Source organism: Hyperoodon ampullatus (genome assembly GCF_949752795.1).
Source record: "Hyperoodon ampullatus genome assembly, chromosome: 5".
In the NCBI taxonomy this organism is placed as follows: Eukaryota; Metazoa; Chordata; class Mammalia; order Artiodactyla; family Ziphiidae; genus Hyperoodon; species Hyperoodon ampullatus.
Window position 1 is genome coordinate 142128890 of NC_136918.1, and position 130904 is coordinate 142259793.

The 130904-nt window shown below is 44.9% G+C and overlaps 2 protein-coding genes across 4 annotated transcripts; both read left to right on the plus strand.

Annotated features, from left to right (window-relative positions):
- Positions 1-10310: 10310 nt before the first annotated feature.
- Positions 10311-102606, plus strand: BACE2 (beta-secretase 2; the record flags this gene model as incomplete). Of its 3 annotated transcripts, XM_079704626.1 has the most annotated exons (9): positions 10311-10610; positions 45181-45269; positions 61579-61795; positions 65019-65147; positions 66499-66633; positions 68629-68730; positions 78530-78679; positions 82978-83146; positions 102125-102606. In XM_079704626.1, 9 exons carry the CDS (start codon positions 10311-10313, stop codon positions 102376-102378), a joined length of 1545 nt encoding a protein of 514 aa, XP_079560752.1. In that variant the 3' UTR covers positions 102379-102606. The 3 variants fall into 3 exon arrangements, with proteins under 3 accessions (XP_079560752.1, XP_079560753.1, XP_079560754.1); XM_079704627.1 differs by lacking the exon at positions 78530-78679; XM_079704628.1 differs by lacking the exon at positions 82978-83146 and having other exon boundaries at positions 102125-102320.
- Positions 25666-25929, plus strand: LOC307053286 (ATP synthase membrane subunit K, mitochondrial-like; the record flags this gene model as incomplete). Its single annotated transcript, XM_079704655.1, has 1 exon — positions 25666-25929. One exon carries the CDS (start codon positions 25666-25668, stop codon positions 25840-25842), a length of 177 nt encoding a protein of 58 aa, XP_079560781.1. The 3' UTR covers positions 25843-25929.
- Positions 102607-130904: the final 28298 nt, after the last annotated feature.

Sequence of the window (130904 nt, forward strand, 5' to 3'; positions counted from 1 at the left end):
TTTTTTTTTTAACAGTAAAAGCTCTTATTCCCTTCTTAGAATAGCTCCTGAAATCTCCCTCAGGAACAAAGTCTTAGAATTCTGTGTGAAGTTCTCCACTGCCCCCTCCGATCAGTGGAGCCCCTTCAGCTGCTGGTTCTCCTCGTGTGTCTGGGAACTTCTCACTGTCTGCACGTATTGGGAAGTAAAAGCTAAGACTGATGAATCTTGGTAGTAGTACAGGTTCTCTCTGTAGCCAGTTTAGTGGGAGTCCTTGGGAGAGGAGAGAGTGGGATGGGGGCCGGGTGTCAGCTGATGTGCTTCCTCTTGGGGATGGAGCAGGGGCAGGGTGGGCGCAGGTGCCCAGACCTAAGAACCAGGGTGCAGGAGGTGGTGCCATTTTGAGCCGGGGATGGGGGATGGGCAGTGCCTAGGGGGTCCTTGAGTTGCAGGCCACAGCTGGACAGTCACCCTATATGTGACGCTCTGGTGGAATTTCTGAGATTTTTAATGAGTTTTCTCCCATAACTGGTCTGGGTTTGCCCACCCCATTTCCAGCGTCTCTGCGGGTGGGATTTTATTGGTGTCTCTGCAGTGTCAAGACAAGGGCCCGGGAGCTCAGGGCAGGGCCCGGGCATGCTTGGGCATTCTACTGCTGCCTGGAGCCTTGCTCCCACCTTTGACAATGGCATCCTACAAGGAAATGCAGCACTGCCCTCTGGGTCCCCACTGTCTGCTAGGACCTTGCCAGACCAGATGTCCCACATCACACAGCAGGCCACCCATGGGGGCAATCTGAGGTCAAGTGCCAGGGTTAGCTGCTCTTTGGAGACAAGGGCCTTTCTGATTATTTGCCTCTAGGGGTCCTTTGCCTTCACTCCTCCAGCCCCACCCCGATGTCTCACATGGGCTGCTGCACCCTGAGCTTGCGGGGGAGGGCAGTAGGGAGGGCATTCTGTGCCCTGAGCTTGAGAGAGAGGGTGGTTTCTGGGGCCCGTGTTGCTTTTTTCTCCTGTGCGAGATGAAGCTGATCTGATTGAAACTGGACCAGCCAGGGGCTCTGAAACTCCACCGGGCACGGGAATCTGCTGGGAGGGGGAGGGGTAGATCATGCGGTTTCCCAGCCACTCCCCACACCCACTGCAGTCTGACTCACATTTTCTCCTGCCCTTTCTTCCTTATTCTTTCTCCTTCACTCCCTCCCATCTTTATGCTTTTACTCTTTTCCTCCCACAAACTCATAAATCCACATAAAAGACAGTCCCATTCTCTAAATGGCCCCTGTCAAAACAGATGCTTTTGCAGGCGCTAGCTTGAAATTTTCTTCCTCCAGACTTCTACCAGGAAAGAGAAGCGGTTAAGTCTTTCAGATGGTGACCGAAGTAAAAACAGCACATTAAAGAAGACGTTCGTGCAGAGAATGAGTCGGTCTGTGGCCGGCAACCCACTTCTGATTTCACCACTCAAGGACTCTGCCTGCATTGGCACGAATATTAATTAATTACGATGATGTAAACGTCACCGAACTTGAAGGAGCTCTGAACTCCAGAGCTTCGCTGAATGCGGCGAAGATTCCACCCTCTCACCTGTGCCATCATAACCAAATGAGTCCCGGTCTCTGGAATGAGAAATGGAAACCGGTCCTAGTGCAACGGGAAAAGAGCAGCGAAGTTGCAGAGGTGGAGAGAGGGCATCCCGACCACACCCTAGAGCCGAGTGACAGGAAGGATGGCCGTGGAGGTGGGCACTCCCCCAAATCCCAGATGTACACAGCCAAGGGGACAGAGTCTTACAATCCAAGACAATATTTTCCGGAAAGGTACAGCATTTCTTGAGTGGCTACTATGTAGCAAAGACTTCCACAAGTGTTGTCAATTTCACCAACGCTAATCATAGGAAGATACACACCTCAGCAGAAAGAACCACTATTTCATGCACCACTGAGAAAAAAAAATGTCACCGTTAAATCATTATAGGATAGTTTCTTAGCACTTAGGTATTTTAATGCCTAGAAAAGAGGTTTTTGGCCCAATTTAGGTATGGCTATATAAACATAAAATATAGGTGAAATAAGCTGGTAAGTTATTCTTAAAATTTTTCATACTCCAGCCAACTCTCCTGAATCCTTTTTGGACCCAGTCATCAATATCTGTGTTTTTCCCTACAATATCAATCTCTGTGCCATTATGAAGTGATACCGTTTCCTAAGAGTGGTGTGTTCGTTTCCTATCACTGCTGTAACAAATGACCCCAAACTTGGTGGCTTAAAACAGCATGAATTTTATTATCTTAAACTTCTAAAGGTCAGAGTCTGACTTGGATCCCACTGGGCTAAAATCAAAGCGCCAACAGGGCTGCTTTCCTTTCTGGTGCCTCTGAAGGAGACTATTTCCTTGCCTTTACAACTTTCTCAGGTCACCTGAATTCCTTGGCTTGAGACTCCCCCCTCCTCCCTCTTCGAAGCTAGCAACATTGCATCTTTCTGACAGTTCTTCTGTAATCATGGCTCCCTCTGACCACAGCTAGGAAATAGGGATAATCCAGGCTGTTCCCCCAAGCTCAAGGGCCTTAATTTAATCAGGTTTGCAAAGTCCCTTCTGTCGTATAAGGGAACTTATTCACAGGTTCCAGGGACAAGGACATGGACATCTTTAGGGGACCATTATCCTGCCACCCCAGGGGTTTCCTACTGTGGTCCCCAGGAATCCCCCAGCCCCTGACACCTTTTTGCAAGCATTTATGCTGGGATTTCTGGACGTTAACAACAGAAAGTTTTAGACAATCCCAAGACTCATACACCTTTCTCAAATGATCCTTAAGTGGTCTGGCAACTGAAATGCCAAGGACAGTGGTTTCCACTCACGGCACAGGAATCATAACCAAATGCATGCCTTCTCAGGTGACTAGCATCTGCATCCTGGCTTTGGAGCGGTTACAACGTGAACAAAGAGAATCAAGGGAACTTAATAAAGCAAGCAAAACCATACCGATACACAACTCCAGGGGGTGCCAATCATGCTGATTCGATGAAAACACACCCTTGGAGGAGGGTGTTTCCTTAGAAAGCAAGGCTCAGAGAGCAGAAGAAAGCTGTCTGAGGATGTTCCAGTGGTCTGTGGCAGAAGCGGATCCCAGGTCTCTGGGCGCAGAGTCTTTGTGCCTTCCTTTGGTTGTTACTTCCACATTCATTCAAAGAGCAGGGCTGGCGGTGGACAAACATTTGGAAAGCTCCACGAGTTTGGCAGCCTACCTTTCTAGGTAGAGCCGTGCCTAGGTGGAACCCAGCTGATGTAATATAATACTGATGGGCCTTATTTATCCAAGTGATGTGTTCCTGAAAGTGTACATGACTTTCTGTAAAGCCATGACCTCTTTTAAAGGCATGAGGGAAGGTTGGTATAAGGAAGTCGGAAGTGAGCCCTTACTTCCCTGTGTCCCAAGATCTGCCTGATGAGTCATTTTAAGAAGACAATGTATAAAATAATGACATTTGCAGCAACATGGATGGACCTAGAGATTATCATACTAAGCGAAGTAAGTCAGAAAGAGAAAAACAAATACCGTATGATATCACTTATATGTGGAATCTAAAATATGACACAAATGAGCATATCTACAAAACAGAAACAGGCTCACAGACATAGAGAACAGACTTGTGGTCACCAACGGGGAGGCGGAGGGGGAGGGAAGGATCGGGAGTTTAGGATTAGCAGATGCAAACTAGTATATATAGAATGGATAAGCAACAAGGGCCTACTGTAGAGCACAGGGAACTATATTCAATATGCTGTGATAAACCAGAATGGAAAATAATCTTTTTAAAAAATGTATATGTATGTATAACTGAATCACTTTACTGTACAGCAGAAATTAACACAACATTGTAAATCAATTATACTTCAATAAAATTTAAAAAAATTAAGAAGGCAACGTGGTTTAGGAAAAAGACCATAGGCTTGGGCAGTTTATGGACCGGATTCATATCAGGTTGGCTATTTGCTGGCCCTAATCTCAGGCTGACCTTCGACTCTGCCTGGGTGCCCTCCGCCATGGCCTGAGCACAGGATGCCCACCTCGGAGAATAAGTCAGAGGATGTGAGTTAGACCTAAGAGGGTCCAGGATGTGGTGGGAGCTCAGTGCTCCTGTCCCTCAACGTCCCCTCATAAACAGGGACATCCGCCACCCCCGCCTCCCACTGTTTGAGGATCAAGGTGAGATGGGATTTGTGGCTCAGCTCTGAAAGTGGACGGGCACCAGCCACAGGCAGACAGACGCAATGGTAACACAGATGTCTGTATACTGTGTCCTAACATGAGCCTATCATCCTTCTTCCCTAGGTTGCGCAGATTTAACTTCTCAACATGAAACGCTAAACTCTCCTTTTCAGTGCCCCTTGCCATCACCCTCATGGACTCCTGCCGTGACCTCCAAATTGGTCTCCGTCTCCAGGCTCACCGCCCCCGACTCTCCTCCACCCAGAAGCTGGAGTGGTGTCTCCAAAAAAGAAGTATATTTACAGTCTGTCTGTAGTCTCTGATGGAAGGGGCTGTCTGGTCTTATCGATCCATGCAGCTCTGGCTGTAATGTGGCATCTGACACAGAGGGACACTCAACGTATGTCTTTTAAAGGCACGATGTGGATCCGTGGACGCTGTTGGTAGGCTCTCCCCGGCAGGCTTTCCTCTGGAGGTCCTTCCCAGCTCGACCATCCTGTGATCTTCAGAAAATCCACATCAAAGGGGTGGCCCAAGCCCCGTGACGAAGAGCACAGGATCTGAAATCAGAACTCAGGTTTTGAAGCTGTGCCTCAGTTGTCACCTGTAAAATGGGAATAATAATGATGCCTGTGGATAGGGTTAGTTATTAGGATTATATGTTTCACTGAGAACCCTGCCTGGTATTTTCCCCACCAACCCATATTATTTTGAAACAAACTCATTTCTTTCGTAAACGCTGCAGCATATGCCCCCACTAGATAAGAACTACACACACACACACACACACACACACACACACACACTCAACGCCATTATTACATCTAAAGTGTTGATAATTCCACAACATCATCCAACTAGTGTTCAAATGTCTCTGTCTCATAAGTAACTTTTTCAGTATGTTCAAATCAGGATCCAAATAAAGTCCCTAAATTGCAGTTGATTGATAAGGGTCTTGGGACTCTTGTGATCTAGAGCAGGGTTGGCAGACTTTGTCTATAAAGGGTTAGGCAGTAAATATTTTAGGTTTTAAGGGCCATACAGTCTCTGTTGCAACTGCTTCAGCAAATAGGTGTGGCTGTGTTTCAACAAAGCCTTATTTACCAAAACAGGCAGCAGGCCAGATCTGGCTCCCAGGATACGGTTTGCCAACCTGTGGTCTAGAGGCTTAATCAGATTCAGGTTTGATTTTTTGACCAGAACGTTTCACAGGCAGCATGGTGGCCTTCCATCAGGAGGCACAGAATGCTGTGCGGTGTTATCAGCTGTGTATGCTCAGTGCCCAGATCCAATAATTCTTTAGGGGCTGCAAAAGGACAACAGTCTAATTCAATCATTCCTTCACTTATTAGCTGCAATACTTCTATAAAGAGAAATTTCCCTTCATCAGTTATGTGGTTCCACTGAGGCGTGGTTTGTACAAGAAAGTCAAGATAATAAATGCTCGATTCTTTTCCTCTCTCTGCCAGTTTTTAAAAACAATGAATTGGGTTCCTCAGCATTCTTCAAAGATAAACAGTGGACTATTTAAAAGACCATTATGAACGAATAAGTTTCAACATAATTAAAGTGTTCTGAGCCGTTGCAATTACTACTTTTAACGACGTTTAAATTGTTGCAGCTCTGCCCCAGCTCTTGATAGGACCTCAGGAATCTTTGATAACATCCTTACTTTCTGGTAGGACAACATGTCCCAGGGTCACCTTGTTGGGTTTCTGTTTCAAGCCTGGAGTCAGCCTTCTCCAAGGAGGCCTGGTGTAGAGGGAAATGATAGTTAGAAACCCTAATTCAGCCACTGCCGATGCTCACGTTTTCTAGGTCTTTTCAGTCAACACAGCAAGGAATCGTTTTTTTTAAATATGAAAGACCTCAGGGAAGCAGACTGAAATTTCCAAATCAATTCAGGATTAGGAGGGCACTCAGCCTCTTCAATCTGACATTTTATCTCATTTCTCCCAGGCTCAAATTCCAGATTCTCCGGGAAGCTTTGAAAACTAGCAATTCTGGAGCCCTGCCTCAAGGCGCAGGCAGGATCCCTAGTGATTCTAGTGAAGAGTCAGGCTTGAAAATGCCAGGCGTGGATGAAGAGCCCAGTGTGCAATACTGTCAAGGGGGTGGGTAGGGATAAGGCTGGAGAATTGTCCACAGGGACGGAGCCTGTCAATGTGTGGGCGGAGAGTGGTAGGGGAGGAGTGAGTGGGGGAGGGGAGGAAGTGGGGATGAGGGGTGCAGGCAGCATTTTCAGTGGGAGGGGCATCAGGAGCAGTAGCCGCAGAAGGGCAGGATCAGGACAGGTTTAAAAAGCCAGAGAAGAGGAGCCTTTAACTTCAACTTTCATAAGTTGCTGAGAAGGAGCCTGGGGGCAGGTGGGAAATGAAGCCGCAGGAGAATGAAGAGATAAATCCACAAGCTTCCTCTGGGCTGCAGGTGGCCTGGGTCCCCCTCCTGCTAAATCTGGGGGGGCCGCCGCTAGGATAAAAGAAAGCGCCCCTCGATCTAGTCTGCAAACTTAAGGACCAGCTCTTATTTTGCCTTTTCTGCCCAGTTGTTGACACAGTGCCTGGTACAAAGGACTCTTTATATGTTGAAAAGGACTTAAGATGCAAACATAGAAACCAAAGAAAGCTAGTGCAAAACAACAGTTCTCAAAGTGTGGTCTGACCCTTCAGGGGTCCTTTATAAACTCTTTTTATGATAATACAAAAATGTCATTTGCCTTGTTCACACTCATTCTCTCCTGCCTGTTGGTAGAATTTTCTAGAGATTTCGTAATAGACTGAATGTACCATAGAAGCAGATATGAGAATCCAGCTGCCTCCTATTAAGGCAGAGAGGAATCTGCAAAAATGCAAAATAATGTCACTTCTAATTTTTCTCAGAAGTTAGTTTTCATTAAAATGTTATTGACGGGGCTTCCCTGGTGGCGCAGTGTTGAGAGTCCGCCTGCCGATGCAGGGGACGCGGGTTCGTGCCCCGGTCTGGGAAGATCCCACATGCCGCGGAGTGGCTGGGCCCGTGAGCCATGGCCGCTGAGCCTGCGCATCCGGAGCCTGTGCTCCGCAACGGGAGAGGCCACAGCAGTGAGAGGCCTGCGTACCGCAAAAAAAAAAAAAAAAAAAAGTTACTGATATTGCTGTGTGATGGATTTTTACATGAATTACTACATATTGTTAAAATGTCTCAGTTCTATTTCCTCATTTGCTGCCTACTGATAGATATGATCCACATAAACAAAAGCTCTTTGAGGTCCTCAATTTTTAAGAGTGTAAAGGGGGCCTGAGACCAAATGTCTGAGAACTGCTGTTATAAAAGGAACTCAGAGCTAGTCCTAAGAGCCAGGGAACATCAACATATGCATCGATGACAATCTTTCTGGCCAAGCGCGCCTCGTATTCCTGGAAGGAATCCCTGGTGAGCTCCTTGGGCTGGGGGGTGAGACCCTTCCTCACTTCCTGCTGTCCAGGGACACGATGATGGTGTTTGCTCTTTGCAAGGAGGGAGGGCCCATCTCACTGTAGGGCTTTGGTTTTCCTGAATGGACCAGGGAAGTGTATGGCTGAAAATGGAGGTGCTCAGGCTGGAGGGGGTAGAGAAGGGGGGAGAAGGAGGAAGTGGGGGGAGGGGAGGAGGGGGAGGCTATGGGTGCGGTGAGGGAGCACGGGCCAGTCTGGAGAGGATGCGGGGCTGCTATCAAGGAGCGAGGGTGTCACCTCCTCCCTCCCCACTGCATGGGTCACCAACACAAAGAAGCCATGGAAAGTGGCTTCTTTCTTGGAGAAGCCCTTCAAGGATGCTGTAAAAGAAACCCGAAGCCAGCCAACGGGAAGACGGCCACATATGATTTCAGTTAAAACACCTGGGAGGTAAAATGATTGTTTCCCAAATCCAGCCAACACCATAGTTCTGAGTAGAGATCGAGAACTCTAAGACCATTCATAGAAACAGAGACCACAAAGGGTACGGTCACGTCCCTTCTGCCTGCATCATTTTCTGACGCGGCAGCTCTGCCCTCCATTAAAACTGCACAAGTTTCTCTGTGACTATACCTTACTGCACTTGACTCAGAAACCTAAACTAGCCCTCTTAAAATGAAAAGCTCATGAATACTCATACTAGATGGAGTCAGGAGTTTCCTGAAGGACAAACTTTAATTAGACTGGGTTTTTAAAAACTTCTCTTGTGCTGTTTAATTACTAGAGCAAATGTCTCTAATGTTGCAACTTACATGTCATGTAGCCTATATGTCAATGTCCTTAATAAATTTCATGGGCTTTTTACAAGGTTACAGTCTTCTGAGAGCTGTCTGGATGTCTTTGGAAACCCCTCAAGACTGGACACTGAGGAGTATAAACAACCATTTTTTTAAAAAAAAATTACACTTCTTCTACAACCTTGAATTGGAAATGTGAATATATGAATGTAATAGTTCTGGGATAACTATGCAGATTTATGGGGAATATCAACTTAGGTTATATCACAGGACCCAACCAGGCCTTTCTCTGTGTGGCTGGGGATTTGTTAAAGTTGGGATATAGTTTGGGGAAATGTGATTTATAGTTAAAGCCATCTGAAAATCAATACAGCTGAAGATCTCTGACATAAGGGTCCCTTGCAGAGCTAGACCTGATTCTAAAATTGGGAAGACAGCAATAAAAATCAAATCTTGAGTAGAAGTAACTGGAAACTGCAGGGATGAGGGAAGCTTTCCTCCAACCTCCCCGCTGTTTGAAGATGGGCTTGTTTTTTTTTTAAAACAGCCAACGCAATTCAGCTGGAGGAGGTAGAGTTTTCTACTTCTTGTTTCCGTAGAAATCGATGGACTTTAGCTTATGGAATTGTCTCCCCTGTGTTTCGTATCTAAAATAAAATAATAACCCTTGTGGCTCGCATTACTGAATGCATCTCTGGGTCTTGGTGTCTGTGGCTAAACAAGTATTAATTAGATAATCCGCGGAGAGCCCGGGTAAGTGGGAAGGGGTCGGGGCGGGGGGTGGGAAATGGAGGCAGAGCTGTAAATTCAATGGCCCTGATTTTGGATGATGACTGCAACTTGCTGGGTGGACTGAGGGAGTCCTGGGGCAGGTGAAGGCGCAGCTACTGGCAGCATCGCATCTGCATTACGGTCGAGCAGGGGGCGGAGAAGCCCAGGCTCAAAGCCAGCTGCGGACGCCACCTCCCCGGCTCAAACGGTGGGCGCAAAGGGAGAACCGAGGCTGGTGCAGCTACAGCAGCCAAGCCCCCTACCTCCCCCGGATTTCTAGAGAGAAGTCTTAAAAGCTCTGGCGTCCTCCCCGGGCTCCCGCAACCCTTGCCTCTCCCAGCCTCCACTCAGACCTCTTCAAAAATCACTCAGGGGCCCCCGAAGTGGGGACGGGGGATGGGCAGGAACGGGGGTGGAGGGGGTGGGTACAGAAGAGGCCCAGAGAAGCAGCAGGACCCCGGGGTGGTGGGGGCTGCAGGGCTGCAGGGACGTACTTGGCGAGGGGAGGCGCAGACTCTTTCACTCCTAGAGATGCTCGCGGCTTTTCTGCGTTTCCCTACGCTTCCCTCTGACCCCCACGTCACCCCTGGAAGTCCCCGCCACTAGGGGGCCAGGGAGCACCGGCGGGGCAGCCGGGCGCGCGCGGCCAGGGAGCCGGTTCAGGCCCTCGCTGCCCCTTTAAGGGTTCCCGAAACTTTCCCCCCTGGTATCCGATGAGTCTCGTCACATCCGTTGGCCGTGGCAGCCGGGGCGCGTTCCGAGGAAACTGGGGACTCGAGTTTCCCGGAGAAGAGGCGCGGCCCGAGACGAGCGAGCGTGGACCGGGCAGGCCTGAGTGGACCCGGGCGGACCCCGCGCCTCGCTTTGACCTTGGCCGGGGAGGGGGGAGGGGCCCGGCCCTTGCGGGGCAGCCGCTGCCCGCCAGAGGGGGCAGCGGCGACCAACTTGCTTAACTTGGCGCGGGCTGGAGCGGCTCGGGCGCCTCCTCCCCGGTCCTCCTCCCGTCCGCCGCCGCCGCCGGCCCCGCCGCGCGCCCAGCCCTGCCCCGCAGCCCAGCGCGCCGCAGAGTCGCTGAGCCGCTGTCGCCGGACGGGACGGGCCCGGCCAGGCGCGCCCCCCGAGCCCCGCCGCGGGCATGGGCGCGCTGGCCCGGGCGCTGCTGCTGCCGCTGCTGGCCCAGTGGCTGCTGCGCGCGGCCCCGGCGCCGGCCCCCGCGCCCTTCACGCTGCCTCTCCGGGTGGCATCGGCCAGCAGCCGCGGGGCGGCGCCCACCCCTGGGCCCGGACCCCCCGCCGAGCCCCGCGCGGACGGCCTGGCGCTCGCCCTGGAGCCCGCCGGGGGTGCAGCCAACTTCTTGGCCATGGTGGATAACCTGCAAGGAGACTCTGGCCGTGGCTACTACCTGGAGATGCTGATCGGGACGCCCCCGCAGAAGGTAGGTCGGTACGCGCTCGCCAACCCGCTCGGACCGGGCGCCCTGCAGCCGGGGGCTCTTGGGGGCGCCCGGCTGTGCCTCCACTCAGCTTAGCGTCGCCCCCAAAACAGCAGGTGTCCCCGGAGAGCAGATCTTGGGGACGCAGACGGGCTCTGGGCCGGGAGCCGGGGCGCGCGCACTCGGGACGCGGAGCGGTGGCAGTCCTGCCCCGGGCGCAGCCGGGGGTGTGTGCAAGCGCTTCAGAACTTGTTAAGCTCTCCCTCTCCGTGTGGCTGCGAGGCGGGAGACCTGTAACTTGCCTCTAATGGGATTGCCTTCTGGCGAGCGACACGTCTTTTCAGCGAGGAGACCTTGCGGTGGACCCAGGGAGCGATGCTGCTGTTACCGGGGGAATCACTTAGCGTTAATATTCCCGCCCGCTACCCCCGCGCTGTCTCATCGCTAAGGAGGCTCGTGGACGGCCTCCAAAGGCGCAGTACCCTTTCAAAGGGATTCTTGCTTTATCTCAGCTCAAAGCAACCCTGTCCAAGGAGGCTCGCTCTCTGGCTGCCCGCGGAGGGAGCAGCGTTTCCCCCGCTCCGCTTTCCTCTCTCGGGGTTGGCTGGTCAGCCCCTCTGCGCCGGTCAAAGAGTCTACACACGTGTGGGGAACGTGTTAAATGCAGTAAAGGGACCGGGAAAAAAAAAAAAAAAACGCGCTGAGCCAGGCTTCCGGGGACCAAGAGGTCTCCCAGTGACAAAATAGAAATAAAATCAAACAGCGATCTTATCCTCATTTTCAATTATTAGCACTTTTTGTAGCAAGAAACAAATGTGCCCAGGCCCGGTCGTCTTAAGAAAAACAAAATCCCAGGAGTTGGTTTGGGCCCCTCCTCCTTCCTTCCAAATTACCTAATCTGTGAGTTGAAGTCAAGTTTTTCTTATCCATTGAATACGGTGTCTGACGATACTTTATTTTTAACATTGTCATTTGGGCTTTACTTCAGCCATGATTCCCCCATAAATAGCACATACTCATGACTTTGGTGTAATTCTAATTAAATTATTCAAGACTTTCTTAAGAGGAAAGACATGCCATGCTAATCTCTTTAAAAAAAGAAACTCTGCTGAATAACTTCTATACTTGTTTAATTAGTTTAAAAAAGAAAAGCCTTCAAAAGTGTATTTCGGCTCAAAACTTTGATTCTAGTTGCCTTTCATCTAAGCACTATCTTTGGCATCTCCTCGGGTGGATGGTGGCTGCAGAGCAGGGGGAGGGCCGGGGGGGTGGGGAGAGAGTCAGCTGAGGAAGCTTAACTTGACAAGAGGTTGGAGCTGGTAAAAGCCACCACGTGAGAACACGCGCTGGTGGTGAGAACCTGGTACATTTCACTTTTTCCCAAGATTTCATGAGATAGTATGAACCTCTTTTTGTGGCCTAAGGGTAATCTTTTGGAACAGGCCTTAAATCATTCACCACTTGGGAAATGTGTGCCTTGATGTTTTGAGTGGAAGGGAATTCTCTCAACTAAAGTAAAGTAAATTTGGGCAGTTTGGGTCCTGACGCCTGTCTTCCTCCAGAGCGGAGGGGAAGGGAAAAAAGCATCTAGAAGAATGAGAAAATATTTCTGTTGGGCTTGCAAAAAACCAAACAAACAACTTTTCTAGATAATAGTTTGTCTTTATTAATTAATCCAATGACCTTTACTCTAAAATAATGAAGTTTAATGAATTAACAAGAATGTATTGAGCATCTTATGCTGATATCTTTACCTTGGCCAAGGAAATAGTTCATTCAAGGTTAGTTCTCAGTGACCCATTCGCATGTTTCCAGGGAGGGCTGTTTTTAACAATCCAGATTTAATTTTTACATTTGACGGGAAGTGAAATATTCTGTGCCTCCTTCTTGGCCTGCTTTAGTAATAAGCTGCTTTATAGCAGAATTCCTGTGTGTGCTTTCCAAATGCCTCCTGTAAACTCTTAGGTGTTAATGACGAGTGCATCAGGATTCATTTCTTGCCTACCTCCCCCTGAAACATCTCCGACCACCAGCCAGGTATTTGCAGCAGGCAAGAGGGGTCAGCCATGGGGTGACTTCTGAACTTGAAGGAAGTTTTTTCCTGCTCTGTTAATCGCCAAGAATCATGCATATGTTCTCTGTTGATTCTCTGAAGCCTAAAATAAAACTTGCTTAGGTGGAGAGAAAAATGGAATTGTACATTCAAGCAGTAAATAATCAAGAATTTTTTGAAAATTAAATAATAGTCATAGCTAGTGTGAAGGGTGCCCCTTGTGGCTAGCACTGTGCTGTGTGACTCATGTGCCATTGCAGGAAATCCTCACAACAGCTCCAAGTTCTTACCCTGATTCAGGGGATGGGACAACTGAAACTTGGAGAGGTTGAATGACTTTCCCAGGGCAGCGGGACAAGGAAAAAGGAAAGCACCGGAAGTTGAACCCAGGCAGCTGGACTCCAGAACCCAAGTTCTCAATGACCTGGCAGATACCTGGTCCCTTCCCTTCCTCCCTTCTGACTTCTTTTCTTTGGTTTTTGGCCTCCTGTCACCCTTTTCAGCCAGAGATCTCTGAACCGTACACCCCAAGGTATTAGGAACTTAACATGTGACACAAACTGGACTCTCCCAGCCCCTGCCGTTCCCGCCATCGAGTCCCCATCCTTCCAGGCAAAGCTCAAGGCTCAGCGTCATGAATAATTGGATCCAGGTGTGCATAGGAGAGACCGTGTGGGAAGATTCAACAGGAACCAGAGCCCCACCATCCCTGCTCTCCCATGGGAAAGGCAGCTGTTGGAAATGTGCTTATTCCCTGAATGCTTTCATCAAGAACAGGGGTCCCTCATTCTCCCTGACACCCTTCAAGACATCACAGTCATGCGCCCCGAGGGCCGTGTGTGAGCAGCCTCACGTTGGCATGGAGATGAGTGCCGGGGCTCTGACACCATTATGTGACTTCTCTCTAACAGTGGAAAACCAGCAGCTGCTTGAACCATGTAATTTGGTCTTCTTAATAATAATAATGGTGTTCTAAAGTGATTATAATTACAGCCATTTCCATTATCTTTTTTAAAAAAAGACTTCCACGCTAACACAATAAATCCAACTGAAGAAGCTGAAGGTCCGAGGCTATGTACCTGGTAATGGCTTCAAAAAGTCTTTTGGGGTTTCTGTTGAAAGATTTTCTGTCATCGCCACTAATAGAGATAAAACAGACAGCAAAATGCATCTCGGATTTAAACGTTGGAATGTATGTAAAGAGCTAACGAATTATTTGGGGGGTTCACATTTTAATCATGGCACGTGGGCTTACTTGCTTCTTAGTACACAGTTATCTGGAAGATTTTGGATTGAAGATAGGTATCTGTCATATACAATTTAAAAGTTTGTCTTCTTCAGAATGAGCCCCCCAGTGTCCTCAAATTACATTAATAAGCTCACTGCAGGGGAGGCTGAAAAAGGGTCAGCAAGAAGAAATTTGATGGAAAAAATTGAGATGGTAAACGACTAAGGACAATGAAGAAAGAATGGATCACTGGGATGGAAAGAGCCAGAAAGTCAAAGCTCGGTTCCCAGTAGCTCCTTTCGGCGGGGGAAAGGTGCCCTACCTGAGCTTTGGAGCAATAATTCAACATCATAGGCTTTATTATAGAAGACTGTGAAAGGCCAAGCCAAGGAATCCGCTCCAAACAACTTGGAGAGACAGACTCTGAGAAATCGTTAACAACTGTGTATTAATAGCTAACCTTGATTTCAGGCTTATCGGGTTCTGGACACCACGCTAAGCATTTTGCCTGGATCACTTCATTTTCTCTTCACAACAGCATGTACATGCTGAAGTACGTATGGTTATTTGACTTGGTTTTCAGATGGGGAAACTGAGGCTCAGAGAGGCCAAGTCCTTTGTCCCAAGTCACACCGATGAGTGCCTGAGCCGGCTTATCCATCAGGTCTGCCCCAGTCCACAGTCTAAGCACTTCACCGCTCTGCATGCTGCTATTTGAGTCGCAGTGCCTTTTTTCCTTAAAGAACCATCTTGATTTACCTGTGAATGACTTGGAGGTAGTGGGAAGCCTCCTGGACCCACTGCAGGGTCCCAGATCCTAGTGGCATTACGTACTTGACGATGGGCAGGTGGCAACCTCCCCATGCTTCCTTTTCCCCATTGGTTGAAGATCTTTTAAGTTCTTCTTACTTTCCTGCAGCTGCTGTAATAAATGACCACAAACTAGGTGACTTAAAACAATAGAAACATACTCTCTCACAGTTCTGGAGGCCGGGAGTCCAAAGTCAAGGTGTCTGTGGGGCTGCTCTCCCTCTGAAGGCTCTCGGGGAGGATTCTTCCTGCTTCTTCCAGCTTCTCGTGGCTGCAGGCCGTCCTTGGTGTTCCCTGGTTCTTAGCTGCATCCCTCCCATCTCTTCCTCTGTCTTCCTGTAACACTCTCCCCGCAAACCCATGTTTCTATGTCCAAATTTGCCGCCTCTTAGGAGGACACCAGCCTTTCAATTAGGGCCCGTCGCGATCCATTCTGACCTCATCGTGGCTTGATACATCTATCAAGACAGGAACTGGGGTTTAGGACTTCAGCATCCCTTTTTTTTTTGGCGGGGTTCGGGGGACACAGTTAACCCATAACAAGTTCATTCTAAGTTTATCATTCTGTGGATTTTTTTTCTTTCATTCTATCCCATCTTTTAATTGCCGATCATTTAAATTTGGAATTCAAGTATAATTTTCATCAAAGGCAGCAGCACATGGTGGTTTTGGTGTTGTGTCGACACAGAGTCTGTGACAAGATATTGTGCTGGGGACAGGGCCGCGGGGGGGAGGGGAGGGGAGGGTTTGGGTTATTTTCTGTATTTCGGTATCAGTTGCCTCACTAGAGAGTAATCACTTAAATTTTTAAAATGTCTTTTGTCGTGTTGCATTAATTCTAGAATTGCTGTAATTATTGCATAACCTGGGAAAAGCCCACTTAGACAAGCTCAGATCACTGGTATTTAAATACCTATGACTCACAGATACTCATGTTGAAAGCTTGTGTTTCATGTTTTAGAGACTTTGTAAGGCATCTGTCACCCCTTTTCAGTGGAATCTGTTTGATATGAAATACACGCCTTTTCCCCTCAAGCATCTCCAGCATTTTCTTGACTTCTGCCTGACTTCCTTTGTTGTCGGTAGGTGGCTTGACCTCCTCTGGGCTTCCTGTTTCCTCCTAGAATGATTGCTGACCCCGTTGTAACTAAAACCAAAAGGGAAAGGTCGAGGTGAGCCATTGCGAGAGGGATTTCTCCTCCACGGTGGGCTGTGTCAGGCCTGAGGAGAGGAATTCAGAGGCGACATTTTCCCTTCCTCGGGGTGTGGGGCAGCACGCCCTGGGATTTATTTTATATCCCAGACACTGAATGGAGCGGGTCAAGCCTGGATTCAGGGTCCACCTGGGCTGAGGATGGGGGTTGGTGGCTGCGGACTCTCGCCCCAGCAGCCCCAAGCAGAGGGCAGCAGGGGTAGGCGTTGGGTCCCGTCTGATGCTGCGCGAGGCACTTCTCCCTGGAGCCTAAGAGCCTCCTTTTGGGACTAACAATGGGCCTTCGGCTTACACTTGGCTCCCCTGACATCTGTCACAGGTTCCTCCTTGCACTCGCTCTGCTCTGCTTGCCCAGCCCAGGCTGAATGTTGACAGTGGACCTCATTGTTCGTAAGAGACAACGGATACCACCTGGAAAACAGAACCCACCTGTGAGGCAGGTGGACGGCCCACCTCGGCCTCTGTGCCTCGTGCATGGATGCTGAGGGGCACGGTGTGCGTTAGGGTGTGTGTCCCATATTCTGGGCCAGTTTCCCGGGCTGCGGAGAATGTGTGTGCGATGCCTGGTTGGACTGGCTGTCATGTGGCTCTCCTTCATCCTCTCCTGGCCCAGATGGACTATTTGATTTTTTTGCCCGTCGCTACTCAATCAAAAAGTCGCTTTTTTGCTCTTGGAATTCTCAAAGAGGTAAAGAGGCTCCTGGAGAGCCGACATCACCACAGGAAGGAAACAAAACTCGTAGGTTTGTTTCTGAGTTAATGCTTGCTACCCAGCACAGGTCTCAGGTTGGACGTTTCCTAGTTTTATTTTACGGCGCATCCTATACCAGCACCTAGAAACACACAGTCTCAGCCCTGCCATTTTAGGAAGATGAAGAGGACTGTCTACAGTGTAAAGGGGTGATGCCCTGGGCCGGCTTCATCGTGCCCGCGAGCCATAAAGGGCAGTGGAAAACCTCTCCCTCCATTTCACACTAGACTGAGGACACACGGGAGGAGGGTTTACACCCACCCGGCCCTCCTAAGGACCCTGCGCACCTCCAGCCCTCCCCAGCCCCGTGCTGGATGAATGCACTTCTTGGCAGTGGGCTGAGAATGACTTCAGTTTGTCTGCCCTGCAAACCCCCTGCCAGAAACCCAAGAGAACCACCCACAAGGCAGCCCCCTCAGAAGGGGGCACTGTGGGGAAAAAGGGTGGAAACCACGGAATCAAAAAGTTTTCCAGGTGGCCTAGGGAGGGCGGGATAATCAGGTCTGACCCCCTTTCAAGGCAGGATACATCGCCAGAAGGGAAGCTGCTGCTTTGTGAAGGTGGGTGTGGACTCCAAGCCCCGGAGGGGCATCCGGAGCCCTTTTCGCTACATCCAGCTGCCTCCTGGGGAAATTCATTAGCTTTTCCCAATCAGACAAGCCACCAAGGAGCAGGCAGTTCTGCGGTTTGTCACAGCCTTTGGGAATTAGGCGTTTCTGGTGCTGATCCCAGATGGGCTGCTTGGCAGATATTGATGTGGGCGAGCAAGTTCTTCAGCCTTTCGGGGCCTCGGTTTCCTCGTCTGTAAACAGGGGATTTCACTGGGTAACCTGAGATGCTTCCTAGAAGCTCTGACACTCAGTGATTATAATCCATTTTGTTGGTGAGAGCTTTCAGATAGCCCTAATTTTCAGCAGCTGCAGGCAGGTGCGTCCCCCGGGGGTCTATTAAGATGTAGAATCTGGTTCAGGCCCTGGGGAGCCGGGGGAGGCTGGATGCTGCTGGCTCCAAGGGCAGAACTGGAGTCCTTGCTCCGCAAACCATCTGGCTGCAGGGAGGACTAAGCACACCTTGTAGGGCTGGTTACAAATACAGATTCCCAAGACCCAGGCCAGACTGACAGGGCGAGAGAGCCTGCACCGGGGCCTGAGAATCTGCATTTTATCACGTTTCTCAACTCCGTCCGCCACTTAAGCAGCAAGCCTGGCCCCATCCCTTGGACGCTATTTGGAGGCCACGAAGAGGGCTGAGTCTCCTCTGCTGGGTGGTTTCCTGAACGGAGTCGGTAGGTTCTTTCATCTTCCTAAAGGCTGTTATCTGATTAAGTGTTAACTCTGCCCATTTAGGAAATCTCTACCTGTAGCAGACTGGGTTCCAGAAGCTTCCTTGCACTTGGCAGGTTGGAAAGGTGGAGTGCGCATTCTCCAGAGGAAGAGCTCTAGGGCCGTGCTGTTCAAAGTCTCTGTGCTGACTGTGTCCTTTTTTTTTTTTTTTTTTTTTACCCTTTGTGGTACGCGGGCCTCTCACTGCTGTGGCCTCTCCCATTGCGGAGCACAGGCTCCGGACGCGCAGGCTCAGCGGCCATGGCTCACGGGCCCAGCCGCTCCGCGGCATGTGGGATCTTCCCGGACTGGGGCACGAACCCGTTTCCCTGCATCGGCAGGCGGACTCCCAACCACTGCGCCACCAGGGAAGCCCTGTGTCCTTTTTAAATTTCCAATCTGTCCCGATCAGTCGTTTGTAAATCAGTGAAAATGAATTACTTGGAAAAGGAAAGTTTAAAAGACATACACGTACAAGAGCCGTATTTTATTTATTTTTTTTTTTTGTGGTATGCGGGCCTCTCACTGTTGTGGCCTCTCCCGTTGCGGAGCACAGGCTCCGGATGCGCAGGCTCAGCAGCCATGGCTCACGGGCCCAGCCGCTCCGCGGCATATGGGATCCTCCCAGACCGGGGCACGAACCCGTATCCCCTGCATCGGCAGGCGGACTCTCAACCACTGCGCCACCAGGGAGGCCCAAGAGCCGTATTTTAAATGATTAGATTCAGCGGACATCCCGTGTTCTGTTTGCGCTGATCTCAGAGTTTCCAGGGCTTCCGCCCCCATCCTGTGGTTACCTTGTTGCTGACACGTAACCATTTGTTTGTGGATGGGTGCCACCAGCAGGGCAGTCATGGAGTGCAAGTTAGAAGTTGTTACAGATGGTTCCAGTTACATTTGTTTTGCCCCCTCCTGTCTTTAGCGGGACAGTGGTCATTTTCACTAAAGCAAAAAGGAAATGTGAGTGTTGGGTTCGGGGCTTTCATCCCTCTCAAGAGGGGGTGGGTACAGACCCTCTTATCCTAGGGGTAGCAAGTAAGTCTAACTCAGCGGTTCCCGATCCAGGGAAATTGTATCCTCCAGGGGGCATTGGGCTCTCTCTGGAGACATTCTTGGTGTCACAGTTTGGGTGGTACCACTGGCATCTGGTGGGTGGAGGCCAGGGATGCTGCTTGACATCCTACAATGCACAGGACAGAGGCCCTCACCCAACAAAAGATTACCTGTTCCCAAATGTCAGCAGTACCAGGGATCTGAAATCCTGCCCAGAGCAGGGAGGGAGGCTGTCCGTCAGAAGCATCTGTGTGGGCACCAGTGGGGTGGCAGCAGGCCCACACCTGTGGGTCTCCGGAGCTTTTCAATCCTGTCTTGTTCCAATGCCGTGGTTTTTCTTGCCAGATGCAGTAAAGCACTTCTAACTCGAGTGACTGGGCATTAAAGAGGTGAAAGAATTTTGAACTGGACTCAAAGGATGAGCATGCTTTATTCCTTCATTCTGTGTATTTATTAAGCACCTGCTGTATGCCAGGCCCTATCCTAAGCCCAGGGATGCAACAGTCAACTAGACGAAGATGGCCCTTGCTTTTCTAGAACCTGCGTGCTTGTCGGGAAGACAGGTTGTAAAGCAAGTAAACAGAATTTTTGATGGGTACCGAGAGACAGTACAGCCTGGCGATGGGCGTGGGGAAAGGCCCCTTTAGAAAGGGGAACCCATGTTCCAGGATGAAGCCAGGCAGGCAAAGCCTATACCAGGAGGGCATACAGCACCAGCACAGTGGGCCACGGGAGCTGCTCTGACATGCCCGGCTTTTGGAGCAGTTCCGTATTCATCTGCTTTAAAATTGTGCTTTGAGGTTTGATTTTATTAGAACCAAGGCCTTTCAAAGTATGAAAACATTATGCTACATGCTTCTAGGTCACGTGTGTGCAGGGTGTGAGGAGTTGGGGGAGGGGCGTTAAGTATGGTTGTCAGGGGGAGTTTCCGAATAAGGAAGGAAAGTTAAACTCGGGGTGCCAGGGGCGGTGGGGTGCAGGAGACCACTTAGACTTGTGTCTTGGTTTGGGTTTCCCCAGAAACAGACTGAGACGAGCATGTGAGTTGGACGGTTCACTTGGAAGGGGATGGGGCAGTGAAGGGAGGGGAAGTGTGGGTGAGGAAAAGGTTGCAGGCGTGGGCAGTGGGCTCAGTCCCCTGGGATCTCTGAGAGGGAACGTCACCTAGACTCAGCCGTCCCAGCTGAAGGGCAAAGGAGCTGGACATTTATCATCCACTCCGGTTGGTCCTGGGTAAGGGCTAACGGGGGCAGGTTTGTGGTCCTGCAGCTGCTGGCAAGAGAAGCCGGCAGGCAGAGTCCCAGGAGACCTTAGGGTCAGGGGCACAGAATTATCGGCATCAGCACAATGTACTGTGGCCACGGCATCCCTCCTGCCTGGAGCCGTGGCTGGCCCAGGCTGGGCTAATATTTGAGGAATAAAAGAATGATTACTCTCTACTGCTGAATGTATCTGAGAGCATCATTTTGGCCCACGAGTCACAAAGCAGAGTTTTAAAGCTCTGCTTTAAAATCCTAACTTCCTGGAGTGTTCTAGAATCTAACTCACGAAAGCCTCTGTGAGTCAGTCCGGAGCGAGCCTCTCATTGCTGCGTGTACTTTGAACTTCTTTCTGGAAAAGGAAGATGTGATGTGTAAGCAATGGGAGAAAATGGTTGGGGGGCAAAGAGAGATTTCATTTGAGGTTAAAAACAACCACAAAACCTCCTTTGAAAATTGAATGCTCTGAACGTAAGGATTTTCAAAACCTTTTGAGTGGCTGGCGCCTTGTGATGTGGAAGAGCCAAAGGTCACAAAACTGCCAAGTTCCTGATCCAGGGACACTGACGTGTCATCTAATCCATAACCACATTCACCCAAGTGTAGCTCCCGTGTGTGCGTAAGAATTTACTACCTAATAGTTTGCTTAGAGTCTCCATAACGTCAATTCTTCAGTGTACACAAATTTCAAAAAGGTATAAAAGATTTTTTGTTGTTCTTTGATCAGTAAGTGTGTGTACATTTTGGCTCATTTACCCTGTAGGACGTGGGTGACCTCCATTTCCCCACCTCCTTGGTTGCTTCACCCAAATAGGAGATGCTGCAGTGCCCGTTCAGGCTGGGCTGGTGGTCGGGGTGGAGTCCTCACCTTCCTCTCCACGTCTGAGCAGGGACTTCACCTGGAGCCTGCTCATCTCTGTCTTCGAACGCACGCCTTGTCGTCCTGGGTTTATGAACCGTGAGGCTGGCCGGAGAACTGAGAAATCCCAGTATTTGTGTTCAGGCTTCCGGGGAGTCAGGGGCCTGCCGAACCTCAAATCTGAGCCTCATGCCCCAGCCCAGCTTCACCAGAGCTCTGTGGGGGGATCCTGGGGGTCAGCACAGCCAGTGGTCACTGGTGCCCTCTTCCCGTTTCCTGCCAGTCCTTCAGTCCACACCACCTCCAATCCCCACCCAAGAGTGAGTGGAGACACAGGAGCTGGGCAGTCCCGGCTCCTCTGGCCGACAGCACCTTGATGTATCTCTCAGAGACTTTTTTCTTTATGATTGAAGTATAGTTGATTTACAGTACTGTATTAGTTTCAGGTGTACAGCATAGTGATTCAGTATTTTTATAGATTACACTCTGTTAAAAGTTACTACAAGAGAATGGCTATAATTCCCGGTGCTGTACAATATATTCTGTTACTTATCTATTTTATCCATAGTAGTTTGTATCTCTTAATCCCCTAGCCCAATCTTGCCCCTCCTCCTTTCCTCTCTCCAACTGTGTATAGGCTTACTACATCTTCTTTATCCATTACTATTGATGGACAGTTGGATTGCTTCCATATCTTGGCTATTGTAAATAGGGCTGCTATGAACATTGGGGTGCATGTGTTTTCTTATTCTTTGGCTATATACTCAGGAGTGGAATGGCTGGATCATATGGCAATTCTATTTTTAGTTTTCTGAGGAACCTCCATACTGTTTTCCATAGTGACTTCACCAGTTTACATTTCCACCAACAGTGTAGGAGGGTTTCCTTTTCTCCTCATCCTCACCAGTGTTTGTTATTTATAGACTTTTTGATAATGGCTATTCTAGCAGGTATGAGTTGATATCTCACTGTGGTTTTGATTTGTGTTTCTCTGATGATTAGTGATGTTGAGCATCTTTTCATGTGCCTATTGGCCATCTATATCACTTCTATGGAAAAATTTCTATTCAAGTCTTCTTCCAATTTTTTGATTGGGTTGTTTTTTTTTCATATTGTGTCTTTATATATTTTGGATATTATGCATTGTCAGTCATATCATTTGCAAACATTTTCTCCTATTCCAAGGGTTGTCTTTTCATTTTCTCAGTGGTTTCCTTTGCTGTGCAAAAGCTTTTAAGTTTAATTAGGCCCCATTTGTTTACTTTTTTGCCTTAGGAAACAGAGCCAAAAAATATTGCTACGATTTATGTCAAAGAGTGTTTTGCCTGTGTTCTCTTCTAGGAGTTTTATGGTTTTAGGTCTTACATTTAAGTTTTTAAACGATTTTGACTTTATTTTTGTATATGGTAGGAGAAAATGTTCTAATTTCATTGTTTTACATGTAGCTGTCCAGTTTTCCCAACACCACTTGTTAAAGAGGCTGTCTTTTCTCCATTGTATTTTCTTGCCTCCTTTGTTATAGATTAATTGACCATAGGTGTGTGGGTTTATTTCTGGCTCTCTATTCTGTTCCATTGATCTATGTGTCTGTTTTTGTGTCAGTACCATGCTGTTTTTATTCCTGTAGCTTTGTAGTATAGTCCGAAGTCTGGGAGGGTGATACCTCCAGCTTTGTTCTTCTTTCTCAGGATTGCTTTGGCAATTCAGGGTCTTTTCTGGTTCCATATGAATTTTAGGATTATTTGTCCTAGTTCTGTGAAAAATGCCATGGGTATTTTGATGGAGATTGCATTAAACCTGTAGATTGCTTTGGGTAGTATGGCCATTTTAACAATATTAATTCTTCCACTCCAAGAGCACAAGATATCTTTACATTTCTTAGTATCGTCTTTAGTTTCCTTCATCAATATTTATAGTTTTCAGAGTATTAAGTCTGAAAGGTAAGGTTAAGTTTGTTCCTAGGTATTTTCTTCTTTTTGATGTGATTTTAAAACTTTCTCTTTCTGATAGTTCATTATTAGTATATAGAAGAGCAACAGATAACCGAATATTAATCTTGTATACTGCAACTTTGCTGAATTCATTTCTTAGTTCTAATAGTTTTTTGGTGGAGACTTTAGGGTTTTCTATGTAGAGTACCCTCAGTCTTGAAGCTATTTTTACATTGTCGTCTGCCTTGATGCTGTTGATAAGCCCAATGCCATTGTGATTTCTGATTTTTGTCTATGAACTGTATATGAACTATACATGAGATATTATAAATGTGTTATTATTAGACCTGGTATTCTGAAACTTCATGATGATGTCTTTTTTTTTTTATGCTGGATGCTTGGTGAGTCTTTTCAGTCTAGAATTTCAAGACATTCAGTTCTGAGAAATTTTTTAGTAACTGTTCTCTTCTTTGGACCTCCTATTATCCAGATGCTGGGGCCATCCTATGTGGTCTCTCCTATTTCCCATCTCTTTGTCTTTTGGTTCTACTTTCCATATTCATTTCTGCTATCTTAATTCTAATTTTCAAGAACACTTCTCTGAATGTTTCTCTTTTGATTGTGCCTTATTCTTGTTTCAAAGTTGCATACCTTCTATTACTCTGAGAAAATTATGATTTTTTTTGAAGTTTTCTTTCAGCTTCCTGCCTTATCTTCTGAATTCCTTTCCTCAGGGTGTTTGTCATGGTCTCTGTGTCTCACCTAGAGGCTTTTCTCAAACAGTGGTGATTGTGGCTGTCTTTTTGTATTTAAAAGAGAAACATTACAAGGCTGATTGGAAGTTCAGGGCTGTGTGTACACAAGGTATGGAGTATGTTCTCATTATGTGTGTCCATGTCTAGTTTTTGAAACATGGCAATGGTAATGATTCTGTTACCTGACCTGTGGCAGATATTTTCAGTTGAGTGATCAAACTAAAACACTTTCCCCAGTCTCTTCTCTCCAGCCTGAATCTGTTCACTGGAGCATCCTTTGTGACTAAGGACACAGCTGTGGACAATGGGATCTAAATGGGGTCTCCTGAGGGATTTCAGGGAAAGTGTATGTTTTCCTGATAAAGGTGGCAGGTGTGGCTGGGCTTATAATTTCTCCTCCCTCCTGTGTTTGATGCAAATGCAAGGCCTTCCACAAGGGCAACCAACTTCTGACCTTGAACAATAGGTCAGGGGGAACAGCAGAGATCTGACACTGACTTTCCCTGAGATGTTTATGTAATACCAACTTTCTCAAGAGACTTCTTGATATGGAGAGAAATAAACCCCTACTTGTTTGGGCTACTCTAAGTCTATAGTTTTCTGTTTACTTGCAGCCAAAACTATTCCAAATGATGCATCATCACATCTTTGGGGGGAAATAATAGCTTAATAATAATTAAAAAATAGTTTAGGGCAATTTGTTCTTCTTTTCCTCTCCTTGAACTCTCCAAAGAAGAGAAGAACACGTCTAAAAATCTTGTCACTATTGTCTTTGTTGCTGTTATGGACAAGGCGCTTATTTCCAGTGATCAAGGTGTGTCCCTCTCACAGGAATCTAGGCTTTGGTCACCCCAGAAGGAACCCCACCAGAGAGGACCACCAGAGGGAGTTTGTATGGGGTGGACCAGAGATCAGCCAACTAAAGCCTGTGGGCCACATCTGCTGGTTTCCTTAATCAGGTTTTATTGGAACACAGCCCTATGATGTGTTCACATGTCATCTGGGGCTGCTTTCATACTACAGTGACGGAGTTGAGTGCATGAGACAGACACCATTTGCCAACGTCTAAGATCCTGACTGTCTGGCTTTATATGAAAAGGTTGGCTGACCTCTGGGTTGGACTGTCAGGTGCTAGAGACTAAGGAGGGAATAGTAAGGGCCAACTGACTAGCAGTGGTTTCTGCCCGCTGCAGGAAGCTGCAGGTGGGAGCCATCCATGGTGGGGCTGGGGAGGAGGAGACAGTGGTTCTAAGGAGCCCCCTGCATGTAGACATCAGCCACATCCAGAATCTACCAGCCATGAAGTCAGATAACAAAGTTCCTGCCCCTTACCTTTCCACTCCCCCTGTTTCAGTCCTGGAGAAATCTGGGGCATCATTGTGATCAAGGTGGGGAAATAGAAATAAATCCAACCCCACCTCCCCTTGCCTTCTGTATCTCTGAGCCTCAGGCAGGCCCATCATATTGGATGCCAGAAAGAAGCTTCGACATTAAACGGGACGGGACTTATAATACCTAAAAATAAATTTATTGCCACAAAGCTATTAGAAAAATACAGCTTTGGCCAAGATTTCTTTAAAGCAGGGGGAAGAGCAATTTACAGAGCTTGTATGAAGGCATTTGTATGACAAGAGAAATTTCTATTAAAATATTATCCCATCCTACAGAGACTATGGAGGGGAGTTTAGAAATGTCTGGGCAAATTCATATGCATTTATCCTTTGGCTCAGAAAGCCACTCCTAGGAATTTACACAAAAGTTACATTGGGGGGTCAGTTGAAGGACACCTGCAGCGGGGTCTGTTCATTTTGGAAGGTTGAAATCATGGCAGGTCCAGAAACTGATGCCCAGTACCAAGTCACTGGTATCAAAAAATATTTCAACTCTTACACTCTCACAGGGAGAATGAATTGTGTACTGGCCACATACGGAGGTATTGCTTTGATAGTTTTATACTTTAAGTTAAGGTCTAAAAAAACTCCAGCTGTGAAAGCAACATAAACGGATTCTCAACTGTACCTCATCTGTTAAGTTCCCATGCCTGAAGAAGCTAATGTCAACTCATCATGTGATACCCAATTTGTACAATAAATTATGAACCTGGAAAAAAAAAGTTACATTGGGCAAAAATATGAAAATTAATTCACAAGGCTATTCTTTGGAGTGTTACTTGTAATACCAAACGATTGGAAACAACCCAGATGCTCATGGGAAGGGGACTGGGGGTGTGAACCATGGCCCATCTGTCCCATGGAATGTGAGGCAGCTGCAGAGAAACGAGGATGCTCTTTAAAAGCTTCAAGGGAGGACAACAAGGTGGAGAAAAGAGAGGACAGTGTGCATCTAAGAAAGTGGATCCAGTGCATGCAGGTGCCTCTCTCTCGAGATTGTCCAGGGCACAAGTCTCCAACACTGAGCAGACTCTGCAGCCATATGAGCACAGCCTCTGTTCCTGCACACACTCCTCTTCTTACAGAGCCTGCCGTAGTTTTAAGGCTTCAGCATATTATTGGTCTGGTTTGTTTTTAAAGACAAGACCTCTGAAGATGAGTTACATGCCTTTATTTCCCAGAAAGCCACAGTTCCAGATTTGCTGACTTATTGCAACTCTAAGTGGCTGTCAGCAGCATGCTACTTCATAAGTATTGAAAAAAATTAACAAATATAATTAAAACATGTCCTTTAAGGTGATATTTTTTTAAATATTTTTTAAAATTTATTTTGTTCTTTTTTTTTTTTTTTTTTTGGCTGTGTTGGGTCTTTGTTGCTGCAAGCGGGCTTCAGTAGTTGTGGCTCACAGGCTCAGCAGTTGTGGTTCACGGGCTCTAGAGTTCAGGCTCAGTAGTTGTGGCGCACAGACTTTGTTGCTCCGGGGCATGTGGGATCTTCCCGGCCCAGGGCTCGAACACATGTACCCTGCATTGGCAGCTGGATTCTTAACCACTGTGCCACCAGGGAAGTCCTTAAGGCGATATTTTAACCCTGAGCTGGAAACAGCTTTTCAACAGAAACTCCTGCTATGGAGAGTCTTTTGAAGATGATATCTTTAAATGTCTCCATCATGATTTGGTTTCTACTACCAAAAATGCTATAAGTTTGCTACCTATAAAAATAGTTTTGAACCCTTGACCTGCAAACTGAATTTTCTACCTGGGTAAATATCTACCAGAGAATTTCAGCTGTTTAAGAAAAATAACAACCTAGAGATAAGTTGTACCTATGGTTGGTTTGCTGGAGCTACTTATTGACATTTGGGAAGATGGAAAGTTACCATCCACTGTCCCCATTTTACAGATGAGTAAGCAGAGGTGCAGACAGTCATAGTATTGAGGCAACACACTGCATGAGGCCAGAGCCAGGATTTCAAAATGAGTGAGCTGGTCCCAGACCATGTGCTCTGAACCACTTCGCCAAGCTGCCTCTTAGCACATAAATTATGGATAGACACACATATAGGGGTTGAATCCTCAGATATATTTTCCTTGATGGGGCAGTTTATCCAAAAATTTCACTAGTCTGTGAGAATTCAGGAGCCTTGTAAGGGCCGGTGGACCTGGTTGATTCAAGAGAAACTGCCCATTGCTGAACTGAGCCAATGCGTCTGGTCCTCAGGCTAGTTCTTGGAAAAGCACAGATGCTCAGAAAATAGCCATTCATTTGTTCACTCTCCAGTCTGTCCCTGACACTTGGCCTTCTGGAGAATGGACCGGCTGCCTTCTTTAATAAGCTCCTCTGCCAGAGCGGTCCCAGAATAGAATTAGACAATTGAAAGCTTTATCTAAACCATAAATATCAACTCCCAGTGGTGGTTGCCAGGCGGTGCCTGGGTGTGCATACGTACCCCTCTCTCCAACCAGCCTGTAGGAGTTACACCCCTTCAGTTTCAGCAGCGCCCACTTTTTCACGAGACAGTCTCAGAAGTCAGGGCGGCATCTGCTTCTCTTTTTCCGCCTGTGTGTGTCGGGGGGAGGTGGGTTGGCTTCCAGTGGAAAGCAGAGGCCGGAGGAGGCCGGTGGGGAGCAAGGCGCTGGGGACGCCTCTGTGGGTGCTGGAGGCCCTGCCGAGCGCACAGAAGGAGGCATCTGAGCTGGGTGCCCGGATGAGAGCGGCATCGCCCAGGCACTCGAGGAGTAGGGAGTCTTCCTGGGATGGCCCTTCTGTTCTCCATCAGGGTGGCCAACTTCCGTAACTGGGCCGCTCAAGCTCCCTTCCCTTCTGGCTTGGGATTGGGCTCCCGACCTGCCCTTCAAGCCAGGATGGGAAGGTTCCCATGGCTGCTGTTGGGTCCCGTGCAGGCCCGTGCAGACCCTCGCCCCTGCCCCCCACTCCACAAGGGCCCTGCATCCATCCTCCTCCCATGGAGCCTGGAGCAGTATCCCCTCTCCTGCTGGGCTCTGGTGGCGAGGACATCAGCGCAGCTGGTGATGATGACGGTGAGAGTGACACTTGTTTATGAGTCTGTCCTAATCTGTTGAGCCTTTATATTCAGGCCTCAGTTTATTTGGTTTGTACAGTTTATTTGAATAGACTGAGCTGCACACACTTAGCCAAGTGTCCAATCCGTCTTCACAGCCACCTCCTCCTACTCTGGATCTGGACATCAGTGTTCCCGTGCCCACAGGGTCTTGGATCGAAACTGCGTGGTCTGCGGGGTCTCAGGGCCTCATCCCCACACTGTGCTGGCCTGGCCCCTGTTATGAGCTGAATTGTGCCCCCAAAATCCATACATTGAAGCCCTGACCCCCAGTACCCTCAGAACGTGACTGCATTTGGAGATACAGGGCCCCTGAAGAGTAATAAAATGAGGCTGTCAGGGTGGCCCTAATCCCATCTGACTGGTGTCCTTTCAAAAAGAAGAGATGAGGGTACACAGGCAGACACTGGGGAGCCCGTGCACAGAGGGATGAGCGCACGAACGGGCAGCAAGAGGGCTGACGTCTGCAAGCCATGGAGAGGGGCTGCAGGAGAAACCAGCCCTGCTGACACCTTGATCTTGGACTTCCAGCCTCCAGGACTGTGAGAAGATGAATTTCCGTTGTTTCAGCGCCCAAGCCTGTAGTATTTTTGTTCTGGCCGTCCCAGCAAACCAACACCTCCTGCTTATGTGCAGCTCCTGGTGGGGGCGGAATGCATACGGCCTTCCAGCTCTGGACCCCGACCCCTCACTCAGATTCCACAGGTTTCCAGTGTCCCAGGCCCCCCACCCTTCCCATCCCAACATCTTGGATCATTTTATGTTGGCAGGAATGAGGAGGGGAGGACCTTCCGGGCTAGAATCGTCCCTGTGCTGTAAGATCCCATCTGGACCATAAAAAATACTTGTCCTAGTAAGTCTTTTGTTCTTCAGCAAATGAATGTTAATATGACAGAAACACACTGAACACCCACTGTGTGCCGGGCACTGTTCAGCTCTCTTCTTGCACTGAAGGTAGACCTACGAGAAACACATTTCATAGAGTTAAGTTTATTTGTTTTTTCACAAATCAAGACACATCCCCTCGGGGCAAAATCGTGACATTCGGGTGAATCAGAACATTGTGGCTTCTTTTACAGCCAGTTTTCCAGAGGCTAAGACCATCTCGCTGCCTGTCCTTCAGTCCTTCGGAGCACTTGAAACCAAAAGGATTGGGATGTTCTGTACAAAACCTGGCACTTAAGCGTCTGAGGCTTTCAGCTGTGACTCTTACGGTCTCATCTCCATCTGGGCAGTTCATTGATCTGCAAACCTGGCAGCCTCCTCCAGGGAGAGAAGATTTAAGCCTGAGCAGCTCAAATCTCCCTTTTGTCCAGAAACCAAGAGGTGTGGCGGGCGCACTCGTTAGGCACATATTAATACTCAGTGGTAAGGCTGCGAGACTCTTCTTATAAATCAGAGTTCAGGAAATGGCGCGGGGAAATTTCTTTCCGAAGTCTGCCCTCACACTCATTTCTGCAGGAAATCTATTTTGTCAGTCAAGGAGATAAAGTTTGAGGTAATTTTGGCAGTTTCGGACAGTAATCTATATTTTCCAAACTTGCAAGCCCAGCCTTTTTTAGGATTGTTGTCAAGGATTAAAACTTGATTATTTTAAAACTTCAGTTGGCTGCTAACGGTCAGAGGCTCTGATTGGACACAGCAGGCTGTATTGGAGCTCTAAAAAAATCTTTATCAAGTTCACATCCCACCTTTGTCCGATGTCGGCTTTTCTATAGTTTTTAACGTATTAGGGAACTGTGAAATCATGTAATACAAGTTTTACTATGAATTATTTTCACAGGTCTTTGTGCTAAGTGGGCAGGTGTGACTGCAATTCAGTGTTTGTTGGGTGTATCACGGTGTGGGTAAGGTTGAGTTGACATGTATGGAAATTGATCATTAGATGATTGATTAGTGGCTTGTTGGAAGTTCGTATGGAGGCTGGATATTAATTTTCAATGGGACCCTGAGAAGCTACCGTGGTGGGGAGGGGCAAGGAGTCAGGTCATATGACCAAGGCTTGGAGGATTCCAGGGAGGTATACCTCCTGCCCACCCACCATCCCAGAGGAGGGATGCCATGGGCTCTGTGTAGGGCACACTCCACCGCACTTCAAATATTCAACAAGCTGCTTCATGGAAGACGGCATTGCTGCAGAGGGCAGCCTAGGTCTCCTGGGAAGCAGTGGGGACCGTGAACTATTTCGCTGACTGGAAACTCCCTGAGGACAGGCACCGAGTCCCTCTAGCTACCCCTTCATCCCAGGATGGAGTATCATGCCTGGCACAGGGTAGGGCCTTAAAAAAATATTCGCTGAATTAAACTGAGCAAGGAAGAGCATTCCAAAATGAATACCCTGAACCTGTGACAAGTTAGGGCATAAGGTAATGAGCTTCCCATCTCTGAGGCATCCGGCAGAAACCAGACCACCTGTCAGGGTGGTTCTAGACAGCAGTGCTACGTTACGGGGAGGCTGGACCACATCAGTGGTCCCCATACCTGGCTGATCATTAGTCATCTTGTTAAGTGCATGAACTCCAGGCTTCATTCTCTGGATTGGAGATTCCGTATATTTTTTTAAGTCCTGGAGTGATTCCAGTGGACAAAACAATGACCCCCTAAGGTTCATTTCAGTTCTTCAATTTTTGTGTTTCGTAATATCTAATCTAGTGGCTGAGTTTGGGTATTGTTTTGTTAAGGCAGTTACTAGAATTCACAAGTGACTAAACACATTCAATAAATATTTGATGTGCACTGAATACTCGCCTGGCCCTTTTCTAGGCACAGAGGCTACAGCAGTGAGACATGGTAACAAGAAATCCTGCTGCTTCGAATCTTACAATTTAGTGAGGAAAGACAGACAAATCAAGTAAATGTACTGTATTTGGATGGGGGTAGAGGCTGTGCAAAATATTAAAACATGGGCAAAGTCACGCTGAGAGTGTGACTAATTTGTATAGGTTGGCTGGGGAAGGCACCTTTGACTTGGGAGCTGAGACCTAAAGAAAGAGGGAGTGAGGTACGTGGGGAAGGGTGTTGCCGGCAGGAGGAACAGCCAGTGCAAAGGCCCTTCTTGGGAAGAGCGTGTGCTTGTGTTAGGAGGAGCCCCAAGGAGTTTCCAGCGGGTTGTAGGAGGGGGGTAAGAGAAAAGCGGGGGCTGGGATTGTTGTGGATGAGTGTGACGTGGTTTACTAGGTAAATTAGGAGTTTAGTTCTGGAAAAGCCAAACTGAGATGCCTTTTGTAACATCCAAGGTGGGTGGTCCAAGAGCAGCTGAACCTGCATCTGGAGTTCAAGCAAGAGGTTCCAGATGGAGACCTAAATTTGAGAGTCACTTGGACAGAGGAGTCTTGAGATTGGATGTGATCCCCATGGGGTGGGTCTAGACAGAGGAGGTGGGCTCCAAGGATGGGGACTGAGACACCCCAAAACTTAGAGGCTGGGGAGGGGGAGAGGGATCGGCCAGGGCCCTGAGAAGCCACAGAGATGGGAGGAGACTAGAAGATGGTGTGTCCAGAAGCCGAGGGAAGCAGAGTTGTGATCAGTGACAAATCCTACAACGGCCCCAGGGAGAGGGTGGTTTAAGGGTTGACTTAGGCACATGAGGCTCGCGGTTGATGTAGGGAAGAGCTGTTCCCACCGGGTGGTGGGTTCCAGTGGGAATAGGAGGAGAGGATTCGCCGTCAACTCTTTTAGGGGCTTCATTGTAAAAGGAGTGCAGAGAGACGGGGCCGAGGTGGGAGGAAGACGTGGGGTGAAGAAGGTTGTGTGTCATCTTTCTTAAGATGGGAAATATCACAACCTGCTTATAGGGTGGGTGTATGGTCCTGGTAGAGGAGGGAAAACCTGATGATGTGCAGGAGAGATGGGGCAGTTGGGGGTGTATTGTCCTGAGTGGTCAATGGGGTGTGGGTCCACTGTCCGTGGAAAAGGCTGGAATTAGGAAGAGGTGGATCTGTCTCTACTTTTGCAGCATCTGTCATATTTGTTGATGATACCCAAGAGTAGTCACATGTTTGCTGGAGATTTTGCCAAGGTTAATACGTTGCAGTTTTTTGTTGTTGTTGCTAGGTCTTAGTTTCTCCCACCTCTGAAATGTTCTGGAAGGTTTCCATGTGGCTGTTCTATACCCTAATTAGGAAAACATCTGTATTTTGCTGGCATAGATGCAAAAGAGGGATGCATCCGTCATTTCTCTTCTGGGCTAGCATTCTTTCAAAATATCTGGACACCATAAATAATGTGGAGATTTAATGTCTTTCCTGAGGGGAATTTACTTGGAAGGATTTTAAAAAATCTTTCCAGCAGAGAATGATATCTTTGATCGCCATATGCCTATTAAAATATTTTTTTTTCCTCGTGGGTTTAATAAGAAGAAAAAAAAAAAACCAAAACCTTTTATGAACCACCTAGAAATGTCTATTTCTTAAATGGCTGAACTGAAATTAGCAAAGGGTAGCAAATCTGAAAACAACGGCATTTTTGGGTTCTACGTTCCAAGGTTGGGCCTCTCAGGTCAGCGTGCAAAGAGGCTCTGTACAATGGAGACACCATTTTAGATTTTGAGACGACGTCGTCCTAAAGGCTGGGTCACAGCATTTGACACAGAGATGCATGTGAGGAATCTTAGATTATCAGTCATTACCATTAACATACCCATGTACAGTCATCACTGCTGCTAGAAGGTGTTTGTACCCTTGTGATACTTAGGACTTAAATCACAATTTCTGCTTTCAAAGCACTTGATGATAGTATTGTACGTGTATGTTCACTACACGTACATGGAGTTTATTTCAAATAAACTCCGAGGGGCTAACCTCGAAAAGCTATTTGGCCAGGTCAGTTTCAGATTCAGTGCAGTTATGATGCAGTCGTTTGTATGCTCAAATGCAAAATAATGTGATTGGCAGTCCATTTCCCTATTAGGAAATTTACTTTCCTAATTCTTTTGTGTTTTACACAGTGTTAAAATCGATGATAGTACCTTGATAAATACATCATAAGCAGGGGGAGTTTTTTTTTCTTTAAGAGTGTTGATTGGAGTGAGAAAGGGCTTAGAAATTAAACTTTTAATTCAGTGGAAAAACCTCAGATAAGTCAACTACAGTTATTTGTGCTTTATTCCTCACCAGTCCTATAGCCAATTCAACAGAGACTGAAACCCATTACAGAAGAGAAGGCTGGTCTTGGGTCTGAATGTTAGGTGATAAATTCCTTAAGGGGCCCATATCTTCTGTCTCCATGGCCCCGGCATGTGGTCACCACTCACCAAATATTCACTGAAAAAAAATGAATCTTCCCAAGAAAACTGAAACCGGATTCCGAAGAGATATTTGTACACCTACATTCATAACAGCATTATTTACAGTAGCCAAAGTTGGAAGCAACCCAAGTATCCATTGATGGATAAATGGACCAAAAAAAAAAAAAAAGTGGAATATACATGCAACGGAATGTTATTCAACCTTAGAAGGGAAGGAAATTCTGACACCTGCTACAACATGAATGAAACTTGAGGACATTTTGCAAAGTGAAATAAGCCAGGACAAATACTGCATTCCAGTTACATGAGGTCCGTAGAGGAGTCAAATCTATAGAGACAGAAAGTTGAATGGTGGTTGCCAGGGGCCGGGGGAGTGGGGAATAGAGAGTTAGTGGTTTAGTGGGTACAGTTTCTTTTTTTCTTTTGATTTTATTTATTTATTTTTGGCTGCACCGCGTGGGATGCGGGATCTTAGTTTCCCGACCAGGGATCGAACCCAGGCCCCCTGCAGTGGAAGCGCGGAATCTTTTTTTTTTTTTTTTTTTTTTTTTTTTGTGGTACGCAGGCCTCTCACTGCTGTGGCCTCTCCCGTTGCGGAGCACAGGCTCCGGACGCGCAGGCTCAGCGGCCATGGCTCACGGGCCCAGCCGCTCCGCGGCATGTGGGATCTTCCCGGACCGGGGCACGAACCCATGTCCCCTGCATCAGCAGGCGGACTCTCAACCACTGCACCACCAGGGAAGCCCGGAAGCAAGGAATCTTAACCAGTGGCCCATCAGGGAAGTCCCTAGTGGGTACAGAGTTTCTGCTTGAGATGACGCAAAATTCTGGAGATGGATGGTGGTGACGGTTGTCCAACAACGTGAATGTCTTAACTCTGCTGAACTGTACACTTAAAAGTGGTTAAGACGCCAAATTTCATGTTTTGTGTATTTTACTACAATTTACAAAATGAATCTTGATACCTAGAAAAATCGTGAGGAATAACCATTTTATAGTAACAGTAACTTGAGAATCTTGTCCGTTGCTGCAGTGAGTACATATGCTTTATCTTAATTTTTTTTCACCTTTACTGAAAATTGTAACAATATTTGAATGTTGGGAGCCAGGATGAAGTTAATCCCATGTCTTTTTTTCTGCAAGTTCGGATCTGAAATGGCTTTCCATTCAAAGTTATCAACTCTTGAGCAAAAGGGAAAATTTAGTGAAACTCCAGAAATGTCTTGAGGGTTAAGACATTATGCCTTTGTTGAGAATCTGTTTAAACTCTTCTGAAAAATGTGCAGGAAGAACCGATTTTTAGCTAAAATGATGTCTCCTAAAATCCCTGGAAATGTGGAAGGGGTTTTGGAGGGAGTGGCTTTGGTCATCTCTTTGGGGAAGAAAAGGCTGACTTGCCCTCTGTTAATAGCACTTTCCCTATTTAGCCCTTCCCCCCACAATCACCAAAATAAGGAGACAGACCTGCTTTTGTCCTTTTTAACAGTGATTTCTGAGAAGCAGTTCGGCGTGAATTTTCCTTTCTGTGGGAAAAAGGATCATGTTTATTGGCATCAGTGAATGAGGTCCATCCAGCCTTGTGACTCTCATCCGTGTCTGTTTAAATATCCGCTTTCATTCTTCAGTGGGTGGGATAGCATCCTGCCAACAGGCAGACTGCGTAAGCTCAGAGGCTGAGGGGAACTCCGCAGCCCAGGGAGGTCCCTGGGGCCCTGACATCCTCCATAGAAAGGGCGCCCCTCGTGTTCTTTCTCGCCTCCCTAGCCCGCTCCCGAGTTTGCCTGCAAAGAGGGAGGGGCTGGCCAAGCAGGTGGAAGCATCCAGCCTACCTGTCTCTGAATTGCCCCTTGCCAACATCGAGGTACTTTCTGGCTTCCAGCTCTTACTTCCAGAAGCTCGGTGGACGCGAGGCTGCTTAGAGCAGCTCCCCTTGTAGTCCGTGATGCCTGGAGACTGTGCTGCCACGTGTAGCCCTTGGCAGACTACCAAATACCTTCTTCAGGTGTGATGGCAGCTACTCTGTGAGGTCTGAGCCCAGAGGTGAAGTGGCTCCGGCTTCTGGCCCTGGCTCTGCTGGACCAAGGGCAGCCCTGGATGCGTGGTCACACCCTTGGACTTGAGTACAGATGTTGTCTCTATGGCTGGATTCCGCGCTTCCAATGCAGGGGGCCTGGGTTCGATCCCTGGTCGGGAAACTAAGATCCCGCATTCCACACGGATGGCTGGAGCCTTGGAATATTAAGGGAAACAAACCCAGGGTCAACTCTCACATGTAAGGATGAGACCCGACGATGGAGACCCCCAGGAGCAGCTTTGTTAGGGCAGTGGCCTTAGAGTATTTTTTTCTTCCTCAAGTGTACGCTAATGCTATTGCTACACCACTGTTAAAAATTGTCCTCAGAGCCCAGGAGTCGCTGTGACTGGGAGACCCTGGAACTCACTAAAACCCCGGGGAGGGCTTGGACCCTGAGAAAACCCAGGCCGGAGAGAGCAGAAACTGACTGGACTTAAGTCTCTTGCGACAGGGTGCCCTCAGTGGTGTTTGGGCACCATTCGTTCATTCAGCAAGCTTTTATTGAGCACTTACTGTGTGCCAGGCACTATGCTCAGAGCTAGCGCCACAAAGACACTGGGGTGAGCCAGGGAGGTGGAAGGGGAGAGAGGAACATGAACAGTTTTAGAAACATTCTGGAAGTAGAATAGATAGGACATACCGACTCCATGGTGGGGAAGAAAAGACAGGCTGAGTGAAAGCTGCATCCCTGGCTCTGGGATTAGAGCATTCCCGGATGGATCTCTGCCTAGTTGCGGCCAAGTGCAGGTGCTGCTGACACAGGGCACCCCCAGATGTTTCAGTGCATGGTCACGTCCCTCTCAGCATCACCTGCAGCAGGACCAGCCACGGTGCATGGGGAAAGGCTGCTAAACACACAGGGGTGCCAGTTCTGGAGCTTATGCACATTACTTGTGGGCTGCGTCCACACTAGCTGCAGCACGGACACTTGGCGTGAAAGTCTGGTGGGGAGTTGGATGCGTGTGTTTGGCACAGTGATATATTTGAGAAGTCAGCCCTGTCGCAAGAGGAAAACAAGTCACACTGCCCCTCTCTGAGAAAGTGAAACACCCCAATGTACCAGGCACTGTTCTGGGTGTATCACGCATACATGAGGGGCATCTCCTGTGCCCCTCAGAGCAACACTCTATCATCTTACCTTACAGGTGAGGACACCGAGGCTCAGAGATAGTAGTTTACTTAAGGTTCCATGCCCAATAGGACTGTCAACTGCAAAAAAAAAAGCATAACATAAAAGTTGAGAGTTATGTTTTATCTGGCGGACAAAACTGAGGACTGAAGCCCAGGACACAGCATCTCAGATCACTCTGAGGAACTGCTCTGAAGAGGCACGGGGGGAGCCGGGATATACAGGAGTTTTTGCAGCAAAGACCAGGTAGTCAGAACATCAAAAGATTATTGTTAATTAAAGGAAACCAGACATCTCAACTTAACGGATTTAGTGCTTTTCTCTGTCTGGGAAGATGCAAGAGTCTGGGTTCACTGAAATCGTTCCTTTGATGTGCACCTCAGCTACCTGGGGCCATATCCTGTGCTTTCTCATCCTGAGTCTCCTCAGGGCTCACCATCAAGGAGGCTGTAATGTGATGGCTTGATGGCTGTAACATCCTTTGTTTACTGATATGGCAGATGATATTTTTCATTCACAGGAGGCTAAGCCAGGGTTCAAATCCAGTCTAACAGATGCTAACGCTGTTACTTTTCATGCCACTCTGCTTTAGAGAAAGTGCAGGGTGTATCCTGGGACCACAGGTAGAAAGCGAACTTGAAGCCATCATCCCATGAATGGACATAGTTGTAGCACATTTAAGGGCATCAGCTACGGTGTGTGATAAAGTCCCCTCCCCCCACCTTAGAAATCCAGCCTTTCCACTCATCCTAACAGGGATGGGTTGTTTGAAAAGTTAGAAAACTCCATCACAGAGCAGCCCCTCCCTCACTGTCCCATCACCCCGGTGACAGGTTTCAGCTGCAGAGGTAGTGGCAGCTCCCGTGTCCAGAAGGATTCTGATTTCGGGGTGACTTTTAGTTTCCTAGAACAAGGACCACCACACTTAACCTTCCTACAGCCTACAGCCTCTGCAGCCGGCCTCAACCTGCCAAGGCCTAAGCATTCAGTGGAAAACTGCCGCCACGTTCAGATCAGACACAGCCAAGCTGGGGTCCCACCTCCTCCCAGCATCCTTTCGGCAGTTGAGGTTTCCCTGGGACCAGGGAAGCCATCCGCAGGTCTGTGGGCTGTGTTTTTCTAGCAAGAGCCCCATCTGCGAGGGAGAAGCACGTGCACACACACACACACACACACACACATGCACACACACACAGAGCCTGAATAGATTGTATAATCAAGCCCCTCGTAGCTAACTTCGGTACATCTGTTTGTGTTAAGTGGAGCCCTTTGAAAATGATTTTTTTTCCTTCTCTATAAAAACAACCTTAATTTTAGAACGTGGAGAAATGGCGTGTGGCAATTATTTTTGCTTCCTTCAACAAGGCGTGTTTAAGTAAATGAGATTCATTTCCAGAATTGAAGCCCCAAGAGAACCTGATTAACAAGACCAGCACCTACAATCCCATGTCACAACTGTGGGCACACGGCCCTGCGGAGCCAGGCCGCAAAGGACCCCACCGCTGTGCGTTCTGCTTGCTGGCAGACTTCAGCAGATGGGCTGCTAATGTAATTAGGAATCGTTGTGTTAAGTGAGCCATCACTGAAATGATCTGCTAATTTTCCTATCTATTAACCTGCTGAAAAAGAGGCAGCGATAGCTGAGAAATCTCAGGCTGCCAATCACTAACTAGACCCGGAACCAGTTCTTCTCCCTTATTGCAGCAATTAGCAAATGGCTTTCTGTGGGGTTATTGCCCAGTGCATCAACCGAGAATTGAGAACGGACAGTGGGAGCCGTGCACAGCCTGGAGGTTTCCACGGGTGGTGAACCTTGGGGAGGGACCTCCTCTGACAGATGCCTGGTCTCTCTGGGGCACAGGAGGCAGGGCTTGTGTGAGTCAACCTTCCCTGGTCCTCTCTACCCAGAGGCACTGGTAGGGTCAGGGCAGCGAGGCAGGAGGGAGGAGAAGACTAATACAGGGCAGCGCTACAGGGGATCCTGGAGGTGGCGCAGGGCACACTCAGAGCCGTCCACCCACGGATCAGGACATGGAAGCTTCATCTGTCACCTGTGGATTTGGGGTTCAGGGCTGCGCCCAGCAGGGAGTGTTCATTCCTGGGCACCTCAGGCCTGACATGGATGCTGGAGGGTGTTTTCTTCTTTCTTTCTTTTTTTTTTTTTTTGCAGGTATGACTAGGGCTTTACTGGGAATCAGACAGGGCTGGGAAGGAAGCACACTGCACCCTGGATGCTGGAAGAGCCCCAGCAGCTGGAGTGAGTGTGGCGCCAGGTGGAGGGCACCAACGAACTCCCTTCACCCCATCATCTTGTTCCTACCTCTAGTTAGCCTTGGATATTTAAGAGGTGATCATGTAGCAACTGGGAAGTTAAGTTAGCCACTCTAGCCAATTCTAGAAAAGCGAAATAAAGTACGTGCACAAATGTGTCAGGAGTTTGGCCCGGTGAGTTGTCTCCAGCTTCTCGGCAGGCTTGCCTCCTTTATCAGCTTTCCACTCCTAGGTGGAGTTCATGTGTATTTCCTCCCCATCTTATGGACCAGGTGATTATCGAATTCCTATCAAAGGTAGTCATTATGGAGACTGTTCCAAAGACTAAGAAAAAGGGCTTTACCCTCAAGCAACTTACAAGCTCACTGAGAGGAAACCTGTGCACCTCGGAGAAATGAGAGGCCAGTAAAAGGCATCGGACAAGGGAGGGTGCCAAAAAATCGGGGCACGGCTGTCAGAGGAGAGGAATGGATCAGGGCCGCCACGGAAAGGCCTTTTGGAGGATGTAAGACTGCCTGGGTCTCAAAGACAGCACTGTGTGTGGTTTGTAATTAACCTCCGCTCGCTGGCAGAGAGCGTGAGAGGTGGCTTATAATTGTATCAAAACAAAAGGAGGAAAATAAAACCCCATAAGATGTGCCATTTTAAAAACAAGTAAGCGGCTTCCCTGGTGGCGTAGTGGTTAAGAATCCGCCTGCCAATGCAGGGGACACGGGTTCGAGCCCTGGTCCGGGAAGGTCCCACATGCCGCGGAGCAACTAAGCCCGTGTACCACAACTACTGAGCCTGTGCTCTAGAACCCGCGAGCCACAACTACTGAGCCCGCGTGTCACAACTACTGAAGCCCATGCGCCTACAGCCCGTGCTCCGCAACAAGAGAAGCCGCCGCAATGAGAAGCCCACGCACTGCAACAAAGTGTAGCTTCCGCTCACCGCAACTAGAGAAAACCCGTGCACAGCAACAAAGAACCAATGCAGCCAAAAATAAAAATAAAAAATAAATAAATTTAAAACAAACAAACAAAAAAAACAAGCTTTGTCTAGGCAGAAGGGCATGGCGATATAGAGTCCTGACTGTCCCCTAAAGGAATCTTCCTGGAGAATCTGTTAGCTTCAAATCGCTCCAGAACCGGCCCTGGCCAGAGGTTCCTTGGAGTGTCATGGAGTTTGTGGCAATGGCCACCGAAGACTGACCTGTTTCCCCACCTCCTGCTGAAAGTTGCGTGTGTGATCAGCACTAGCCTTTATTACTCGCTTCATATGACTGAATTCACTCCTCTCAGGCATCCTGTGAAAGAGGTCAGTTGCCCCCTTCCCGCATGAGGGATCAGAGGGACAGGACAAGAGGACTTGGTCTTGGTCCCACACCAAGCACACACTTGGTCCCAGGCCTTGTGTGCTCTGTCACTGCCCAGCAAAATGAAGAGCCACAGTGACATGAGGACAGGACTGCCCTCCTGACATGGAGAAAAATCTGTCCACCGTCAAAAGCTGTCCAGTTCCCACCCAGCAGTAACTTGTGCCTAATGGCTGTCCTTGTTTCATGATTATTTTATAAAATTTCGCTCTGCAGGTTTGAGTGAGGCTGCTAAAATTGGGGAATATTATCAAAGAAGCATCCTTCAAAGAAGAAAGTCTTCACTTAGAGGGTAATGGGATTTTCACACCTTGTCTTTCTTGCCTTCTGGAAAAGGTCACCTAAGATCTTTTGCCCTCTCCACATTTTGTGTAAAATTGGTCGGTGCATGATGCAGGTTGCTTTTATAAGTCAATAAACACATTCCGTTTGTCTGGAATGTACATTTTTCCTATATTTATTTATTTGTTTGTTTGTTTGTTTATTTTTAACATCTTTATTGGAGTATAATTCCTTTACATTGTTGTGTTAGTTTCTGCTGTATAACAAAGTGAATCAGCTATACATAGACATACATCCCCATATCTCCTCCCTCTTGCGTCTCCCTCCCACCCTCCCTGTCCCACCCCTCTAGGTGGTCACAAAGCACCGAGCTGATCACCCTGTGCTATGTGGCTGCTTCCCACTAACTATCAGTTTTACATGTGGTAATCTCCATTCAGTGGAAGTCTCTCAGTCCCCCACTTTTTCATTTATTCAACAGCTGTTCATTGAGCACCTAGGTCGCCCTGGGCACTGTCCAAGGTGCTGGATGGAGAAAGGCTGCTGAGCCTCACGTGGGCCCCACTCGCATGGGGGTGCCCTTTGCTTGGATGTTCTCTGGAGAAGACAGGCTCCAGTGTGAAAATGATGCACAGTGGGGACCCGCTTCTTCCATAAAAGAGCCCTGAGGTTGGCAAAAAGATGGGAGCAGTGAAAAGCCAGTGACCATCAGAATACAGGACGCTTGATCCTTGTGGAGACAGATTTTGGTCTGCGTTCCTGAATTCTGGAAGAAATGGCACATGGGTTCTACAGGAGGCTGCTTAGTGTAGGGAAGGAAGTGGGGACTTCCAGCTCTCGGCAGCCTTTCTGCATTTCTTGTTGTAAAGCAGGGATGATGTTTCTTACACGCTTCTGAATCATTTTCAGTTGTGCTTCGAAAGTGCAAAGCATATCCCGATTTTGTATGTATTTTCAGTGTCCCTTTATGGGGCTGAACGACATGCTCTGTGGTCAGGCTGTTGTGTGTACTTGGAGCTGAACCCAAGGAGACAGGAAATGATGTTGGAAATTCCTGGGATAAGGACGCAGCGGGGCATGTGCAGTGAGTGGAGTAGGGGTGAGGCATCCAGAAGGATTCTGCACGCTGAGCCTTTGCCTGTCAGTGGTTTCAGGGTGGATGCTGCAAAATTTATAGGGCAAGCAACTGTATTTTTTTTTCCTTTGCAGTTGAGACTAGGACTTGCAAAGGGAAAATCACGGCCCTGGCGAGAAGTCAATGTGAGAAAAGTCCGTTTCCAGGTCATCGCACAGAAAAAAGGTGTCAGCAGCTCAGAGACATTACTTGAAGCCCAACTCAGAGCATTCACTGCTCTCTAGAAATCCATTCCTTACCTGGGTTTGTGGCCGCCTCATGTATCTGGGCCGTCTCTCGCCTCAAATCTTACCCTCTAGGCACAGCCGAGGTGGTGACCAACTTTGGTCGCGCCGTGACTCCAAATTGAATTTTCTTGAAAGCTGGCTTCTGCTGAAACAGCTGGGGAGTATGACTGTGCCGGGCAATTAGGAGTTTTCTGTGTAAAATAATGCCGTCTATGTTTGGGTGTAACTTTCTGTTTTGTGTCCCTGCCTCTGCGAGGAGGGATCACGTGCAGCATGGCAGAGGTGAGGTCGGGAGTGTATAAGAGGACTTGGTCCTGATGTGCGATGCGGAGGCTGGAGGTGGGATTCCACACCCAGGAGAGCAGAGTGAAATGTCTGCAGAGAATGGGGCCCTTATGCCCAGGACAGCAGTCCTGTGTCTGCTTTGCCTGGGGCTGGTTGTGCAGGAGCATTGTGTGTGGATGTGAAATGCCAGCCTGGGAATCGGCTGTCAGGTGGCCTGGCCTTTCAACAGGCATCCTGCCGGGCTGTTGGGTGCGTGTTTGCCAGTGAGACCCAGGAAAGGCTTGTAAAAACGTCCTGCTTTCATGACTGCCGTGAGCCTGGAATTCTGGGCTTTTTGGGTATTTTTCCTTTCTTCTTCGTCTCTCTACTACTTTCACCAAAGCAACTTTAAAAGCTCATCTTGCCTTCAGGAACCTTTTAAATCCAGGACATGGAGGCGTCACTGAGGGCGCAAGGCCATGTGAGTTACATATATTATGAGGTCAGCTTGGACTGTGTCTGCTGTGAGGACAATCAGCTTCATTCCAGTGATGGGTGAGGTTCCGGACCTTGCTGATTTCCCATTGTCCATATGTGATATTGTGAGTTATATGAAGAAACACACATTTATACAAAGAAATATGTATTTGATCTTTGTCCCAGTTCCTGGCTCAGGGCTCCTGAAACCCTTGGGACTTCCTAGGTGATAAGGGTGATAAAGGTGTCTTTTGTTTCTCATAACAAGTCCCTTCCAACCACACCTGCATTATGTCAGTCAGCTGGCTATTGGAAAGCCCTGAAGGATGCGGAACCAACCCTGAGAGCAGAGAGTTGGAACTTTCAGCCTCATTTCCAGGGAGGGGAGACGGGTTGGAGGTTGAATCGGTCACCAATGGCTAATGATTGAATCAGTCGTTGCTACAGATGAAGCCTCCATAAAAATCCGAAATGGCAGGATTAAAACAGAAAATGTGACAGAGGAAGTGATAGGATTAAGAAAAATGTGTATCATTGGATGTAAAGGAGGTAAACCCATCTCTTAAAAGAACTGAAGTTAAGGAGATTTTTTTTAAAACATACAGAGGGCTTCTCTGGTGGCGCAATGGTTGAGAGTCCGCCTGCCGATGCAGGGGACACGGGTTCGTGCCCCGGTCCGGGAAGATCCCACGTGCTGCGGAGTGGCTGGGCCCGTGAGCCATGGCCGCTGAGCCTGCGCATCCGGAACCTGTGCTCTGCAACGGGAGAGGCCACAACAGTGAGAGGCCCACATACCGCAAAAAAAAAAAAAAAAAAAAAAAAAAAAAAAGTGCAGAGATTCTGATATGAGTGCCTACTGAAAATCAGAGCATTTAGAAGCAGAAAGAAAGGGAGAGCTCTGCCTGGTAGGACCATCTGGCCCAGCCCCATGGACCTGCAGACAGATCTCCACCTAATTTTCCTTGTCACCAACTGTTCAGTGGTACATGTGAGGACTCCGCGGCATCCGCAATTCCCCTCCTGTAAATTCCAAGTTCATACAGATTTAGTTGGTGCCCTTGGAATGTTTATGTGAAATTCAGGTGAAACCCAATCCAATCCAGGTTGTGGCTTGGGAGCTCGGGATGTTGAACATTAAAATATTTGAATGGAGAACAAGATAATATAATTTTTTAATTGCGTTCTGTCTGGAATCTTTCCGAACATCTCTGTAGTGAGGCCCTGCAACTTTCCTAGTGACTGTGTTCGTAAACGGAATTAAGAGAATTCATTTCCTAAACTTACGAGGCGTAGAGGGGCATTTATCGTCTCTCTATTCAGTGTGAGAAGCCGCAAAACATGTTGAGCAGAAGAAGCCAGACCTTCCTCTCGCTCCCATGACAGAAACCCCACATGATTCCCTTTAAATGATGTCCAGGAACCGGTGAAATCAATCCCTGGTAACAGGATTCAGAAAGCGGTTGCCGGGCCTCCCTGGTGGCGCAGTGGTTGAGAGTCCGCCTGCCGATGCAGGGGATACGGGTTCGTGCCCCGGTCCGGGAGGATCCCACATGCCGCGGAGCGGCTGGGCCCATGAGCCATGGCCGCTGAGCCTGCGCGTCCGGAGCCTGTGCTCCGCAACGGGAGAGGCCACAACAGCGAGAGGCCCGCGTACCGAAAAAAAAAAAAAAAAAAAAAAAAAAAAAAAAAAAAGCGGTTGCCTCTGAGAAACAGGAGGGATTGACTGGAAAGCGGCAGAAAGGGACCTTCGGGGAATAAGAGGAATTCCTGTATCTTGGTTTGGGAGAACACCATGCCAGAACTCACCAGTGGAAAAGCCAAGATCTTCCGTTTTTATTTGTGTGTAAATGCGAACTCATTAAAACTAAAAAAAAAAAAAAAAAAAAAAAAAAAAGTGGTACCTCTGACAGGTGTTCCCAGGTGCCGTGAAGCAGAGATGAGGGATGCCCAGTGCCAGGACGATTCTGGGAAAGCGTCCTGGACGTGTGGAGAGAGAGGAGGGGGTGAATGAGGATTTCCAAGTGAGATTGGAAAGGCAGGAGGAGGGCTACCCCAGCCAAGTGACAAACCCGGCCAAGAGCCCAGCGTGAGAAAGGGCTCTGCCTGGTTACCAAGTGCCAGCAGCTGAAAAAGGAAATCCCACTTATTTCCCTGAATTTACCTTCTTTTAAGGTTTAGTGCCTCTCTGAGGCTAAACTGATTCCACCTCGCCCGTGCAAGCTTCGCGCCAGACTGTGTTCAGGGTTCAGTTTTCTAACACCTTTTTAAAACTATTTCTAATCGATACAAGTTTTTTCCAAGTACTACACTGTTCTTGGTACTTAATTTTTAAAAGAAGTAGTCAAGAGTGTTGCCTTATTCAAGTAACCTGGTGGTTTCTCTGCTTTTCCCTTAAAAATAAAAGCTGCAGATACTTGTTGACACTGGAAGCAGCAACTTCGCCGTGGCTGGGGCCCCGCATCCCTACGTCGACTCATACTTTGACACGGAGAGGTGAGTGACGGGTCCGTGCCTGGCATGGCCGGGCTTGGGGGCACTGCATGAACACTTCAGAACACACTGGGAGAAGGTCACCAAAACGCTGTTTCATTTTGAGGGGGATATATTCATGTATATATTTGTGTATGTATGTATGTATATATTTGTGTGTACGTGCATACAGTGGTCTGTATATATGTATGTATTTGTGTATGTGGAGGTATCTGTGTGTACGTGCACATGGTGGTGTGTATATTTGTGTGTGGTGTACAGGTGTGGCACGTGTATATGCATACGTACATGTATATATCCATTCCAGATGAATCCACAGGAGGGTTCTCCTAATAACCTTGGTGTGTTCTCATGAGCGCCGCTTTACAAAAACTCAATCAGACAGCAGTGTTTTTTTTTTGTTGTTGTTGTTCTTTTGCAGTACGTGGGCCTCTCACTGTTGTGGCCTCTCCCGTTGCAGAGCACAGGCTCAGCAGCCATGGCTCAGGGGCCCAGCCGCTCCGTGGCATGTGGGATCTTCCCAGACCGGGGCGCAAACCCGTGTCCCCTGCATCAGCAGGCGGACTCTCAACCACTGCGCCACCAGGGAAGCCCCAAACAGCAGTTTTGTAGTCAGACCTGAGTTGCAGGGAGGTAACCCTTTGATGTTTGTTGGGCCCCTCTAGTCCTCACTTGGAGGTGCAACTGAGCAGGGCAGGGGGCATTGGAGGTGAGTGTGAGACTGTTCCGGGCAGCAGCCTGGCGTTGCTTGGAAAGCCACCTTTGCATCGCCCTGAAGATCGGTGGCGTGGGTCAAGGTGTGGTTCACTGAAACAATTTCTGTGCCAGGAGGTGTTTCTGAGGAGAAGAATCCATGACTCACTTGGAAAGGATGTACTGTGAGCACAAAGCACTCAGGCCTGAGGCTGCAAGCTAGCAGCTGTGGGCAGGGTTGTGAGGAAGGGTGGAGCCCAGATAGAAGTCTCTGGAATAAGGCCAGTCTGCGTGTCCAGGCCCTGGGACTCATGTGTGTCACTGTTCATCTCTGGAGGGGCCCATGGGGTCAGAGTCACTATCCCCTGGGTATCTATTGCTGCCCTAATGCTGTGCACATTTTAATTTCACATCTATTTTTGTGACCCTAGAATTTAAACGAAACAGATAAGACAAGTAAGCTGACGTGTGGTTGGCTTTTTAGGGTCGAGAGCTGGCATATCACATTTCCCTGCTGCAAATCTTCTTTGTGTCTTTCCTTTCTCACTTTCCCTACCCACAGTCTTTGGTTCTGGGGAATAAACCCCAACTTCAGGTGGGGGGAAAAAAAAAAAAAGGAAGGAAACATATGAGGGAAAGTAACAACTGGGAAGGTTCAGCAAATCCCAGGCAGCATCAATAAGGCAGGAGACGTTATACACAAGTGCTCATCTCTCTTCTGCCCGTGCATCTTGGTCTCCAGTTTGGCGGCACAAAGGGGTATGGTCTCCTGTGTGTCCGGCTGGAGGGAGTAGTAGTTGGTGCTACCTGGGCCCCTGGGGCTACAGTGATATCTGGTTGGCACCTCCTTCAGGGAATCTGTAGCTTAGTTTATGACTCAGCGTGTTGATAACCTTTAATCACTGAAATTCTGGATGAAACTCCTGGCTTGTGATTGCTTTGTGAAGATTAATATGTGCCCTGAAGTTGTTACTGTGACCTCGGATGCCTGTAAATCGGGGCAAGGGGTGTGCGGCCAGGGGAAGGAGGTTGACTTTTGATCGCTGGCTGCCCTTTACCCTTTCCCACTCAAATTGTGGTTTGTCCAAATCCTCCGCCCCAGACAGCCCTCTCCGCTCAACCACTTCATCGTGGAACAGAAGTCAGTCCAAACCTCTCCTTTCTATTCATGTAGCACAGAAGGTCCAGGAACCAAGAGATTGGCCCAGGTTCAGGCTTCTAGGACAAGAGGTTCCAAACTTGAGCCCTGGCACCCCCTCTATAGAGTGAGTGCTTTGTAATGCCCTGAACTGAAACGCAAAGGTAGTGTTACTTATCTTCATATGTAATTCTAAACGCACTGATGCAATAGGTAGGAGTTTGGGGGTGCGGGGTAAAAGGAGGGAATTCACAGGAAGGTGATGAGTACCTCAATGTGTAAACACCCTGGGTAGCATACATGTGAAGTTGGAGGGTGCCTGAGGCTGTGAGCATCACCTCAGACATGCAGCGCCCAGCGCAGACTGACAAATCGGATTAAAATAGACTCAGACATCCAGAGCAGCTTGGTTTGGTGATGTGAATTTCCCAGATTGGTGAAGAATCTTAGTAAAGTTTCCCCCTGAAAATATCACCTTCCTCAATTTACACAGTAGTTGCATTCCTAGAAAACGCAGTGTATGTTAAACTATGTAAAAGATGTTTATCCTGGTGGCAAGGCAATCCCAGCTCTATGTTTTTTCCACTACAAGGCTCTTCCTAGTCTACACATCCACACAGTTTCCCCACGCCTACTGGGGGCTCTGCCTGCCGTAGAGACAGAACAGACATCCCTGGAGCTCAGTTACATCTTTAACAGTATTCCTCCCCAGAGCAATTTTGTTTTCCATCACACATCTGTGGACACATGGTACAATAAAGCAACAGTACAGCACAGTAAAGCCAAGTTCGGGTCATGTGTATATCCACTTTACAGATTTAAATGTGTAAATCTAACACCATGGGTGGGTATTTCCTTCCCAATAGGTAAGTGGCACAGCCAGGGGTCAATAAAGGTCACAGTGTGCTTTCAACCCGGTTACCCTTTTGCTATGCAGACGCAGTTATGGAAATGTACAAGGGTAAATAATAGTCAACATTACAAATATTGTGTACAGTGTCATTTAATAAGTGTACAGTATTTAATCGATGGTAGACAACTGGCTGTCTTCCTCATTTGCCTTCTACTTTGTTCATTGGTGTGTTGAACCATGGTTCTCTTTCAGCCTTCAGTGGGACACATCCTTCTAAGCTTCCTGCTAGCAGGTTTTGGGTTCAGGTGGCAGATGGCTTTTGTCTTTCCTACTCAAAGGTGGAGCTACTCTGGCTCTTTTGCAAACCTGATTTAATGTGAAGACTCCTGAGAACATGCATACTCCTGCCCTCCTGCTAATCCCACAGAAGAATTCAGGGCTCCCTCCCAGCTTTCTGAGCTCTCAAGATTCTCATCTATTTCTCCTTTCTGAGCAAATAAAGAGAGACGTAGCAGAACCTACCAACATTCAGAAGCCCCAGACTCCCCTGCATTGTCAGTTTCATCCCATTGGCACCTCCGCCATTCAGACTTCAACCTGCCTTCCTCATTTGCAAGTATTGTTGAAATTTACTTCATCCCTTTAAAACATGACCCATTTTGGACCTCTAGCCCTGGTACTGCCTTTCTTTTAAGGAGATCTCTTCTTCAATAGGGCTATCAGGTTTCTTCTTAACTGAATCAAATGTAAAACATCGCATTTCTGAATTTTAGGCAAGTTCTGTTCTTAAACAGCATCCTTACCAACACATGTGTTTTGTAGGCTAAATACTTGCTTAAATTTATAGTAACCTTTCTTTCTCTCCTTTCCTCTGTTTCTTTCTCCGTGCTTCTCATAGGCTTATGTCAACACAGATTTATTATTATAAAGACATGAACTATAATTTACATAGTAAATTATGTACGATTAATTTGTCTGATGCTTTCAGATAACTTTAGAGTGAGCCTAAGGTACACCTTCCACCATTGTATTTGATGGAAGCCGAGGGAATGTTCTACGTCCTTTCTCAATTTTTGACAAAGGTTTCTTTTCTGAGATGTAGCTTCCCTGCCTTGTGATGTTTCTGTATTTGCTTGTCCCTCTGATCTCTCTTAGTTATAATAAGGTTTCTGGTTGGGTTTGTCAGCCTCTGATTCAAGTCCCCCAGTCTCTGGATATTCAGGTTTAATGCTTCCTGAAACATGTCCCAGTAATTGGAGATTTGACTTGGGGTACTTTGACAAGATCTCTTTGATTTATGGAATCAGACATCAGGTTACCATTAGTCATTTGTGTAGCTTTGTCCCACCCGAAGCCCTCTTTTCATGGAGGTGAATGTTCCAATGAATTACTATATGGCAAAAAGACTATCATGCATTTTTTTTAGATGTACTTCTTTTTTAGCCAGTAAAATAGCCTCCAGTCAATTGGCTTCATGAGAGAGTCAAAAGACTCATTCCCCCTGACCTGATACTAATCTGTTCAGGAAATTAAGTATATTTTCATTAAAATGTTTCCTCCTCCTATACTCCATCTGGGGTGAAGCCCACAGAGTAACTGTGGCAAGAGAGCAATTTCTTTTCCTCAACTGATGCTTGTAAGTAGAATTGGGATACTAGAAAATTACCAGCTAATTTCCTTAAGGAGGCTGAACTGGAGCCTTGAGACCCAATGCCTCATCTTTCCATGTGCTGATGACAGACATTTTTGCCTGATTATTTAGATAATTTCTTGAGCCTGCCCATTGCTTCCCTGTCCAGGAGAGGTCTTGCCATATTGGAGCCCTGAACCATTTGCCATTGCTGAGGATGTTGATGACCCTCCAGGATGGACGGAAGTCCCTGGGCTGTCAGTGGCCCCATTTACTCTGATCTGGTCACTTCCAGACCTTAGAAGAGCAAAAAGGGTATCTGGTCACCTGGTCCAGGTCAGCTATCCCCAAAGGTAGACCCAAAATTCTGAAATGTGTGGAAGAGCACTGGGGAAGTCTCGGGCAGAGTTTTTCAGGAGACTCAGCATTCCCTGGGTGGGGTGGCTTGCGGGAACCAGAGCCGACCCTAGGATTCAACTCTTTTGAATTCTGCCCTTTCACCTTTTCACTGTATGTTCTCTGGGTTTCTTTAAAATAATAAAATGTTCTGTGGTTCTTTTCTCCTCAGTTCGATTGATTTCACTTTTCAATCCTGCATTCCCTGAACACTCTTATCAGAGGCAGAATGTCTCCTGAATTTGGTTCAAAGTTATTTTATTGCTGTGAGTGGACTTTTTCCTGGCTACTCACATCCTTCATGGATGGCTGTTTCTGTGCACCCAGATTGATGCTGCAAAGAAGCAGTCAACCTGGGGTTTGCTCTCAATATAGTTAATTAATATGCAGAACAGTTGAGAGCCAAAGCATTTTAGTGCCCAAGAGGTGGGATGTTAGAACATAAAGATAGAGGAATGCACTTTTTAAAAAAGTCTACGCCTGGAAACTATACATTAATAACCCTCAGAATTACTTATGGTTCATCTCTGGGGTTTCTACTCTTTGAGGTTTAGTTCGAGGAGCCCAGTGAATATGAGCTAAGAATTACTTTTTTCTCACATTATATGGAACTGTGCTTTCTACAAGGGTAGCTACTAGTCACATGCGGCTATTTAAAAATTTTTTTAACATCTTTATTGGAGTATAACTGCTTTACATTGTTGTGTTAGTTTCTGCTGTATAACAAAGTAAATCAGCTATACATATACATATATCCCCATATCTCCTCCCTCTTGCATCTGCCTTCCACCCTCCCTATCCCACCCCTCTAGGTGGTCACAAAGCACCGAGCTGATCTCCCTGTGCTATGTGGCTGCTTCCCACTAGCTATCTATTTTACATTTGTTATTGTATATATGTCCATGCCACTCTCTCACTTCGTCCCAGCTTACCCTTCCCCCTCCCTGTGTCCTCAAGTCCATTCTCTACGTCTCCATCTTTATTCCTGTCCTGCCCCTAGGTTCTTCATAACCATTTTTTTTTTTTTAGATTCCATATATACGTGTTAGCATACAGTATTTGTTTTTCTCCTTCTGACTTACTTCACTCTGTAGGACAGACTCTAGGTCCATCCACCTCACTACAAATAACTCAGTTTCGTTTCTTTTTATGGCTGAGTAATATTCCATTGTATATATATGCCACATCTTCTTTATCCATTCATCTGTCGATGGACACTTAGGTTGCTTCCATGTCCTGTCTATTGTAAATAGCGCTGCAGTGAATATTGTAGTACATGACTCCTTTTGAATTATGGTTTTCTCAGGGTATATGCCCAGTAGTGGGATTGCTGGGTCATATGGTTGTTCTTTCTTTAGTTTTTAAAGGAACCTCCATACTGTTCTCCATAGTGGCTGTATCAATTTACATTCCCACCAACAGTGCAAGAGGGTTCCCTTTTCTCCACACCCTCTCCAGCATTTACTGTTTGTATATTTTTGATGATGGCCATGCTGATGGGTGTGAGGTGATACTTCATTGTAGTTTTGATTTGCATTTCTCTACTGATTAGTGATGTTGAGCATCCTTTCATGTGTTTGTTGGCAATCTGTATATCTTCTTTGGACAAATGTCTATGTAGGTCTTTTGCCCATTTTTGGATTGGGTTGTTTGTTTTTTTGATATTGAGCTGCATGTGCTGCTTGTATATTTTGGAGATTAATCCTTTGTCAGTTGCTTTGTTTGCAAATATTTTCTGCCATTCTGAGGTTTGTCTTCATCTTGTTTATGTTTTCCTTTGCTGTGCAAAAGCTTTTAAGTTTCATTAGGACCCATTTGTTTATTTTTGTTTTGATTTCCATTTCTCTAGGAGGTGGGTCGAAAAGGATCTTGCTGTGATTTATGTCATAGAGTGTTCTGCCTATGTTTTCCTCTAAGAGTTTGATAGTGTCTAGCCTTACATTTAGGTCTTTAATCCATTTTGAGTTCATATTTGTGTATGGTGTTAGGCAGTGTTCTAATTTCATTCTTTTACATGTAGCTGTCCAGTTTTCCCAGCATCACTTATTGAAGAGGCTGTCTTTTCTCCATGGTATGTTCTTGCCTCCTTTGTCAAAAATAGGTGACCATATGTGCATGGGTTTATCTCTGGGCTTTCTGTCCTGTTCCATTGACCTATATTTCTGTTTTTGTGCCAGTACCATGCTTTCTTGATTACTGTAGCTTTGTAGTATGGTCTGAAGTCAGGGAGCCTGATTCCTCCAGCTCCGTTTCTCTTTCCCAAGATTGCTTTGGCTATTCGGGGTCTTTTGTGTTTCCATACAAATTGTGAAATTTTTTGTTCTAGTTCTATGAAAAGTGCCATTGGTATTTTGATAGGGATTGCATTGAATCTGTAGATTGCTTTGGGCAGTATAGTCATTTTCACAATGTTGATTCTTCAATCCAAGAACATGGTATATCTCTCCATCTATTTGTATCATCTTTAATTTCTTTCATCAGTGTCTTATAGTTTTCTGCATACAGGTCTTTTGTCTCCTTAGGTAGGTTTATTCCTAGGTATTTTATTCTTTTTGTTGTAGTGGTAAATGGGAGTGTTTCCTTAATTTCTCTTTCAGATTTTTCATCATTAGTTTATAGGGATGCAAGAGATTTCTGTGCATTAATTTTGTATCCTGCTACTTTACCAAATTCATTGATTAGCTCTAATAGTTTTCTGGTAGCATCTTTAGGATTCTCTAAGTATAGTATCACATCATCTGCAAACAGTGACAGTTTTACTTCTTCTTTTCCAATTTGGATTCCTTTTATTTCTTTTTCTTCTCTGATTGCTGTGACTAAAACTTCCAAAACTATGTTGAATAATACTGGCGAGAGTGGGCAACCTTGTCTTGTTCCTGATCTTAGAGGAAATGGTTTCAGTTTTTCACCATTGAGAACGATGTTGGCTGTGGTTTTGTCATATATTGCCTTTATTATGTTGAGGTAAGTCCCCTCTGTGCCTACTGTCTGAAGAGTTTTTATCACAAATGGGTGCTGAATTTTGTTGAAAGCTTTTTCTGCATCTATTGAGATTATCATATGGTTTTTATCCTTCAGTTTGTTAATATGGTTTATCACATTGATTGATTTGTGTATATTGAAGAATCCTTGCATTTCTGGGATAACCCCCACTTGATCATGTTGTTTGATCCTTTTAATGTGCTGTTGCATTCTGTTTGCTAGCATTTTGTTGAGGATTTTTGCATATATGTTCATCAGGGATATTGGCCTGTAGTTTTCTTTTTTTGTGACATGTCTGGTTTTGGTATCAGGGTGGCCTTGTAGAATGAGTTTGGGAGTTTTCCTCCCTCTGCTATATTTTGGAAGAGTTTGAGAAGGCTAGATGTTAGCTCTTCTCTAAATGTTTGATAGAGTTCACCTCTGAAGCCATCTGGTCCTGGGCTTTTGTTTGTTGGAAGATTTTTAATCACAGTCTCAATTTCAGTGCTTGTGATTGGTCTGTTTATATTTTCTGTTTCTTCCTGGCTCAGTCTCAGAAGGTTGTGCTTTTCTAAGTACTTGTCCATTTCTTCCAGGTTGTCCATTTTATTGGTATATAGTTGCTTGTAGTAATCTCTCATGATCCTTTATATTTCTGCAGTGTCAGTTGTTACTTCTTTTTCATTTCTAATTCTATTGATTTGAGTCATCTCCTTTTTTTTCTTGATGAGTCTGGCTAATGGTTTAACAATTTTGTTTATATTCTCAAAGAACCAGCTTTTGGTTTTACTGATATTTGCTATTGTTTCCTTCATTTCTTTTTCATTTATTTCTGATCTGATCTTTATGATTTCTTTCCTTCTGCTAACTTTGAGAGTTTTTTGTTCTTCATTCTCTAATTGCTTTAGGCGTAAGGTTAGGTTGTTTAGTTGAGATGTTTCTTGTTTCTTGAGGTAGGATTGTATTGCTGTAAACTTCCGTCTTAGAACTGCTTTTTCTGCATCCCATAGGTTTTGGGTTATCGTGTTTTCATTGTCATTTGTTTCTAGGTATTTTTTGCTTTCCTCTTTGATTTCTTCAGTGATCTCTTGGTTATTTAGTAGCGTATTGTTTAGCGTACATGTGTTTGTATTTTTTAAAGTTATTTTCCTGTAATTGATATCTAGTCTCACAGCGTTGTTGTTGGAAAAGATACTTGATACGATTTCAATTTTCTTGAATTTGCCAAGGCTTGATTTGTGACCCAAGGTGTGATCTATCCTGGAGAATGTTCCATGAGCACTTGAGAAGAAAGTGTATTCTTTTGTTTTTGGATGGAATGTCCTATAAATATCAATTAAGTCCATCTTGTTTAATGTATCATTTATAGCTTGTGTTTCCTTATTTATTTTCATTTTGGTTGATCTTCCCATTGGTGAAAGTGGGGTTTTAAAGTCCCCTACTATGATTGTGTTACTGTTTATTTCCCCTTTTATGGCTGTTAGAATTTGCCTTAGGTATTGAGGTGCTCCTATGTTGGGTGCATAAATATTTACAATTGTTATGTCTTCTTCTTGGATTGATCCATTGATCATTATGTAGTGTCCTTCTTTGTCTCTTCTAATAGTCATTGTTTTAAAGTCTATTTTGTCTGATATGAGAATTGTTACTGCAGCTTTCTTTTGATTTCCATTTGCATTGAATATCTTTTTCCATCCCCTCACTTTCAGCCTGTATGTGTCCCTAGGCCTAAAGTGAGTCTCTTATAGACAGCATATATACAGGTCTTATTTTTATATCCATTCAGCCAGTCTATGTCTTTTAGTTGGAGCATTTAATCCATTTTCATTTTAGGTAGTTATTGATGTGTCTGTTCCTTTTACCATTTTCTTAATTATTTTGGGTTTGTTATTGTAGGTCTTTTTCTTCTCTTGTGTTTCCTGCCTAGAGAAGTTCCTTTAGCATTTATTGTAAAGCTGGTTTGGTGGTGCTGAATTCTCTTAGCTTTTGCTTGTCTGTAAAGGTTTTAATTTCTGTGTCAAATCTGAAAGAGATCCTTGCTGGGTAGAATAATCTTGGTTGTAGTTTTTTCCCTTTCATCACTTTAAATAAGTCCTGTCACTCCCTTCTGGCTTGCAGAGTTTCTGCTGAAAGTTCAGCTGTTAACCTTATGGGGATTCCTTTGTATGTTAGTTGTTGCCTTTCCCTTGCTGCTTTCAATATTTTTTCTTTGTATTTATTTTTTGGTAGTTTGATTAATATGTGTCTTGGTGTGTTTCTCCTTGGATTTATCCTGTATGGGACTCTCTGCTCTTCCTGGACTTGATTGACTATTTCCTTTCCCATATTAGGGAAGTTTTCAACTATAATCTCTTCAAATATTTTCTCAGTCCCTTTCTTTTTCTCTAATTCTTCTGGGACCCCTATAATTTGAATGTTGGTGCATTTAATGTTGTCCCAGAGGTCTCTGAGAATGTCCCCAATTCTTTTCATTCTTTTTTCTTTATTCTACTCTGCTGTAGTTATTTCCACTATTTTATCTTCTAGGTCACTTATCCATTCTTCTGCCTCAGTTATTCTGCTATTGGTTCCTTCTAGAGAATTTTTAATTTCATTTATTGTGTTGTTCATCATTGTTTGTTTGCTCTTTAGTTCTTCTAGGTCCTTGTTAAATGTTTCTTGTATTTTCTCCATTGTATTTCCAAGGTTTTGGATCCTCTTTACTATCATTACTCTGAATTCTTTTTTAGGTCGACTGCCTATTTCCTCTTCATTTGTTTGGTCTGGTGGGTTTTTGCCTTGCTCCTTCATCTGCTGCGTATTTCTCTGTTTTCTCGTTTTGCTTAACTTACTGTGTTTGGGGTCTCCTTTACGCAGGCTGCAGTTTCGTAGTTCCCATTGTTTTTGGTGTCTGCCCCCAGTGGATAAGCTTGTTTCAATAGGTTGTGTAGCCTTCCTGGTGGAGGGGACTGATACCTGTGTTCTGGTGGATGAAGTTGGATCTTTTCTTTCTGGTGGGCAGGACCGTGTCCAGTGGTGTGTTTTGTGGTGTCTGTGAAATTATTATGATTTTAGGCAGCCTTTCTGCTAATGGGTTGGGTTGTCCTCCGGTCTTGCTAGTTGTTTGGCATGGGGTGTACAGCATTGGAGCTTGCTGGTTGTTGAGTGGAGTTGGGTCTTAGCGTTGAGATGGGGATCTCTGGGCGAGCTCTCACTGATTGATATTACATGGGGCTGGGAGGTCTCTGGTGGCCCAATGTCCTGAACTCAGCTCTCCCACCTCAGAGGCTCAGGCCTGACACCCAGCTGGAGCACCAAGACCCTGTCAGCCACATGCCTCAGAAGAAAAGGGAGAAAAAAAAAAGAAGGAAAGAAAAAAATAATAAAATAAAGTTACTAAAATAAAAAGTTTTAAAAATATATTATTAAAATAAAAAAATTAAAAATTAATTTAAAAAGAAAAGAAAAAAAAAGAATAGAGCAACCAAACCAATAAAGGAATCCACCAATGATAACAAGCACTAAAAAATAAACTAAGATAAACATAAAACCGGAAACAAATTAGATGCAGACAGCAAACCCCAAGTCTACAGTTGCTCCTAACGTCCACCGCCTCAATTTTGGGCTGATTCATTGTCTATTCAGGTATTCCACAGATGCAGGCACATCAAGTTGATTGTGGAGATTTAATCCACTGCTCCTGAGGCTGCTGGAAAATTTCCCTTTCTCTTCTTTGTTCACACAGCTCCTGGGGTTCAGCTTTGGATTTGACCCCACCTCTGTATGTAGGTCACGGGAGGGCGTCTGTTCTTCGCTCAGACAGGACGGGGTTAAAGGAGCAGCTGATTCGGGGACTCCAGGTCACTCAGGCCGCGGGGGAGGGAGGGGTACGGATGCAGGGCGAGCCTGCGGCGGCAGAGGCCAGTGTGACGTTGCACCAGCCTGAGGTGCGCCATTCATTCTCCCGGGGAAGTTGTCCCTGGATCCCAGGACCCTGGCAGTGGCGGGCTGCACAGGCTCCTGGGAGGGGAGGTGTGGATAGTGACCTGTGCTCGCACACAGGCTTCTTGGTGGCGGCAGCAGCGGCCTTAGCATCTCATGCCCGTCTCTGGGGTCCATGCTGGTAGCCGTGGCTCACGCCCGTCTCTGGAGCTCCTTTAAGCAGCGCTCTGAATACCCTCTCCTCACGCACCAGGAAACACAGAGGCAAGAAAAAGTCTCTTTCCTCTTCGGCAGGTCCAGACTTTTCCCCGGGCTCCCTCCCGGCCAGCCGTGGCACACTAGCCCCTTCAGGCTGTGTTCACGCCGCCAACCCCAGTCCTCTGCCTGCGCTCCGACCAAAGCCCGAGCCTCAGCTCCCAGCCCTGCCCGCCCCGGTGGGTGAGCAGACAAGCCTCTCGGGCTGGTGAGTGCCGGTCGGCACCAATCCTCTGAGCTGGAATCTCTCCGCTTTGTCCTTTGCACCCCTGTTGCTGCGCTCTCCTCCGCGGCTCCGAAGCTTCCCCCCTCCGCCACCCGCAGTCTCCGCCCGCGAAGGGGCTCCTAGTGTGTGGAGACCTTTCCTCCTTCATGGCTCCTTCCCACTGATTCAGGTCCCGTCCCTATTCTTTTGTCTCTGTTTTTTCTTTTTTCTTTTGCCCTACCCAGGTACGTGGGGACTTTTTTGCCTTTTGGGAGGTCTGAGGTTTTCTGCCCGCGTTCAGTAGGTGTTCTGTAGGAGTTGTTCCACATGTAGATGTAGTTCTGATGTATCTGTGGGGAGGAAGGCGATCTCCACGTCTTACTCCTCCACCTTCTTGAAGGTCCTTGTGGCTATTTAAATTTAAATTAATTAATGTTAAATAAAGAGTCGTTCTTTAGTCAAACTGTCCAGACGGTCCCAGACTTATGATGGTTTGACTTATGATTTTTCAACTTGACAATGGTGCAAAAGCAATGCACACTCAGTAGAAACTGTACTTTGAATTCTGAATTTTGATCTTCTCCCAAGCTAGCAATATGCTGGACGATCCTCTCTTGTGATGCTGGGCAGCGGCAGCCATAGCCCGCTGTCAGCCACACAATCATGAGGGTAAACAGCTACACACTGATAACCATGCTGGACCCACATAACCACTCTTTCACTTTCAGTATAATATTCAGTAACTTACAGGAGATATTAAATATTTTATTATAAAATAGGCTTTGTGTTGGATGGTTTTGCCCAACTGTAAGCTAATATAAGTGTTCTGAGCATGGTTAAGGTAGGCTAGGCTAACCTAGGGTGTTCAGTAGGTTAGGTGTATCAAATGCATTTTCAACTTAATGATAATTTCAACTTACAAGGGTTTATCAGGCTGTAACCCCATCGTATGTTGAGGAAGATCTACAGTCACATTTCAGGTGCTTTGTAGCCACCTGTGTCTACTGTATTGGAAGCATAGGTAGAGAATATTTCTGTCATTGCAGACGTTCTATTGGACAGCCCTGGTCCAGAACACAGAAGAGCTCCATCTTTTAGAAACCTAGAAGGTTCCTCCCCTCCCTGGATCATTTTAACCAAATCTTACCCAAGACTTGCCCCTTTTCCTGGAGGTTGTTAGACTTCAGAATGAGACAGTTTTGGATATTCAGAAAGAGTATCTCTATAGGAACATTTTCTAGAAAAAGTATCTTACATTTTCTAATAGCAGTCCATAGATTGAATAAAGGTAGCAAGTGATTAGATAATTCTAATAATAGCAGCTATTTTTGTTGTGTACCTGCTGTGTTCCAGGGTTTTGTTCTAAATGGTTTACAGTATTAATTCTCTTAATCCTTAATATTAACCCCATGAGGTATGGTACTGTACTTGTCCCGACTTTTTAGTTGAGGAAACTGAGGTACAGAGAAGTTAATTAACTTGACTTAGGGTCACACATGGCTCCTAAGTGGTTGAAGTACTATTTGACTGCAGGCAGTGTAACTCCAACTGCCTCTCATCTCTCTGTAAATGGCACCGAAACATCCAGAAGGTTTGCCCATGAGGGAAATAGCAAGCTGGTCAGTACACTGCAGAGGACATGCTACTTAGATGGTCAGCCTGGTCCATCTTATCAGTAACATTGGCAGATTCTAATGAGTTTTCTGTAGTCTGGACAGAGTAAAAATTTAAAAAACTTCTCAAAAGAAAGTCATGGCACTATAGAATGTTTGGGGAGATAATAATCTTCTAGATCAGAAGTTGGCAAACTAGGGCTGACAGGCCACATCCAACCTGCTGCCTGTTTTTGTAAATAAAGTTTTATTGGAACACAGACACACACATTTGTTTATCTGTCATATGTGGCTGCTTCTTCACTGGCAGAGTGGAGTAGTTACAGAAATCATGTGACCCACAAAACCTGAAAGATTTGTTTTCTGGCCCTTTACAGAAAAAGTTTGCCAACCCTGTGCTAGATCACACTCTCTAAACTTTTCAAAATAATTAGCCTCATCCATTAGCAGTAGTGTTTTGCAGTCAAATGTTCTACCACTGATATACCCCTAGCAGTAGTGCAGTTTTAAACTTGAGGAATGACCCCAAATTGTCAAAAGGGACTGACAATTTAGTATTTTAATTGCTTTTCATCCTAAACATGTACGGCCCCTGCTGTGTGCCAGGCATCACTGAATTGATGCTGGCACTAAAACTTGGCACTAAAACACCAACCCTCAAGTGCCTGCATTTCAGTGACCTGACTAGGCACTTTATATGTGTAATTTCTGATGGGTCCCTTAGAGCTCCATGTGCCCGGGGTCCATCCACACTTACTTTTCGGTCTGTGCCTGCCCTTGTCAGATGTCTGTACATAAAATGTTCACTTAATGCTGCTCTCTTTCTAAGATCATGGTGGAGTTAGCTAAAATAGTCAGAAAATGTTAAAATTAAATATTCTTCATATTTCATATCCCATTATGAAGTTAGAATAAATTAAATTTCTCCAAAATGTGTCTGCCAGACATTTTAAAAATAACCTTTTTTCCCTGATTATAAAAAGTTATATATGCCGAAAATTTGGAAGGATCTAACCACGAGAATGAGAGTTTCCCCTACAAAACCCCACCACCCAGAGGTAGCACTGCTAATATCGGAGTGTATTAAATTTTTTCAAAGAAGATTCTGCCACATATACAAATGTTTCTTTTACCTTATGTTTTTACTGTGTCATTGAAAATGTCTTACTCAACAGCATTTTTCAGAGCTATTTAATATTCCATCATATGCATGTACCATAATTTACTAAACTATTTCCCTTTTACTGGGCATTTAGGTTGTTTCCAACTGTTTGCTGTTATAAATAAAACATAATGACTGTCTTTGTTCATGAATCTCTGTTTGCATCATGGGTGTTTTCTTAGGATCAGATTCTCAGAAGTGCAATTACTGAATTAAAGACTGTTACCATTTTTAAAGCTTATGAGATGTACCAAAAAAAAGTCATATCATCCCTGACTTAACTTTCTCCCTGACTCCTAAAAAGACCGTATAATCCATACAGCAAATTCATATAATCCTATAGCAAACACTTAGTAACATGTATTAATGTTCAGAGATTTAGTGTTAAAATGAAATGAAAACTGCAGACAAACAGAAACACTTTACAATGATATGTTTGGTGATTTGACACTTCTCTTAGGAATCTGATCATTGTCCTAGGGGAAGCCTGGTTTGAATGCCCAGATATTTGCTCAGAGATGTCCCTTGGGTTCCTGCCTATAGTCAACAGAGTTTTCAAGCTCAATTAGGTATAAGAATGACCTCACAGGATTGGACACCCCAGGGCCTTGACACCTACTGTTCTCTCTCCGGGATGCCCCTCCCACCCTCCCCTCACCTTGCTCTCTTCTCTGGGTGACTCCTCACTCTATCATTGCCTGGAATTCTAGGGGTTCCTTTGTTTACTGCCTGTCTCTGAAATCCCGAGAGCAGGATTTCCATGTACCCCACCCATTGTCTGGTCTTGTTCATGTTATTCTGTTTCAGTAACTCTTACCCTTAGGGGTTGGGGGGTTGTCACAGTGACTTGTGTCACAGTGACTTGTCATCAGCATCCTCCTTCATGTTTTGATATGAGTATAATCAGCTTGGGGCACAGGGACGACCTTGAGAAGGAACCTGTGACACCAGGAGGTCGTGCGGGCCCTGAGGAGGGACAGCCCTGGTACTGGGGGTGTGTGGCTTGATCTTTATTCATCACGTTGGCTGTTTGTGTGAATCTGAACCCCAGGCCACAAGCTGGTGGCCCCTCTTTCTGGGCTGCCAGCCCCACCCTTTGTCACAGAGTAGCAGTGCAGGGTCCCCGCAGAGCCAGAGGGCCGGGCGGGGCCCACATCCAGTTGTGTAGTCCCAGGCCAATGCAGTTAAGTACAACACCTGGCTTACAGGGAAGGACTTGGGCGGAGGGAAGAGTTAAATTTGGGGCTACACGTTGACCCCAGTGCTCCCTTACATGTGGTGCAGAAGACGCCATTACCCAAATGTTAGCAATTATTTTTTATGGGAAACGTCACCTTGTCAGCGTGAGGAGTCTTAATTATGAAGAATTGCTTACACAGACCTTCTGGGCGTAGGGCCACTGTCTTTGCAGCCATGACCGCCATGTGGTCAGAACAGGGAAAGGTGGACGGGATACAGGACACGCTGCCTCTTCTCTTTTTCCAGGTCCAGCACCTACCGCCCCAAGGGCTTTGATGTCACCGTGAAGTACACGCAAGGGAGCTGGACTGGCTTCGTTGGGGAAGACGTTGTCACCATCCCAAAAGGCTTCAACAGTTCTTTTCTGGTCAACATTGCCACCATCTTTGAGTCAGAGAATTTCTTTTTGCCTGGGATTAAATGGAATGGGATACTTGGACTGGCTTATGCTACCCTGGCCAAGGTAAGAATCATGGGTGGATCTAAGGGAATCAAGTGATGGGACAAGATTCTGAAGCCAGTCATTGGAGGGGCCAACAGATGGGTCCAGCTGTCCGAGACAGTCAGTGAGAATCACACGGTTGAAAGATCAGTGTTCGCACAATTCAGTTTATCTCTCAGCATTTTTAAAATTTAAGATGAATGGTGACATTCTTTGAACCTTCCTACAAGGTACACTCATAGCATCACTTTTTTCATTTGCCTTTCGTTTATTTTACTTGTATAGTTGACAACTGGGTGTTAACAGAAGCTGAATCCGTTTCATTATGGTGTTTGTTTAGGGGTTTTTATTTGGGCAGGATTAAGAGTAAACACACTTATTAAATTCATACATTCACCTAAAGACGTGACACTGGAACCTCGGCAGGAGGAGGTGTCCCACCAGGCAGAGAAAGCATCGTGCTGCCTTTCCCTCACTCTGGAGGGGGAGCACAGGCAGCCTGCAAGCTCACCCTGGGGATCGCCAGCCACTGGAATTAGCGATGCAGCGAGGAGAGATGGTGGGACCCTCACTCTCTTCCACGTCAGAGCCTTCACAAAACAGGGAAAGCCAGGACTGAATGTTCTCCAGCCATCTGTCCTTGATCCCACCCAGAGGGAGTATGTTCATGGGCAGGGTGGGTGAGGTGGGCTGGGAAATGTCCACCCGGAGGGGATGCCAGGGGCAGGCGGATTCGACACCCGTGTGTCCCCTGGGCCCCGGGAGACCAGGGCAGGTTAGCGTACACTTGAGGAGAGGTTGCCCCTCCTGGCCTGTAAACAGGCACCCCGGCTTGGCCTCTCCTTGTTCAGAGTTAGGCTTCGAGCCAGCGCTAAGTGTGGAACAAAGAATCGTGGGTGCAGAAAGGCCTGTTTTCTCTCCATAAGGACCTTTGTTCCAGCTCAAGTTTACTAGCAAGCAATGCAGGGCAGCAATGTGAGGGGGTGGAGATGGGCCAGTAGGCAGGGGCCGTTTCCCAGCACTGTGGCTTCTCAAGGACAAAAAAGAGCCCGTGAAGCCCTAGGCTGAGACCATTGCAAGGTGTCTGAGACCTCCCCACAAGGCAGACTTTGTAGGCCCCTGTTAGCCCCATTTTAGAGATGTGGGGACTGAGGGTCAGAGAGGTTTACCCCTTGTCTAGGGCTGTCAGAGCACAGAGCCCCCTCTACGGAGCCCAGATGGCTTCTGGAGCCGTTTTTTTTCGCTCAGCACTGTAGGAAAAGCTTAATATGAGTTCCCAAACTTGTAGCAACTTACATTCCTAAATACTTTTCACTGACGATGTGACCTCAGGCAAAATGTTCCATCTTCTTGTGACTCTGAAAATAAAAGATGTGTGATTGATTTGATGCTGGTTATTTAGAGGATGGTAGCATAAAGCTAAATTTTCTGGAATTAATAATATGTAAAACTTCCTTGAGAATAGACTGCTTTGAGGTTCTTTTGGGTGTCCAGACTCCCCACGTGACTTTTCATCTTTTCACCTATGAAATTCCAAGATTGCCAACAATTGTCTTCACTTCCTTGGTTTGGGGAGGCAGTAACAGGATTTGTAGGAAGTGAAGCACGGCTAGAAACAGGACTGGCAGGGCGGTCTGGGTTCATGGCCCAAAGGTATTTCTGAAATACGTTCCCCGAGCACCCAGTGGGGTCACAGTGTGTGGGGGCCCCCCGGCCGATGCCAGGTGCTTCTCATCAAGGATGTGGTCAGAACCACCTGTGGGGTGTCTCACACTACAGTTGCCTGCATCCAGCAGCATCCCTGCTGAATCAGGTTCTCTTGGGCTGGTCCTGGGCAGCTGTATGCCTTTAAACCTTAAAGGATCCCGAGTCTTACTGAAGAATGACCTGACAGGACAATAATAGATCCTATCCCGTGTGCCAGGCACTATTCCAAGCACTCTGTGTGAACTGACCCATTTAAGCCCCAGAAGAGCTCTGGGATGCGACTATGATCCCCATTTTACAGATAAGGAAACAAAGGAACAAGTCACACGGTTAGCAGGTGGGTGGTGGAGCCGGGATTCAATTCCGGGCAGTGTTTATCTCACTGCCTCTCAAGAAGGTGGACACAGACTGGGTCATCACCAGACCCAGCCCGTTTCAAAAGGGGGCTTTGTCTCATTCCTTGACCCAAACACAAAGTATTTAGACAAGGTTACATATAGAGATTGTACTGAATTCTGCAAGAGAGTCCACAGCGGCTGGGAAAGAAACAGATAGGAGGCCAAATACAAATGAACGAAAGAAATGGGAAGGTTTCTGTCTGTCTGATAATCCTCCTCTCACTCCCTCTAGAATTAGAGTTTTAGTTCTTACAGATTTTAAATAATCCTTCCTTACATTAACCGTAGATGCTCAGAAGATGCCAAGAGCATCTGTGATGCTACAGTTGTTTTCATCAAGAACTAATCATTCATAGTAACCAGCTCTAATCTCTCCCAGTTGTCAAAGCCAAAATCGAAACATAGGTCTATGGCCTTCCTTCCTGACCACCAGCACCTGTGACCCACCCCCAGCTAAGACCTGTTCACAGACCATCCCTCCTTTTCAGTCCTGGAGAAATACAGCTGGTCTCTGAAGGTGTGGTTACATGTAACAGAAGCACAGAGGACATTATTGACATAGGGCAATGGGGAATAATGAGCTTTTAAACTGCAGGAGAATAGCATCGTTCCTTTCCCGGTTGCCAGAGTTCATTAGACAGCCGGCAGAGCTAAGCCGCCTCCCAGGGTCCGGGATCTGGGATGTGCCCTGTCCTCATGGGTCAGGCACCTGTCATTTGCATGATGGACGACTACAGCTGAAAGGGGTGAATAAAAACGCCGTTCTCTCCTTACTCTGAAATGTCTAAGATTAGAATCCACCACCTACCTGGGTAACCCACTTCCACATCTTCTCACGCCTGCCTCACAAGGCAGTCAGGATGGTAAATGGGGCAGCCTCTTAACAGCTTCCGGAAATACTATCTTATTTTTCCAACAGAGCCGCCATCCCAAAAGGAAAAATACCAAGTCTTCGGGAGTTCTGTTGGAGGTTTCTGAATCAGTGTACTTAATCATAAGCTTGTTTATTCCTTAGCCTTGAAGATATTAAATATAAAGAAATGCCATGTTGTATACCATGCCTGGTGCCTGCGTGGGGTCACTCCTTGTCTACAGTGCGAGTCCTGAAGCAGCTGTGCTCTTTCCCACCCCTCCTGCAGCCGTCAAGTTCTCTGGAGACATTCTTTGATTCCCTCGTGGCACAAGCAAAGATCCCCAGCGTTTTCTCCATGCAGATGTGTGGGGCTGGATTGCCAGTCGCTGGATCTGGTACCAACGGAGGTAGTCTTGTGGGTATCTTTTCGTCCTAAAGGGGGAACATCAGAGATCAGTGGGGCTGCTCTTTCTGCTTTGTTAAGACCCTGATAGAAATATTAGACACGTAGGCATACATAGGTACTGTCAAATATTAATAATCCTTGTTTGAGAGCCCTTAAAAATGGATAAAACTAGGTATTATTTTTATCTTTCCTAATCATCCTGTCATCCCATAAGATGATTCTCATTTCTTCCCCAAATTCCTTTATTTTTTTTTAATCCCCATACCTTTTTTTTTTTTTTTTCAATTGGGGTATAGTTGTCTTGCACTGTTGCGTTCGTCAAATTCCTTTAAAGCTTTTTAAAAAAATGTTCCTTCGAAAGGTAACTGTTTTTGTTGGGTGTGGCAGGGGCACATGAGGACCAGTGGGGTGGGGTGGCAGGTGGGCCTTACTCTGGGGAGGGGAGGCAAAGGGAGAGGACTGTGATTTCATAAATTTGCTGAGGAGACGGGGACGCCTGTACATCCTTTCTCTTGCTCTCAACACACACACACACACACACACACATGCACACACATAGCTATACAAACATACGCATACACACTTACATACACACACTTATATACACACGCATACACACACACGCACACACATAGTGAAGCAGAATCAACACTGTGAGCATGCCATAACGCAAGTGTCCCCTTGATGGGCCCTGCACCCAGACGTCTAAAGTAGGAGGTGATGGGGAGAATGTACATGAAGGGCCGCCCTCAGGGTGGGTGATCTTGACCCCTTTGCTCTCCAACCATGAGAAGCAGGCTCATCTACTTTGATTGCTAACAATACACCTGCTCTCAACACCTTTTTTATCGCCTTTTCAGGGGAGAGGGTAGCCTAGATTTGTGGGATGATGCTATACAGATGTGCAAAATGAAGTTTGGATTAGGGAAGCTCCTTTGTTCTGCTTTCCATGCAAATATGCGGGGCAGGAAGTCATCCTCTGTCTTCTGAGGAACTAAATTTTTGTCAGTCTGTATGGTTTACAATTTTATTGCATTTCTTTGCCAGCGGCCAGGGTCGGGGGCCGGAGGGGGGGATCTTAGTATCATGGAGCTGGAACTGTATGTACTAATTTTAGATGAGGGAAACCATCAAAGCATCCTGATTAGACTAGGGTATAAAAGTCTTTGATCTTCGGATACATAGCCCCAGAATGTTCCCTGTTTAATTTTCAGGTGTATGTATTTATTTATAACATCCCAATAAACTGAAAGTACTAATTCTAGTGAAGTTTTGCCTTATAAGAGCTTGCTTCTCTGTGTAACTTGTTACATGCCTGTATATTTTTTTCTCTTATACCTGTAAATATTTTCCATCCCAGGTCCTGGGTGGAATTGAACCAACCTTGTACAAAGGAGACATCTGGTATACCCCTATTAAGGAGGAGTGGTATTATCAGATAGAAATTCTGAAGTTGGAAATCGGAGGCCAGAGCCTTAATCTGGACTGCAGAGAGGTATTTCCACTCTGTGATCTCTTTGTGTCTACCTGTCTGTGTGTGCCTGGATCACTTAAATATTACAGCTGGGACCTGAATATGAACTCAGAGGGTACATTACGTTTCAAGATAAATCAAAAGTTCATGACATTAAAAGTTACAGGGCCTTTGGAGATGATTTTATACCCATGATCCCCCCCGCAAAAAAAATTGCTTCCCTCCAACTGCTTCTCTTATGAGAGGAATTAGCCTAAAATGGTGAGTGAAGAGAACTATCCAGAACCATATCATCTTGGCCTGATGGTCCCTGATCTCTGTTCAAGACAACGAGAAGTAAGCAGGGTTTTATCAGTGTAAAATGGGACTAAAAATAAGCAAAATGAAACCGGAAGTAAATCATCAGCTTTATCCTCCAATCACAGCTAATCCCCCTTCCCCCCCAGTATACAATTCTCACTCGAAGAAACATGTGCTCTAAAGATGTGCACGGCTTTTGATGATGCTCAAAGGAGGCACATGTGCAGAGCTGGGAAACCACATCTCTCGTTAACCCCGTTCACACGCTCTCGCTGCAGTTTGGCTTGTTTGTGGCACATAATGACATGATTATGAGGATCTGAGGGAGACCTGGTCCTCTACAATATTTTCAGAATGGTTTACAGAAACCACCAGCATTTCATCAGCATTCATTGTACTCTTACCTGTCATCACTGCCTTTCAGTTTAACCATCACATTGTACCATAAGTTCTCGTATACACAGATGCCTCTGAAAAAACAGTCAAAGCTTGATAAAGGGATGGTCCATTCCATTGGGATGGTGTTTCAGTCCTAAGTCCACAAATCTGTTTATTGTCAAGAGACATTTACTTGCCATAGAAGAGTCCAATGATAGAATCAGATGAGAGGGCCTAAAATAAAGCACAGACTCCGCGCGTGTGTGTGTGCGCGCGTGCGTGTGTATGTGTTTGTGTGTGAGTGTGTGTTGGAGAGTGTAAGCATTTATTTGGAGGTTTGATTCTCGTATTCCTGGTTCTTTTCTGCCCCCCACAATCAGCCAAGCTTGCCACACAGAGCAAACGACAAAACCCAGAACATCCCACCCCCCAGCATTTCAGTGTGCGAGCTTTTCTTACACATACAAGTGCGAACAAACTAGATTATATTTAAATTAACTTTGTTTCTAAACTGAAATTCGTTTTACATTTGAAAAAAATATGAATCAGTTGCTGTATTTCAGTTTCTCAAAATTCTTCACTCCTCCCACCTGCTACCTCAACAAATCCTTATTTCCTTTTGACCTGCTTGGTGTATTTGGTCATATGACTCATGGATTTGCCGTAGAAGCAGGAGGATTCGATTGCCCACGACTCATTCCATTCCTGGGCAGCCTTGCTCATACAGTTATGTCCCTAGAGGTTGGGTGACTACCCTGGTCTTGGCCCACTGACCTCCATTCTTCCCACTCGGCCACATAGAGAATGACAGAGGCGGGGTCAGGGCTGGGAATGCCTCTGTGTGTGTGAGATTCTCTTACTGAAGGTGGCTTTGGTTCCATTCTAAATGCAAATATGGGGTGTCTATTGACAAACTGTCCTTCCCCCTCTTTCTCCACTAGCAGGGTAATAGAGTTGATTTTTCATGATTTGTATAAATGACATTTAATGTATCATTTCAACCTCTAAAGACAAATGGGCCTTCCCTCTTTGGGGGATCCTTGACAGAATGTGGCCACTTCTGAGTAAGAGAAAAGCCCTGCCTTAGGCTGTTGATTTCGGTCAATGTCACTGCCCTTTCCTGGCCTCGGTTTCTTTATCTATAATGAGAACATTGGGTGAGGAGGTTCTCGGTTTCCAAGTTCTGAGAAGATGAAATGAATTGTAGCCACCGAGGAGGTACCGTGACTGCCGAATGTATGTATCACAGATCCACGGTGACGGCGGGCTGGAGCCGTGCATTGATGTGGGTTCCCTGTCGCTCATGTGCTTTCTCCCCACCCCCTCTTCCCATTCTAGTATAATGCGGACAAGGCCATTGTGGACAGTGGCACCACACTGCTGCGCCTGCCCCAGAAGGTATTCAATGCCGTGGTCGAGGCAGTGGCCCGCACGTCTCTGGTGAGTCCTCAGGATGCTGGCTGAATCTCAGAGGTCACACCAGGTCATGACCGCATACTGGGGAATACCACCACCTAGTCTAACAGTCTCCGTCTGAGGATTTTGAGGTTGTTCTATTTTAATGATTACTTATTAAGTTCACAATCTTATTCTTTGATATTAACCAGCAAATAATTCCTTCACTTTAACCTCAGAGGACTTGGATCTGAAGGTGCCATGCTTTTTAGTATTTCAAATAACATTGTAGTTAGCATAGTACTTTTTTAATCTAAAGGGGAAAAGAACCACTTGGTAATATACTATATTAAAGTAAATAGTAAACCAGGAATATGTTTGTAGCCTTTAAAGCAAACCAAAAATTGTACTCCTTTTTTGGCCTTCATCCAAGCTATGCTGGGATTGGAATTCCTCCTTCTGTAAAAGAATGAGATTCACAGAAGGCAAAGAGCAATCCACCAATGTAATAATTCTTTTATGGCCATGCTTTGAAATACAATTAAAATCATGGTCAAGGACAACATGCCTTTTGAGGGCCTGGTTAACAGTATACCCAGTGTGACCCCAACTTTCCAGTTAGTTCAAGGCAACAGGATAGACCACAGGGCATTGAGTGGGAGGAGCGCAGCCTTAAAGGGCAAATGGAATTGAATTTCATCTAGCTTCTGCCACTTATTAGCTGAGCGCCTGGAGAGGGTTCTTGTGCCCCTAGAGAGTCTCCGTGTTCTTGGCGTGGGGCTGTGAGGAGGGTCGGGCATAAAAGCCTGGCACAATGTGCTCGGTCAAGAAGAGCTTCTATTTCATGTCCAAACCACAGTGCTACAACTGTTTGTCTCGGCACAAGATAAACGTTTCTCTCGACTTCGTGGGTGTCTTCATAAGCATCTGTTCACGCAGGGCCACCCTGGCAAAGTGACCAAAAATGAGCATTTCCTGCACAAAGTCTTTATATTGGCACTGACCCCAGCTGGGGCTGACAGTCCCACAACTCCACTGGGCTGGCCCAATCCAAAGAATGATTGATAGGAGATGCACAGCAGTTGCTTTGTTACAGGTGACAGCAGAACAGGCGAAGGAAGAGCAGAGTTTTGCTTGTCCTGGACCCAAACTTGAAGAGTCTGAAAGTGCTGTTAGAAGAGCAGCAGGCACATCAAAAGAACGCAGAGGGGAAAAGTAGGAAGAAACAACACCGAGGTCCTCTGTGAGCTGAAAGGTCAAGGGAGCAGCGGACAAAAAAGGCAGAGCGGTATCTGCCTTTTTTGTCCACTGCGTGTCTAATATCTGCTGAATCAGAAAAAAATGGCAGGTAACATTTTTAGTGCCCTAAATTTAGAAAATTGGCTGAAAACCAGACTGTGCTGGAAATGCAGAGCAATATGCTGCCTTTTTCAGAGTAAAAATGTCCTCAGTGAAATTAACACGAGCACCTTCAAATTTAATATTCTGAGCTAGAAGTGTTTTACAACCGTCCCAAGGACATTCTGGCAGCATCAGCGTGTGACTTCAACAAGCCCGTGACCAGCCTGGGTCTCTGCAGAGTCCGTGACTTCAGCGGGGACCAGCAGGACTGTGGCAGAGGGCCGCTAGCACCCCTGAGGTCAGCACAGCATGTGTTCAGCAGTGCCTGACTGTAATTAAAGCACGAGAAGGAACGAGAGTACAAAATTGGTTTGCCTGGTCTAAAATTATCCTCTGATTTCAGTGCCTCCATCAGGAGGCAGAGGCCTGGGGAGGATGTTTGTCTTGAGCAGGGAAAGCTCAACAAGGGTGGGAGCTGTCTCTGTCTCGTTGTGCGTGGACCAGAGACGTGCGTGTTCTTTCTCTCTGCTAGGTTCATCTCAGCCAGCTCTCTTGGCTTGGGTTTTCTTTCTTAGTGAAGGAGAGGACCGGCTTTGAAGAGTTAAACACCATACAGATGCCAGGCTCTGTCTCTGGGCCTAGATTCTTCAGATGGGATTTTAGAAATGAATGGTTTGTAGGTCCGTAGTTCTTTTTTATTATTGAAGTAGAGTTAATTTGCAATGTTGTGTTACTTTCAGACGTACAGCAAAGTGATTCAGTTCTACATATATATGTACTCTTATTCAGATTCTTTTCCATTATAGCTTATTGCAAGATATTGAATATAGTTCCCTGTGCTGTATGTAGGTCTATATTTTTAAATGAGCCTGGTGGGGAGTTCTGTGTTTGGTGGGGACCTGGGCTTCCTTCCTGCCCAGCTGTGGCACACTTGTTAGCTCAGGCCCAGTGCTTCTCCCTCTGTAAAATCCAGAAGTAGGATGACACCTGCTGTAAATTGACTTCTGACTTTCAACTCTATGATCTGAATGTCCAAACTCTCCCCCAGGACACAAGGCTTGTCCCCCGGGGAGACTTTCCAGACTTGCAGGCACCTCTTTGGAGGCAGACGGCCCCCCATCCAGTCCTGAGCTGTGCCTCTTAGGCAAGTTACTTGGCCCCTCTGAGCCTCTTTCTTCAGCTGGAAGTTGGAGCTCTGTGCCCTCTGTGCAGCCCTAGCCCGCTTCACTTTTCCTGGAATCCAGCAAAATGACTGCCCGGTCCCTTCTCAACTCATCCAGCAAGGGGTTCTTCCCTATGATACGTATTTCAAACTGGCTTCATTCTTATAAAAATGCACAAATCTATGAAGGCCAGCATTAGAGACTTTGCAGATCGGCACTGACAGTTTCAGTGGGGAACCTATGATGGGTGAAGAGACCGCAGGAGCTTCCTCCCGGTTGTCTGCCCCGAGGACGGCGGCACACGCCTGCCTGCGAGGTCCTGAGCAGGCAGCTCTCATTCCGTATTCATCCAGGGACACCCAGTTTTCTCACTTCCTATCTTCCTTGACCTCTGCAGCACCCCCGCTCACCTTCCTTACCTCTTCTCTCAGCTTCCCGTAACACCCTCCTCCCAGGACTTCTCATCCCTGTGTTCCTCCTCATGGGGGTCTCCTTTGCTGGTCCCTTTCTCAGGGTGGGCTACGCCCCTCTCTTCTCCCTGTACCCTCTCCTATGCAATCCCATCCATGGCCACACCATCACTTCCCACCCATTGGTCACTGACTTCCAAATGCATCTGTCTAGCCCAGGCTGACTCCCTGTGACCTACACAAATCCCGCTTGGATGCCTTAATCCCACCCCATGTGCCACAGCGCTCAGACCCCTGATAAATGACCTCTGATAAATGCACGATGGTGCCCCTCGGTCCTTCCCAGCCTCGTCTCCTGCCCCTTCCTGTCCTCAGCCCAGCCTCCACGGCCATCACATTGTCTAGTGGGACAGGTTCCACGCTCTGCCTGCTCTCCCCGCCACACCTCCCTGACGCCCACCTGCCCCTCATCTCATGTGCTTCTTCCTCAGGGACCTTGACAGATACCCCTTCCTCCCAGTCAACACTCTTCCAGCTCCACCCCACATCCCCGTCACATGCCCTCCTAGCTCCGCCCTGTCACATGCCCTCCTAGCTCCGCCCTGTCACATATCGTCCTAGCTCCTCCCCGTCACATGCCCTCCTAGCTCCTCTCCATCACGTGTCCCCCTATCTCCTCCCCATCACATGTCCTCCTAGCTCCTCTCCATCACGTCCTCCTAGCTCCTCTCCATCACGTCCTCCTAGCTCCTCCCCATCACATGTCCTCCTAGCTCCTCCCCATCACATGTCCTCCTAGCTCCTCCCCATCACATGTCCTCCTAGCTCCTCCCCATCACATGTCCTCCTAGCTCCTCCCCATCACATGTCCTCCTATCTCCTCCCCATCACATGTCCTCCTAGCTCCTCTCCATCACGTCCTCCTAGCTCCTCCCCATCACATGTCCTCCTAGCTCCTCCCCATCACATGTCCTCCTAGCTCCTCCCCATCACATGTCCTCCTAGCTCCTCCCCATCACATGTCCTCCTAGCTCCTCCCCATCACATGTCCTCCTATCTCCTCCCCATCACATATCCTCCTAGCTCCTCTCCATCACGTGTCCCCCTATCTCCTCCCCATCACATGTCCTCCTAGCTCCTCTCCATCACGTCCTCCTAGCTCCTCTCCATCACGTCCTCCTAGCTCCTCCCCATCACATGTCCTCCTAGCTCCTCCCCATCACATGTCCTCCTAGCTCCTCCCCATCACATGTCCTCCTAGCTCCTCCCCATCACATGTCCTCCTAGCTCCTCCCCATCACATGTCCTCCTATCTCCTCCCCATCACATGTCCTCCTAGCTCCTCTCCATCACGTCCTCCTAGCTCCTCCCCATCACATGTCCTCCTAGCTCCTCTCCATCACGTGTCCTCCTAGCTCCTCCCCATCACATGTCCTCCTAGCTCCTCCCCATCACATGTCCTCCTAGCTCCTCCCCATCACATGTCCTCCTAGCTCCTCTCCATCACGTGTCCTCCTAGCTCCTCTCCATCACATGTCCTCCTAGCTCCTCCCCATCACATGTCCTCCTAGCTCCTCCCCATCACATGTCCTCCTAGCTCCTCCCCATCACACGTCCTCCTAGCTCCTCCCCATCACATGTCCTCCTAGCTCCTCCCCATCACATGTCCTCCTAGCTCCTCCCCATCACATGTCCCCCTATCTCCTCCCCATCACATATCCTCCTAGCTCCTCCCCATCACATGTCCTCCTAGCTCCTCCCCATCACATGTCCTCCTAGCTCCTCCCCATCACATGTCCTCCTAGCTCCTCCCCATCACATGTCCCCCTATCTCCTCCCCATCACATGTCCTCCTAGCTCCTCCCCATCACATATCCTCCTAGCTCCTCCCCATCACGTCCTCCTAGCTCCTCCCCATCACATGTCCTCCTAGCTCCTCTCCATCACGTGTCCCCCTATCTCCTCCCCATCACATGTCCTCCTAGCTCCTCCCCATCACATGTCCTCCTAGCTCCTCCCCATCACGTGTCCCCCTATCTCCTCCCCATCACATGTCCTCCTATCTCCTCCCCATCACATGTCCTCCTAGCTCCTCCCCATCACATGTCCTCCTAGCTCCTCTCCATCACGTCCTCCTAGCTCCTCTCCATCACGTCCTCCTAGCTCCTCCCCATCACATGTCCTCCTAGCTCCTCCCCATCACATGTCCTCCTATCTCCTCCCCATCACATGTCCTCCTAGCTCCTCCCCATCACATGTCCTCCTAGCTCCTCTCCATCACGTCCTCCTAGCTCCTCTCCATCACGTCCTCCTAGCTCCTCCCCATCACATGTCCTCCTAGCTCCTCCCCATCACATGTCCCCCTATCTCCTCCCCATCACATGTCCCCCTATCTCCTCCCCATCACATGTCCTCCTAGCTCCTCCCCATCACATGTCCTCCTATCTCCTCCCCATCACATGTCCTCCTAGCTCCTCCCCATCACATGCCCTCCTAGCTCCTCCCCATCACATGTCCTCCTAGCTCCTCCCCATCACATGTCCTCCTAGCTCCTCCCCATCACATGTCCTCCTAGCTCCTCCCCATCACATGCCCTCCTAGCTCCTCCCCATCACATGTCCCCCTAGCTCCTCCCCATCACATGTCCTCCTAGCTCCTCCCCATCACATGTCCTCCTAGCTCCTCCCCATCACGTGTCCCCCTATCTCCTCCCCATCACATGTCCCCCTATCTCCTCCCCATCACATGTCCTCCTAGCTCCTCTCCATCACGTCCTCCTAGCTCCTCCCCATCACATGTCCTCCTAGCTCCTCCCCATCACATGTCCTCCTAGCTCCTCCCCATCACGTGTCCTCCTAGCTCCTCCCCATCACATGTCCTCCTAGCTCCTCCCCATCACACGTCCTCCTAGCTCCTCCCCATCACATGTCCTCCTAGCTCCTCCCCATCACATGTCCTCCTAGCTCCTCCCCATCACATGTCCCCCTATCTCCTCCCCATCACATATCCTCCTAGCTCCTCCCCATCACATGTCCTCCTAGCTCCTCCCCATCACATGTCCTCCTAGCTCCTCCCCATCACATGTCCTCCTAGCTCCTCCCCATCACATGTCCCCCTATCTCCTCCCCATCACATGTCCTCCTAGCTCCTCCCCATCACATATCCTCCTAGCTCCTCCCCATCACGTCCTCCTAGCTCCTCCCCATCACATGTCCTCCTAGCTCCTCCCCATCACATGTCCTCCTAGCTCCTCCCCATCACATGTCCTCCTAGCTCCTCCCCATCACGTCCTCCTAGCTCCTCCCCATCACGTGTCCCCCTATCTCCTCCCCATCACATGTCCTCCTATCTCCTCCCCATCACATGTCCTCCTAGCTCCTCCCCATCACATGTCCTCCTAGCTCCTCTCCATCACGTCCTCCTAGCTCCTCTCCATCACGTCCTCCTAGCTCCTCCCCATCACATGTCCTCCTAGCTCCTCCCCATCACATGTCCTCCTATCTCCTCCCCATCACATGTCCTCCTAGCTCCTCCCCATCACATGTCCTCCTAGCTCCTCTCCATCACGTCCTCCTAGCTCCTCTCCATCACGTCCTCCTAGCTCCTCCCCATCACATGTCCTCCTAGCTCCTCCCCATCACATGTCCCCCTATCTCCTCCCCATCACATGTCCCCCTAGCTCCTCCCCATCACATGTCCCCCTATCTCCTCCCCATCACATGTCCTCCTATCTCCTCCCCATCACATGTCCTCCTGGCTCCTCCCCATCACGTGTCCTCCTAGCTCCTCCCCATCACATGTCCTCCTAGCTCCTCCCCATCACACGTCCTCCTAGCTCCTCCCCATCACATGTCCTCCTAGCTCCTCCCCATCACATGTCCTCCTAGCTCCTCCCCATCACATGTCCCCCTATCTCCTCCCCATCACATATCCTCCTAGCTCCTCCCCATCACATGTCCTCCTAGCTCCTCCCCATCACATGTCCTCCTAGCTCCTCCCCATCACATGTCCTCCTAGCTCCTCCCCATCACATGTCCCCCTATCTCCTCCCCATCACATGTCCTCCTAGCTCCTCCCCATCACATATCCTCCTAGCTCCTCCCCATCACGTCCTCCTAGCTCCTCCCCATCACATGTCCTCCTAGCTCCTCCCCATCACATGTCCTCCTAGCTCCTCCCCATCACGTCCTCCTAGCTCCTCCCCATCACATGTCCCCCTATCTCCTCCCCATCACGTCCTCCTAGCTCCTCCCCATCACGTGTCCCCCTATCTCCTCCCCATCACATGTCCTCCTATCTCCTCCCCATCACATGTCCTCCTAGCTCCTCCCCATCACATGTCCCCCTAGCTCCTCCCCATCACATGTCCTCCTAGCTCCTCCCCATCACGTGTCCCCCTATCTCCTCCCCATCACATGTCCTCCTATCTCCTCCCCATCACATGTCCTCCTAGCTCCTCTCCATCACGTCCTCCTAGCTCCTCCCCATCACATGTCCTCCTAGCTCCTCCCCATCACATGTCCTCCTAGCTCCTCCCCATCACATGTCCTCCTAGCTCCTCCCCATCACATGTCCTCCTAGCTCCTCCCCATCACATATCCTCCTAGCTCCTCTCCATCACGTCCTCCTAGCTCCTCCCCATCACATGTCCTCCTAGCTCCTCCCCATCACATGTCCCCCTAGCTCCTCTCCATCACGTGTCCCCCTATCTCCTCCCCATCACATGTCCTCCTAGCTCCTCCCCATCACATATCCTCCTAGCTCCTCTCCATCACGTCCTCCTAGCTCCTCCCCATCACATGTCCTCCTAGCTCCTCCCCATCACATGTCCTCCTAGCTCCTCCCCATCACATGTCCTCCTAGCTCCTCCCCATCACATGTCCTCCTAGCTCCTCTCCATCACGTGTCCCCCTATCTCCTCCCCATCACATGTCCTCCTAGCTCCTCCCCATCACATATCCTCCTAGCTCCTCCCCATCACATGTCCTCCTAGCTCCTCCCCATCACATGTCCTCCTAGCTCCTCCCCATCACATGTCCCCCTAGCTCCTCCCCATCACATGTCCTCCTAGCTCCTCCCCATCACATGTCCCCCTAGCTCCTCTCCATCACGTGTCCCCCTATCTCCTCCCCATCACATGTCCTCCTAGCTCCTCCCCATCACATATCCTCCTAGCTCCTCTCCATCACGTCCTCCTAGCTCCTCCCCATCACATGTCCTCCTAGCTCCTCTCCATCACATGTCCTCCTAGCTCCTCCCCATCACATATCCTCCTAGCTCCTCTCCATCACGTCCTCCTATCTCCTCCCCATCACATGTCCTCCTAGCTCCTCCCCATCACATATCCTCCTAGCTCCTCTCCATCACGTCCTCCTAGCTCCTCCCCATCACATGTCCTCCTAGCTCCTCTCCATCACGTGTCCCCCTATCTCCTCCCCATCACATGCCCTCCTAGCTCCGCCCTGTTACATATCCTCCTAGCTCTGCCCTGTTACATATCCTCCTAGCTCCGCCCTGTCACATGCCCTCCTAGCTCCTCCCCCATCACATATCCTCCTAGGTCCACCCTGTTACATATCCTCCTAGCTCCTCCCCCATCACATGCCCTCCTGGCTCCGCCCTGTCACATGCCCTCCTAGCTCCGCCCCATCACGTGCTCCTCTAGTTCTGACCTGAGCGGTGCAGTGTGCTGGGTATGTTAAAAGAGACACATCCAACATAGTCCTTCCCTCGGGGAGCTGGCAGGAACAGCGCAGGCCTGCTCTGGAAACTTCACTGGGCCTGCTGAGAAGGCACAGAAGTAATTTGTAATCAACTTGCAGATTCAGCAGTTAGTGGATAAGCATGGTTGGCGTTGCCCTTCTGGTCCCCGGATGAGAGGCACAGGTGAACAGACATTCTGCATTCTCGCCCATTCATTTTTTTACCCACGAACATTCCCTGAGTCTTTCCTGTGGGCCAGGTGTTAAGGCTGTTAGGAGGAGTTGGGGGAGCAGACAGCACACCTGTGTCGTTAGAAGAATCAGATTCTAGTGCAAGAAACAGAAGTTAACCAATCACACCAATAAATTTAAAATTAAAACTGCTACAAGGAGGAGAGATATATGGTGGAGTACCAGCACTGTGGGGGGCAGTCAAGGAGGGCTTCCTGGACAAGGTGGCATTGGAGGTGAGATCTGGGGGAGGAGAAAGATGTTCCAGAAGAGCAGGGAGCCCCCGCAGGGCTCTGCACCAGTAGGAGGCTTACTGGGCTCAGGGAATTTATAGGGAAGCTGATGCCCAAAAGGGCCTTGAGCACCACATTTAAGATCTGGTCTGTCTTCTAAAGGGTATTGCCTACTACAGTGTGACCTTGGGCGAGTTATTTCATTTCTCTGAGCGTTGGTTTCCTCACCCGTAACGTGAAGGGGATGATGTCACTGCCCTGATGAGGGTGTTTGAGGATTAAAGTTCTTAGTGCTGCGAAGTGCTCCTAGGACTGCCTGATACCAGTGAGTCTTCCACGTGCCTCGGTAATTTTTTGTTTGTTTGTTTGTTTGTTTTGCTGTACGCGGGCCTCTCAAAGTTGTGGCCTCTCCCATTGCGGAGCACAGGCTCCAGATGCGCAGGCTCAGCGGCCATGGCTCATGGGCCCAGCCGCTCCGCGGCATGTGGGATCCTCCCGGACCGGGGCACGAACCCGTGTCCCCTGCATCGGCAGGTGGACTCTCAACCACTGCGCCACCAGGGAAGCCCTGCCTCGGTAATTTTAATAATTGTGATTTTTGTCATCGCCATCACTCTTTCAGAGGACTGATGTCTTGCTTTGCGTCCAAATTAAGCAGTGTTTAGCGCCATGGGCCTCTGGCAAGGTAATGAGGAGAGCTGAGAGCTGCTTCCTGTGTTGTGCCAGACTTGTCATTGTTTGTTATGTGATCTTGTTTTGTCTAGATTCCAGAATTCTCTGATGGTTTCTGGACGGGGTCCCAGCTGGCATGCTGGACAAATTCTGAAACACCTTGGTCTTATTTCCCTAAAATCTCCATCTACCTGAGAGACGAGAACTCCAGCAGATCATTCCGCATAACTATCCTGCCTCAGGTATGAACTTGGACTGTGTTTCCTCTTTTTAACATGGAACATGCAAAACTAAAGCCCTTCATGCATAATGAGTGCATTTCAATATCACACCCGTATTAGGTAGCAATTGCCATGATAATGCTGCGTAACAAACAACCACAAAATCCAGCGGCTTTAATCAGTGAGCTTATATTTCTGCTCGTGAGTCTGGGCAGGTCTGCTGGTCTCGGCTGGCTTGCTCACATGGTCTCTGGTCAGCTGGTGGTTGGCCAGGGATAGATTGGCCTTGGCTTAGGATGATCTCCGACGGCCACACTTGAATATCTGGTGGCTCGATTGGTGGAGGGATGGGGCCCTTGTCTCTCACCACCCGGCAGCTGCCTCAGACAGTGGCAGCAGGATTCTGTGAGAGAGAAAAGAAACCTGCAGGTGCTCCTGAAGTCGAGGCCCTGGGACTGGCCACCACCTCTTGCATATATTTCCCAAACCAGGCCAGGGGCAGCCCAGATAACCGGGGTGGGGACGTAGACACCACCTCCCAATGGGAAGAGCTGCAAGGTCACATCACGAGGGTGTGGCTACAAGGAAAGTTAAGAATTGAGGCCATTTTTGCAGAATCTACCACAACATCAATATATGTTTACTTCTGATTCATTTATGAATAGAGACTAACACTGGATGCTCAGAGATGGAAACATCCGTTTTTCCATATTCAGTAAATCGTTGATTCCTCCTCCATCCTAAGCATCTTGTTACACAGACCAAGTTCCATCTTCCCCCGTCATGTGTCTCACCTCGTCCTCCCCCTCTCCATCCCCAGAGCCCTCACTCACATCCCCTCTCACTACCACCTCAGGACCCTCCAGCATGCCCTCCACACACACCCACCCTCTCCTCCTTCTAAAACTATCGCCAGATTCATCTTGCTAAGCCACAGCTCTCCACCCCACTACTGCAGTCCTGGAGGCCTCATCCGCCAGTGTGGCTCTCCATGGCCTCACGGGACCCGTGCTGACTCCCCAGCGTATTTCCTGCTGCGCCCTTGACCCTCCACTCTTGGTGGCTCTCCCGCAGCCCTGGGTGCCCGCTGCCGTCTCCTCGCCTCTGCTTCCGCCACCCCCCCTGCCTGAAATGCCCCCTCCTCCCCACTCCATCTGTGTATCCACATTCTTCCCATCCTTTAAGACCCAGTGCAAACAACCCCTCTTTGTTGAACCTCTGCTGAGCAGAATGACCCATTTGTGAGCTTGCCCTTCAAACTCATAATGCATGTTTTCTAGTCTACTCCTCTGGCCCGGGATCATATCTTCAGGGTAGAGTTTATGCCTTTGGCTTTTTTGTTTGACTTGTTTTTTCTCTCATCACACACACACACACACACACTTATATTTCTTCCCCCATTCAATTCTTAATTCCTTGAAGATGAGAACCATGAGATTTAAAGATCATCCTTCCTTCCCTAGCACTGCCATGTGGTAGACGGTGGTGCATAACAACAACTGTTTGTTGAATAGACAGATCAATGTGTCTTTGTTGCAGTTTTTGCTGAATTTGGGATAAAGGCGTGGGACTGGGGGATAGGGAAAGAGGAATAATTTCAGAAGAAAAAAGTAAATGATAATTTGGCTTTTCCCCATTCTCAACTTTATATGGGGGGGAAGTGCATTCCAGAAATGGAGAGTTGTAGGGGAAAGGATTGAAAGCTTTATGAGAAATACAGCCCAACAGAAGACACATACGCTGAGAGCCGGAAGCTTGGGTTATATTCTCAGCACTGCCCTTGACTCACACTATAACTCTGAACAAATCACTTAGCCCTTTCTGTGTCAGTCTCTTTAATTATAAAAGAGAAATAATGATACTTGCCAAAGATGTTTTCAGAAGAGTGCAATATCCTTGGATGAACAGCACTGCATAGAGTGAGGTTAGAATGATATGTTTTCAGCATCTTTAAAATAATGTGCTCTTGATGATTAAATTTTGGTCAGCCCAACAGCAAAATGTGGACGTTATTTCATCACTGCGATTTGTAACAAAAGTTGAAACCCAGCTTGAGGACAGAGGTGAATGTGAACTGGAGAATAAATGGCATGTGGGTTGAGTCGACAGTCAGGGACTCATAAGAAGTAGGAGGAAAGCAGGCATGCAGGGGGAAATCTATAATTATGTCCAGGGCAGGCAGAGCTGAAGGTCCGCTGGGGATCGTCAGCCACTTTTAGGGCTGAGCACTGGGTGAGCGTGAAGATATAATGAGGGGTGTTTGGGAGTGTTGCATTTAATTTGCATAACTCTGGATAAGAATTCAGTTTTATTCTCACTTCTAAGACTGTAGATATCTTTTGTCTAATTTTGACATGTCCACATTTTCACTTTTTAAAAATCTGCTTTCCCGTGTTTTCCTGATTTCTTATTCACCGTCCCAATCCCGTTTGCTTTCCATTGCCTTGTTGAGAAAGGATGGCAGTTATGAACCATTACCCAATGAGAACCTCACAAGCCCACCCCTGGGAACAGCGCTGGGGGTCCCCTCCTAACACCCCAGCTTTGCCCAACTGAAGCCCTTCCTAACATTCAGGGCAATCATCAAGGCTCCTTGTCACCAAAGTTTTAGAATGAGGCCCCTACCCAGGATCGTTCAGGCATCAGCAGCAGTAGATGGGCGATTGATTGCTAGTGCAGAAGAGTCATGCCAAAAAACAGTGTGTCCATCCCCAGACTATTTTCCAGAAACACATGGGCTGAATCCTATTTGGCCTGTCTAAAAAAGCAGCCCCCAAGCCCAGCCCACAGGCAAATTCTGATTTTTTTTCATATAATCCTAAAAACGTAAATAGTTTCAGTCTAAATACCACCGGTTTGTCTATTTGTGCTATTTTAGTTAGAAGGCAGGCATTTTATTCTGAGACCCAGCAATACTGGAGCTTTCCCAACATGTTACAGAATTTACAGTCTTGAATTTTTATTGGAAGTCAGCTGGCACGCACACAGGACAGAGGGAAAGATACAAATTCAGTTTGCATCATGTTTGTATCCGTGTCATCATTTGCATTTTATTTGGTGATTTTGGGGGGTTTTGTTATGGAATTAATTCATTCAAAGGTAGGAATGTGTGTGTGTGTGTGTGTGTGTGTGTGTGTGTGTGTGTGTGTTCTAGGACCTGCTTACAGAGCCCTAAATGGAAGTGTTTCGGTAGTAGCCAAGTGTATCCACCACCTTTTCTTAATTTACGTTGACCCTCAGGAGAAGTTGTCTATTTCAGCACACTGCTCAAGCTCATTCATTTAATACCCATTTGCTGAGGCCCTACTATGTGCCCGGCATATACTAGATGCCTAGGTGCCAAGACTAGAGTTAAGAATAGGATGGGGGGCTTCCCTGGTGGCGCAGTGGTTGAGAATCTGCCTGCTAACTCAGGGGACACGGGTTTGGGCCCTGGTCTGGGAGGATCCCACATGCCATGGAGCAACTAGGCCCGTGAGCCACAACTACTGAGCCTGCGCGTCTGGAGCCTGTGCTCCGCAACAAGAGAGGCCGTGATAGTGAGAGGCCCGCGCACCGCGATGAAGAGTGGCCCCTGCTTGCCACAACTAGAGAAAGCCCCCGCACAGAGGCGAAGACCCAACACAGCCAAAAATAAATAAAAATGAAATTAATAAACTCCTACCCCCAACATCTTCTTTAAAAAAAAAAAAAAAAGAATAGGATGATTCCTTGCCTTGAGGAAGGGTTTACAGACAGACATCCATCAGTGCAGGGTTCTAACTGCTGGACTCACCACCTGGACATGGCAGCTGCTTTGATGTCCAGCAGGGTTATGACTCTGGGAACAGTCCTGGCGTGTCCTTGCTCACCTTCATGCCTTGAGACCCCTTTCCCTCCGGTCTTCCCTGCACGTGGCAAGTGCACTGATGTTCTTCTTCTTCACGTGTCAGTTTGATCATGTACGTTTTGATCATGCAGGGAGCGTGTGCTGTTACTCATCTTTGTATCGCTGGTACTAAAGACAGCATCTAGGCCTTACTAAGGGCTCCGTAAGTGCTGAGCACGTAGACGACAGATGGATGGACGGACAGATAGACATCTCCTGGATGGGTGTACCTGTGTACAATCAGAGGTGGTGTGCATGTTCCTGTCACTTCAGTAGTGTTTATCACCAGGCACATGGTCCCAGCTCCTGGATGTCAGGGCTGGTGGCATCCTCTCCATTCTCCGTAGCTCCCAGGGCACCTTGGAGAGTCTGAGCACACGGCAGCCTCAACAGTTTTGTGACATGTTGCCTGATTTGTGTTTTTTCTTGTTTGCTCCTTCCTCTTCAACAGCTTTACATTCAGCCCATGATGGGGGCTGGCTTGAATTATGAATGTTACCGATTCGGCATTTCACCTTCCGCAAACGCGCTGGTGATTGGTGCTACCGTGATGGAGGGCTTCTATGTGGTCTTTGACAGAGCTCGGAAGAGGGTGGGCTTCGCAGCCAGCCCCTGTGCAGGTAAGCGATGCTTGAATTGGACAGGGGGCCCTCACAAGAGCACCTGATGTCAGATAACTGACTTGGAATCAGTTCTTGATGATGAATCAGTTGCCATTGAATTCTTTCACTCATGCCTGTCTCAGAGATCAAAGTCGTATCCTCAAAGTGTACTGGGGGATTGCGGAGAGGAATAAGTGAGAATAACCCATGTCAGACTTTTAGTCCAGTGCTTGACACGTGGCAAATGTGCAATAAATATTAGTCATTGCAGTTATTTCTCATATTAAACTTAAAACGGCATCTCATACCAGGAATAAAAATACTCTGTGGGGCCTTGGGGATGAATTACAGTTTTTGGACAGTAAAAACAAAATGAATAAAAAAGAAAATGCATAGATAAGCTGTGTGTATTTTCTTCCTCAAAGATATCCTCGTTATGAAATCAGAGGTAAATGCCTGTCATTGCTATTTCTAGAAATCCTAAAATCGTGAGTGCATTTTTCTCATAGTATTTTTTTGAAGAGATGCTATGAGGGTGACACAGCAGCATTATTCGGTGAAGTCTAGCTTGAGGATTGGGTGGATCTTCAGAGAAACCAGAGAGCACAGTAAAGTTGATAGGATGGTTAAACCCCTTCCACTTGGAAATGTCACAGAGTTAGCAGCTTGCTTGAAATGAAGTGTTCCCACAGCACACGATTTAGAGGGAGAATCAGGTACTTCTGACTGATAGCCCGAGCTAGCGAGGAGAAGGCAAATCACAGAAATGGCAGGAGATGGGGTCGCTGGAGGGATGGAGAAAGCGCGTGCACCAGGGCGGAGGCCAAGAGAGATGCCGCGCTCGGGATAGCGTTTCAGAGGACTGAAAATGTCCCAGTACGTTGGCTTTGGGGTCAGGAACAGAAGGGAATCCCCAAGTTGTACTGGTAACATGCTAAGGGGGAGAACAAGAAATGTGAGGTAGAAAAAGAACTGACAACAAAAAGATATAACAGAAGAAAATCAAGGGTTGTAGTGAAATACAAGACTGCCATGTAGTGAAGGAAAGGAAATATGAACTTGATGAAGAAAAAAGCCTTAGACATTAGATGTAGTTGTATGACAGGCAGGGATGCTGGCTGACCATGCTGGTAGCCTGTACTCGGACCAGACCTTCACTCTGATCTAAAACCAGCTGGGGGGTTTGGAGGCAAACAGAGGAGGTGAGGGTACACAGGCAAAATGCCAAATGATCAGAGCTGATTTATTCAGGAGGTGAGGTTTCAGTTCTTATTTCTTACTACCTAAATCGTGGTCTTAAAATAGAGGCCCAGTAAATAAAGCAGGTAAGTGATGCTTCATATTCTTGTTTCAACATGCTGTCTATTCCCACGAAGTAAAATAATTTGGAGAACAGAAAAAGAGAAATATTCAATGGAAAAATTACATATTAGTCCAATTCATATTCTATATAAATAAAATCATCTAACCCCAGGTACATATTTGATATCTGGCAATATATCTTCTTAAATATCAGTGCAGATTTCTTTGTGTTAGTGAACAGGCTTGGAATCCTTGAGACTTGACGTTTTCTTTTTATCTTAGTCATGAGTGAATGTTTACCTTTCAGCTGTGTATGAACTCTTTCAACCTGTTAGATTAGCACTGAAAGAGAGCTTTCTCTGTGGCGTTACCTGGGACTGTACCACCTGGAACACCACTGTATCTCCCAGCTGTGACTCTTTCGCTTCTTCTAACCCAGAGGATCTAAGAACTACAGCAATTTCCCCACAGTTTCCGTTCTCTTGTTAAATACCATTAAAGTAGAGGCTACGATGGTAACAGCTGTTATATCATCCACTTCACTTAATACCTCAGAGAGCATAATCACCGTATGTTTCCCTAGTGAATTACTGTTGGAAATAGTTTAATATTAAGTGTCTCTAAGCAGACCGTCTCTTGCACTTCATCATGAATTCTTTGTTAGGTGCTCTTATACAATTTTTTTGTGGCTATTTTTTTTTAAATGTACTTAAGGTCTTGGTACTTAAACATTAGATTTTACCAGCAGTGGGAATATACTCTATGTCTCCTCTTTAGTGCAAATTGTTTAGCCATTAAAGTAATTACTTCCCTCAGGGCAGCAATTAGGAGCTAGACAGTGGTCTAAATAAAGCACCATAGTAAGTGGAAGAGATATCCTGCCTTTCTTTTTCTTTTTAAAAGTGTTTATTTTTAAGTTATAGCATGTTTTAAATAAGAAAATGTTTTCAATTGCAAGAAATCATGTATTGTGTACACACTTGGGAACACCCAGATTTAACAAATGCTAACATTTTGTTATGTTTTCTTCAAAAATTTTTCATAGAAATAAACATACATATAGCCCCATGCCACTGCCTTCCCCAGAATTACTCTTTACCCTGAAATCTGTGTATATTCTTCTCCTAATTACCACACACTTATAATTTCACTTCGTAGTTATAACTACCTTGGATTAGTTATCCATTGCTGTATAACAATTAACCCCAATTTAGCAGCATTCCATGGCCTTGTGCAGGTGCCTAGGGTCAGGAATTGAGAGGGGGTGTAGCTGGTGGTTCTGGCCCATGGTCCCTTGTGAGGCTGCAGTCACCTGAAGGCTGGAGGGTCCACTTCCAAGTTCACTCACGTGGTTGTTGGCAGGAGTCCTCTTTCCTCACCATCTGGACCTCATCCCCGGCCTGCCTGAATGTCCTCAAGGTAGGACATTGATCACCCCAGAGCAAGTGATCCCAGAGAGAGAGAGAGAGAGAGAGAGAGAGTACACGCAACAGAGTCCCCAAAACAGAAGCCACAGCCCTTTTATAACCTAGTCTTAGAAGTGCCGTGCTATCACTTCTGCCTACTCTTCTGGTCACACAGAGCAACCCTGGTTCTATACTACTTGGGAGGGGACTACACGGAGTAGATATCAGGCAGCAGGGGTCACTGGGGGTCATCTTAGAACCTGCCTACTGTATACTTATAAATGAGTACCTATACCAAAACGTAGGTTCGTTTGTTTTGGTGTTTTGGCATTTTTAAATTTATATGAATGCCTTAGTGCTGTGCCTATTTCTTGTCAACTTGCTCTGATTGCTCAACTTTACATTTGGTAGAATTTCCATGTTGAAATGAGTACTAGGTCATTCATTTTGACTGCTGTGTAGTATTCCATTGTGAGAATATACCCAGATTATTTACCCACTCTGGCCTTGAGTAACATTTGGGTTGTTTCTGATATTTCAAGTGTGTTGAACATCTTTGTGCACGTGAGTGAGATCTTCTGGAAATGGAATTTCTAGGTGATTTGTTATGCCAGCCTTCAGTGTTACTGCCTGCTGACTAATTTGTCTTCCAAGTAGCTGGACCACCAAAGTTATACAAGAATTTTCATTCCCTCAAAGTATTCTCATATTTGTTTTGTTTTGTTTTCTTTTTTGCCAATATATGTGTGAAATAGTGCTACATTTTAATTAATTGCTCCTGAGATGACATAACTTTTCATATGTCTATGGGATGGTTAAGCTTTTTCTCTGATAGTGAATTTTTCTATTAGCAGCTTGTGCACATTTTTCTAATTATTTTTTATTGACATACCTAAGTTCTTTATATATTTTAGATACTAATTTTCTGAGTTATATGCATGACACATATTTTCTCCTAATCTCTCTGGCTTTTCTTGGGTTTTGTGTCTTTTATTTACATCTTTAATTTAATGAAGTAAAATTTACTAATCCCTTTTTATAGCTTCTATTCTGTACTTTGAGAAATTCTTCCTTTCTCTAAAAAAATAGAGATTATTTTTCTTCTAAAGGTACTTTATACTTTTGTTTCATTTTCTTCTAAAATGTGAAGTAGGAATCTAATTTTTATGAGGCCACTGAATTTTCTCAGCATCATTTATTGAATATATGTTTTCCCACTGATTTTTTCAATATTTTATTGTAAAAAAATTTAATATACAAAAAAGACTAAAAATAATATAATAACGTCCTGCATACTGACCATCTAGACTTAATTTTAACATTTTGCCACGTATCAGTATGTGTATATGTATATATATATTTTTTGCTGAACCATTTGCAAATAAGTTTCAGATATCATGACATTTCACCCCTAAATATGTCATTGTTCATCTCTTAAAAATAAGTACATTCGGGCTTCCCTGGTGGTGCGGTAGTTGGGAGTCCGCCTGCCGATGCAGGGGACACGGGTTCGTGCCCCGGTCCGAGAGGATCCCACATGCCGCGGAGAGGCTGGGCCTGTGAGCCATGGCCGCTGAGCCTGCGCGTCCGGAGCCTGTGCTCCGTGATGGGAGAGGCCACAACAGTGAGAGGCCCGCTTAAAAAAAAAAAAAAAAAAAAAGTACATTCTCCTACCTAACCATAATATCAATATGACACCTAAAAAGGTAACAATATTTACCTAATATCATATAATATCTAAGCCATATTCAAATTTCCCCAGTTGTCCCAAAAATGTTTTCCTTAGCTTTTATTTTTTTTTGAAGGCCAGTTGTATTATAGAATGTATCATACCCAGATTCATCTGAGTATTTCCTGATGGTATCATTTAACATTTTTGTTTAAGATAATATTCATATTTCCTGGAAGCTTAGGACTAGAGGCTTGATTAGATTCAGGTTAAATATTTTTTGCAAGGTACCTAGTGAATTTTAATAATTTCTTTGTCATGTATATATATCTGGGTCTATTTCTGAGCATTCTATTCTGTCCCAACAGGGATAGTTGTGTATCTCTGTGCTATAACATATGGTTTTAACTTCTGTAGTTTATAATAAGATTCAATATCTGGTAGGTGTTTGACTCTTCTCCTTATTCTTCTTTAAAATTGTCCTGGCTACTTTTATCCTGTTATTCAGCTTGTCAAGATCCCTGAAGAATCATATTGAGATTTTGATCAGAACTACATTGAATTTATAGATTAACTTGAGAAGACATCAAATTTCTACTGTATGAGTCTTTCCCCCATGAATGTGCTAAATCTCATTTGTTTAGGTCATCTTTGATGTCCTACAGCAAGGTCCTGTGGTTTTCTCTAAAAAGGTCTTACACGTATACTTATTACAAGATACCTCTTAGCGCTTACTGTTATTATAGATGAGGTTATTTAAAATTGTATTTTCGAATGGATTATTTGCTATACAGGCTTTCCATTTTATTGTGTAGTAATCTTCTGTCCAGCTGCCTTGCTGAATTCTCCGTTTTTTAAATAGTTGTTAGAATCACTTGGATTCTCTTTGGAAAGGTAGATGATCTGCAAATAATATGCTTTTTAGCATTTCTAATCTTTTATCTTTTAGTTATTTTTCTTTTTCTGATGCTTTTAGAGACACTATTGAATAGAAAATAGTGATGGACATTTCTCCTTACTTTAATGGGGGTGATTAAAATACTTCACCATTGGGCTTCCCTGGTGGTGCAGTGGTTGGGAGTCCACCTGCTGATGCAGGGGACACGGGTTCGTGCCCCGGTCCGGGAAGATCCCACATGCCACGGAGCAGCTGGGCCCGTGAGCCATGGCCGCTGAGCCTGCGCGTCCGGAGCCTGTGCTCCGCAATGGGAGAGGCCACAACAGTGAGAGGCCCGCGTAACGCAAAAAAAAAAAAAAAAAAACTTCACCATTGAGCATAATGGATGGGTTAGGTTTGTGGAAGTCCCTTCCAATCCTCAATTAAGGGATTCCTAGTTGCTGACATTGTTTAGTATGAATTTTTAAAAGCTGCTCAACAGTTTCTACCAATGTTAAAAATACTCCTACTCAATGACCCGGCAAATTTCACTCTTAGCTATATGCAAAGGAGAAGTGAATGTGTATGTCCACTGAAAGACTTGACCAGAAACAGCTTTATTCATAAAATTAACCAAAGTGCTGCATTCATGATAATTACATAAAACTATCATTTTCGTCAAACTAAAAACAGTCCAAAGTCCTTCAAAGGAGAATGGATAAATAAATGGTCATCTTTCCAGTCACTGGGACACTACACAGCAATTTTCTTTCTGCTGCAGAATGTACTTTAGGATTTCTCTTATAAAAGTCCGTGAAAGGTAACTTTTATTTTGCCACACCTCTTGAATCATAATTTAGCTGTGTGTGGAATTTAGGTCAACAGTTTTCCCTTAGAGTTCTGGAGATGCTATTTTATTACTCTCCTGCCATCATAATTGCTGGTGAAAAGACTCCAGGGGGTTTCAGTTGTTATACCTTTAAGGGTGATCTATTCCTTCTCTCTGGGTGCTGTTGAGACTTCTTTTATTTTAAATTTTTAGCGTTCTGAACTTTCACCATGATACATCTAGATATAGATTATTTCTTCATCTTGCTCAAAACGCATTGTGCTCTCTGATTCTGATAACTCATGTTCTTTGTCATCAACCCTAGGAAATTCTCAGCTGTATCTCCACACCCGTTCTTCTATTCTCGTCTAATCTCCTATGAAATAAATTTTGGGAGTTCTCGTTATTTCCTCCATAACCCTTGACCTTTCATTCATATTTTCTTTGCTGCGTTTTGTGTAGGTTCCTCAGGTACATCTTATATTGGTCTAGTTCTCTCTTCAGCTGTGTTCAATCTATTTAACCTATTCTGTGAGTTTTAAATTATATTGACTGTATTTTTCATTTTCAGAAATTCTATTTTGTACTTTCTCAAATGTACTAGTTTACTTTTCTGTAGTGGCCTGTAATAATTTAGTTGTGGCTTGTATTTCCTTTATCTCCTTTATCATTTTTTATTTAATTTTAAAAAATGGCTGGGTAATATTCAAAGGGTACAATGATTTATACAGCACCCCACTCTCAGATTCAGTTCATGAGTACATAAAATCTTCCCTCGTTATTACTTTTTTGAGCTTCATGATCTCCTATTGTATGGGTGTTTCCTAATTTGTTTAATTAATCTTTATTGATAGGCATTTATGTTGTTTCAAATCTTTTGTTGTTACAACAGTGCTGCAATGGATACCGTTTATTATGTCTATTCACAGATAAGAAAGTATACTTCCAGGTTGGATAACTAGAAGTAGAATTACTGGGTTGAAGGGTATATCATTTGTAATCTTGGTGAATATTGTCACATTGCTTTCCATAGAGGTTATACTCGCTTATACCTGACTATACTAGTTCTCTAGCAATGTATGTGATGGCCTGTTTCTCCAGTCAGACTCACCAACATAGTGACGCACTTTGGGGAATTTTGCCAATCTGATAGGTGAAAAAAGATCATCTCAGTGCAGTTTTAATTGTATTGCTTTATATGGGTGAGGTTGAGTTTCTTTTCATATATCTGAGGGTGTTTGTTTTTCCTTTTCTGTGATCTATCCACTCCTATCTTTTCCCCATTTTTTTCTATTGGGGTTTAGTTTTTGGTGTCAGTTTGTAAGAGCTCTTTATGTCTTCATTTGTCTGGAGGAAGAAAGGCTAAACTTCATATCTCAATGGGAAATTATTTTTAAACTTTGCTTCTGATGAATTTTAGTGTAAAAAATGTTTACTTTTATGCATGTAAATATATCAATCTTTTGCTTTAAGTTTCTTGGGTTCAATGTCCCTTTTAAAATTACCTTTCTCACTAAAGTTATTTTGTGAGTTATTTAAGTATATACTTCTATGTTTGATTTCCCTTGGCATAGAATGTGAAGATTAAATCTTTTCTCCCCAAGATGACTACCAGATTGTTTCTGTAACATTTATCAAATGATCTATCTTTTCTTGACTAATTTGAAATCCCACTATTACTGCACACCAAATTCGAGTAAATATTTGGGAGATATGTATTTATTTCTGGGTTCCCTATTTTGTTCCATTGATTTGTTGTATAGTATTAGTTTCCTTTTATTGTTCTTTTTTCAAAACTTCCCTGGTAGTCTTAATTTTCTTTTTCTTTATGAACTTCTTTTTTAACATCTTTATTGGAGTATAATTGCTTTATAGTGGTTTTTATGAACTTTTGAATCAGCTTGTTAAAGAAATAATGTTGTTGGTATTTTAGTGAGTTTTTAATCCCTTTAAACACAGCTGTTGTATAAGGCAAGCAGATTGTTGTATTTTGTATCATTGATAGAGAACTAATCTCCTTGTTTTTGTGTCTGCTGACTGTTCTCTCCTCGTGAATGTTTTTTCTCACTTGGTTTGTAATTTTTTATTGTGAGCTTATCTTTAGTGAGAGTGTTTTGTTTTGTTTTGTTTTTTCCAATCTGAGAGAGTTCAGTGCACTTTGGGTTGTAAAAATGTTCCTATAAAGCAATTTGCATTTTTCTGTTGAGTGTTTTTCAAACCATGAGAAGTATAGTGTTTCTACACCAAGTTGTGTAAATTTAGATGCCAGCCATGATTTAGGTATTGGTTTTGAGGTTCTGTTTCTCATGGGACAGTCTTTCTTGCACTCAGCTTCCACGCTCCTCAAACCTCAGACAGAGTCAGGCTTCCTTGTTGGTAGAGTTTTCCTGGCTCCCTGTACTGATGGGCCAGACTTTTGCTGGCATGTCGTCTCTAGCACCCATGTCCTTGGTGCTGGGGTCAAGTCTTCTGTCTACACCCAACTCGTTGGGAATTGGAACCTAGCCCTAAGGCCTATTTCTGAGCTCAGCTACAAATTTAAAATTAAGGGTTGTTTTTGTCCTTATTTCTGTGTGTTATAACAGGAGAGAGTTCTACCTTTGCACCAGCCAGAACTTGAAAATCTTTGGGAGCTACCCTTCTCCCCTAGAGTCTTTATTTTGGTTTTCATAATAATCTGTGTTTGTCAGACAACACTTAGCTTATGGGATTAGGCTTCTCTATAAGGGTTGGGGTGGGAAAGAGGGCAGTGAGTGGGAGCTCTTTGATTAGAATCTCCTGGGGAGCTTTTTAAAATATGCATGGTCTACATCCTCACCTCCTTTTTCAGCCAAGGTATACAAGAATGGTGGTGGGTGGGTGCGTGATGGGTATTTTGGAAGAAGATCCCCAGATGCTTCTCTTCTGCTGCCCCTGCTTCTCCTCAACTCACCCTCCACTCCTACGGACAGTCACTATTCTAGTCTCAGATCAGAGCCAGATAAACAAGGTGGCAGTCGTGGTGTGTCATGGAGATGGCCAGCCTGGGTCTGCAGCACATAGCCGCACATACCTGGAACAGGTGCCGGGGACTGGAGCACATTCACCTGCCTCTCTGTTGCCTGGACCAAATGTCCTATAGCTAGGAAAATAGTAGCGTGTTAAAATTGACAACTTTCTCTTAATGTATCCAAAGCTTCTGAAATACCACCCATCTCTTTTTATAGATTGAGACATTTAGCACCCAAGAACTGTATAGATTTCAGCTTAGACAATTTGAGACACATCATGGATTGTGGCAGTCGTTTAACTGTGAATTTTCTTTGTGGCAGGTTGAAACTGGATATTCTGGTTCATGTTTAAAAATAGGAAAGTTAGCTATTAAGAACAGAGTCTCAGAGATATGCCTCTGCCATCTACTTAGAGTACAACCAAAAGATGCCAAAGCCCAGGGCCCCCAAAGACATAGATTAGGCAGCCCTGCTTCCTCATTTTACAGAAAAGAACACTGAGGCTTTGGGATGATAAGTGGCTTCACATGGTTTCAGAGCAAAATGGTACTGAATCCATTGCACCAGCCCTGTAACTCCAGGACACTCTTCCAAGTAAACCACGTCCACTCAGAAAGCATCTCAGTACCAACTAATCCATGGGAGCGGATGGGTCACTTCATTTTGTATGCTGTGGTGGAAAAGACCTGACTACTATAATTTTTATAGTTGGTAAAGGAGCTGTCTTCCTCAGGCACTCATTATCAGCTGGGTCCTGACCTTCTAGGAGACAAGACAGAAAATTCATAATTAAAATTTTAACTCAAGCCCTTGATGAAAGAATTTAAAGTAACAGTGTATTAACAGCTGACATTTAGTAAACACTGACCTTAGTCCAGGCACCCTGCTAAGTGCTTAACTCCTATTGACTTGGTTATCTATACAACAACACTCTGCTATTATTGGCTTCACTTTACAGAAGGGGAAACTGCGGGGCAAAGAAGTTCAGTAACTTGACCAAAATGACACAGCTCATAAGCAGCAGCTAGGACTTGCACCCCAGGGACCATGCTGTTAGCCATGGCACACTATGGCCTCTCATAAATAGATCCAATGTGAAAAGTGAAAATCTGTTCTGTGACCACAGAATTAGTAGTATGTGTAATAAATGCAAATCAGTGAATGGCATTTCTAGAAAATATTCTCCAGAAGTAATTTTTTTTTTTTTTTTTTTTTTTTTTTGCGGTAGGCGGGCCTCTCACTGTTGTGGCCTCTCCCCTTGCGGAGCACAGGCTCCGGAGCACAGGCTCAGTGGCCATGGCTCACGGGCCCAGCCGCTCCACGGCATGTGGGATCTTCCCAGACCGGGGCACGAACCCCGGGGCACGAACCCGTGTCCCCTGCATCGGCAGGCGGACTCTCAACCACTGCGCCACCAGGGAAGCCCCAGAAGTAATTTTAAATCAACTTTCCTTTAACATTGGGTGGCTGGTTAGCAAATGTGAGAAGGCTGTTGTTTCCAGATAATACATTATGTCTGACAACCTTAAATTGGGGCTAGTTCTCAAAAACTTTAAAAAAAACACATAACTTTTCTGATTATAAAAATAATACATGTACGTTAAAGAAAATTTGATGATGTTGGTTTTTTTTTTTTTTTACTATTTTTATTGTATTTGTATATATGTACAGATGGTCCTAGATTTATGGTGGTTTGACTTGAGATTTTTTGACTTTATGATGGTGTGAAAGCCATATGCATTCAGTAGAAAGCTTACTTTGAGGTGTGGATTTTAATCTTTGGCTGAGCTAGCAATATGCTGTCGATGCTCTTGGGATGCTGGGCAGCAGCAGCCTCAGCTGCCAGTCGGCCCCACAATCTCCAGGATAAACAACCGATGATATGCTTAGAACCATTCTGTACCCAGACAGCCATTCTGTTTTTCACTTTCAATACAATATTCAGTAAATTATAGGAGATATTCAACACCTTATTATAAAATAGGCTTTGTATCGGATGATTTTGCCCACCTGTAGACTAATGTAAGTGTTCTACTGTGCGTGTTCTGAGCACGGTTAAGGTCGGCTAGGCTCAGCTATGGTGTTCAGTAGGTCAGGTGTATTACATGCATTTTGACTTAATGATATTTTCAACTCATCATGGGTTTACTGGGCTGTAACCCCATCTTAAATCTAGGCAGATGTGTGTGTGTCTCATATATGGAAACATGTATAAACTTGGGCGTTCCACTTGAAGAACACTCCTAAAATACTAAAATCCCTAGGTACCGAGCAGAGCTGGCATTGGTTTTGTTTTTCCTTTTTAACCTAAATGCAATCATTTCACATGTGTTATTCTTTGACATACTTTTTTGACTGCCTTGTTCTTTTGATTTTTTGAAAGCGTCATTGAGATATAATTGGTATGAAATGGGCCATTTGTGTTATAGGGTACAATTTGGTAAGTTTTACATTAGGTGTGCCACCTAAAAAACATCCCCCCACACAAATGACAAACATTGTCATCATGCCCCAGAGTTTCCTTGTACTTTTCTGTGCTTCCTGCCCCCCAGCCCTTGCTGCCTCCGACCCCAACCCCAGGTAGCCACTGATCTGCCTTCTGTCACTATAGATTACTTTACACTGTTTAGAATATCATATACATGGAATCATAGCATGCATTCCTTTTTGTCTGACTTCTTTCACTCGCATAATTATTTTGAGATTGATTTCTTTTTTTCATGTATCAGTAGTTCATTCATTTTTATGCTGAGCAATGCTCAGTTGCATAGATATATCATAATTGGCTTACCCCTTTCACCTGTTGAACTTTTGGGTTGTTTCCAGGGTTTTTTTGGCTATTATAAATAAAGCTGCTCTGAAAATTAGTGTAGAAGTCCTTGGACATAATTTTCATTTCTCCTGAGTAAATACCTAGGGGTGGAATGGCTGAGTCATAGGAGAGGGATAGGTTTCACTTCCTAAGGAATTGCCAAACTGTTTTTCAGAGATGGCTGTGTCATTTTCCATTTCCACCAGCTGTGTGTGAGAGTTTCAGTGCCTCCACATCCTCACCAACATTTGATATGGTCCATCTTTTTCATTTTAATAGGTAGTTAGTTGTATCTTATTGTGGTTTAAGTTTGCATTTCCCTAATGACTCATGGTCTTGAACACCTTTTCACGTGCTTATGTGCCATTTACACATTTTCTCTGGTGAAGTGTCTTTTCAAATTTTCTTGCCCGTTTTTGTATTGAGTTGTCTTATGTTTGAGTTTTCAGAGTTCTTTATATTCAGAATACAAATCCTTTATCAAAAACGTGACTCACAAATATTTTCTCCCAGTCTTTTCAGTCTCTTAATATTGTTTTTCAAAGAGGACAGTTTCTTAATTTTGATGAAATAAAATTTATCAGTATTTTTCTTTTATACATTGTGCTTTTTGGTGTTAGAGCTAAGAAATTTTTTGCCTCCCTCAGTGACACAAAGATTTCCTCCTGTGTTTTTCCTAGACATTTTATAGTTCTAGAAATGTGTTATTTAGTTTCCAAATATTTAGGGATTTTCCAGCTATCTTTTAGTTGTTGATGTCTAGTTCCACTGTTGCCAGAAAACATAGTATGAATTGAATCTTTTAAAATTTATTGAAACTTGTAGTGTGGCCCAGGATATGGTCTGTCTTGGTAAATGTCCTATGTGCTCTTGAAAACAATGTATATACTGCTGTGTGGGTAGAGTATTCTGTAATTGTCAAGTTGATTGATAGAATTGTTCAGGTTGTCTATATCCTTACTTATTTTCTGTCTCCTTGCTCTATTATTGAGAAAAGGATGTTGAAATCTCTGACTATATTTGTGAAGTTGTCTATTCCTCCTTTTGTACTTTTACCATTCTTCTTTTACACATTTTGAAATTCTGTTGCTAGAGGCAGAAATTATATAATTTATGAGTTGAACATTTTATCATTATGAAATTACCATGTTTATCTGATAGTTCTCTGCTCTGGATCTACTCTGTCTGATATTAATATAGCCACTCTAGGTTTCTTTTTATCAGCATTAGCATGATATATCTTTTTCCATCCTATGACTTTTAACATAATTGAGTATTTACATTTAAAGTAGGCTTCTTGTAAGCAGCCTATAGTTTGGTCTTGCTTTTTATCTAGTTTGACAATCTCAGTTTTTCAACTGGGGTGTTTAGACCAGACTTCAGCAAACAGCAGCCAGCAGGCTAAATCTGGCACGTAGCCTGCTTTTCTATGGCCCATGAACTACGAATGGTTTTTACATTCTTAAAACATTGTTTTAAAAAATCGAAAGGAATATATGATAGAAATCATATATGACCCAAAAAACCTAACATGTTAACATGGTCCTTTATGGAGAAAGTCCACAAACCCCTAGTGTAGAGTATTTATATCTAATGTGATGATTGATATGGTTTGGTTTAAGTCTGCAGTCTTGCTCTGTGTTTCCTCTGTCTCATCTGTTCTTTCTTTCCCTTTTTTCTCTTTTTCTGCCTTTTTTTTTTTTTTTTTTTTTGGCTGCATTGGGTCTTTGTTGCTGCATACAGGCTTTCTCTAGTTGCGGTGAGCGGGGGCTACTCTTCGTTGAGGTGCACAGGCTTCTCATTGCAGTGGCTTCTCTTGTTGCAGAGCATGGACTCTAGGCACACGGGCTTCAGTAGTTGTGGCACGTGGGCTCAGTAGTTGTGGCTCACAGGCTCTAGAGTGCAGGCTCAGTAGTTGTGGCACACGGGCTTAGTTGCTCCGCGGCATGTGAGATCTTCCCGTAGCAGGGCTCGAACCCATGTCCCCTGCATTGGCAGGTGGATTCTTAACCACTGTGCCCCAGGGGAGCCCCTCTGCCTTCTTTTGAATTGAGCCTTTTTTTCCCCTTGTTTATTAGCTATGACTCTTTGCTACGTTATTTTAGTGGCTCTAGGGTTTGTAGTATCCACCTTTACCTTATCACATCTACCACTTCCTGTAGTAAAAGAACCTACACAGTGTACTTCCCTTTCTCTCCTCTGTCATTTGTGCAGTTATTGTCATACATATTACTTAGATGTGTGTTACAGACCACCCAATATATTATTATTTTTGCTTTAATCAGTTATCTTTTTAAATATTTAAACTTAGAAATGAAGATTTTATAATTGCCTACATAGTTACAATTTATAGTGTTCTTTTCTGTGTGTAGGTCCAGTGTTTCCACCTGATTTCATTTTTCTTCTGCTGGAAGGGCTTCCTTTAGTTCATTTTATAGTGCAGCTCTATGGTGATGATTTCTTTCTTTTTTTCAGCTTTATTGAGATATAATTGACAACTAAAAGTTATACATATTTAAGGTATACAGCTTGATGTTTTGATATATGTGTACATTGTAAAATGATTACCACACTCCAGCTAATTGGCATGTTCATTGCCTCACATAGTTAGTAGTTTCTTTCTTTCTTCCTTTTTTTTTTTTTTTTTTTTGGTAGTGGTAAGAACACTTAAGATACACCCTCTTGGCAAATTTCATGTATACAGTATTGTTAACTATAATCACCATGCTGTACATTAGACCCCAGACTTAATCATCTTGCATAACTGCAACTTTGTGTGCCTTAACACCTCCCCATATTCCTACCCCCCAGCTCCTAGCAACTACCATTCTACTCTCTGAATCTATGAGTTTGACTTTTTTAGATTTCACATGTAAGTGGATCATGCAGTATTTGTCATTCTGTGTCTGGCTAATTCCATTTAGCATAATGTCCTCCAGGCTCATCCATGTTACACAAATGGCAAGATATCCTTATTTTTTAAGACTGAATAATACTTCATTATGCATATGTGTGTGTGTTTGTGCACGCGCGTGTGTGTCTGCCTATGATAAATTCTTTCCGCTCGTGTATGTCTGAAAACATCTTTTTTATCTTCAGTTTTGAAAAATATTTTTGCTTTGTATAGAATTCTAGGCTGGCAGGGTTTTTCGCCCTGGTATTCTAAAGATGTTGCTCCACTATCTTGTAGCTTGTATTATTTCTGACATGAAATCTTCTGTAATCCTTTTCTTTGTTCCTTTGTACATAATATTTCTTTTTCTCTCTGCTTTAAAGATTTTTCTCTTTATCACTGGTTTTGAGCAATTCACTGGTGTATTCATGTTTCTTATACTTGGGGCTCTTTGAGCCTCCTGGATCTGCGGGTTTATACTTTCTATCAAATTTGGAAAATTTTTGGTTACTGTTTCTTCAAATATTTTTTCTGTCTCCCATCCTCTCCTCTCATTTAGGTGGTCCCATGGTTTACTGATTTTCTATTTTTTTTTCAGTATTTTGCTCTTTCTTTGTTTCATTTCGATAGTTCCTACTGGTATGTTTTCAAGTTCACTTGTCTTTTATCTGCAGTGTATTATCTGCTATTAACACCATTCAGTGTATTTTTCATCTCACGTAATGCAGTTTTTAATCTCTAGAAGTTTGATGTAGGTCTTTTTTTTTTATACAGTTTGTATGTCTCCGTTTAACATGGCTAATACTTCCTCTAGTTTCCTGAGTGGAACAGAGTTATAATTACTGTCTTAATATCTTGTCTAATAATTCTGTCACCTGTGTCATTTCTTGCTAAGTTTTAGTTGATTAGTTTTCCCCTGCTACGTATTGTGTTTTCCTCTTTCCTTGCATCTTGGTAATTTTGTATTGGATGCCAGACATTGTGAATTTTACCTTGTTGGGCACTGAATATGTTTGTATTCTCTAAAATACTCTTGAGATTTGTTCTGGGTCACAGTTAAGTTCCTTAGAAAGAGCTTGATCCTTTTTTGTCTTGCTTTTAAGCTTTATCAGAGGGATCAGAGCAGTGTTTAGTCTATGATTCATCTTTCCTATTACAGAGGAAAGACCTTTAGTACTCTAAGTACCCTGTGAATTGAGTGAGTTTTTCTGGGTTTTTGTTTGTTTTTTTCACCGTGGGAAACAGAGTGAACAGGAAATAATTGGCAATAGGCATTATTCTCAGCCCTGTGTGAACTCCAAGCACTGTTTCTTTTAATCCTTCCAAGTGGTTCTTTCACTGGCCTTCATTCACTTTAAGGTCAGCACTCAGCTGGAGGCTCAGGGGAGGCCCTCTGGAGATACGTGGCATTTCTCTGTGTAGCTGTCTCCTCTGCATCCCTCTGCGTGCAAACTCTAACAGCCTTTGGTTCTCTGGATTTCTGCCTCTGTCTCCCCAACTTGGGGAGACCACCATACTCCGCCAGTGTCACCCTTCTCTGTGCCACAACCCAGAAACTCTCTCAAGGCAGTAAGAAGCGCACCTGTGCGGCTCACACCATCTGTTTCCCATCTCTCCAGATTTATTGTCTCTCCTTGTTCAAGTTTTAATATCTTCAGAGTCTTTTTTTCATGGGTTTTTTTTTTTTTTTTTTTGTCTATTTTAGTTGTTTCAGGTGGGAGGGTAAATCTGGTTCCTCTTCCATCCTGTCTAGAAGCAGAAGTGGTTTCAGGTGATTTTTCATTCCTTTGTGCTTTGATCTATTAAGATATTGTCTTTGCACTAAGCATGTTTCACTCTCATAATTGCATTTGTTAAAGCTTCTCTATTTACAAAGTAAATAAATCTTTGAAAAGACAAATGACCTACTGTGGAAAGACATTTGCAGCAAAAAAAAAGTTTTTTACCATATAAACGACTCTTACAAATCCATGAGAAAAAGATAGAAATTATAATAGAAATAGAAATGGCCAGTGAGTGTATTTTTCAAATGGTCCCCCAACTAGTAATCAAAGAATTGTAAACATTATGATCTTGGATTGAGGACCATCATTCTTCCTTATAGATGCTGGTGCAAAAGTGGGAAGTGGCACCCCCATCCTATGCTGGTGGGCATGTGTGCACAGTGGCTCAGCCTTTCTTGTGGGCATGTTGTCAGCATATATCCAGATCCTAAAAGTGAGCCTACCTTGACCCATATTTTACTTTATTTATTCATTCTGAAACATAATAAGAATATGGGCAAAGATTTAGGTACAATATGTTTCATATGTCGGTGTTTATAATGGTGGAAATATTGAAAACCACTTAAATAGTCACAGATAGGGATTGATAAGCAAATTCGATACATCTATAGTTTGGTTTTTTGTGTAGTCATAATAATAACATTGTGGAAAATTAAGTGATATCAAAAGATTTTTTATCACATGTAATGTGAACATACAGTGTATGAAACAGCATGTGTCACATGATCCCATCTTTGTTTAAAAAATGGATGCCTATGATTATACTCTAAACTATGAATATTGACGTTTCTGAGTGGTGAATTTATGAGTTTTTATTTCCTTATTTCCTTATATTTTCAATTTTTCTACTGTACGTATGTATCGCCTTTGTAATAAGAAGAGTGGAGTTATTTTTTGTTATTTAAAATGTTTGTTAACTGCTATAGGCCAGGTATTGGCAAACTTTTTCCACAAAGAGCCAGATAGTAAATATTTTAGGTTTTTGAGCCAGATGGTCTCTGTCACAACTGTCCCACTCTGCTGTTTTAGCACAAAAATAACCATAGACAATACATAAATGAATGAAAGTGGCTGTGTTCCAACAAAACTTGATTTTCAACAGGACCTGGCAGGCTGCTGGTAGCTGAAGATGCTATAGGCACTTGGGTGTCTGGATTAACTGAAGGCCAGCATCCCTCTGTTCGTAGGTGTTTGCAGGCTTGTTCCTTGCTTTTCTCTCCCAGCACATTTAGAAAAAGCCATGGATCCACATTAACAGAATCCACATTTGTAACAAGAAAATGTAACCTCTTTGCAAACTATTTGAGTTTGTCTTTTCCCGCATTTTAAACCATACTTTTAACTATTATTCCATTGTTATTTTGATTTTTTCTTTCCTCAGTAAAAAAAAGATCTTACTTGGCAGGTCTTAGGATGTTGAGGCTTTACTTACAGGAAAATTAATGCTTAGCAATGTTATTTTCTGGCACCTAAATATTCATTTCTGCAGTTAAATACAGGTAAATGGGTCATGAGGCCTTTTTCTTTTTCCAGGTAAAACTTGAGATGCCAAGCAAATTCTGTACTTCTGAAAGGAGCAGATCAGGCTAGTGTAGACAAATGAAATACTGGCAATCCTCAACCTGCTTCAGGAAATCACTTCAACTTCCTTCTCCAGGAAGAACATTTTTCAAGAGTCAGTTTGCAAAAGTCACGGGATGAATAGTAGCCGCGTTTTTTCTTGGTTACCAGTTATGTCTTGAATCTGCAGTTGCACTCACTAACCACTCTTGATTCTGGGTCCTGTGTACACTGGAGATGTGACATAGGACAAGAGTGCAATGGGGAAGGGTCTCCTGGGCCAGGCTCACCCAGCTGGTCTTGGAACCCATTAGGAATGTGGGTCAGGCTGATGTGAGCATGTTACCTGCTGGGGAATCCACCACGGAGCATGCACTCAGGTTGACTCCACAGGGGAGATCCCTGAGATTCTGGCGGGTGCGGCTGAGTTTTCTGTTCTAGATGCTACTTCTCTTCTTACTTCCTTGCCCTACTCTTCCTTGCTCATCTCCACTGAGGAAGCACGACCACACAGCTCCTAACAGGCTCTGACTGACACACTCTCACCTGCATAGCGCTCCAGCCTTGCCAGCCTCCTCGAATCACCTGACGCTTCCGCATGGGCCCTTCTGCACGTTGCTCCCCACCACGTGGGTCCAACACCTGCAGACCTTGAAACATGCTGTCATTCCAGTGCAAAGGGGACCGGACCCTCTGAAGGGACACGGCCACCGAGACCTCCCTCGGTGCGTGCTCAGATGCCTGGGCCCTTGGAACCTGAGTGCCGATGTGACTTGACTTGGGCTGATAAAGCACAGGGTTATCTCTTTTGTCACGTGATAGAGATGGACTGCTCATTTCACAGCTGTGGATTCTCCCCTTTCTGTCTCCTCAGAAATCGCAGGTGCTCCAGTGTCTGAAATTTCTGGGCCTTTCTCAACAGAGGACATAGCCAGCAACTGCGTCCCTGCCCTGCCTCTGAATGAGCCCATTTTGTGGATCGTGTCCTATACTCTCATGAGCGTGTGTGGAATCATCCTTCTTATCTTAATCATCCTGCTGCTACTTCCGTTCCGGTGCCGGCATCTACCCCCAGATCCCGAGGTCGTCAATGATGAGTCCTCTCTCGTCCGGCATCGCTGGAAATGAAGAGAAAAGCCTAACCTCTAGCAACCTTGAACTTAAGGATTATGACAATTCAAGGGGCAGCAGGCAGGGGTTATAAGGCAAGGTTTCTTCCTGTGTCCATTAGTCTTAAGTCTCTGTTCTGCTCCCAGATGCCTTCCAGATTCACTGTATTTTGATTCTTGATTTTAAAGCTTCCTCCTACTCTCCTACTTCCAAGGAAAATGATAATAAAAGACACCTCATTCATAATCAAAACAGAGTGAATTGGGCTTCAGGCTTTATGTAGCTGGTTATGCCAAACTATCTAGGTGTGCCACCCCCCCACCCCCACCCCCCAAAAAAGAAAAGAAAACCAAGAGCCTTGCTTGTTTGGCTTGTTCTCTCCTCCCTCCTATCTCTGGAGAAATAAGTGCATATAGTTGATAACTCTTCTTAGCTAATGGGAAGCTTTTTTTATTAATCACATTTAAGGGTATTTTGTACCAGGCTCGGCCTGTGTCAACGTGGTACAAGAAGGCTCACAGTATGACTGCAGAAGAAGTCTGGGGCCTGATGGTATAACCATCCTTCCTCCTTCTGAGTTGGACAAAGAGCAGCAGGCACCTTTTCTGGGTCTCTCTGTGCTCTGAACAGGAGCTGGACTGTACTAGGGAGAGATGATCACTCAAGTCTTCACCAGCCTCTTCTGAAGATGGAAGGCCTTCGAGTGGGAAGGAAACCTACTCTTTGTACTCAATACTTCCATAGTATTGTGGGTATAAAAGTAAAAACTACCTCTGTTGAGACTTTTTCCCAGGGTCCTGTGCCTGATGGGGGTACAGGCAGCCTGGTTCCAGCCGCTGCCCTCACCTAAAGAATCCTCTTTCCAGCAGGCGAGACATAATAGGTGCTGAACCACACGTCAACCTGGAGACGTTCTGTCACCAAGCTGGTTACCATCACATAAGCTTACTATTACTTAAAATGAACAAACACTGTATTAAGGAGAAAAACAAATTCTCTTTCACTAGCTTAATTGTTTCTTTTTCCAATTCTCCTCTGAAGGTAGGTTGCGGATTATTCTTTTGTGAAATAGAGAAATGGCTAAATACCCATACTCCTGAGCAGCTGTCCGAGGAAGGAAGGCACAAGACAAAAAAAGATGCTAGGGAATTTCTACTTTTTCCTGTGCTTTGGAACCACGTGCTTCTCTTTGCAGGACTCCCTAGGCTTGAGCACACCCATCTGAAACAGCTTAACCAAGTCCGTCAACAGTTGACCTACATGCGTCTTCCCTTTGGCGTGTTCAGTCTTTGGTGATGAGTTGGGTGTGCAGTGGTATCCTTATTTGGGGAAATCCACACTTGCTGTCATTTCTTTGAGGGCTTTGGCAAAAGAAAAGCAGATGACTTTAACGTGATGTCATTAGAAGAAGGGTTTAAAGCCAATATCCCTTCTGTCACTGTGTGCCAAGTTTAGGGTTCCCTTTGCATTGCTATTGGGATGGGTTGGATATATACTACAACCCCATTGGAAGGGCTAACTGAAGTATCTCCTCTGGCTGGAGTGTTATGTGTGTTCAAAATAGGCTTCCTATGGATGTTTCAGCCACCTGCCTTGCACACTATCTCCCCAGGTCACCTCCATATTGAGAAATAGGTGACCAGGCCAAAGAGATGTGGAGCCACTTATACGTGTCTTGGTGTCCTTACAGACTCTCCAGAAACCACAAGAATCTGTGGGATTCTTGTGAAGAAGGTTTGAGTTGTGTCTTAGAACATGGATCTTCTGTGTTCTTCAAGATTCATTCAGGCATGGCCGTGGTGGGAAGGATGCCCTCTTGAAATGGGATGATAGGAGATTCTGTTATCAGAAGCTCATTATCATTTCCACTCTCAGCTAGTTGAGAGGTAATAGTTTCAAAATACATTTCAGAGATAGAAATCTCTGGAATTCCAGTTCTCTTTTTGCCCTCTTGGCTTTGTCATGGGTTCCTGTTTTGTGGGCCACCTTACCTAGATGTGAAGGCAACAACCCTAGACAGTGCCTTCCCCTTGGTGTGAAAAATCCAAACCCCTGAAATAAAAGGAGAGAATTGCAAGTATGACCCGGTTAGTTTTGCTACTTATTTCTTCACTCAGACATATTCTGTTTCATTTTCCTGTGTTCTATTTCCAAGCTGGGGACCATTTCTCTAGCTGCAGACTCACAGGCACTGTTCCCAAAACACTTGATAACAGCAAGTTAGATTTCAAGCTTGGGTATTTGAATGAAGTTTGCTATAATGCTCTGTATTTCCTACCAAATTTCTCTACCTTTTCATCTGAGATGTCATTGGATGTGACATTTTAATGGAAATGCTTAAATTACAAAAGCATAACTTAGCAACAAGAATGAAATAGACAATCGAAAGTAGGACATTCTCCTGGCATACCTTGCTGCTGAAAATTGGACCTTGAGTCAAAACCCTGTTAGTGACACTCAACTCCTCCAGTTATGTAAATTGATACTTAGCTTGGCAAACTTTCAAGGAGGCTTGCTTTGAACAGGAAAGGGGGTAGCAATCCTTTGGGGGTGTCATTTTTACCTCACAGCACACTGTGAAAAGTTATGGAAGATGGTCCTCTCCTGAAAGACGAAAATTAGCATTAGGTTTTTGTCAAAATTTTGTCAACTCTCTGATGGGAAATGGATGCTTCCACATGAGCAATTTTTTTTAATAGGCTGATGCTTTATATTCTTAATAAGTTATTCAGAAGCCTGAAATGAAATGCTGTCTTCAGAAACTGAAGCTGTTTATGAAAAATAGTAATGGATGGGGATTGATTCTATTATTTTCCTCTGGAATTTAAAAGAACCACAGGTGATTGGTGTCTGGTCACTATGGCATTTACCATGGTGAACAATTTTGTATTTCTCATGAACCAAAAAACAAGTACCTGGCATTAAAGAAACAGATTCCTTGTGTGTGGCAACAGGGAAGGTCTCCCTGAATGCAGTCCACTCCCAAACTTTTGTGAGGATTTTTTTTTTTTTTTACCTGATTCTGTGTAACGCAGATGTTTAGGTCAGAGATAAATTTGGGGTCAATTACAGTTCAAAACTATGAAAGTAACTCACAGTAATGCAGCATTAACAACTTCACAGAGCTTTGGGTAGTAGATTTTGCAAAGCAGTTTTGATTTGGGGATTCTGTCATCTCCTTTAAGAGGAGAGGAAGAATTATTTCTTTATTTAATAGGTTCTCCTCTCAAATGGAAATTTGTTAAATCCCTCTTACCACGTCCCCACCGGTGGAGTTGGCAGGCATGGTTCAGTTCCAAGTTCTGTCCTAGTGCCACTTGAAGTCATTGGAAATAAGTCACTGCCCGACAGCCTGTTCCATAAACAATAATTGAGTTTCATAGACTTTATCCTTATTAGTAGAAACCAAATAATTGAGTGGAATTCCAGTTCATTTTTCTCTTGCACAAACTTATTAGAATTTATTACAGAACTGTTCAGAGGGAAAACTTGCCACTGAGTTTGTGTTTTTTTTTTTTTTTTCTTTTTTAGGAAAAACAACTAAACACCATAAAATGTAAAATTATGGGTTTTGCCAAGAGGGATACTAGATGTCTAGTGCAAAGAAAGCTCCACACAACAGAAGTTATTGTGTACATTTCTAGTGGGTTTTAAGAATTTCAGAATTGAACTTATGGCAGTTTACCAATTAAATAGCAAGATGGAAAAATACATTTTGAGAGTGGGGAGGAAAAAATAAAAATATAATCGAAAGTATGCTAACAAAATAAGCAGAATTCGCTCTTTTGGAAAAGTAGCTTCAATTCCAGGAATCCTCAGATTTCTTTTACCCTTAAAGCTGCTGAAGCAGTTGGAGATGTGATTTATTTCACACAGCCACAAACCCCAAACTTCAAGGACATTCAAGCTGGAGTCGTGTGTCAGATGTCAGCACGGAAACAGTGAGAAAAGGTGGCCCCTTACGCTTACACCGATCCCGGTGAAGATGGGGGCATCCAAGGAACACAGAGTAGGTGATGGTTAGGACTGGGAAAATTCTAGAACCTGGGAAGGGTGGTGGGGTAAGAAGTCGTATCCCTTGGTCAGCAGATGACTGCAAAGGTCTGGACAAACTGAGAACAACACAGGATGTCGCAGGAAACTCATTTCCCTGAGTTTTTGGCACGGCCTGCATTTTTTAGGAATTTTCCAAAGGAACCCCTCAGGATGCATAATTTGTCAAAGAGAAACTTGCTTTGCAGCCATCACCTGTGTTCTAACGAAACGAGACACCTGAAGTCCCAAGCAGGACCCTGTCCTTAGGCTGTAGGTTCAGGGTTGTGCCCTGGGAAGTCCGTAGGGCAGGGGTCAAGGGTCTGGAGCCAAAGGGAGGTTGGCAGAGTTTGGGATCTGAGCATCTGGGGAGGCCTCCTGGCTGCAGCCACCCTGGTAGTTGCACTGAAAGCCAGAAAACTCAGACATGGCCATGTCCACCCAGCCCTGCTGGCCAGCCCACTGACTCAGAAAGGGTCCTGCAGCTTCTTGACCATACTCCTTCTCTGGGGACACCTGCTGTCAGGTACACTTCCAGAAAGAAGGGCTTGAGGGCAGCTGAAGGCTCCCTTGGGGCACTGCTGTCCCCACTGAGAGCCTGGGCACCAGCATCCTCGAGTCCACGCAGTCGCAGAGTGCACGCCAGTCCTCATCAGAATCCGTGCAGCTCCGGGCTCCCTGGGAGATGGTGAGAATGCCTTCCCTGTGGGGGGTGGGGGGGTGGCAGGTGTAAACAGCCTGATGCCCCAGGTCAGCAACCTTGTGAGATGTGGTCGTGAGAGCAAAGCCAGGCCTCCTGGTGATGCAGTGTGTCTGCAAAACCTCAAGTTAGTAGGATCAAGTAGGAGTGTCACAAGGACAAGATGTGACCAATCAGTACAGTGTTTCCCCCCTATCTCTCAGCTTTCTCTGGGTTTCTTATAATCAGATATTGCATTACAGACGTCCAGTGTTTCTAAACTACATTGTACTGTGTGACCTCACAGCACACGTGCTCTTAAAGGGCACCCAGTACCTAAAGGCTGGCAAGAGGCACATGAAGGTCCCAGATAAACTCAGATGCAGCCCACAGCAAGAGTGACTCCACAGTACCTGAGCTTTGGTGCTCAAGGGCCTCCATGTGTCCCGTAAAGCCTTCGGGTACTTGTTGGGACACCACTGGCAGAATGGTGATTCTGGATGTGTCCAGCTAGCATCTCAGGATATAGGAGAGGGTGTGATGGTAAAACATCTGTCTCACCTCTAGATATCGGCTGGTCAGGGCTGGCCAGTAGCCTGGGAGCAGCAGTGAGAAGTGGGCAGCTCTTTTTGCAGGTGGAGAGTTATTTGTAGAGGATCACCTGGGTAAAGTTTAAACTGCACGTAACACACAGGTGTACCCCACACATAGCAGTCTGAATAGAATATTTTTTGCCAATGTAGATTTATAAATTATATAATTATACATTATAGATTTATAAAATAGATTTTGAATACAAGCACAGCTGTCGTACTAATGATATCACTAAAAGGAGATTGGAGGTCTTAAAAATCTTTGAAACCTAGCCTAATTTGACCCTGATGTTTTTCCATACAATTTCCTTCCTTTTGGTTGGAATAATTGTGTTTTTATTCATGATGCACCACGCATGGATCAGAATCGCATGAGAAGGCAAGTGTCTCCAAGAGGGCTTATTTTTTTCTTTTTAAATGCTCCATGTGAGGGTAGTTGAAAGTTTCCTAATATAAGTAAGGTTTCAGCTTGCTTCATTTCACCTGTTGAAATAAAATTTCACCTGCGCCTCACGCCCTGGTAGTCAATGCTTCTGAGTGAAAGCTAAGAAAACCTTCAAAAATTATCTCTGTGAGATAAAAAATAAGCAAAGCTAATTAAGGATTTATTCACTTATAATGAAAATCACCAAAAATAAACTTCCTGTAACCCCAGTTTCTTTGACAGTTTTGTGTTCTTTGCTGCTAGTATTAACCTGGAATTGTTTTTTCTCTTTTCCTAATTGTGGATGTAATGTTATACATTCTTATCAGTGAGGCTGGAAATTCTGTTTAGGGTTGGAATTAGCATAATGAGAGGGAAAAGAATGAATGGGGTTTACCATGTACTAATATGAGATGAATTTTTGTAATCTAGAATGATGCATTTCCTACTATATCTGTTAATTCGCACCATTAAATATACTTAAAATGTAAAATCCCTATGTTCAGTCACTTAAAGCAGCCACTCATTTTTTTCTCAAAAAGGGTGACTTTTCTGCACCAGCAGTGTTTCTCTTTTGGCTGAAGAGCTGCAAGCCTTGTATTCTAAAAAAAAAAGTCCTGAAAATAGTTCTTTAGAAAATGTACTTATGTGTGTATCTCACATTTACATCCTTTAATACACAATGCTTAAGTGTAGCCCGTATTTCTGAAAATGCTTCAGGTTATTTTATATTTCCCTTTTGAAATTTTCCTCTATTTTTAGTATATCATGTTGATTTAAATCAAAGTCGTGATAGGACCAGGAGCTGGACTACAGAGGTGTTCGTGCTGTCTGAGAAGATGCTATCTTAGCTACTGACCAGTATTCAAATTGTTATGCACCTCAAGAGTGGAATTTTCTACAATAATCTTATTTTTCTACCTGTCTGTTCCAATTTGAGATATGTACCATTGAAAAGGAGATAAAAGAGTTTGGTTTGTTTGAATAAATAATACTTCCAACTTGTTGGGTTTGGGATTTTTTTTTTAATACTTGGGTCACGTCACACTTCTGAAATTACTGTTGGTGACGTGTCACGCTCTGCTTACCTTCCCTACTTTAATGTCGGTTCCTGGAAAGTATCCAGGAGAAAACCGAATGAAGGCAGGGGCCAAGTCCAACCGTTAAGGTATACAGTAGGCTGGAAATGGGAGAAGAGAACCGTCCCGGGGAGGAGTGGAGAGAAACTGCCTATAGAAAAGCCTCCCAATAAGCACATCTAAACAGTCAAGAATTCAACAGGGCTGTCATGCGGGGACTGGAAACGGCTGGATTGGGAATGCTCCGGACCCACTCCCACAATCACCCAGCGAGGAGATGGCATTCTCCAAATTCTACAGATGAGAAACCAGCTCCAAGTCACATGCCCAGGAAAACACAAGCAAAGGGTTTGCCCTGGGAATGGACCCAGCTTTGTCCACCTCCAAAAGCAAAGCTTCCAGGACTGCACTACACTCTCCCGCCCAGGTGCCGTGCTAAATCACACCTTCCAGAAGCCTAAGGATCCAGCCGATGGGTCAGTCTCTAGAGAGGGGTGTGCGCCAACTCAGGCGAGGCAGAAATACTTTATGGAGACGGACATCATCCCTGAGCCGTGAGCAACACTTGAAAAGTACCCTTCTTTCAGGGACTAGACACTTTTTGGTTGACAATACCCAGACAAGGAAAAAAAAAGAGGGTCAGACCATTAGGAGGGGAAGCAATAGTTACTGGAGAAACAGAATAGGAGGTATAATTTCTAATAATAAAGGAGATTATTGGATTTCAGTTTTCACTTTTTTCTATGCTAGATTCCCAGGTTTATCAGTTTTGCGATCCATCAGCTGTGGGTGGCATTGCAGATGTGATTTTTCATGATTGCCACTAGGTGGTGCTGTTGTGAAACTTTGAGGAATGACATTTGTGTCATTATTTTTCATCCTGTGTGGTTCACAGACAACTTTTATCCACTGTGTCTGTAATTAAACTACATCCAGCAACTATCAAGAGTATCCACTCCTCCATTTTTCTCCAAAATAGACTCTGCCAAATATACTGGCCAGATGTGCAGTAAATCTTGGAGGCAGTCCCCAAATACGCATCTCCTGCCGTGGCGGGAGAACTTGGCTGTGTCACAGAGAAGTAAACCGAGTTAGGGAGATGCGGAAAAGTCCCCACGTGTGGTGGCAGAGTCCAGACTGAAAAAACCAGCTTGTCTGATTATCAGACCTATGATCTCAAGCATTAAGCTACTGTCTTCGTAAGGTTGAAAATTGGAAATTGAAAGCAAAGTTATTTTTAAAAATTAAAAAGATGTATGCTAAGAAAAAATGCTACCAAGGAAAATATTGGGGAATATATTTGTCACAAATACAAGGAGAGAAGCTAACATTTATTAAACAGCAAATTCTGGCATCTTAGATGCATTATGACATTTCATCCTCAGAACTCCCCATCAGGTACACATTGTTACTACAAAATATTGTAGGCAGGGGGACCAGAGATCACAGATTCAGAGAAATCGAAGGGTACAGAGAAAGGAAGGTCTCAACCCGGTGTGTCATCGTGGTAAATAAATAAAACTGAAACGGTCCTTCACATGTAAAAATTGCATACAAATAAATATTCTGATACTTTGAAATCTGGGTCCTTGCTGACCCTGGAGAGACGGGACTCCCAGGGCTGGCCAACTCCCAGAGAGAGCAAGCAACTCACCTGCAAGCAAACAACTCACCTGGGTGTGTCTTTTAAATACGGAGCAACCCAGAGCCTGCATCCCTAAGATCTCCTTTACCCTTTATGGACTGTCACACTCTGGGCCACCATCCACTGCCCTCATCACCCCAGAGTCAGGTACCAGGCGACTAAGGACAGCCCCCATGCCCCAGAGCCTGCTGAAATTATTCAGTCTGGGCAGCCCTAAACCTATTTCCCCTGCCTTGCCCATTGCTTCCTGTGGAAACGACAATAAATGCTCTTGCTCTCTCCCCTCCTCTCCCTCCTGCATGCTCCCTTGGGCTGGTGCTTCCCTGAGTGGCCCACACGGGACGCTGTGCCTCCTGTCTCTAGGGATCTGTGAGTAAAACAAACTTCTTCCTTCATGACAGTCATTTCTGCTGCTGCGTGTCTTACCTCATTAAAGCAAACCCAAGGTACCCTTAAGCACCAAAGAAAAAGAACATGAGAGCCCGTGAGAAAAACATGCAAAAGCTATGAACAAGAGCTGACAAATATGGTCAAGAAACCTGCAAGTGTCCAGTCTTAAGGATAAATGGTGAAGTAGCTAAAAATCAAATGAACAAAGTTTTCAATGACAAATAAGCTGCCCAAGTGGTGAGCAAGCTCCTCCTTTGCTGATGAGAAGTGTAAATTGGAAAAATCATTTGAGAGAGCCCTAAAACATCCAAGTCATTGCTGAATCAATACTTCTTTTAGAAATCTATTCTAAAGAAACAGAAATGTGGGCAGACAAGGAAATAGTGTAGAGTGAGAAAAGCAATTTGCTGAATAATATGCCAATACGGCATCCATTTTTGAAGAGAAATATATTAACGTGAATGTGAGGGCATAAACTATGAGTCTAGGGAGTATATGAAATTCACACTAACCTGTTACCCCAAGAAGTGGGGATCATGAATGGAAAGGGATGGCTTAGGGGTTTTTAAATTAATTTTTATTTTAATTCAAGTAACACATTTACATTATTATTAAAAATTCAGATAATCTCGAGAGGCTTATCACAAAAAAACAGTGGTTACCTGCCTCACCCCTACCCACCTTTAGATGCTGCTTGCAGAGGTAGCCTTCAATCTTGTTTGCCCTGGTACATAACTTCCATGTTTCTAAACGACGTATTCATGCTGTGTTTGCTACATGATCAGCCAACAGACTTGATTCTGTTGATTGAGTAATTGCCAACCTGAGCATTTTCTAAATTGCTACATTCAGTAGGGCCATTTCTGCCCCTTTCGGATTCTATGTGAGTATCTGCTTCCACACCTGTGCCCAGTGTTTTAGTTACTGTCACTGTTGATGTGTTTTGTTTTGTTTTTGTTTTTTTTTTTGTGGTATGCAGGTCTCTCATTGTTGTGGCCTCTCCCGTTGTGGAGCACAGGCTCCGGACGCACAGGCTCAGCGGCCATGGCTCACGGGCCTAGCCGCTCTGCGGCATGTGGGATCTTCCCGGACCGGGGCACGAACCCGTGTCTCCTGCATCGGCAGGCGGACTCTCAACCACTGCGCCACCAGGGAAGCGCTGTTGATGTGGTTTTAATACATAGGAGGAATAATATAATTAATTAATATTAAAATAGGATTAATATGTTATATCTTGCAGTTAGTCATCTCACATAATATTATCATATATTTACTCTCCTAGATGTCCTTTAAAAATATTGGGAAATGTTTCTAAAATCATCCTGTGGGGATCTGTTTTGGAATCATGCTAAATTTATGGATGAATTTAGGGAGAATCTACATTATGCAAAACAGAGCCTTCGAATCCAATAGAATGGTGTAGTTCTATCTTTATCTGTCATCTATCACGTCCCTCAGTAAAGTTTATTTCATGTAGATCCATGCCTATTTCTTGATAATTTAATTCCCAAGGGTTTTGAATTTTCTGTTGTCATTACGGGTGGGGTATTTTTTTTCTATAACATTTTAAAATTGGTTATTGCTCATATATCTGAAAGTACCTATTTTTCTATGTCCTGTATTTGAACATAGAAAACTAGGTTAATGTTAGTAAACTATTGTTTGTAACAAGTTTTTTTCCCTGCTTTTATTTTCTGGGAGGTTCCAAGAAGAAAATGATGTCATCTGCAAATGATGGTAATCTTATCTCCTTTGTAATATGTGCACCTTTTATTTTCCGTTCCTTTCTTCTTTTTTTTAATGCCTATCATGGCATATAGCACACTGTTTAAGCCAGTTTGTTTTTTGTTTTTTGGGTTTTTTTTGCGTTACGTGGGCCTCTCACTGCTGTGGCCTCTCCCGTTGCGGAGCACAGGCTCCGGACGCGCAGGCCCAGCAGCCATGGCTCACAGGCCCAGCCGCTCTGCGGCACGTGGGATCCTCCCGGACCGGGGCACGAACCCATGTGCCCTGCATCGGCAGGCGGACTCTCAACCACTGCGCCACCAGGGAAGCCCTAAGCCAGTTTTTTAAACTTAATTTTTAATAGGTTATACATTTGCAAAGTTCAAAAATCAAAACAACATGTGGTGAAAAATCTCCTTTCCACTAAGGACCCCTCATCTATCTAGCTTCAACCCCTTCCCCCCAACCTCTGCCAAGGTGACCTGTTATGAGTTTGTCATGTAGACTTTCAATTTATCTTTAGGCACTGATTGGCATATATTCTTCTTTTTTTTTTTTTTGCGGTACGTGGGCCTCTCACTGTTGTGGCCTCTCCCGTTGCGGAGCACAGGCTCCGGACGCGCAGGCTCAGCGGCCATGGCTCACGGGCCCAGCCGCTCCGCAGCACGTGGGATCTTCCCGGACCAGGGCACGAACCCGCGTCCCCTGCATCGGCAGGCGGACTCTCAACCACTGCGCCACCAGGGAAGCCCATGGCATATATTCTTATTTCCCTCTTTTTTCCATAAAAAGGTAGCAAACTATCTATGCTGGCTGCTTTCCTTCAAAAGGAAGAAAAAATTCATGTAGTTTACCTTGGAGGTCGCTCCATACATTTTTCCAGATGCATTATTCTCTGTTTAACCAGTCCCATGTTGACAGCATCTGGGTTTCCCATCTTTGCTCCTACAAACGTTGCTGCAATGAATAACCTTATACAAACATCATTACGTGTGCAGGTCCATCTGTAGGATTCATTTCCAGGAAGGGAACTGTGAATCAGAAGACACCTACATTTGTCATCCTTAACAAGCACCGTCCAATTGCCTTTCTAGGGATTGGTCCAGTTGACACTCCTAGAAGTAATCGATGACTGAGCCTTTTTCCCTCTTTTCTCGTCAGGAAGTTGAGTATTACGCTTTCAAACATTTGCCAAGCTAATAGGTGGAAAATGATATTTTAGTGAAGTTCTAATTTGCATATCTTTTATTATGAGCAACTTTAGACGTCTTCATATACATAAGAGCCAATTGGAGTTCTTTTTTTATGAACTCTTCGAATCTCTTGCCCACTTTTCTATTGGACTGTTGGTCAATTTCTAGGGAATCCTATATATTGGTATACATGTTACAGGGTTCATATATGAAGGTCTCTTTGTACTCGCTCTCTGACCTCGCTAAATTACTTAACCTTTCCTGCTTGAATTTCCCAGTTGTGAAATGAGGTTAGTAATAACTCTCAGGGTTGATGTACAGTTTAACTGAGCTGATCTTTTTAAGTGCTTATTTCAATGCCTATCACATAAGAAGGACCGTATGTGATGATTAATTATTTTAAGGGGTATGATTATCAGTTGCAGTTTTTGTTTCCAGTTTGTCATGTCCTCTGGCTTTGCTTATGTTGGTTTTGGGGTTTTCTTGTTTTTGTTTTTGCCTTTGAGAAAGGTGTATACACACATATTCAAATTCACTAAACATTTTTTACTGAGTCTTCTGGATTTGAGTCTGTTAGAAAAGCCTACCCAACTCTGACTTTATAAAGAAACTTAAAAACATGTTTTCTTCTAGTGTGTTTATGGCTTGTTTTTTTAAACATTTAATCTTTAATCCATTTGGAATATATGCTCGTGCAAGATGTGGGGTATGGTTTTTCTGTCGGATGGTTTACCCAGTTATGTCAACACTATCTATTAAATAGTTCATCATTTCCACTGGTTTAAAATGGTGTCACATACTTGATTGTTGTGTGTATTTGGGTCTGTTTCTGAACTTTCTTCTTCCATTTATATTTCTTCTCCATTGGTCTGTCCCATCTCTTGCTGGAACTCTGCTGTTTCAGGTGTTAAAACTTTAAGCCTTTAACATTTTTTTTTTTTTTTTTGCGGTACGCGGGCCTCTCACTGCTGTGGCCTCTCCCGTTGCGGAGCACAAGCTCCGGACACACAGGCTCAGCAGCCATGGCTCACGGGCCTAGCCGCTCCGTGGCATGTGGGATCTTCCTGGACCAGGGCACGAACCCGTGTCCCCTGCATCAGAAGGCGGACTCTCAACCACTGCACCACCAGGGAAGCCCCCGTTAACAGTTTTAATAGTCATCATGGCTACTTCATTCACATTACCCTTCTTTTTCAAAGTTATTTTTTCATATCAACACTTGAATCAGCTTATATAGATGCCCCCCCAAAAAAAATACACATTAGGATTTGCTGGGGATCACACATAATTTATCTTAGGGAGAGTTGACACCTTTCTGATCTTGAGATAGCCTATCCAAGAAGAGGAAATGTGTTTCTATTTGTTAATTACATCTTTTTTGTTCCTTCAGAACATTTTTAAACTTCCTTGACATAGGTCTTGCCAATTTCTTATTAAATTTATTTCTAGGCATTTAATCTTTTTTGTTATTGCAAGAGAGATCTTTTCTCCCAATAAATCTTCTAACTGGTTGATTTTTTGTGAATATGAAACTTGATGGTTTCTGTGTATTAATTTTGTATTGTGCTATCTTCATGAATTCTTTTGTCTGAGCTTTTCAGGTGAGTATTTGGGGGTTTGCAGATATACAATTAGTGATAGTATCATATCATTCTTTCCAATTTTATACCTCTATTTCCCTTCTCTTGTCTGACTACATTGTCCAGTACCTTTAGTAGAGAGCTAAATAGTAAAGCGCATCCTTATTTTGTTCCCAATTTTAAAAACTGACACTAATGGCTGAGAAAGATACAGTTTCTTATATTGAGGAAGAATCTATCTCTGATGGTTAATTTTATGTGTCAGTGTCTCTATGAAGGTATTTTCAGGTGATATTAACATTTAAATCAGTGAATGCTGGTTAAAGCACATTACCCTCTGTAATGTGTTTGGGCCTCATCCAATCAGTTGAAAGCCTTAAGAGAAAAAGACTGAGGTCCCTGCAGAAAGAGGGAACTCTGCCTCCAGACTGCCTTCGGACTTGAGCTGCAACATCAACTTTTCCCTGGGTCTCCAGCCTGCTGGCCTGCCCTATACATTTTGGACTTGCCAGCCTCTACAATCATGGGAGCCAATTCCTTAAAATAAATCTGTGTCCTGTCGGTTCTCTGAAGAACCCTGACTCACATACCATCTCTTCCTATTTTCTTGAGAACTTTATCATAAATCTTACAATTTTGTTAGGTGCCTTTTCATCCCCTCTGGAGGATAACATGTTTTATCTCCTTAGATTTAACAACATTGTGAGTTATATTATGAGATTTCCTAATACTAAACTGTTTGTCCTTCTGGAATCATCTTTATTTGATCATGATGTATTATTGCTTTAATGTGCTTTTATATTCTGTTTGATCATATTTTACTTAGCATTTTCTAGCCATATTCACAAGTGTAGTGGGTCTGTAGTTTTCTTTTTCTGCAGTTTGTCAGGTGTTATTATCAATGCCGCATTCACTTCTTAAAAAGAAATTTGATGTTTACCCTTTTTCCTGTGCTCAGGAAGAGCTTTTGTACAGAAATGGAGTATCTGCTCTTTAAGAGTTTGGTAGAATTCTCTTAAGAATTTCCCTGGGCATAGTGTTCTTTAAGGAGCTAGCACCTTGACAACTTTCTCTGTCTTCTATGGAAATACTCTGTTTAGATTTTCTCTCTCTACTAAAATGTTTTTATAAATTATATTTCATATAAAATTATCCACTATAATCCAAGTTTCCAAATTTTATTTGAAGCACCACAGTCTTATGATTCTTTTCCCCATTTCTCCTGTTTTTGTGGTTATTTTCCCCTTATTTCCTATTTTGTGTATTTGTGTTCTTTTGTAATATGTATCAGGTAGCTCATGCCCTATACATTTTATTGTTTATTCTAAGGATTTATTTTTAAATAAGTTTTCATTGATTAGTTCTACTGTTTACTGCTCTTATTTATTTCCACTTTTAGTTTTATTAATCTCTCCCTCTTAGTTTTTTTTTGTTTTGTTTGTTTCTTTTTTTTTTTTTGCGGTACACGGGCCTCTCACCATTGTGGCCTCTCCCGCTGTGGAGCACAGGCTCCAGACGCACAGGCCCAGCGGCCATGGCCCACGGGCCCAGCCGCTCCACGGCATGTGGGGTCCTTCCGGACTGGGGCACGAACCCATGTCCCCTGCATTGGCAGGCGGACTCTCAACCACTGCACCACCAGGGAAGCCCTCCCTCTTAGTTTTTGATTGATAATTTGTTTTCAATCTGTTTCCTTGATATAAGCAGTTATGGCAATAAATCTTCCTCTGAGTGCTGACTTAATTATATTTCAGACATTCTGACATATAGTGTTATCATTATTTTCTCAAAACTCTATATTTTTTTGGTTTATTTCCTCTTTCACCAAAGGGAGTCAGAGAGATTTTTTTTTGAAATTTTCCAATGGAATTGGCTTTTTGCTTTCTAATAGTTTCCTCTTTGGTTGCTCTGGGATCAGTCAGTTTTACCTGTAACATGTCCAGCCTTTGGAACTGACTGAGATTTTCTTTGTGGCTTAATACAGGCCAGTTTCCACATTCTATGGGTGCTCGAAAAGATGATGCCTTTTTTCCCTCATGGCAAACAATTTGAACTACATCCAACAATTCTACTTTACTAGGCTATGTGGGTTTTCACATCTTTCCTTTTTAAGAGACGGTGTTACGGGCCGAACTGTGGTCCCCTCCCCACCAAAATTCATATATTGAAATCCCAGCCCCCAGCACCTCAGAATGTACCCATATTTGGAGATAAGGCCTTTATGGAAGTGATTATAACAAGATGAGGCCCCTGGAAGGGCCCTGACCCAAAATGACTGGCATCCTTACAAGAAGAGGAAGAGACCCCAAAGGCACCCGTGTGCAGACGGACAACCATGTAAAGAGGCAGCAAGAGGGTGGCCGTCTGCAAGACAAGGAGAGCAGCCTCAGGAGAACCCAACTCTGCTGCCACCTTGATCTTGGACTTCTGGCCTCCAAAACTGTGAGAAAATAAATTTCTGTTGTTTAAGCCCCCCAGCCTGTGATATTTAGTTCTGGTGGCCCCAGCAAACTAATAATACAGGAGGACTTGAAGTTTCCTATCTGTTTCCATAGAGCTCATCTTATCTGTTCTAGAAACGTGGCTACTGTCTTACTTTGTCCATAGGTATAATATTATATATTCATTAGGAATTGTCCCTTTAACAAATAAGGCAAAGTGCTCCCTTTTATATCATTTAATGCCTTTTGGCTTAAATTCCTCCTTGACTGGTATTAAGACCCCAGACCTTATGTTACTGTTTGCATAAGCAAACCTGGGAGGTGCCCAAGCCTTATTTCCAACCTTTCCAAATCACCCACAAAGTGGAGATTTTCTGTCTATCCGTTCAAGAAATCTTTAAAATAGATAAGCTAAGTCCATTTACGTTCATTCTCATGACAATCATCTTGTATCTGTGTTACTATTATGTTTTATGCTCAATTTGTATCGTTTTTCTTTTTCTCTATGCGTTTTTTTTGTTTTGTTTTGTTTTGTTTGAGGGGTTTGTGTGTGTGTGTGTGTGTGTATGTAGTTCTTTTATCCAGGAAAGCATGTGCTTTTAGTACGGTGGTTACTTTTTTACTTGTAGCTTATATGATGGCAGAGAGAGAGTCCGTTAGTCTTACTTTTTTTTTTATTGGAGTATAGTTGTTTTACAATGTTGTGTTAGTTTCTGCTGTACGGCAAAGTGAATCAGCTGTATGTATACGTATATCCCCTCCTTTTTGGATTTCCTTCCCATATAGGTCACCACAGAGCACTGAGTAGAGTTCCCTGTGCTATACAGAAGGTTCTCATTAGTTATCTATTTTATACATAGTAGTGTATCTATGTCAGTCCCAATCTCCCGATTCACCCCACCCCCCTCCCCCCTTGGTGTCCATACATTTGTTCTCCACGTCTGTGTCTCCATTTCTGCTTTGCAAATAGGTTCATCTGTACCATTTTTCTAGATTCCACATATATGCGTTAATACATGATATTTGTTTTTCTCTTTCTGACTTACTTCACCCTGTGTGACAGTCTCTAGATCCATCCACGTCTCTGCAAATGTCACAATTTTGTTCCTTCTTATGGCTGAGTAATTTTCCATTGTATATATGTACCACATCTCCTTCATCCATTTCTCTGTTGATGGACATTTAGCTCCCCTCCATGGGCAATGATCAGATGAGCATTTCTTTCCTGCTCCCCCACCCCTGCCATCACCTGATTTTGCCAGTCTTAATATTCATCTTTGTACTGTGATGTATGTGTACACACTTTTGATTGTCTGGCAGCTTTATTTTATGTCTTTTTGCTCTCGGCCATTGTAGATGAGAATCAGTGAGTTTATTCCACCTCTTGCCTTCCTTCCTGCTCACTTCTCCGTTTTGTTAGTTTTATTGTTTCTGCCTCGTCCAGGACACATAAACGTTACATTCTGTTCTGTCTCCCTAACCCTAACCCACCCTCTGGGTGTTACCATTACAAAACACTGGGCTAAGTGGCACCACTTGCCTCTTGATTGGCTAAAGTTTTCTTCTGTCTTCTCAGAAAGGACTTAGAGAAACAAGATTTCCTGAGTCTTTGCTGGTGAAAATTATTTGGCCGGGTATAAAAGCTTCATCTGGTCCTTCCTTGTCTTGAGCAGCCTGTGGCCTGGCATCACTGCCTTCTGGCTTTGAACAATGTTCGGGGGAAACTGAAGCCAGCTTTACATCCCTTCCCTACCACCTCCTCTTTTAAGTAATTTAACTTTTTTTCCCAGCTGCCCAAAAGATTCTTTTTTTATCTTTAAAGCCCTGTAGCTCAAGGATGTGACTTACGCTGACCATTTGGGGTCAAATTTCCTGGCACAAGGAAAGTTTACTCTTTCTTCTGATCCATGGCTTTAGCCCCTCACTCTTTTTATGTGGACTTAAATTTTACATGTTAGATCAGCTTTGATTGCATTTTCTAGCTATCATTATTATAGGATTTTAAAATATTCCTTTATTTCCATACATTTTTACTTGCCTCATTTCTTTTTTTTATTTTCATTGTTTTATATTTTTAATTAATTTTTATTGGAGTATAGTTGATTTACAATGTTGTGTTAGTTTCAGGTGTACAGCAAAGTGAACCAGTTATACATATATCCACTTTTTTAGATTCTTTTCTCATATAGGTCATTAGAGTGTTGAGTAGAGTTCCTTGTGCTATACACTAAGTCCTTGTTAGTTATCTATTTTATATATAGTCGTGTGTATATGTCAATCCCAATATCCCAGTTTATCCCTTCCCCCACTTCCCCTTGGTAACCATTAGTTTGTCTCCTAAGTCTCTGAGTCTGTTTCTGTTCTGTAAATAAGTTCATTTGTATCATGTTTTTAGAGTCCACATATAAGTGATATCATATGATATTTGTCTTTCTCTGTCTGACTCCCTTCACTTAGTATGATAATCTCCAGGTCCATCCATGTTGCTGCAAATGGCATTATTTCATTCTTTTTAATGGCTGAGTAATATTCCATTGTATATATGCACCACATCTTCTTTATCCATTCATCTGTCGATGGACATTTAGGCTGCTTCCATGTCTTGGCTACTGTAAACAGTGCTGCAATGAACATTGGGGTGCATGTATCCTTTTGAACCATGTTTTTCTCCAGATATATGCCCAGGAGTGAGATTGCTGGATCATATGGTAGCTCTATTTTTAGTTTTTTAAGGAACCTCCATGCTGTTCTCCATAGTGGCTGCACCAATTTACACTTCCACCAACAGTGTAGGAGGGTTCCCTTTTCTCCACACCCTCTCCAGCATTTATTGTTTGTAGATTTTTTGATAATAGCCATTGTGACTGGTGTGAGGTGATATCTCATTGTAGTTTTGATTTGCATTTCTCTAATAATTAGTGATGGTGAGCCTCTTTTCATGTGATTTTTGGCCATCTGTATGTCTTCTTTGGAGAAATGTCTACTTAGATCTTCTGCCCATTTTTTGATTGGTTTGTTTGTTTTTTTGATATTGAGCTACATGACCTGTTTGTATATTTTGGAGATTAATCCCTTGTTGGTTGCTTTGTTTGCAAATATTTTCTCCCATTCTGTGAGTTGTCTTTTCATTTTGTTTATGGTTCCCTTTGCTGTGCAAAGGCTTTTAAGCTTAATTATGTCCCACTTGTTTATTTTTGTTTTCATTATTTTGTTTTTATTTTCATTACTCTAGGTGGATCAAAAAGATCTTGCTGCGATTTATGTCAGAGAATGTTCTGCCTATGTTCTCCTTTAAGAGGTTTATAGTACCCAGTCTTACATTGAGGTCTTTAATCCAATTTGAGTTTACTTTTTTGTATGGTGTTAAAGAATGTTCTAATTTTATTCTTTTACATGTAGCTGTCCAGTTTTCCCAGCACCATTTATTGAAGAGACTGTCTTTTCTCCATTGTATATTCTTGCCTCCTTTGTCATACATTAGTGTGACCATAGGTGCGTGAGTTTATCTCTGGACTTTCTATTCTGTTCCATCGATCTGTATCTCTGTTTTTGTGCCAGAAATATACTGTTTTGATTACTGTAGCTTTGTAGTACAGTCTGAAGTCAGGGAGCCTGATTCCTCCAGCTCTCTTCTTCTTTCTCAAGATTGCTTTGGTGATTCAGGGTCTTTTGTGTTTCCATACAAATTGTAAATTTTTTGGTTCGAATTCTGTGAAAATGCTATTGGTAATTTGATAGGGATTGCATCAAATCTATAGATTACTTTGTGTAGTATAGCCATTTTGACAATATTGATTCTTCCAATCCAGGAACGTGGTATATCTCTCCATCCATTTGTGTCCTCTTTGATTTCTTTCATCAGTATCTTATAGTTTTCTGAGTTCAGGTCTTTTGCCTCCTTAGGTAAGTTTATTCTGAGGTATATTTTTCTTTTTGATGCAATGGTAAATGGGATCGTTTCCTTAATTTCTCTTTCTGGTCTTTCATTGATAGTATATAGGAATGAAAGAGATTTCTGTGCATTAATTTTGTATCCTGCAACTTTACCAAACTCATTGATGAGCTCTAGTAGTTTTCTGATAACATCTTTAGGATTTTCTTTGTATAGTATCATGTCATCTGCAAACAGCGACAGTTTTACTTCTTCTTTTCCAGTTTGGATTCCTTTTATTTCTTTTTCTTCTCTGAATGCCATGGCTAGGACTTCCAAAATTATATTGAATAAAAGTGGTGAGAGTGGAAATCCTTGTCTTCTTCCTGATCTTAGAGAAAATGCTTTTAGTTTTTCACCACTGAGAATGATGTTTGCTTGGGTTTGTCATATATGGCCTTTATTATGTTGAGGTATGTTCCCTCTATGGGCACTTTCTGGAGAGTTTTTATCATAAGTGGGTGTTGAATTTTTCAGCATCTATTGAAATGATCATATGGCTTTTATTCTTCAGTTTGTTAATGTGATGTATCACATTGATTTATTTATGTATATTGAGGAATCCTTGCATTGGTGGTGTAAATCCCACTTGATCATGGTGTATGATCATTTTAATATGTTGTTGGATTCAGTTTGCTAGTATTTTATTGAGGATTTTTGTGTCTAGGTTCATCAATGATATTGGCCTGTAATTTTCTTTTTTTGCAATATCTTTGTCTGGCTTTGGTATCAGGGTGATGGTGACCTTGTAGAATGAGCTTGGGAGTGTTCCTTCGTCTGCAATTTTTTGGAATAGTTTGAGAAGGATGGGTGTTAACTCTTCTCTAAATGTTTGATAGAATTTGCCTGCTAGGCCTTCTGGTCCTGAACTTTTGCTTGTTGGAAGTTTTTAAATCACAGTTTCAATTTCAGTACATGTGATTGGTCTTTATTTGAGATTTTTCTTGTTTCCTGAGGTAAGATTGTATTGCTATAAACTTCCCTCTTAGAACAGCTTTTGCTGCATCCCATGGGTTTTTGGATTGTGCTGTTTTCATTGTCATTTGTCTCTAGGTATTTTTTTATTTCCTCTTTGATTTCTTCAGTGATCAATTGGTTGTTTAGTAACATATTGTTTAGCCTCCATGTGTTTGTGTTTTTTACAGGTTTTTTTTCCTGTAATTGATTTCTAATCTCATAGCATTGTGGTCGGAAAAGATGCTTGATATGATTTCAATTTTCTTAATATACCGAAGCTTGATTTGTGGCCCAAGAAGTGATCTATTCCTGGAGAATGTTCCATGTGCACTTGAGAAGAAATTGCATTCTGATGCTTTTGGATGGAATGTCCTATAAATATCAATTAAGTCTATCTGGTCTAATGTGTCATTTATGGCTTGTGTTTCCTTATTAATTTTCTGTCTTGATGATCTGTCCATTGGTGTAAGTGGGGGTGTTAAAGTCCCCCACTATTACTGTTGATTTCCCCATCTATGGCTGTTAGCATTTGCCTTATTGAGGTGCTCCTATGTTTGGTGCATACATATTTATAATTGTTCTATCGTCTTTTTGGATTGATCCCTTGATCATTATATAGTGTCCTTCCTTGTCTCTTGTAACAGTATTTTAAAGTCAATTTTGTTTGATATGAGTATTGCTACTCCAGCTTTCTTTTGATTTCCATTTTCATGGAATATTTTTTACCATCCCCTCACTTTCAGTCTATATGTGTCCCTAGATCTGAAGTTGGTCTCTTGTAGACAGCATATATATGGGTCTTGTTTTTGTATCCATTCAGCCAGTCTATGTCTTTTGGTTGCAGCATTTAATACATTTACATTCAAGGTAATTATCAATATGTATGTTCCTATTGCCATTTGCTTAATTGTTTTTGGTTTGTTTTTGTAAGTCTTTTTTCTGCCCTGCCTCTTTTGTTCTCTTCTCTTGTGGTTTGATGACCATCTTTAGTGCTGTGATTGGGTTGCTTTTTCTTTCACATGTGTGTATCTATTGCAGCTTTTGGGTTTGCTGTTCCCATGAAGTTTTGATATAGCAGTCTGTATATGTACAAGGTTGCTTTAAGTTGCTGGTCTCTGCTGCCTAGAGAAGTTCCAGCATTTGTTGTAAAGCTGGTTTGGTGGTGCTGAATTCTCTTAGCTTTTGCTTGTCTGTAAAGCTTTTGATTTCTCTGTAGAATCTGCATGAGAGCCTTGCTGGGTAAAGTATTCTTTGTTGTAGTTTTTCCCTTTCATCACTTGAAATATATTGTGCCATTCCCTTCTGGCCTGCAGAGTTTCTGCTGAAAAATCAGCTGAGAACCTTATGGGGATTCTCTTGTATGTTATCTGTTGCTTTTCTCTTGTTGCTTTTAATATTTTTTCTTTGTCTTTAATTTTTGTCAGTTTGATTAATATGTGTCTCAGCATGTTCCTCCTTGGATTCATCCTATATGGGACTCTCTGAGCTTCCTGGACTTGAGTGAGTGTTTCCTTTCTCACGTTAGGGAAGTTTTGGGCTATAATATTTTCAAATATTTCCTCAGGCCGTTTCTCTTTCTCTTCTCCTGCTGGGACCCCTATAATGAGAATGTTGGTGTATTTAATGTTGTCCCAGAGGTCTCTGAGACTTCCCTAATTTCTTTTCATTCTTTTTTCTTTATTCTGTTTTCTGGCATTGATTTCCACCACTCTGTCTTCCAGCTCACTTATTCGTTCTTCTGCCTCAGTTATTCTGCCATTGATTCTTTCTAGGGTATTTTTCATTTTGGTTGTTGTATTATTCATCTCTGTGTTCTTTAAATCTTCCTGCTCTTTGTTAAACATTTCTTGTGTCTTCCTGGTCTGTGTGTCCATTCTTTTTATGAGATTTTGGATCATCTTTACTATCATTACTCTGAAATCTTTTTCAGGTAGATCACCTATCTCCTCTTCACTCAGTTGTTCTTCTGAGTTTTTATCTTATTCCTTCATTTGCAACATATTTCTCTGTCGTCTCAGTTTGTCTAACTTTCTGTGCTTGTGGTCTCCTTTCCACAGGCTGCAGGATTGTAGTTCCTCTTGCTTCTAGTGTCTGCCCCCTCATCAGTGAGGCTGGTCCAGGGGCTTGTGCAGGCTTCCTGGTGGGAGGGACTGGTGCCTGCCCTCTGGTGGATGGAGCTGGGTCTTGTCCCTCTGATGGTCAGGGCCGTGTCAAGGGGTGTGTTTTGAGGTGGTTGTGAACTCAGTACGACTTTATGCAGCTTGTCTTCTGATGGGTGGGGCTGTGTTGTTTGGCCTGAGGCTTTCCAGCAGTGGATCCTGCAGGTTGTTGGGTGGGGCTGGGTCTTGGTGCTGAAGTGTGGACCTTCGGGAGAGCTCACTCCAATCAGTATTCCCTGGGGCTTCTGCTATCAGTGTCCTTGCCCCAACAGTGAGTTATAGTCAACCTTTGCCTCCCCAGGAGATCCTCCCTAGGTAGGTGTAGCCCAGGTTCCTATGGAGGTACTGCTTTGTGCTGGGTCCCGGTGCATGTGAGACCTTGTGTGCACCCTCCAAGAGTGGAGTTTATTTTTCCCCCAGCCCTGAGGATCTCCTTCCCTCAAGCCCTGCTGACCTTCAAGCTAAATGCTCTGAGGGTTCTTCCACCCAATGCCAGACACTCAGACTGTCTTGGAGGGCTATTTTTCTATGGGAGTGTCCCTTTGTAGCCTGCACGGATCTAATATTTTTGGGTGTGAGGGTTGTTTTTAGTATAGATGTCTGCCACCTCTTTCCTCCGTGTATGCTGGCCATTATCCCCTCTGATAGGAGGTGTGACTGATGTTGTGCTGACCAGAGCCTGCACTGGATATTGAACAGGGCCTCTCCTTTGCTCTGTGGTTGTCCCTGCCTGTCAGGGGCAGGGTCTGCTCCCTAGTTATTGGATTAGAGGTCCTCAGATCTGTTTCTTAGCTGTGTTTCTGATCTGTGGTGCAAGGTAGTTGGGATTGGAGCACTTCCACTGGGAGAGAAGCCACTGTTCACCTGTGGGTGTGCTCTGTTGTGTCACCTTTCACCCATTGTGCGAGCTCTCAGATTACACTGTTGTTGGCACTGCTCTCAGCCCCACCTTAACCATGGGCATGCCAGCAATTGGCCCTGGTGTCTCACAGACGTTGCTTTCACCAGGCCACCAGCATAGCTCCACTGAAGTCAGGTCCCAGAATTGCAGTAATCGTGGATCTGGAACTGCTGTGGGCAAGATGGGAGCATCTCAGACTCTGGCCTGGCCCAACCCTCATGTGTATGTGCCCACAAAGTCTACAGCTGCTAAAGCTAGACCCATCTTGGCTATGGGAGCACTCATTGTCCATTCAGATGTTCTGTAAGTGCTGGGTTTACAAAGCTGGTCACAGGGGTGTCAATTTGCAGTTTGCCCAGCTGCAAGGAGAGATTTCAGCTTTTCCTCCTTAGTTGCACAGCCCCTGGGGCTCAGCTGTGGTTTCAGCCCCACCTCTGAATGTGGGCCACCCACAGGGGTCTGTTCCCGAGGCTGCTACGGAGCACACAATTCCTCCCCGGCAAGGAGGGGACATGGAGGTGACGGTGGCTGGGTTGTGAGAGTGCCCGCTGTGGTGGGGACAGGCTGCAGAGGAGGAGGTGGCGGCAGCTGGGGTCACAGGAGCCCCGGTGGGGATGGGTCATGCCGGGGAGCCTGCAGCCACGGGCACAAGAGAGCAGGCCCCGGCGGGAGCCCTTCCTAGTGCCTGGGGAGGCAGCGGCCGGTGTGTGGGGGGAGACTGCAGTGGCGGCCCCACCCCTTGCACATCACTCAACAAAGGCGCTTCACTTCTATGGCAGTCTGGGTTTCCTACACAAGTATTCCCGGTTGCAGAGCTCCTCACTCCTGTCCCCTCAGGCTGTCTCCTTGCAGCCAGCAGCCGTCCCTCCCTGGGTCTGCTCTCCAAACCCCCCGTTCCAGCACCCAGCCCCTGTGCACACCAGCGGACACTCATCTCAGGCTGGGGCTCACAGGGCTGTGGCACGGACCATCTGTGCAGGTCTCACTCTGTCCCGCCTGCCACAGACCAGTCGCTGCATCTCCTCTGACTGCCGCCGAAGCTCCCCTTCTATCCCAACTGATCTCCCCGCCGGAGAGGGTCTTCCCCAGATGCGGGAGCCTCTCCTCTCCTTCAGCTCCCTCCCACCAGGGGTGCAGGTCCTGTCCCACTCCCTCTCCTCTTCCTTTTCCCTTCTTCTTTCCTTTGTCCTACCTGGTTATGCAGGGATCTTTTAGGTGTCCGAGGTTCTCTGCTAGTGTTCAGGCAGTGCTTTGTGACAATTGATCCATTTGTGGATGTATTCTTTTTTTTTTTTTTTTTTTTTTTTTTTTTTGCAGTACACGGGCCTCTCACTGTTGTGGCCTCTCCCGTTGCGGAGCACAGGCTCCGGACACGCAGGCTCAGCGGCCATGGCTCATGGGCCCAGCCGCTCCGCGGCATGTGGGATCTTCCCGGACCAGGGCATGAACCCACATCCCCTGCATCGGCAGGCGGACTCTCAACCACTGCGCCACCAGGGAAGCCCTGTGGATGTATTCATGAAGAACAGCTACTTGCTGGAGGTTTCACCCAACCTCCGAGTCTCACAATTCTAATATTCTCTCTTTCTCGGCTGCCAAGTAAGTGGACTGTTTTCTGGAAACGTGGAACGTGTGTTTGCAGTTTCACAGCCCCGGTTCTTCTGAGTCTCCCAGGCGTGCCATCAGCCCTGCTCTGTCTCCTTCCCTTTTCCCTTGTTGAAAAGCAGGAACAGGCTTTCACACTTCAGTGTGAGCCCCTCGTGGGGGGAAATGAATGTTTTCTGGTGCCTTCTGAGGCTGGGTGCTGCTGGAACCTGTAATCACTGGCCATCCTTTATCACTTCATTCCTTCCCCGTGGCCTCTGCCCTCTCTCAGCTACTTCTGGCAGCTTCTACACATTGTTTCCACCTGCAGCTTCTCTCTCCCTCCTACTTACACTGAAAATGCAGGGTTCAGGGCATGAAGTTCATTTGTTGTTTCATTTTTCTGGTTTCTCTTCTGTGACTTCCGAGAGAAGCAGGGAGGGTTGCTATCTAACATGCCCATGTTCATACTAGATGTCTGGTCCTCCAGGGTTTTTTTTTTTCTTTTTCTTTCTTTTTTTTTTCTTTTTTCCTTTGGTTGCACCACACTGCATGTGGGATCTTAGTTTCTGGACCAGGGGTTGAACCCGTGCCCCCTGCAGTAGAAGCATGGAGTCCTAACCACTGGAGTGCCAGGGAATTCCCCAGTCTTCCATTGTTATTGTATATATTTTGATATCATTTAAGGTTTTTGTTTGCTTGTTTGTTTTTTTCTACAGGAATGTTGAGTTTGGTTATGTAAATGTTTTTAAAATTTTTAATTGAAACTTGGGTAAAGATTTAATAAAAATATATTTATTGCTGTGTTATTCAAGGTGGAAAAAATGGAAGTGATCTACGAGTCCAACAGTAAAGAAATAGAGTAACTATTACACGTTCATAGGGTGGAATACTCAGCAACCATTAAAAATATACAGGCAGACTTTGGAGATGTTAACAGGTTTGGTTCCAAACCAGCACAACAAAGCAAATATCACAATAAAGCGAGTCACACAAAAATTTTGGCTTCCCAGTGCATGTAAAAGTTATGTTTACACTATACTGTAGTTTATTAAATGTACAACAACATATGTCTCTAAAAAATATACCTGCCTTAATTAAAAAATACTTTATTGCTAAAAAATGCTAACCATCATCTGAGCCTGCAGTGAGTCGTAGTAGTAACATCAAAGATCACTGATCACAGATCACCACGACTAATATAATAGTAATGAAAAAGTTTGAGATATTGTGAAAATTATCAAAATGTGACCCAGAGACATGATGTAGGCAAATGCTATTGGAAAAATGGTGCCAACAGACTTGCTTGATGCAGGGTTGCCACAAACATTCACTTTGTAAAAAAACACAAAATCTATGAAGTGCAATAAAACGTCTGCCTGCATTTTAATAATTTAAAGGTCAGGAAATGATTATATTATATTAAAAGAAAAAATAAAATAAACTGTCTATGCAGTGAGATCAATAATTTTAAATGCACCCCTACATTTACGGAAACGCACACACAAACATATACAGAAAATATATGGTATCACTTACTTGTGGAATCTAAAAGAAAATGATACAAGTGAACTTATTTACAAAATGGAAATAGACTCACAGATATAGAAAACAAACTGATGGTTACCAAAGGGGAAGGGGGGTGAGGGATAAATTAGGAGTTTGGAATTAACAGATACACACTACTGTATATAAAATAGATAACCAACAAGGACCTACTGTATAGCACAGGGAACTATACTCAATATCTTATATTAACCTATAATGGAAAAGAATCTGAAAAAGAATATATATATATATACACACACAGTTATATATATTCAGTTATATATATATATATATATATATATTCAGTTTTATATATATGTATAACTGAATCACTTTGCTGTATACCAGAAACTAACACAATACTCTAAATCAACTATACTTCAGTTTAAAAAAAAAATTTAAGGAAGGGTAAAAAAAAGAGAGAGAGAGACCAAAGACTGGAAAAATAAAATGCACCAAAAAGTTAGATAAGTTATTTCTAAAAGAACTCCAGGTGATTTACAATACTCTTTTTAAAAATTCTATGTTTTCTAAATGTATATTACTTTTACAATGAGGAAAAAAGCAACCTGCTCATTATTTTCTTCCACTTGACCCTGTTCTTATTTCGTTCTCTGTCTTGGTGGATGGCAACCCCTCTGGCCACCACAAACTGGGCAGGAATCCCGAGTCATCCCATGCCCTCCCTTTCCTTATTCCCCACCCCAAACCACTTTTGGCCCTCCCTCCTAAAGAGCTGAAACTCCCTCACCCTCACCAGGATTGTTGTAGCCCTCTGTCCTCTGGGATCTTGAGTTGGTTCCCATATTCGTCTCCTCATCCCATCTTGAAACCACATTCTGTATATGAGCTGGACCACTCCCAGCCTAAACACTTCCATGGCTCATGGCAGCCGCAGAAGAAAAATCAGCCCCAGTCTGACCTGACTCTACCTCTCCCAGGACACACCTGTCACACTCCAGTGTCTAGGTAGCCTGCATTCTGGCACAGTACCTGGAGGTAGTAACAATCATCAAATTATGTAATAACTGGCACACAATAGACTCCAAACAATCAGAGCAGATGCCAGCTGTGCCAGCTGCAGTGGGCTGACTGGATCTTCCCTGCTGGGAATGGAACAGGTGTAATGCACGAAGCGTAGAGGAAGGGATTCAGCCTGGCACCCAGTTCCAAACAGAACCAGTTCTAAGCCATGTTTTATGGAATAAATGTCCACAAGTACAAGCTTATTATCACTCCCAGTTGAATGCAGTTCAAGGCCCTTGAAGATCAGGCCTTCAAAGAGATAAGATTTGTACTAACATATAGGTGTGGAGACCTTGCCATGGGCAAGCCACTGAACCCATGAATATCAATTTCCTTATCGGCAAGATAACGGTTTGGAGAACACTCCCCATAAGAGGTCTCCTTCCAGGGCTTCCCTGGTGGCGCAGTGGTTGAGAGTCCGCCTGCCGATGCAGGGGAAACGGGTTCGTGCCCCGGTCCGGGAAGATCCCACATGCTGCGGAGCGGCTAGGCCCGTGAGCCATGGCCGCTGAGCCTGCGTGTCCGGAGCCTGTGCTCCGCAACGGGAGAGGCCACAACAGTGAGAGGCCCACGTACCGCAAAAAAAAAAAAAAAAAAAAAAAGAGGTCTCCTTCCAGCTCCCGGAAGGGCGTGTAACCCCAGGTTTGGACTATCACT